Source organism: Thamnophis elegans, chromosome 8 (genome assembly GCF_009769535.1).
Source record: "Thamnophis elegans isolate rThaEle1 chromosome 8, rThaEle1.pri, whole genome shotgun sequence".
Classification (NCBI taxonomy): Eukaryota; Metazoa; Chordata; class Lepidosauria; order Squamata; family Colubridae; genus Thamnophis; species Thamnophis elegans.
Window position 1 is genome coordinate 34,300,005 of NC_045548.1, and position 121,896 is coordinate 34,421,900.

The 121,896-nt window shown below is 38.7% G+C and overlaps 4 protein-coding genes across 8 annotated transcripts; 3 read left to right on the top strand and 1 right to left on the bottom strand.

Moving 5' to 3' along the window:
• Positions 1-2,174: 2,174 nt before the first annotated feature.
• CATSPERD (cation channel sperm associated auxiliary subunit delta) lies at positions 2,175-4,484 on the top strand. The gene has a single exon (XM_032222931.1). It carries the CDS (start codon positions 2,175-2,177, stop codon positions 4,482-4,484), a length of 2,310 nt encoding a protein of 769 aa, XP_032078822.1.
• A 461-nt stretch (positions 4,485-4,945) lies between these two features.
• Positions 4,946-83,432, bottom strand: TRAPPC8 (trafficking protein particle complex 8). Of its 5 annotated transcripts, XM_032223132.1 has the most exons (32): positions 82,979-83,135; positions 80,328-80,522; positions 71,187-71,270; positions 62,799-62,888; positions 60,301-60,475; positions 59,167-59,320; positions 56,528-56,618; positions 48,685-48,938; positions 47,676-47,791; positions 41,011-41,161; positions 39,372-39,472; positions 38,808-38,913; positions 38,032-38,052; positions 36,955-37,086; positions 25,010-25,234; positions 24,629-24,737; positions 23,353-23,547; positions 23,074-23,204; positions 22,487-22,561; positions 21,064-21,190; positions 20,021-20,178; positions 19,182-19,621; positions 18,512-18,659; positions 16,859-16,955; positions 15,330-15,398; positions 15,195-15,235; positions 14,372-14,539; positions 12,721-12,822; positions 9,595-9,642; positions 7,937-8,082; positions 6,395-6,484; positions 4,946-5,920 (listed from the first exon to the last, which is right to left on the bottom strand). In XM_032223132.1, the coding sequence occupies exons 1-32, from the start codon at positions 83,133-83,135 to the stop codon at positions 5,686-5,688; spliced, it is 4,431 nt and encodes a 1,476-aa protein (XP_032079023.1). In that variant the 3' UTR covers positions 4,946-5,685. The 5 variants fall into 5 exon arrangements, with proteins under 5 accessions (XP_032079023.1, XP_032079025.1, XP_032079026.1 ...); XM_032223134.1 differs by lacking the exon at positions 71,187-71,270 and having other exon boundaries at positions 82,979-83,432; XM_032223133.1 differs by lacking the exon at positions 38,032-38,052 and having other exon boundaries at positions 5,686-5,920.
• A 10,866-nt stretch (positions 83,433-94,298) lies between these two features.
• Positions 94,299-104,065, top strand: RNF125 (ring finger protein 125). Its single transcript, XM_032222845.1, is given in 9 exon segments — positions 94,299-95,613; positions 98,165-98,313; positions 98,547-98,646; positions 98,922-98,985; positions 98,987-99,013; positions 102,214-102,291; positions 102,293-102,325; positions 102,954-103,001; positions 103,003-104,065. Coding segments are annotated over 9 exon segments (726 nt in total). The 5' UTR covers positions 94,299-95,431; the 3' UTR covers positions 103,048-104,065.
• A 3,213-nt stretch (positions 104,066-107,278) lies between these two features.
• Positions 107,279-120,814, top strand: RNF138 (ring finger protein 138). The gene is given in 15 exon segments (XM_032222932.1): positions 107,279-107,414; positions 108,320-108,378; positions 108,380-108,445; positions 108,448-108,466; positions 109,668-109,688; positions 109,691-109,729; positions 109,732-109,755; positions 109,758-109,791; positions 111,031-111,170; positions 111,173-111,195; positions 111,867-111,982; positions 113,776-113,786; positions 113,789-113,846; positions 116,065-116,170; positions 118,867-120,814. Coding segments are annotated over 15 exon segments (921 nt in total). The 3' UTR covers positions 118,936-120,814.
• The last annotated feature ends 1,082 nt before the right edge of the window (positions 120,815-121,896 follow it).

Here is a 121,896-nt window from a genome sequence, read left to right on the forward strand (position 1 = left end):
TGGAATGCTCACTTGTGCCTGCTGGTAAGTGAACTGGGTTTTTTTCTTTTATTTTTTTAATGTATTTTAAAATAATATTTTATTTATTGTGCATAGGATTTTTTAAAATATTTTTATTCTGTGTGGATTCTTTTTTAAAATTGTCTTAGACTATTTGTATATATGTATATTGGTATATATGTATATTGGTATATATGTATATTGGTATATATTGGTATATATTGGTATATATTGGTATATATTGGTATATATTGGTTATATATATATATATATATATATATATATATATATATATATATATATATATATATATATATATATATATTGGTTATTATATATATCATCGTGGTGCTTTCAAATGCCGTCGCTTGCAGTTTGGGGTCAGTATTGCCCGAGGTTTATTTCAAAGTTTAATAGAGCAGTTGCTCCATGGACTCAAAGGTATCGTCCCCTACTTTGATGACATCCTCATTTCCGTGACCAGCCATTCCAAACTTATGACCAGGCTCCGCGCAGTGCTGCACCACTTCAATCAAGCTGGTCTGAAGGTCAAGCATGAGAAGTGCCAGATTGTGGTGCCCCAGGTTGAGTTCCTGGGGTACCTCATCGATGCCACCGGCCTTCACCTCACTGCTGCCAAGACCAAGCAATCATGGAGTTACTCCAACAACGAAAGCTGAACTCCAAGCCTTCCTTGGACTTTTTAATTTTTACGTGCTGTTCCTGCCACATAAGGCATCTATGGCAGAACTTCTGCATCGCCTCCTTGACAAAACGGCCACATGGACTTGAGGCAAAAGAGAAGTCGTGGCTTTCAAGGCAGTCAAACACTTACTATCTTCCAACGCAGTCCTCTTGCAATACAACGAGCAGTTGCCATTGCTCCTCGCTTGTGACGCTTCTCTGTACAGGGTAGGCACTGTACTGTGCCACCAACTGTCCAATGGCACCGAAGTTCCAGTGGCATTCTTCTCCAGAACCCTGTCTGCCGCTGAAAGAAACTACGGACAGGTGGACAAAGAGGCATTGGCAATTGTTGTGGGGGTGAAACGTTTCCACCACTACCTCTATGGCCGCCAGTTCCAAATTGTAACTGACCACAAGCCGTTGCTGGGCCTGTTAGCCAGCGACAAGCAAACGCCACAAATGATGTCCCTGCGAATGACTCGATGGATTGTGTATTTGGCTGCCTACAATTACACCTTGCTATACCGCCAAGGCAAGCAAATCACCCACGAAAGAAAGAAAGAGTGGGGAGGGGGAGAAAAAGGCAGAGGGAGAGAGAGACAGAAATTTCTCAAGCTCCTTTGGGCTGAGAAGAATTGCTGCAAAACTGTGTTTCCTGAAGTAGACCACCAGTCTCCTAAACAACTGAAAAAACGATCCAGTAAAAAGAAAGGCAACCAAAAGAACAACATGCAAACAAAAGCAAATAAAACCCCCAGGAGCAAAACAAATGTGTGCATTGTTCAATGAACTGTTAAATTGGACATGCCCACTCAGTCACATGACCACCTGGCTTTGCCCACTCAGCCAGTCTAGCCCCCCCAACAGTCTGAGGGGCCATGAATTGGCCCCGTTAAAAAAGCTTGAGGACCCCTCGACTAAAGGATGGCTACACTTTTAATGGAAATAGTAGATAATCTTTGAAAACTAAGCTGCAAATCTCTTATTTATCCTGAATTCCTGGACAATATATATAAAGGCATGTTCTTCACTATCACTGTGGATGTCTACAATGAAAGCATATTCTGATTAAGTCATTCTGTGAGGGAGATAGGTGGTTTCTAAATTCAGGTAGATAGGCAGGCAGGCATCCACTGACTCTCTACCTAAGACATCTATCAGAATTGTATAGATGTGAAGGTAAAAAATAATTTGATGTATTCAGTTGATAAGAATCTATTAGCCAATGTTCCTTGACAGAAAATATTTAGAACAGGAAGATCTAAACTGATGTTATTCATCAGTTTTTCTTTAGTAATAAATATGGTCTTTAACCAATAGTTCCCAGGTGTGCTTTGACACAGTAGATACCTCAGAGCCTTAAGCTGCCAACTGCCTTCTAGAACGATCTCCCTCAACGACCATTGGAAATAGAACCTCAAGAGAAACAACAGAAGGTGTATTTATGATTTTACACATTATGTCAGTTAAACTAAAGGAGCCACATCATGTTATTCTCCCTGTTAGTGAAGTTTTGGCTGTCCCCCATTATGGCAGTTGACTCCTGGCCATGCAGCTACAAGCAAACTGTTTATTCAGTTGAGTCTCAGCATTTGGTCTCATCACCATCAGGTATGCTGCTTAATTTCAGCCGCAATCACCCTTATATATTGCATCACCCATGTGGAAATCATTTTTTTCTTGGTATTTCCCCAGCTCTTTATCTTGGAGAAAGGTTATTCATCAGCTTTGATATGTTTGACAGCAGCCTTCTTCCTCTAACCATCCCCGATGGTTTTACAAGGTCACCTGCCATTGTTAGTGCTGCTGTCTTTGGGCAGAATACGATCGTGGCAGTGGTGAATGGCGCCGTCTTTCTCTATCTCTATGCTACATGGAAGAGATGGCTGCATTCAAAGGGGATTACTCATCCAGTTACTGATCTTGCAAGCTACACATGCTGCTTTGCTCTAAATGATCCTGCCTGTGACAAAATCAATGAACTTATTCTGGCATATCACCCAGGCAATTTGGTTAGCAACAGTGAGATCTTTTATTCACAAAATGGGGGCTACATATTTGAATCTTTAAAAAGTAGACCATTGAAGGATGGCATTCTACTCGGCATCTATGTTTTTGCTTCCTCATCAAATTTTGGAATGCTCCTCCAGGATGCCAGTGATACAGACACTGCATACTTCATACATGGAGATGTTGAATCCATAAAAAATGAAACAGGAGCATCCTTTAAGTCAACATTCTCAGGTTATCAAATTGAAAGCACACTCCCCCCTGGTATGAGAGGTTTTATCTTGCTATGGACTGACAAAACATTTATGAGCTCCTGGAATCATGGATTGACTACAGATATTATTACTGTGAGTTACACACACAGCTATCCTAATAGAACTCTTCCAGAAAATATTTGCTTTGTAGCTACCACTAATAATGAACTTGCACTCCTCACTAAGACTCAGCTTTTCTACGGAAACTTTGACATGGTTATTAGAAGCGTGGTACATTTGGGAGACAAAACTCTTTCCTCAGCCAATGTTTCTTGTGAAACTATGTTATTTGAAAATATTGGAATACTTAGCATCATCCATCCAATTCCCGGCAATGCATCCAATTACTATCATTTTCAAAAATGCATCATCAACATCCAGGAAAAGCTCATGACTGTGAAACCATTACCGCGACACTGTCCAATGGAGATCCTCACGGGTGATTTCCATAACAGGATGTATTATATTGATACAAAGCAGCAGCTTCATTTTAATGCCACATTTGTACCAAAGCCAGGGACTAGTGCTTATCCATTTGTAATGGTGACCAATCCAGGAGTACTGGTATTCGAGGCACATATTATGGAGGATGGCTACACCTTTAATGGAAACCCTAAATACAGCTTGAAAATTAAATTAGAAGAACAACCACAATTAACAAGTATGATGGTAGGAAAACAGAACTCAACACTCTTAAAGTTGTCATCTATTACTGTGGACATCTATAACAAAGGGCTATTCTGTATTGACATGTATCCATTGACAGCTCTTATTGCAGTGGACTGCCCACCTAAGAAACACATCAGAATTTTAAGGACAACAACAGGTTGCAGTAAAGGTCTCTTTGAACCAAGACTACTACAGAATTTTGTTTATTCAATTGATAAGAATCTATATGATCCTTTGTTCCTTGGTAGAAAAAATTTAGCACAGGACAATCTTAATGTGACCTATCAATATGACACTTGGGGATGTCCTATTCTCTTATATTATGATAAGCCGTGGCTTCCAAAACTTGAATTATGGAATGACGATGAATTTGTGGAATACGTTTCTGCGGATTTTGTACTATATGAAATAAATGGAATGCACAATTATGATTATCTCTTGACTGAAATAGAGGCCAATTGTTTGTCAGAGGCCCAGAACTGGACCAAACAATTAGCAATTTTTCCAGGCTCTCCACACATTGCATGGACTAGATATACTTATGAGAGTTGCAAGAACCCCAAAGGAAACACCTCTTTGCCATCAATTAAGTCAAAGTACCAGGTTTTAAACAGGGATGAAGGAAATAGAATACTTTTTCCACAGTACAATGGATTTTATGTCTTCAGAGCTATTGTTGTAGATAGACTATATAGCTATTGTGACTTTACCACAGTTTTCAGTGTGTACGTTCATGGAGCCCTCCCAAAATCTAAAGTCAGTGTTGGGAAAGCACTAATTAGTTTTCTTGTTCTCATATTTGGCACAATGCTGATGGTTTATTTTTTTCTTAAATTACTAAAGGAGTACTCAAGAATGAAATAAATTTAACCATCTCATTTCACAACTTACTGTAGAACAATAAATGTGGGTGTAATTATACTGATTTTTTTTCTTTTGCTATTTGGTTTGAAATAAGAATATGTTCTAGTAAATGTTATGTTTGTATATGTGCATGTATGTATGTATTCTGTTTCTCTCATTTCATCAAATTATTTTCAAGAATATTTATTATATTAATGCTCAAATGAATAATCATCTCTTTTTAGGGCCATTGATAAAAATTGACAATATGTTATGTTAATTTTATTTCCTCTTCATTTTAGTGGCTGACAATGGCCTTATTTGTTTGTATTTTCCTCACCTCCAAACCTTAAATCTTGCAAGAACATATGTTTCAGGTGGGACATGATTATTGAAATTGGTTAGTCTGTGCACAAAACATTTGGCCAGCCTGATACCTTTATTTCAGAGTTTAAAAAAACGACAGTGGGGAATGTAGTGAATAAGATGCACAATGTTATTTTATTTATTTTATTTACAGCAAATCTGTTATAAATATTATACATTTCTTGAAAAGCTTAACTTTCTTTAAAAAAAAACAGATCAACTGAATTGCTCTAGTTACATAATAAAGTGAATGAATTTAAAGACAAAACATTTCTTTGTTTGAAACAGTGCATTTGGTACTGAGATGAATGAGAAAATATTCAAACTGCTGTCAAAAATTGTAGAATAAGTGGAGTTATATATGCAATTGCAATGAGAATTGCTTAACAGTATGAGGCAAGTCTCAAATTCAACTTTTTAAAAATTGAAAATGAAAAAGAAGAATTGGACTGGAATAAATTGGATCCTAGTTAACTTCACAGAAACAACATGATATAATTATCAATCTATGGCTTACTCAAAAAAGCCAACAAGTAACTTTTTTTTCCTAAATTGCCATCTAATACAGCCACAAAAATTAACACATGCTGTACATTTTTTTCAGCAGTAAAGATGTCAGAGGATTTCCCAATTTTGTTCTTAAGAATCTTAAATGTTACGTGGTTATTTCCATTTAAAATGAAACATTTTTAAAAAGAAAGAAACGGAATTCAAGATGCCTGGTATTATGAAACAAAAATAGGCATGTAATATTATGTGGAAGATTTATCTACAACTTTTTAACAGGTTATATGCCAAGGTTGCAAGTTCAAAGAAATAACAGCACTTTGTTTTGTTTTTAAAACAAACCCATAAGTCAAATATTGTTAATAATGATCAAGGCTGGCACTGAATTCTGTTGACTTGTTTCAAATAAAGTAACTTGATGGGAAAGCTTGGCAAATATTCGTGGGGTTCCAAGATTATACACTCCAGTATGAACAAAGCAAGCCTTTAATTGAAGGCTAGATAATTCATAAGCTTTTAGCTGAAGCTTGTATTGTGTTTGCCCAAGCCAAGTAAACGAACCATGGATTTCAAGAGCTTCTGGACTGGAAAAGAGAAAGTACAGGGGTCACAATTTCTTCCTGCTTATACCCTTGTTCTAAACAATGTATTATTTGATCTCAACATATCATTTCTGGATGTTAACGAGAATTTTATGTAAAATATTGGCACTGAGTATAAAATTATAAATTGGAAAATTGTATTACTTAAACCTACCCTAACCTTCTATTAACATGAAAAAAGGTTTTAAGCATCTCGGGTCAGGCCAATAGCTTCATGCTGACATCATGCAGAGTTATTTAGGTTATCAGTCAATAATTCTTAGTTCTGACTAAACATGCCCCTTCTGGTACTTCACCAATCTGAAACTTGTAAAACCTTTAAACCAAAAACAAATTAGAAATATGCTTTGATAAGCTCTGATATTTAAATTTCTTAGACAGGATATAATATTCTAAAGAATCTTCTCTAGGAATCTAATTCAAAGAATCTTCCCAAGTATAAGCTGTAAAAATTACCTTGTTGTTTTATGTCGCAGATCAATTATCACATCAACATCAGCTTCAGAACAATTTGAAAGTAGAAGAGTAACTGGAACTATACAAAGGCTGGAAATAAAATTTGTATCAATTGCAACTAGATCAACTGATCAGTGAATCAATTGTAGAGCACAATCATCCTTGCTTTTTTTAAAACAACAACACTGAAATATGCTAGTTTTAAACAGAGTATATAGCTGCAGTCAACTGCTAAACAAAAATGGACCATCTGGAAAAAAAGTAGAATAGCATGTTCTGCTTGCAGGATAAATGGAAATATATTTTATTTGACAAGACTCGTTAGAATTCCAATTTCAAATATAAATCAAATATCAACTTGCACATCTCTTTTAAACAACATATGTTAGATTTAGGAATCGTTATTTGTGAAGGGAAGGGCTTCTTACATTGATAGAAGGAATTGAGATTTATTAATTATTTTCCATTGGAAAAAAAGGATAGGAAAGCATTTTTTGCTTACTCTCCTTAAATACCTAGTATAATTTACCATTCGATCCCAGAAAGCCTCTCTTGAGTAGTTTCTCAGAAGGCATAGCACTACAGTGGCAAAAAAAGAATCTGAAGCAATTATTTCTATTGAGAAAAAAATTCTACTGGATGCAACTTTGGATCCAACCCAGCGGTGGGATTCAGTCAGTTTGTACCACTTCAGAAGAACCGGTTGTTAACTTTCTGAACAGTTTAGTGAACTGGTTGTTGGCAGAAATCATTAGGGCAGAGAACTGGTTGTTAAATTATTTGAATCCCACCACTGACCCAACCCACTGACTATAAGCCTCCCAAGAGTACTTCTGTCTTACATTTATACAAAGATTGTGTCAATTACTGTTAAAAATCATACATGAAAATTATTTCTTAAGGGAAAGATAGGGAACAGAATAGCTAAAGCTATGAATTCTTAAAAATTAGGATTTCAAGATAACTTCATAAAATATCATGAAGGTTTCAATGCAAGAGCCCAAGAAAATAATTTATTGTGGACTTTCTTGTTAGGTGTTCTGTGTTGTTTCAGAAAGTAATCGAGCTATAGCGGAAGTTCCCAACCTTTTCTATACCCGCACCCATAGAAAGCTTCCGATATATTCTCTAACCCCTTAAAAAAGTAAATAATTATATACATATAATTATGCATATATACTATATTTTTGAAACTTCTAAACCCAAGTTTTCGCACCCCCTGGAATATCGTCTTGCACCCCCAGGGGGTATGTGAAATAGAATTTGAATCCTGCAGAAAACAAACTTCATTCTTTCCATCTCATCAGCAGAGATTTACTTCTTTAGCTATAGTCCCCAAGCAAATTACTCCCTAAGCAAATGTATTTGTTCGTGTTCAGTGGAGAAAATAGGCTTCACTTTTAGACTTGTATAAATAATATTTTATGCTTTGCAGTGGAAGGTTATAATGAGTGCCATATTCATATTTCTAAAAAAGGAAGGAAAATGGATGGAATAGTAATGCTGGTTACAGTCTAGAGTAAAAAGAAGAAATATTCAAACCTTTTCTGATTAAAGGAGTGATTAAATGTTTCAGGATAATGAAGACTAGTTTTAATAAGATTGGAAAATTGTTCCACAGATGGTCTCGATGATACCGTTGTGTTTTCTTGGCGAAAAAGATTTGAAAGGCCTATTTCTGTGGATTCCTGTAACATCAGAAGTATTCAGAAAATATTTAGGTTCAAGAAACACTTGGAATTCTGTATATGACAAATAGCTTATACCATATAAATGAAAGAAAAAGTCAGTCAGTGGGTTGTACTTATGAATCAAGTGCAGCAGATAAAAAATACCAAAAAAAAGTGCAAGATATCTGATGACATAATTCCAGAGAATTCACATAATTAAATGATTGCCTTTATAAGGTACAAAACACTTAAAATTCAAATTATTTTGAAAATGTTTCAAGCACAAGAGTTCCGTTTTACTCTTTTAAGATTGAAATACTTTCTGAATGATCAAAGTAGCCTGTTTCTAATGTGAAAAAACACAGACAGTAATTTGAAACATCCCCCCCCCCCAATTCTTCTATACTTATTATACCAAGGCGTAATTTGAGATAATTTTTCATATACATATAGTCCTTGAGTTACAACAATTGAGTCCAAAATTTCTGTGCTAAGCAAGACAGCAGTTAAGTGAGTTTTGCTCCACTTTACGACATTCCTTGCCACAATTGTTAACCGAATCACTGCAATTGTTAAGTTAGTAACATGGTTGTTACGTGAATCTGGCTTGTCTATTGACTTTGATCGTCAGAAGGTCACAAAAGGTGATCACATAATCTTGAGACACTGTAACCGTCATAAATATGAGTCAGTTGTCAAGCATCTGAGTTTTGATCAGGTGACCCATAGGGATGCTGTCACAGTTGTAAGTGTGAAAACCATTTATATATCCCCCTTTCAGTGGCATTGTAACTAAAACAAACAGTTAAGTCAAGGACTACCTGTACTGTTCTTAAATTAGCCTTTGCTCAATGTTAGTATTATAGTGCAGTTCACCGACAAAAGGGCGACCAACAAAAGCGCGCCCAACTAAACCGCGATGACAAAACCGCGAGTTCTAAAACGCACCGATGAATGAGCGCTGAATCGCGCCAACAGCGCGCCGACAGAAGTGCGCTGTAAACCTAAATCCAACCCTAACCCTAACCCTAACGCTAACCCTAAACCTAACCCTAAACCTAACCCTTACCTTAACTTAAATTGCGCTTCTGTCGGCACGCCATTGTCGGCGCGTTGATGATGTCGCGGTTTTAGCGACGCGGTTTTGTCGGCATGCTTTTGTCGTGCACGCTTTTGTCGGGCCACGTTATAGTGCAAGTGCAAATACTTCATACATTCACTTTTTGTCCATTTCACGTGAAAATATTTCCATGTGGAGACTAAACGTTTTAAAAATAACATGGATGCTTTTTGAAGTAGAGGGTAATGAATTGAGAAGCCAAATTCATTAACAATGTAATTATTCAAATGCAAGCTATTCACAAATACAGAACAAACCGTCATCTTGTGATGAAAAATATTACACTTTGCTCATGCCCTTGCCCCATGACTATAAAAAGCGTCATTTTTTTTCTTATGTTGCAAGTAACTAATCAGAAAAATAAACCATGTTTAGTACTATACAAATGTATTTCCCTAGAATTTCAGTACCTGCTCCAGGTCCTCCCAATCAGAATTCCCAAGTATTTTTTTAAAGCCCTATGAAACATAAAAATAGATTACAGTAAGAAGCATCAAAGTACAGACTATATTGTTATACAGCAATGAAGATCGTAGTGGAACATTTGCAAAATAAAATGCATTTTCTTAAACTTGACTAAGAATTCAACATCTGTAAGTGAAGAAAGCAATATATGGCTTTCCAAACCAAAGAAATAAGCCTCAATATTTCCTAAGCATATTCCTTCCTGTGTCCCTCCAGAATTGTTGAAATCAATTCACAACAATGGGCCCTTATACCTGCAATCCTCTTTACTCATAAAAGATCATATAGCATTAAGATTAGGCCTACCAATCAGCCTCTTTCACAAAAGGAGGAACAAACCTCAGTCCAATTATAGAGATATCAATGTATTGGTTGTCTTAAGTAAACTTTATATAACATTATCTGAATTAATTCTGAAACCAGCTGGAGAGCACAGCTCTTGTAGATGAACAGAAGTGATTTAAGTCAGAATGAGTAATGATAAATGTATGCCTGATTTTATATCTTATTTTAATTCCAATATATTTTAAAATATAAACATACATTTTTGAAATATAAACATTCACATCAATCAATCCAACCTTGTCAGTCTTTCAAGACTTGGTTCTTTCATCTGGCTTGGGGTTGGGGCATATGTCAAAGCTATAGTTGTGCTGATGGCTGTGGTAATGTTTTCTACCTTGGTTGCCAATTTGAATTTATTGTGATATTGGCTTTTGTTATGATACTGTCATTTTAAAAAAATATTATCTTCCCAGAGATATGATATTGAGATGAGCAGCCATGTCGAGATCATATCTATATGTGAGACGCTATATAACTTCTGTAAACAGTATCAGAACTAACTGAAAGTCCATGCAAGAAATTTAAATCATCATCCATGCCTATCCAGTACAGATAATTATAAGAAGCCTCTCTTCTATTAATTTCTATATGAACACACTGCTGTAAGTTACTAACCTAGGCATAATTTTGCTAAGTTGTCTGAGAAAGGTCTATCAGTTTTATTATGTAAGGCCATACAATGTTACTTTGATACTGCACTGATTCAAAACTTGTCAAATTTGGTACTTAACATATTTTGATGCAAAAATGTTGCCCCAGTATTCATTGGTTTGGTACTTGACTATCATGGCCCCACTGCAGCCTGGTTTGGAGGAGGAGGAATTGGAACTGTGACCATCCAACAGGGATGGCACATCTCCCCTGACATGTTTGGAGAGGCCAGGGGCTGAGCACAATACTGTCCCGGGTCCCTTAGCCATTGCGGGATGTGGTCAACCAGATGGAGGGCTGCCTGCCTGCACAGACACAGGGGAGGATTGACTGCTGACAGGCAGTGGTGCTGATAGGCAGCCGATCTCTGATGAGGAACAGCTTGATCCAAGGGCAAAGAATGCGGAACGTAGGCAAGCCCAGAGAAGGGCTACAAGAGTACTCAGGAGGAGGTCATCCCACTCTTCTTCACAAGGAACACCTGGAGAGTAGAGTAACTTAAGAAGATGCTGTGGGGCGTTTGTCTTTCCTAGGAACAAATGTTTCCTTTGGCTTACATCCCCCCAGCTATGATTCGTGCCTGTTGCTGTTTGTCTTGCCTCACTTGGAAGATTGCTCTTTGCCTTTTGTCTTGGACCTAGCCCTTCTCTTGTGCACTGCTTTTGGCTTTTGTTTTACTTGCCTTTGGAACTGCTTCTTGCCTTGGACCTTCTCTTTGCCCTAAAGATTGCCATTGTTTTGTGCCTGGACTCTGCCTTGTGGACTGGACTTGGAACCCTGGATCTTGCCCTGTGAGTGTGCTCCTACTCTGTAGGCTTTATTTCAGAGATGGTATGCTGCCGATTCGCACCGGTTTGGGTGAACTGATAGTGGCGGTGGCGCAAGACTCCGCCCACACATCCAGATGTCATCAAGGACCTTCTGCGCATGCACACCTGGGTCATCAAGGACCCAGGTGTGCGCACTCCTGCTACCGAACTGGTAGTGAAGATAATAGGATACCATTACTGCTTTATTTGTATTATAAGAACTGTTGTTTGGGGGCACGAGGAGGCTGCCTTCAGGGTAGCGTGGGGTTGAAGCCTTACAGGTCATTGGACAGCTGTTTGCTGGGATATTTGTTGAGAGAAATAAAAGACACTCTAGAGGCCTGCCTTGCCTTGAACCACCTGGGTCATAACATTGACATGCTACAAAAGGAAGTGGGAAATAGCTGCAGAGGGCAGACAGAAATTTGGCCATGTTGGAAAGGTTGCTGCAAAAGGAAGTGGGGAACAGCTGCAGAGGCAGTCAGCATGTCGGCCAGGCTGGGAAGGTCAGTTTATGACATAATTCAAAATGTTTCCTAGCATGATGTTTGACTGTGCTATGCACTTCAATATGGGCTATTTTCAAGGGACATACATTTCGCAATATATCCCAACTTTTTCAGTGAAAACAACACATTAGAAGTTCAGTCAGTATTGAAGGCACCAAGGTATCTGGTAAGGAAATATCTATGAAAGCTTGACTCAAAAGGTCATGGGGAGAAGCTAGCATCATAATGGTATGACAATGCTTTTGTCATGTTGATGTAAATGCTGGACCCTGCAGACTTCTCCTCAAGGTATTGAGACTAAAAGTCAAGAATCCTGGGGAATACATTTCCAACACATAAGAAGATAGTGCCTTGGTAAAGCTGTTCTAACAAACTGACTTTTCTCAGAGGTGAAATTCATTTCCACCTAGTGCTTCAATTTTCATTTGTGCCTGTTTTGCAGTGGTCTTGTCAAAGAAGTTACTATTTTTAACTTTGCATTAAGTTCTTAAACATTATTTATATTTTTGTAATCCTTAATATAGTCTGAAAATCATACAATATGCAGTACCTGAAAAAAAATCTGATTTTAGCAGATATTAGATTTTAGAAATCTAATATACCAGTGATTTGCAAAACAAGACAGAATAGAATAATAATTATTTGGAACTCTTTTTCTTTCTTTTACACTCAAGTGTTGTTTTACAATATTCGAAATATTTTACTTAATTTAATGTATTGAGTTAGACAAAATCAGAAGTGAAATTTTCCATGATACCTGCTTTTGAGGTAAAGAAAATGCATCTTTTCCAACTGCATTAAGGCAGACATGATGCTGGCCTTCCAAAATGAGTTGCTTGTTATCTTCTACAACATATGCCTGTCGGAGGATAAAGTTGAAATAGACCATAACATGTTAGATTCTGCAATACATTGGGTATAAATGTGTTTTCCCCACAGATATTATGTACAATAAGTATTTACAAAAATAATAAACAAATAGAATCCAACTACAAAACATATTATTTGCTTCAGGATTTTATTGAGTTTTACTATTATTTTTACGATTATATTACCTTCATGCAAATTTTAAAAAATCTGCTTCTGGAGTCATCTTATAAATGTATATAAACAGTAACAAATGTTCGTAAAATGTGTTCAATGTTATTTTACAAAGAAACATATTCAGATAAAAAAGATATAATAGTAAAAAAAAAAATCCAAAGACTTTGTGTCTACATATGCTTTCCATACCTCATCTATTATTAAAAAAGCCTTTACAGTCATAAGTAATTTAGGACCTGATTATCCAAGAATATGCCACTCCTTTTATGAATCCTACCTGGATATTAAGTTCCAGACAGGAGGAAAAGGAGGCACTGCTAAAAATGGTCGTGCTGACATATCTATCACATTGGAGGTTTCCTGCAGTCCTATTCTCAGGTAATAAAATACAGTCCATTAGAATTTGAGTTTAAGCCACCATTTCTCAACATTTAGAAAATCTGTAAAGGTGCATCTCTTTCACAAGATTTTTCATTGTTAATCAATTTTAGTAGTATTTTTCATGTTTCCCTCAACTTTTCTGACTGTGGATATGTTTGCATATTAAAGTTTGAATGAGAAGGTGGGGTATATATTAAAAAAATAAATACCTTGCCTTGTAAAGCTAAAATCTGATCATGAGAACTAGATTTCAGTGCAACCCTAGTTGTCCTGAATAGAGAGCAACAAACTGGATATGAAATCATAAATGCAAATGGATTTAGACTACAAAGAGGCAAAATTAGCAAATCAGTATAGATACTATTCAATCCATTCTAAAAAGGCTGCATACACATGGATTTGTCAGAGAGGGGTGCAAATCCCGGCACTACCGGTTCTCTCATGCTCGCGTGCATCCAGATGGGTGGGTGGAGCCTCCTGCCACCGCTGCCACTACCGGTTCGTTCGAACCGGGCCGAACTGGGAGCAACCCACCTCTGATCTACATGCTTCAACATTCAGTTTTATGGACTTGAGTTGGAATATTTAAATGGAAAATTATTTTACCGTAAAACATTACAATTATCTGGAACTAATCAAGAAGATAGGGTGTTGCCATGATGGTGAACCTATGGCATGCATGCCACAGGTGGCACATGGAGCCCTCTCTGCGGGAATGCGAGCCGTCCACCATGCATGTGTGTGCAATCCCGCCTCCGTGTATGCATGCACATCTCTTGCATGTGCGGCAGAGATCCAAAAATCAGCTGGCTGGTTGAGGCACGCGCGTATGCACCTTGGAGATGAGCTGGGCGATGGCTCGTGTGCCTGCAGAGAGGGCTCCACGTGCCACACATGCCATAGGTTCGCCATTATGGCAATAGATACTTAATTTTTTTTAATTGTAGTAGATTAGTTGCCTATTTTAGTTTCATTATACATACCTTCCAGAGTACAATAATATTCAGATCCACTTCACTACATTTCTGTATCTGTCTGACAGCATAGTCAGAAGAGCCTTGCAAACTGCTGTGTTGGGTCTGTATTCTTTTTAAGTTAGAATATAAACTTCGGAAAAAGAAGTCAGCACACGGACTGGTTGAACTAATTATCTATTAAAAAGAATAACATGATTTTATTTTGAAAACTTCCACAAAACTGTAATTCTAAATACATATTGTGATATGCATTTATATGTTGATTAATTAGTACCTCAACAATTTTCATCAATTTAAAAAAAGTATAATTTGAACATTAGTACAAAATTAATTCTTTTCCAAACCTATTTTGTCTGCAACCCAAACAACCAGTTTTAAACCAGTTTTAGGACTGAATGTTTTTGTTATAAATATAAAAAGCAATTATTCTCAGAGAAAGCAGGAAACTATTTCTGAGAAAAATCTAGACTTATACATTATTTTTTATTACATTATATACAAAATACATATTAAACAACATATTTACATAGAATATACATATATTCTAAACACATACATACAGGTCTGTATATTTCTTTTTATATTTTGTACAGCTAGAAAAGAAAATACTACTGCATTTTTTTTAAGTGCAGACTCATCAAGTATTCTGTTATTTCTAGATCTGATAGATCTGCTGTTTTCTTTTTGTGCTTTTATTAAACATTGCACAGATGCTAGCAATTTGGCATTGCTGTATTTTGCTCCTAGATGTGAGGATATTTCTGTCAGGTAAGTTCACAATTTTATGAAACTAAACAACACCTTTGAAACCAAAATATGATAAACATACCTGTTCATTTCCAAAAACAACATCTGCAAAAGTATAATTTTCTATGGAATAAAGGAGGAAGGAAAGAGTCAGTCTCCCAAATGAGAAAACAATTAATTGAAATGAAATAATGAAAAATAAAATGTGATTATTTACCTACTGATTGTCTGCATCTGACTGCTTTTAAGCATAATTTTCCTTTTTCTCTATTAGCCAGTTTAATATCTGGTAAAAATAATTATAAAATATAAATTGCTTATCATGTCAAAATAATTTAATGTGAACCATCTGTTTCCCCAAAACACAGGTTTCAAAGAAAATTAAGAAAACACATTCCTACAGGTTTCACCATTTATTTGAAAACCAAATTCAAATATTCACCAAAACGTTTGCTGGGGAGGGCAAAAACGGGATGTGTGGGGGGTTTGGGAAGCCCAAAACGGGCCTGTTTTTTATGTAGAGCATTTGGGAGGTCTGCAGAGTGCTCCTGGGGCTGGGGAGGGCAAAACCAGATGTGCAGAGGCCAAAAACTATTTTTTTCTCTACCAATTTTCAAACAGATTTACAGTACTCCACACTATAATAAAATTATAAAGTTATATGTGTTGCATGGAATTCCCAAATTCCAAAGAGTGCCTTTCCAAATAATTAAAGAGCAGCAGCCAAAAGAAGATAAGAAAATAGATCTAATAACCCTATTTTAGAGAGAACAATTGCAGCAGCAAGAACATTCACACAATTTCTTCTCATGTGTTTATATTTTTTAAAAAGCTCCCATGCATTTGCCTTTTTAAAGGCTGGAGGAAAAAGACTGGTTATTTTAAAAAGAAATTTGGCTCTTCCAAAGGGAGGTGATTGCTGAATCAGAAGAGGAAAGGGAAAAATATGGCAGTGAGGGTTTGTTAGCTGTGGCATGCTTCCAGAACAGAGGACAATATAAGAAGAAAAAAAAAGTAATAGAAGATCATGGCCTTTTGCACAATATCAAGCCATGGAGCAAACACAAGCAGTCCACAGTCAATAACAAAGCCACCCAGAGTTGCTTGATAGTGAGATGAGCAGCATTAAAATTTATTAAGTATACCCATTTCTCAGGTAAACCACACTTGTAGATTAGGATAACAGAACACAAGTGAAGATCAGCAACTCACAAGGGACATTGATTGTTAGGCATCAGTTTAAAATAGAATACTTTTAGGACAAAAGATAGATAGAGTTATAAGAAAATAGAAGGTAGTATTATCAAGTAAAAACACAGAAAGGCCTAAATGCTAGAACATGGGATCATATTGATATAAAAATGTAAAACAAAGTATAAAACTACAGGATAAGAGAAACAAATTAAGGAATGAAACTTTAAAAGATGAAGACAGAATAGAATATAGGTCAGCATATGAATACAAAAGATGAACTGGTGAGAAAAATAAAACATAGAAACAGCATTGGCAAGATCTTCTATATAAAAACAAAACCATAAAAAGGTGAGTACAGAATTAGAAAATCTAAAAAAAAGTCACACCACTACTACCAAGAAATAGAGTTATTTTTGTATAAATCACTTTTGTAATAAATTACTTATGGGTGTTAGTCAGTGTGTCTTGCCTGGATTTGTAACATCGTTGATCCCATGGCCAAAAAGAATTAAAAAGAATTAGAAGTTTTATCTTATTATAAATTTAACAAACCTTTATCTTCAGAGAAATTTATGGATTTCTGTAACTTCCAGTTTCTGCTGTTACTAGACACTTGGACTATATGAAATTCTTTTACACCAGCTTCACTCTAAAAGGGAGATATCAAAATAAGATATGCAAATAATTCATCTGTCTCAAAGGTAAAATATCTCAAAACTGAAAATTATATAAAAAAGAAGTATTCTGTCGTTTATTTTATGCCTAACCCTTTTGGGTGGGGTGGGGGGAAATTAGAGCAGCACAATTTATAAATCATCCATATACAATAATTTATATAAACAATATTCCTCATTCAATGAACGTACTTGCTCAGGAGCTACGGCCAGCACTTAGCAGCATTAGCCAGTATCTCATTACATGTTCATACAAAAAAGAGGGAGGAGTTAAATCTTTTTGTCGAAATCTAAAATTCCTTCAGAATTTCATAATTCACTTGGGTTTTGAAATGTTATTAAGAGGAATAGGAAATAGAAAAATCATTTGCTGCTAACATCTGTTGGGGTCACAAGAGGGTCAGAATTACAAAACCCGAGATGGTCAGAATGATAAAACTGGTGTTATACCATTGTGATGCAAGCCACAAGTATTTGGATTGTGTATTGTGATCCCTATGCACATATAGTGGATCTTGCTATCAACACTGTTTTCATCATTCTGTCAAAAACAGACATCAGCCCTATAAAGTAGATTAGGCTAAGAAACCAATGTCATATAACCCAATTTTATTAAAACAGCTATAGTAACAGAATCTTACAAGTCTGAATATGCTCCCCCATCTCTTACTTCATCTTTGTGTGAATTAGGAAGGAGTCTAAGATGTTTACTCAGATTAGCTTCTTGGAATGGGACTCTTGTACTTCATGTTCATTCCCCTATGACCTCCACATCAGCACAATCCTATGATGCCCTTGTGCTAGCCCCTTTTCCAATATGATTTATATCTATCCAGCTCACTGTATTTTAACCAGAATTATCTGTGGGAAGATTAGAAATAGGCTCTGATCTTATCCACTCTTTCCTCAGCTCTTATGGTAATGAAAAACAGAGATCTGGACCAGAATATTTAACATTTAATTTTACACTGCAAGAATATACTCGCTTTATAGAAAATGTATGCTTAGAGAATCAAAAATACAAGTTCTTTAGGTTTGGTTTCTCACTTCCTTCTACAGCAAATCAAATTAGATAGAGATGAAAAAGAACAATGTGTAAAACTTAGCTAGACTTCATCCCAGAGAAAAAAAGAAGTTTAAAAGTTGTTAAATAAGGATTTCCATATGAATAAAAGCTGAATACTATAGAGATACTTTAAACTATATTTACTTTAGATACTTTTCAAAAGTTAATTATCTGAATCCCGAAGCACACAATAAGCAAGTAAAAACAAAACACATAATAGCAACATGTACAGCTATTCCTATATGGAAGGGGTTGGTTGGAAAATTACATTGGAAGAAACATTCTAGATTTGTCTTTATAGCAGATTTTTATTGCCAAATTTCTATGAAGTCCAGAAGAAGGAAAATAATTTAAAGTATTGACTTTTTCTACATATGTTAAGGAATTAAACAAATATTTCATAAGAGAACAGAAAGGTTGTTTAAAATGCAATCAATGTTACTTCCCATTTCCGAGAAGACTTACAGTATTGATATTTTCCACATCCACAAACACTAGCATATTGTCACCTTCACCTTTTTCATCCTCAAGAGCATTGCTCCGATACACAGTAGATCGCAGAGTCAAAGATCGGCTGGTGCAAATAACTGCAGTGTGTCTCAATACTCTGTGACTGGAAAAAGGAAATATCTCACAGGTCATGTGTTAAATTTTCTTCAAATACAATTCAGCAGCTATCATATAAATTGATGCTGCCATTCCCCCACCATCTAGTCAGAGCTGAAGAAGCTTCTTTGATAAGAAGCGAAATGTCTTCAAAGAAAAAAACAGAAAGCTCATTTGCCTCTTGAAAAAAGCATCTTTGGGACAACCATGACCTGGATGACTGAGAATCTCCACAGACATAGTAATGTGTGTTCTTAAAACAAATTGTCCCCATTTTATTTACAAGCAGTTACATTTAGAATTTGAGGAATATATTTTTGAAGACTTGAGCTATTTAACATTTATCAAGAAGTACTGACAATGTTCTTTACTACAAGAGTTTTCCATATAGCGTTATTTGTGGAGAAATGTTCACCCATAGCTACATGGCAGAGGTTAATAGCTTATTAAACATCATTTTCCTTTTGTTTAATTATCTTCTTGAAAACTTTAGTTCTTAGATAAAACAATATAGTTTTAAAAGACTTACCACATTTTTGAGTGCTTTCTAATACTTTCATAATAAAACAAGAAATTTATTTCATGAACTCCTTCTTCATCTGGTCCACGGAGCCACATGGGTAGCTGTACTGATACTCCAGGGAGGAGAACTGAATCGGGAAGTGGGACATCTATTATTTCAGGTTGACTACCTGTTCCAACCCCAAATTCTGAAGCAACAGCTGAGGATATCAGTGAACATACTGAGGTAGAATGTGTAACAACAGTCTTATAAGCGCTGCAATGTTCAGAAGCTGTTGGACTTAGTGGAGATAAAACAGCATCTTTACTACCAAAAGTAAAGAACTCAGGCTGTTTAGAGACAACTTTCACTCCAGTTAGGGGACACTTGCTTACATTCATGAATTCTACATATGTCTTTCGTATTTCTCCACAAAGCAGCAGTGTTGGGAAATTTATAAAAAATACCTGCATTTAAAAAAAGAAAGAAATCAATATGTTTTGCTAAAGTTGTGAAATTTTAAATGCTAGCTCTATCTGACTGCTTCAACTTTAACAGCGTCATAAAACGAGAAATAGGAGAGAAAAACCCACAGTACATACATTGCTCTTTGTTTTAAAAAGGTTTGTTGTCATTCAAACCTCCACAATATATTGAGGAAGTTTTACATGGTGTTATTTTGTACTGTACTTACATATTATTTTATTGTAACAGGTTTCAGAATTATCCTGATTTTATGTATAATATAAAATTTTGAAGCTGAAGTATACTGGAAAACAAAAATCAAAACTAGGAAGATGGTTCATATATTCAGAAAATTTTTACATCTAATAGTAACTCAGATGTTGCCAGCTGTTGAACTATACCTCAAGCAAAGGCATCTCTTCTGTAATAATGGGATCTAAACGTCGATCTAGCCCATATTTAATAGATGTTTTCTCTTCTTTGGTGCTGTTTAAGCGAGGGCCCTGGATTTCCAAATCTTGCCGCCCTCGCACAGACATTTCAGTGGAATTATATTTCTCTAAAACAAAGTGTATCAAATGAGTCTGTAATTCAAACTTCATTGTAGCTTAAGCCACAATTTATATGTCAATTTTAATATAATATTTAAAGCAGGTATAAAAACTGTTATGATGTATCTCAGATACTGGAAAAAACTAAGGTTGCAAGAAAGGAGCAGAAGGAAAAATCAACTCTATTGAAAAGCTAGTGCCATTCTTTCTTCTTCAACAATTATCATCTAATACTTTGCATGAGGCTGCAGCAGCTAAGAGATCTACTCAAATAGTTGGCTCTGCCTCTTCTATTGCAACTACCAGTGATAAAATATTTTTTAAAAACACTTCAGATGTGTTAAGTATTATATTTGATCAGGTCAGATTCTGTATATTAAGAAATTATTGAGAATTTAAGAATATTGTTGTTTTCTTTCTTGTTGTTCCAATCTAAAAAACTTGAGGCTTTTATTAATTTGAGGGTTCGTGAGTTTTGATGGCTCAAAAACAGGGTACCATGTTTCAAATGAATAAAGTAATATAAACCAAGATTTTACAGTATGAAGTTTTACTGCTCATTTAGTGGACTGCTAATTAATCAAAATATCAACCTTTTGAAATATTATTGTATTTGGTTAAATTCAAGATTGCGCAAATATAAAGTAACCCTTCCAATATATGATGTATTGAAATATGGCGATGTATAATCATTGGGAAAACATTCTGAATTGCAGAAATCAGGTCTTTGTATTAAATGATATGCTCCTATTACTGGGAGCCAAGAGCTTTTCTTTCTTATTGGGGATAGTAATTATTTCAACCACAACAACTTGAATTGATATAAGAATCTAACAATATGGTAGGAATCTTACATGAAACTTCAGTGAATGGAAAATGCCACACAGGCTTACCTCTCAGTAATCCAATAGAAGAATCTAATCCATCTAGCACCGTAGTACCCTGCATAGTGCCAAGATTGTAAACGACTCCCAGAATGTGTAGCTCCCCTGTTTGATGGGGAAAGAGCTTTAGTCTTGCCTGTGGAGATATGTTAAATTTTTGTTGTTGCTACTGTAGTTATTTTACATTTATAAACCACTTACTATATAAAAGCAACTACCTATGCCACACATTTTAAGACATTGAATTTATATTATTCATTATAAGAAGCTATAATCTTAAAATTTTCTATATGTTCCCTGGATCCAACAATTCTGAAACTTTTTTGGCCATTTTCCATCCTTCCCTTTTTGGAAAAGCTTATGTAGAAGGTGGTTGTGCAGTGCAGTAGCTTCAGAGAAAAGATTAACTGGAGGCATTGAGATGGCACTGATAGCGATTTTAGATGATTTGTGGTAGGAATGGAATTTGGGTGGTGCATCTGTCTGCACGCTCTTCTTGATTTCTCAGCAGCCAACAGGACCTGCTCCAAGATGGTACTGTACTTTTCTCCAGTCAGTTCCAGTCAATGTTGTGGAAAAGAGAGGTTCAGCTGACATTCTGTTTTATATGGGGTACCACAGGGCTCAGTACATTCTCCTCTCCTGTTTAACTTTTAGATGAATCTGCATAGTGAAGTCCTTCAACTCTGTCAGTATGCTGACAGAGTTTTATGTCTCCATCCCAGGTTGCCTGAATAATGCCATAGAGGTCCTATATTGATATCTGGCTTGTCTTGCTCTCATTGCTTTCATTATGCCCAGTTGGCATTTTCTGAAAAGGGTGCTTGAAACTAACTCTAAGGACTGCACATGCAGAGTTGGAACTTGGAATTGGTTGACTGAGATTGGTTGTGTGAAATAAACATGCTTAAACTCCCGTGCTATGTGTGCATGGACTGGGACAGAACAGATAAGCATGCTCAAGGTCCAATCCATTTATGAATGTCACCCGGCAGGTGTCAAGAAAAGAATCTTTTATGTCATGGTATCCCTTCCTGGAACATCATGCCCCCAAAAATTAACCTTGCCTCAATTCTATTGGCTTTCCCTAAGACTTTAAAGGCCTGCTTCTGTTATTAAGCCTGGGGCTCATGACGTGGTTAGCCCATATTGTGGTTATGTTGATTGTGCTGTTTTGTTTTATTTTGTATATTATATTTGTTACTTACTGTTTAGTTATGATGTTTGTAGTTTTGTAGTTTTTATGTAGTTTTTTGTTATGTAGTTTTTATTTCCGCTCAGCTACAAAGTTATATGTTTAACATGGACGGCCATATAAATTGAATAAATAAAATACATTTTTGAGTTATTAATGCACATGAAATCCCCCCATATCCTTTCGTGAGAAACCATTCTAAAATTACTATTTTTTTAAAGAAGTGAAAAAAACTACCATTTTAGTTTCTTCACTGTTAATCAAAAATTCTGATATCACTTCAGCACCAATCATATCTTTTCCACATGTTTCCTAGGAAAAAAAAGAGGTACTTATTTCGTACAATGAATTTTTGCCATTAACACTTTTCAAAAATATTGCAGTTGTTTTCATGGACCAACATTTTCTGATGAAAGAAATGTCCTAGATATTCAATCGTATTAACAGGTTAATAGGAGACCCAAGTTTAGCACCACAAGATTACAAACGGGTAAACTACTCTCTTACATGCACTCTAATTCCTCAGATGCAGTTTTTGGTTGTTCTTAAATAAGTGTCCATGGCCTAACACTAGTTTAGGGACAGTATAAAATGTTGCATTTCTGTTACTTTACACAGAAGCTCTGAATCATCTTGCTGCTATACTAAGGAGGAAAGGAAATGTGAGAATACTGAGTAAAACAATGAAATGTTAAACTCTAATATTATGCTTTAAATGCCATTAATTATCTAAAAATTAAAAGAAAATCAACCTAATAAAATATGGAATTACATTTTGACATTACTAGCATATTACAAATACAAGACAATTTTTAATTACTTACAAATTCCTTTGTTTCTCCATTATTCTTTGAATTGAAATCCTTTGGTTGGAATTTCCAAAGTAGTGACAGATCACTTAATAAAAGTGGAACTTTCAGTGGATTTCTAAAAGCTACTTCTACTGTTATTGGTTCTATTAAAAGGAAAAAGTATACATATTTTTAGAAAAACTATTTCTAAATATATGATTTTAATAAACATTTGTAAATTTTAGATTCAAATTGCCGTTATTAACACAATGTTATATGATATATTACTCATCTATACATTTACAGTTTTACCTTTTACTACAGCAAGTGGAAACCTAGAATTATCAGAATATCTGTTCAAACAATACTGCGTTGGCTGGAAATTAGGAAGTGCTGTGCCTCTGTTAACTGTAGACACAACTTGCTCTTCAAGTTCCTTCCACTGTTGTGAAAATTCCGAAACATATTCCTGATCAAGACTTATATGGGTTGCTGCCTGTTTTTCACCTACATGTCAATATTAAAATAAAAAATAAAAAAAGTTTTATCTTTGTGCTATAATTTCTGTTCTGTCTTTTAAAAAAAAAGTTCATAAGATTCCACTGATGCCTATTTTGTACCTTTTTATGCATTATTATCAGGAAAGAAGCAGAAGTCCATAATTCAAGTCACTGACTGGGACAGGAAACAAAACAACTAAGTGAGCAGGGAAGCTAAGGAGGTAATGGAAAGGCCTGGAGTTTTTAAAAATAAACCAAGGATGAAGTTGCATGCTGACCTTAGCCGCTTCTTCTTTTAATAGACTCCGCAAGACTATAGTGCTAAAATTTGGGAGATAGCTCATGAACAACAGCAATACTTTCTGCTTTTTTTCATAAAACAAGAATTAAAATGAGCATTTACATCTCCAATGTTATTATACAAATTTGGTTGCTTCCCCCCCCCCAAAAAAACAATAGCAATTACAAAACAGAACTCTCAATTTCCTCAAAATGGGAGTGAAAAAGAAGAAAAATTCTGCTCCTGCTCCTTCCTTTGACATGAATGTTATCACCATCATATTTCTTGCCACTTATATGCCAGTTAAAAGATGCAGCCTCAAGTCATAAAAAGGGTGCCTGCCTCCTCTTAAATTTACATTTGTTTGATTTAGCTGGAGCAGAAAGATAAATAAATACATCCAAAAATAAATATTCTATGATACAAAATAGAACTTGAGCTATGTATCCTGCAAAATTAGAAGTCAAGGTTCTAAAAAAGTAAAGTAAACTGCACTTTTTCAGCCCACAGTGGAGAGGACATTAAATGTTAACGACCTCCAAGTTATATATAGTAAATGAAGAAAATGAAAATAGAAAAAATACACAGCAGAGAAAAGTGGTGGGTAAGAGCAATTCCTAGGCTCATAGTTTTCTAATTCTCTATTTGCCTGACATTTTACATGGCGGATATTAAAAAATAATGATCCCAAACTGCAGGATGAACCACATGAAGTATATTTTACCACTTCATTCTACCTGAAATATTAATTTTACAGTCTTTTACATAATATCTTAATAGACTCATACAATTGAAAAAAAGAAACCACCTTCTGCTGGTCGTCTGTCATGTCCGAAGAATACACGTGTTTCAGAATTGTTAATATAGGGTAAAGGAAGTTGTGGTAAAGGACCATCTGGTGACAACTGACTTATATTCTGCAAAAGCAAACAAACAAAAGAAACTTCATCCATGCTTTAGCAAGTAAAAACTGTGTATCTTCTGAATAAAAAACAAATACGATTGGGCATCAAATATCTTGAACTAGAAAAAAATGCAATATTCTCAGTAAATCCTCAAAGCAATAAAAATGTGTTCCAAAAGGAACTTACTTATTTTAACTAAAAAGGTAAAACCCTCAAATTTTAGTGCAATTTTAATGGCAAGCTCTCAAATTAAGATTCTACTGAGAGTAAAACTGGTGACTTACCTTATAAACATAAAGATACTCTCGGAGGAAAGCTCCTTGCTGAGCAGCAGTTTGCTTGCTATCATTGAGCAAAATATGCCTGAAGGCCGATATAGCATTATCAAGTTGCCGAAGGGTAAAAGACTGGCGGCCAATTGTGAAGTTGATATGGTCTTCAGCAAGGGACCATCCTTTCCCTTTATAAACTTGCATTGCTTGACAATAGCATCGTAGAGCATGTTTTTTCTGTAAACATTTAAAATGTAAAAACAATTATGCATGCCACAAATTAAAAGCATATTATTAAAAAATATAAAAAGTTATTTTAGTGAAGAATGCACAAATCTGCAAATTTCAGTTTTGCTTGATTTCTCATTATTTTAAGCCTGTTTTGTTTAGTCTCCAGATCATTGTTCTTTTCCTTAATGCCTACACGGAAATATGTTAACATCTATTTATACATTTCTTGAAATCTACATACCGTGTTCCCCCCAAAAATCAACCTGTCCTGAAACTAACGCTTTGCCACATTTTTCACGTGGGCAAAAATATAAGCCCACCCCCCAATATAAGCCCCCTGGACAATCCCCCCTCCGCTCACCAACCCAGCGGTATCCCGAAGGCACCAAGCCGGGGGAGCCGGGGGGGGCAGAAAGGCGCTCACATTGCTTGGCGCCTTCAGGATACCGCTAGGTGCCATGCACTGACCTAGGGGGTATCCCTAATGTGCCAAGCTGGGGGGCGGACAGAGCGCCACGTGGCTTGGCGCCTTAGGGATACCCCCTAGGTCAGTGAATGGCTCTCTGCCCGGCCGAGGGAGGGGGGGGAGTTGCTGGGTGGCTGCTCCCTTGCGAGCGGGCTCCCAAAGAGCTGGGCACAGCCTCAGGGGTGAAGCAGCCATGAGGTGACCACGCTCATGAGCAGCCGCCCGGCAAACTCCCTCTCCAGCCGGGCAGAGAGCCATTCACTGACCTAGGGGGTATCCCTAAGGCGCCAAGCCACGTGGCGCTCTGTCCGCCCCCCAGCTTGGCACATTAGGGATACCCCCTAGGTCAGTGCATGGAGCTCTGCCCAGCTGAAAAGGGGGGTTGCGCAAGCGCTTTTCCGCCCTCAGCAAGCATGTCTCCCAGCCTCACCATGCCCTGGCCCAGCCGCCGCTGCCACGCTCTGAGCATAACTCTTCTCCGGCTTCCAAATTCCAAAACTCGGCTGCCGAGCCTTCCAGCAGTGGCCACACTAGGAGTGCGCTCTATGGTTGTGGGCCGGCTGCCGGACAGAGAGTCTTCCAGCAGCCAGTCCACAACCATAGAGCACACTCCTAGAGCGGCCGCTGCTGGAAGACTCGGTAGCCGAGTTTTGGAGTTTGGAAGCCGGAGAAGAAATTATGCTTAGAGCGCGGCGGCAGCGGAGCCCTAGCCCTGCAGGGAGAGTTGGGCCAGGGCATGGTGAGGCATGCTTGCTGGGGGCGGAACAGGCGCTCGCGCACCCCCCTTCTCCAGCCGAGCAGAGCTCCACGCACTGACCTAGGGGGTATCCCAAATGTGCCAAGCCATGGGAGCTGGGGAGTGGGCAGAGCACTATGTGCCTTGGCTGTGCCCGGCTCTTCAGGAGCCCACTCGCAAGGGAGCAGCTGCCCGGCAACCCTATAATAAGCCGTCTCCCTATAACAAGCCGAAGGCCATATTTCGTGGGGCAAAAGAAAATAAGACCCTGTCTTATTTTGCGGGAAACATGGTATTTGTATATCCAATTTTCTCAAATATATATGATTTTATGAGTGATGTCTAGACATACAATATATTTTTGTGCTCTTTTTCCTGAGGCATAGCATTTGTGTGGAGTACCTCTTATATATGTAGTTCATATAATGTTTTTAACTAGTGGACTGCATCATAGCACTTGGAAAGGAAAATACTGGATATATTTCTTTTGATTTGCATATGGTTCAGAAAGTAGAAACTGGTAAATTAACATTAAAATGCAAACCAAACAAATGTTTTCCTTATCTCTTATCAATATTGCTTATATTATTAAATATTGGGGAAGTCAAAGTTATTATTATTATTATTATTATTATACAATTGTATCACAGCGGCCAGTTGTTTCGCCGGATTTGGCATTGGTTACTAGTCGGGCCCCACCCAGGGGCCTAGGACGTCGTAACGTATTTTCGTAATATGCGTGCAGATCCAAGCAGTGCGGCTTTTTGCATTTGACTGATGGTGATTTTGTCAATTTTTAACTGTTTTAAATGTAATTCCAGTGCTTTTGGAATAGCACCCAGTGTGCCAATTACCACTGGAATTACCACTGCTGGTTTGTGCCATAGTCGTTGAATTTCGATTTTTAAGTCCTGGTATCTTGCGATTTTTTCATGTTCCTTCTCGGCGACCCTGCTATCACCTGGTATTGCGATGTCTATGATTGTGACTCTATTTTCTCAACCAGTGTGATGTCTGGTGTATTATGCGCCAGTATTTTGTCGGTTTGTATACGGAAATCCCACAAGATCTTGACCATCTGATTTTCTGTGACTCTTTCAGGCTGATGTTCCCACCAGTTTGTTGCTGTTTTAATATTATAATTTTTGCACAAATTCCAATGGATCATTTGTGCTACTGAATTGTGCCGCAATTTATAATCAGTCTGCGCGATTTTTTTACAGCAGCTGAGTATGTGATCAACAGTTTCGTCAGCTTCTTTGCAAAGTCTGCATTTGGCATCATCAGAGGATTTTTCGATTTTGGCCTTAATGGCATTTGTGCGGAAAGCTTGTTCTTGCGCAGCCAGGATTAGTGACTCTGTTTCTTTCTTTAATGTACCTGTTTTTAACCATAACCAAGTTTGTTCCCTGTCCACTTTATCTTTTATTTTTTCCAGAAATTGACCATGCAGTGCTTTGTTCTGCCAACTCTCCATTCTTGATTTTATCACATCTTTTCTGTATTCTTGTTTTGTCTGTTGGGCCTTCAGTAGATTTTTGTTCTTTACTTCGATTAATAGATGTTCTTGACTTTCTTTTAAATAATCAGCCAGTGCATGTTTTTCTTCTTCAACTGTTTGCTTCACTTGTAATAATCCTCTGCCACCTGATTTTTGGGGCAGATATAGTCTATCAGTATCACCACGTGGATGTAAACTGTAGTGCATTGTCATTAGTTTCCTGGTTTTTCGGTCCAAAAGGTCCAAATCAGCTTGTGTCCAGTTAACTATGCCAGCTGTGTATCTTATAACTGGTATTGCCCAGGTATTTATGGCCTTGATTGTATTTCCACCATTCAATTTAGATTTCAAAATTTTCCTAACTCTGTTGGTGTACTCTCGTCTGACAATAGTTTTTACTTCTCCATGCTTGATGTTATCCAACTGCAGAATGCCTAAGTATTTGTAGGCTTCATTTTCTTTGCATTTAATTAGTTGGCCATTGGGCATTTCAATTCCCTCAGATGCAGTGATTTTGCCCCTTTTTATGGATACAGTGGCGCATTTTTCCATGCCAAACTGCATTGAAATATCGGTGCTGAATACTCGGACTGTATTTGTCAATGATTGGATTTCTATTTCTGACTTTCCATAGAGTTTCAAATCATCCATATATAGTAAATGCGAAATTTTTTCAGCTTTTTTGGCTGTTTGGTAGCCTAATTTCATTTTTTTTAAGATTACTGATAGTGGGATCATTGCGATGATGAAGAGAAGAGGTGAAAGTGAATCACCCTGGAAAATTCCTCGCTTGATATTAACCATTCCGTAGCTCTCATTCCCTACTGCCAACTCAGTTCTCCATTGTTTCATTGCCTTTTCAGTAAAGGATGTAATATTTTTGCTAATGCCAGTTGTTTCTAAGCATTTTATGATCCAACTATGTGGCAGTGAGTCAAATGCCTTTTTGTAATCAATCCAGACCATATTCAAGTTCGTTTTTCTGTTCTTACAATTTTCTAATATCATTTTATCAATTAGAAGCTGATCTTTTGTGCCCCTGCTCCTTCTTTTGTTGCCTTTTTGCTCTACTGGCAAGATGTTGTTTGTTTCCAAATAATCCATCATGTTATCTGCAATAATGCCTGTGAGTAATTTGAAGGTTGTTGGCAAGCATGTTATTGGTCTGTAGTTTTCAGGTGTTGTTCCTTTAGTTGGATCTTTCTGAATCAAGTATGTTTTTCCAGTTATCAACCATTCATCAATTTGGCCCTTTTGTAAAATTTCATTCAGTTGCCTGGCCAATATTTCATGTAAACTGGTCAGATATTTGAGCCAGAAACCATGTAATTGGTCCTTTCCAGGTGATGTCCAATTCTTTACCTTTTTAACTCGATTTTTGACCATCTCAGATGTTATTTCTAATACTTGCATTTGTTTGTTGCCAATGCTTTTCTCAAAGTCATGTATCCACTTTGCTTCCTTGTTGTAGTCCTTTGCATTTTCCCACAATTCTTTCCAGAATTCAACTGTGGCCTGTTTTTCTGGTTTTTCACTTTTGGTGTCACCATTTACATTAAGACTTTGATAAAAATGCCGTTGGTCTGATCGAAATTGCTGATTTTGTTTATATTGGATGATTCGTGCCTCATATCTTTCAATTTTTCTAGCTGTTGCTGTTATCTGCTGTTTTACAATCTCTACAGCTTCATTGATGTTTCTTGTATCCAATCTATATCTCCTGATTAGCCTATCTATGATTTTGTTGTTTTTAAGCCGTTGCTCATGCATGTTCTTTAAGTTGCTAGCATCTGCCCTTAATTTTTTGATTTTTTGTTCTAAATGGATTTTCCACTTTGGGTTTGATGCTTTTTCTGTTGTATGACTAGGTACTTTAATTTTAATGCCTAGTTCATTAGTGACTATTACAGCTGCGCTGTACATTAACTGGTTTGTTTCCAAGATGGATCCTGGTTCAATTGTTGAAAACACTGCATTAACCATTTTCATGATAGGGGCCAAAATTTTCTTCGGCACAGTTTTTAGTGATGGTAAACGTTGCCTTTCCTCATTAAGCAGAAAATGCTCCATGATCTTATCCTTCAATTCTTTTTGTTTTTGAGTTAGTTCATCAGTTGGTTCAGTGATAACTGGTTCTAGTGGTGGTGATGTTATTTCCTCACCGAGAGCTTCTTCTGGGAGTTCTACTATAATGTCTTTAGTTGTGTCTTGAATATCAGTTCTTTCCGCTTGTGATATTGTTTTTTGGGTTTTGCAATTTGCCTGAATTTCCTCATGTTCAACTTCACTAAACACTTTATTCCGTATAATAAATCGCCTTTGATCTGCTAGTCGTTGTTCACTAACATTTGAATCTGGATATTGTTGTTTCCATAATTCATACATTCGCTTTAAATAGCCTCTTTTTTCTGGCTCTGAGTTGTAGTAACAGGCCATTATGGCACGGTTTTCATCTGCACTATATTTTTGTCGTTTTGTTGGCTGGTCCACTTGTAGCCCACTTGTCGACGGATGTCCAGGGACCCCAACGTCCGCCGCGGCCCTTGTTAACCCGCGTGACGACCGATGCGGTATGGAATTCTTATTTGTTTTTTTCACCATATTGTATGGGTTGGCGGGGTTTTTTTTACGGGACCAGATGCCAACCTGATCCCAACCTTCCTCCTTTCTCATCCGGGCTTGGGACCGGCAATGGCGGAGTTGTGATGTCTGGTGTATTATTATTATTATTATTATTATTATTATTATTATTATTATTATTATTATTATTATTATTATTAAATGGATTTATAGGCTGCCCAATCCCGGAGGACTCCGGGCGGCTTACAAAACAAAAGAAAGTAATTAGTAAAACATAAAAGAAAACAATTTAAAACATCATCATGCACCCAATCTAGTCGGGGCTGGACCTCAGTAATGAGGTCAACAGCCCCAAGCCTGCTGGAATAGCCAGGTTTTAACGGCTTTTCGGAAGGCCATGAGAGTGAGTAAGGTCCGGATCTCCGGGGGTAGTTCATTCCATAGGGTCGGGGCAGCCACAGAGAAGGCTCTCCTCCGGGGAGCCGCCAGCCAACATTGTCTGGCTGATGGCATCTGAAGGAGGCCCACCCTGTGGGATCTCACCGGCCGTTGGGAGGAATGTGGCAGTAGGCGGTCTCGCAGGTATGCTGGCCCTAAGCCATGTAGGGCTTTAAAGGTAATGACCAGCACCTTGAATTGCGATCGGAGACCAATAGGAAGCCAGCGCAGCTCGCGGAGGATAGGTGCAACGTGGGTGTATCTTGGTACACCCAATATCGCTCGCGCGGCTGCGTTCTGGACTAATTGTAGTCTCCGAACGCTTTTCAGGGGCAGCCCCACGTAGAGCGCTTTACAGTAGTCTAGTCTTGAGGTGACGAGGGCGTGAGTGACCGTTTGAAGTGCCCCCCGATCCAAATAGGGCCGCAACTGATGCACCAGGCGAACGTGGGCAAAGGCCCCCCTGGTCACAGCTGACAGATTCCAATGTGGATCCAGGAGGACCCCCAAGTTGCGGGCCCTCTCTGAGGGGTATAAATTCTCACCCCTCAGGATTAAGGATGGACTATCTGGACTGTCGTTCGGGGGCAACATCCACAGCCACTCGGTCTTGTCAGGATTGAGTGCAAGTTTGTTCACTCCCATCCAGATCCTGACAGCTTCCAGGCACCAGCACATCACTGAGTTGGCACGAGGCGGAGAGATACAATTGCGTATCGTCCACATATTGATGGTATTTAACCCCGTGCTGATGAATGATCTCACCCAGCGGCTTCATGTAGATGTTAAATAGGAGGGGGGACAGGACCAAACCCTGCAGCACACCATACTTAAGGGGCCTAGGGGTCGACCTTTGCCCCCCAACCAACACCGACTGCGACCTGTCGGAGAGGTAAGAGGAGAACCACCGTAAAACGGTGTCTCCCACTCCCACCTCTTCCAGCCGTCGCAGAAGGATACCATGGTTGATGGTATCAAAGGCCGCTGAGAGGTCGAGCACCAGGATAGAGGAATGTCCTCCATCCCTGGCCCGCCAGAGATCATCAGTCAGTGTGACCAAAGCGGTTTCGGTGCTGTACCCAGGCCTGAAACCAGACTGAAAGGAATCTAGATAATCTGCTTCATCCGTCGGAATTGAAGGGCCACCACCATCTCGACAACCTTCCCCCAAAAAGGAAGGTTGGAGACAGGACGGTAGTTCTTAAGAATAGCTGGGTCCAGAGGAGGCTTCTTAAGGAGGGGTCTTACCACCGCTTCCTTCAAAGGTTGTGGGAAAGATCCCTCCTGTAAATAGCAATAGCAGTAGACTTATATACCGCTTCATAGGGCTTTCAGCCCTCTCTAAGCAGTTTACAGAGAGTCAGCATATTGCCCCCAACAATCTGGGTCCTCATTTTACCCACCTCGGATGGATGGAAGGCTGAGTCAACCCTGAGCCAGTGGGATTTGAACCGCTGAACTGCTGATCTAGCAGTAGCCTGCAGTGCTGCATTTAACCACTGCGCCACCTTGGCTCTAAAGAAGCGTTCATAATCATCTGGAGCCAGCCTTGTGTTACCTCCCTGCTGGTCGAGACCAGCCAGGAGGGGCACGGGTCCAGTAAACAGGTGGAGGCACTCATCGCTCCCATGGCCTTGTCCACTTCCTCAGGGGTGACAACTCAAACTCATTCCAGGAAATCTGATCAAGACTCTCCCTCAGCATCTCCGCTGGTACTGCCCAAGTGGAGTCCAGGTCTGCCCGAATCTGAGTGATTTTTCCGACAGAAACTGAGCGAACTCCTCAGCCCTTCCCTGTAAGGGTTCCCCCGCATCCTCACCCTTCAAGAGGGAGCGGGTTACCCTAAACAGGGCGGCTGGGCAAGATTCTGCGGACGCAATAAGAGCGGAAAAATGCACACATTTTGCCGCCCGTATCGCCACTAAATAAGTCCTAATAAAGGCTCTTAATAGTGTTCGGTCAGATTCGGAGTTACTAACCCTCCAGCGTCGCTCTAGGCATCTCCTTTGGCGCTTCATCTCCCGGAGTTCCTCGGTAAACCAAGGTGCCCTCCTGGATCCACTGCCGCGGAGAGGCCGCAAAGGCGCAATCCGATCCAGCACCTCAGTCACCGCAGCATTCCAAGCAGCGACCAAGGACTCTGTCGGATTGTGGGCAATGGAGTCAGGTATCTCTCCAAGCTCCTTCTGAAATCCCAACGGGTCCATCAGGCGCCTGGGGCAGAACCACTTAATCGGCTCCACCTCCCTGCAATGGGGGAGAAGCTTCCTAAAGTCAAGCCTCAGCAAGGAGTGATCTGACCATGACAAGGGCGAGATCTCTATTCCCTTTAATTCAAGATCATGTCTCCACTGCCCTGAGAGAAATACGAGGTCGAACGTGTGTCCCGCTCTATGAGTCGGACCCTGAACTACTTGGGTCAAGTCCATGGTTGTCCTGGAAGCCATGAACTCCTGAGCCCTGTCAGAGCGTTCGCCCAGAGATGGCAGGTTAAAGTCCCCCAGTACCATTAGTCTGGGAAACTCTACCGCCAACCCAGCTACTGTCTCTAAGAGCGCAGGTAGGGCTGTTGTGACGCAGCTGGGAGGTAGGTACATCAGAAACAAGCCCAATTGAACCCCTAGGTCCAACTTCAAGAGAAGAGACTCACACCCCACAATCTCTGGAGCAGGGATACTGCGAGGAACTAATGACTCTCGGATAATAACTGCCACTCTCCCACCCCTTTTCTGGTGTCATGGTTGGTGGAGCACCTGGAACCCTTCTGGGCACGTTTCTGAGAGGGGGACTCCACCCTCATGGCCCAGCCAGGTTTCAGTAATACATGCCAGGTCTGCCCCCTCGTCTAATATTAAGTCCCGGACAAGGGGAGCTTTATAAACCACAGACCTGGCATTTAGCAACAGCAACCTGAGACTAGGGCCCTGATTTCCTCTGTCACCAGGTCCTTGAGTTGAACTTGAAGGGCCGGAACAAGGGATCGCTGTGATGTAGCGAGCCCTTCTTCCCCGGAAATGGCTAGCCCTGCAGCTCCCGTCATATCTGCCCCTCCCGGTCGTAACCGAGATGCTCCGACCCGCCCCCATCCCCATAGACCCTCTCCCATGGCCCCTATTCTTCCCGGCAGGCAGAACATACCATTCGTTCTAGGATGGGAGGCGGGTATGGGCCCCCATCCACTTCTGCTTCTGCACTCAGTGGAGGGGGCTCCAGGCCGCACTCTCAGTCCTCTCATATATACCACACAAGCATTCTCCTCATATACACCACACAATAATCATTAAAAAAATAGCACAATATAATCAAATAATAAATTAGTTAATTTAAAAGTGGGCACATTCTTCTTCATTCAGACATTCACACACACACACACACACTCCACAAACAGGTTAAACGCAGATCTTGATTCCGCACAAGCGGTACGCGCAAGTTCGAATAGCTGGAACTGATAATGGTTTGGGAGGGAGAGTTCCTCGTTCTCTCTTTCCCTCCTGTGAGGCCCGGAAAAGTGCAAAAAAGGGTCCAAAGTCTGGGGTGGCTGGGGAGGGGGGAGGGGGGGAAGGCACCAGTTGGAAGGGGCACTGGATCCCCGCCCGCATTTTCTCCATGTTCCGTCGTCTCCTTCTGTAAGAGGCGTGTGGAACGAGGCAAAACGCAGAAGCTGCCAACACGCCAAAAGGTCATCATAGTCATTGCAGTGGTGGTGTAGCCCGAAAAGGTAAAACAGAAGAGAAGAAGGAAGTGAGGCTCCGGCCGGAGCCAGGAATGGCGGCAGCTGGGGGGGGCGATCGCTCGATCCCCAGGCGCACCGCTTTCCCGAACTGACGGCGCCGCAGACAAGATGGTCCAAGAAACAGCGCCGTCCGAGGAGGCGTTCTTAGGGCAGCAGCGAACGGTGGCAACCGCAGTAGAAGAGGCCAGATGCAGGGTCCCAAAAGCCGAGGTTGAGATAGTCAGAGCGTCTGGCAGTGAGAAGCCCTGCAGCGGTGGTGGCAGGGCAGAAGAGAGGCCGCAGCGGGAAAGGAGGAGGGGGGGTGCCCAGAACAGCAACGGCGGTGGCAGACAGAGCCAGCCGCCCAGTCCCAAAGCATATTGCCGCAACTCACCATCCCCCCCAAGGCAGCGGAGCACAGCCCGTTGCATCGGTAAAGCCTGGCATCAGCCCAACGGTTCCCTGCGGTAGTAGGGCCGAGATCGTCGTTGTCGTTGGCGCAGGAGTCACCGAGGGCGGCAACACCATCCGAAAGCTGCCTGAAAGCAGCGTCCTTCCAGGTAGTTGCCTCTCTGGATCCTCTAGATGTTGGCCTCGCACAGGAACCCCTTTTCCGCAATTTCCAGGCTTTAGTTCCATGAAGCTTTTGTTATTTTGTCTTTCTCAAAGCCCGAGCGACAGAGCTTAGGCAGCTATCTTCCTTCCTTCCTTCCTTTTTCTCCTCCTGGGATTTTTGCTTCTTTGCATTCTTGTCTTCGGCGCTTCAGACATATGAGAGGCCTTGTTATTAAACGTGATGATAGTTGTGCGTGGAAATTTGATGAAATGCTTCAAGACGCTTTCCCATTTTCCGGAAGCAGAAGTTAAATTAGAAGCTAGCAATATTAATCATTATCATAAAGGAAGTGCTTTGTTATAAAATTCTAAATGCTGTTTATAATAGCTATTTCACTCACCTAAATCATTTTTGCCAGGAATTAAAAAAAACAGTGATACAGTAATATATTTCTATAATTCAGTTACCTAACAATAAAGGATTTGACGTTACCATAAACATTTGGAAATAAGGCATCGGATCATTTTATTAATTTTTTTTCAATCCTGATAAGTGAATAAGAAATCTCTATACTGTTAAAATTCTTGTTCCTGCAACAAGCTGGTACAATGGTGCTTCATAGGACAAAGCCTTTTCAACAAGGTACCTCTCAAATGGGCTAACTTACAAAATATATAAAAAATGGTACCCATGACTCCCATGGAATTGCAATTTTATGACATACATAATACATTATTATAAAGCTTTTTATCTTATAATAAAAGATGTTATAAAATGTTTCTTGTGGTTAACTGCAGAGGTTTGTCTATGTCAGTGGTAGTGTTCCCTACCGTCCACTAGTGGGCGTTCCAGCTTTCATTGTGGGCGGTAGGGGTTTGCTGTAACTCTGCTTTATAAATTTTATAAAGTAAAGTTACTTCCCTACTTTATAAATCACCATTACTGTGGAACCAGTGGGCGGTTAGAAAATTTTACTACTAACTGAGATACAAAAGTGGGCGGTAGATATAAAAAAGTTGACTATCCCTGGTCTTTGTTATGCAATTCCGCATGGGCTATTTTCAAGGTAGTTATATTTCTGAATATCCCTCTGAATTTTTAAGAATTTTCCAGTGCGGTAGAAGCTCTACTATTGTTAAGGCATCAAGGAATCTGCTAAGGAAATGATGACCCAACAGGTCACGAGTTGTTTAGTATAATACTACAAGTGAAAAAACAAATCTTTAACTTTAAGAATTATATTCCACTTTACGACCCAAATATGACATTCCAAGCTATTACAAGAGTTATATAAAGAAGAATTTCAAAATAATTTGCCAATATATTAATTTAGGTCCTTCCATTATCAGTATGTGACAACGATGCAGAATTAATTCTCTGCTATGAGTCACATGTAATTCTCTCTTCAGAGATTTATCAACTTTGTTCTCTTTTTCTCTGGTTTGACAAAATTCTACATATTATTCTAGAATTGTTAAGGACTTTAGAACTTGATATGCTATAAAGTTTTGCTATGATTATTTATATATAGGTAAAATTTCATACTGGTTTGAATTATATAAAATACACTAAGACATGCCAGAATAGGGGCTGGGGTGAACTTTTCCCTGCAATCCATGTGTCGCTTTGTTCCTCCCCCACAAACACCGAGGCAGTAAAGTATAACATTAAATTTAAAAAACATTGAAACAAATCAACCAAATTGTGAGAATTTCTTTTGTGATCTGCCAAACTTACCTGTCCTGCTTTACTATATCTATGTCCAGCCAGTATCATATGAAAGGCAAATTTTCTAACCATAGGATTTTTCATGTTTATAAAACAATGTGCAGCTTGTTCCAGCAGCAGTGCACTTCGAAGATCTGAATCCTATTAGAAAGAGTGAATAATGAGACAACTGGCAACTATCTTTACAACAAGATCTGAAGACCAAAGCTATGCAAACACCCATTATATTACCACTTCAGAAAAACAGTGTCTGTTTTATACATAACTAACACTGAATAAATTAACTAAAATCCGTGAAAACGGATTATAATCCCCTGAGAACAGATGGATAATTAAATTCACTTTGTGATCAAATCTCATTTCTTATCATGGACAGAAATATCCATCAGAAGGGAAAATATATCTCAGACACAGGTTTTTTTAGATAATGTAGGATTCTGTTACTGAATCCATCCATGTACATACTTGTTTTCAGAACAAAGAAGCTTCTTAGTATTGTAAATTATCTCTAAAACATTTAGTAATTTTTTTTTCAGATTATATCTCATCAGTTGAAGTTTAATTAATTTTCTATCCTCACAGTTTATTTCTATGAACATAATTTATATATCTGTTTTAAATATAGTGTTGTTTCTCAGAATTGAAACTGAATGAAAAGACTGAGCTGGTTAAAAAGCTTATATTTCTAGTTGATACCATATTATTTATTGATTTATAAAGCAGTAACATATCAGTTTAAAAAGCATATTATCTCATTGTCTTCTAAGCATTAGTGACAGAGTAGGCAGAGAATGGTTATAGGAAAAAAATTATTACAAAAATAAACATTATAATAAAATGATTTCCACAAGTATATCCTCCTCTTGATTTGATTCAGATTATGATGTTTTATTCTTATTAATCTCAAAAATTCTCCATTTTGTAATCCTTTAATGCACATATTCCATGTCCTGAATCACACATGTGCATCAGTAACAATGAATTACTTTATTGCTACCTAGTAATCAAATTAGCACAATGTGTTTCAACATATTTAATACACTATATAATCTTTCAGCTATTCCAGCTCACATTTCTAACACTCACCATGCCCATCCAAGCGCTCTGCTGCCATTTTTTTCCACAGAAAAATTAAAAAAACAAGAATGTAAGCTTTAAAATATTTCAATTTAAAAAAAAGAAAATGAAGATTGGGAACAACAACTGAATATTACAAACTTAACTCTAACTGTAATTTTGAAATGCTCATTAAAATCTGATTAAAAACTATAGTTGATAATATGCAACTGAAGTATCCATTATATGGTTTCAAAATATTGTTTCTAAATAATTTTAGAATAAGATTCCTTATGATCCTATTACCAATAAAAATATGCTTAAATAATTTAAAGGCCTTGCATTGAATCACATATTCATTATTTTTCCTTTTAATTATCTTATGATTTCGAGACCATTTTTTTTACTCTATTTGAACATGCATGATTTTAAAAGGCATAAAATGTGAAGTTGCACATTTTCAGCACCTATCACGTCTGTTTACTTGAACATGTTTTCTTTTTCCAGATAAAAAGTGCACAAATGTACTATAAATTATTATAACTCTTTTGGTGAATTCTGTTAGGATGTTGCCAGTATGAGTGTGAGTAAGGAATTAATTTATAGCCATAGCAGATAAATAATTTTCCTATAAACAAATAAATGTAATATAATGTACATGCAATTACACACAGAAAAAGTATTATTTTAAGCTTACAAATCTTTCTTCTTGATACTATTCCATCTACTTAAGAAATGCACATTTTTAAAATCTTTTTTTCCTTTTTTGCAACATACAAAAACAAAACAATAAAAATATTATCTACCTCACTGGTTAAACGAATGAGGAGAGCAGCTGCCTCTGAATATTTGGTTTGGCTTTTTAGTATTTCAGCACTAAGGAGCACACATCTCTCTGCCAGCAACATATTCCTATGAAACACAAAATAAATTCTTTGGGTATAATTTAATATCCCATGTATTGAACTCTCATAGAAAATATGCACTGAATATTTTAATTAAACATAATCAATAAAAAATTTATTTTCTCCAATTTTGATTATGAAATAGTGAATAATTCTAAACACTGTAATAATAGTCGTGCCATATGTAATACTAAGGATTTAACCTAGTAGAATAATGATAAAACTTATGAATTGTTGTAGAACAGTGTATAGTTATTTAAAATAAGAATTTGCCTTTGCCTTCAGGAAGGCATTATTATGTTTGATTCCATTTAAGAGAAAATGATTTTATAGTTAAACTACAACTGCCATTATTTTTATTGTTGTTATTTCACTAATTATGCATGCATCATTATGGAATGATGAAAAAATGTTTAATAAGATTGTTTTATCTTCAACTGAGAAAAACCAAATATAACCACATACTTGCATATGTCTCTATAGGTCTGGATTGCAGTCTCCATGTAATGAGCAGGATATGGCCTTGGTGCTCCTGGCTGCAGAAAAGCCGACACCGCTGCCATTTCCTGTAAAGCAAAAGTGGTCATTAAATAATTTTGCTACAATTCTGTAATCTGAAAAAATTATTTGGGCACAAATATTCACATATGAATACCATGAGTCAACTGCATTTTATAGTACAATAAATGTGAGCTTCCAAACATATTGTACAGATTCAGCATAATTCACAATGGTGTGAATGACAAAATCAAAACAATACCCACAGAATCTTAGCACATCCATTTTACTTTTAAAGTCATTTTGAGAGCTCTGACTAAAAACAGTTAATGCACATTTGTTTTAACCTGAGCTGGCAAAAATCATGTTAAAGTTACAATCCAGTAAGAAAATAAAAGAGCAATAGAAGTATCCTGCTCCTATGCTCTGACTGTCTTCTGTATCTGCATGAGACCTAGATTTATATACATTATGAAATAGGTATATACATAATCTTTGGCATTATGTGAAAAATGTAAACAATACATATCTAATAACAAAGATTATATGTATAAAAAAATGACAGATGATATGCAACAGGTGATACTACAGGACAATATACTTGAGCTAATGCCAATGTCATTCATGTCAATAATAGAGGATGCACTCATTTGTTTTGGTTTGAAATGTTTTAATATATGAAACAGCATTCTCTGCTTTTGTTCTTTTCAGAACATTACCTCTCTCTTTCTCTCTCTCTCTCTCTCTCTCTCACACACACACACACACAGACATTTTGTTATACTATGTAGATGAAAAGTTTAACCTTTAATCCTTTTCAAAATATTTTTACATTTTAAAAGTTAACTTGAAGTCTGACAAAGTTATAGATTCTGTAACTTCATGTAGCTTTATTTATTATTGGTTAATTTAGCCTTCCATCCTTCCGAGATCAGTAAAAAGAGGTCCCAGATTATTGGGGGCAATATGCTGACTCTAAACATCTTAGAGAAGGCTGTGTGAAGCAGTATATAAGTCTTAAGTGCCATTGCTAAATTTCCAATAACTGTCACAGCTTGCTGAGGCTATTGTAGCAGCAATATCTCAAAAACACATTCCTCTTTTCTTTTATAATCCCACATTTAATTTTCCAGTGTCAAATCATATGACAATGCCTAATGACCCTACAACTAATGGTCAAAGTCTTTAGGGGAACTAATAAGTGCTAATTGAATAAATGGAGGCAATTACTGAATGGGCATTAACCTTTCTATTCGTCAGCCTATTTGCTTTAATAGGCAGTTAACGTGATTCCAGTATTGATTCTGTAGAATGGACACAAAGTTTCAAGCTGCCTTACCAAGTCCAATAGCTATAGATATATTTTCTAAAAATTGTCTCCTCCCTTATTTAAATTTATGCACTGGTAACAACTTTTGACGCTTCAAGATTTCAATTAGCTCAAGCCTAAGAATTCAGAAGAGCTTATATTGTTGTAAGCTACATAAGAGAAACATCTGAACATATAAGGTGGCACATAGGCAATATTCACTTAAGATTTTTTTGTGCAAAGCAACATGTAGAAAAACACAAACATATTTTTTTGCAAATATGCTAATGCACCAACCAGTGCTCCTGCTGCATACAGCATTGCTTGATCGTTCAAAAAGTCTTTCTTTGCTGTATGATAACAACTATACGCCAGTTCATAGTGCTGCACCAAAAAACACAAATCTGCCATTTTCCTGATTTGAAGCTCTGGTGCTTCTGGGGAGTACCTGAACATAGAAACAAATAAAAATGCACAATTTATGTTTTAAAAAGTCATACCATATTCATAAAGATATAAGCTTCAAACCAAATTGCAGCTAGTGCACATTACCAATTTAATATATCTATATGTTCAAAGAAAGGAATAACGTTAACAGCCATTTCTAGCCTATATATAAATTTTTTAAATGAAAGATATATTGGTCCCTTGAAGTTATATATCATAATTAACAATAACTGCTTGATTTCTCTTCTATTTAGTTTCAAATCTGTTAGAAAACTACAGGTATGCCTGGATACAAAGTTTTTCATCTACAAGAGAACAATTATATTCATGGAACATGTCACCCCATGCATGTGACCGTGTCTTCCATTTGTGTAACATAAGCTATGGACCCAACTCACCAAGAAGAAATTAATTCATATTAAATATTTTATTTAAAAAAGGATTACCAATTCTAATTTCAACAAAACTATATAGAACAGTGCTTTTCTTTTCTTCTCTAGGGTCAAAAGTAAACAGGTAGTCCTTGACTTAAAATCATTCATTTAGTGACTATTCAAAATTACAACATTATTGAAAAAAGTCACTTATGACCATTTCCCACACTTATAACCATCGCAGCATCAGCATGGTCACATGATCAAAATGTGTCTACTTGGTAACTGTCATGTGTGTGATGGCAGTGCTTTCCTGGGATCACCCTTGTAACCTTCCCAGCTGGATCCTGACAAGCAAGTTCATGAAGGAAGCCAGATTCACCTAGCAACCACATGATTCACTTAACAACTGCCTTGCTTAGTAACTAAAATTTGAAGCTCAATTGTGGTTGAGGATTACCTGTATAGTAGTAATCAAAATGCAATTTACAGCTGTAGCAATCATATTTTGAGTATATCCAAAGCAGAAGCAAAGAATTTGAAGGTCATATTTTCAACTATTTTTTTAAGATAATTAGTAGCAAGCTCATTTTTAGCATATACTATATATATATATATATATATATATATATATATATATATATATATATATATATATATATATATATATATATATATATATTCATATTCAATATGCCATATCTTTTGACCACACATGCAACCGCTTCCTACCGCCTCTTTCAGTGCTCCCTAAATAGATGAGAAAACTTTCAATTAACCACAGTTATTCAGTTGATATACCTGTGGGCAACACATGATTTTTAACCAGTGTGGTAAATAGTGCTGGATGGGAGCCACTCATTACGGTACATATTGGTATCAGGGAAAATAGCTGGATAATTTGAAGTGCCTTTCTCAAAAATGCTATCTATATTCACACAGTGCAAAGCAGACATGCCGATTATCTGGATCCCTTTCAGTCTGGAGTCAGGCCTGGCTTCAGCACGGAAACCGCTTTGGTCGCACTGACTGATGATCTCTGGAGAGCTAGGGATGGAGGTCATGCCTCCATCCTAGTGCTTCTTGACCTCTCAGTGGCCTTCGATACCATCGACCATGGTATCCTTCTGCGACGGTTACAAGAGGTGGGGGTGGGAGGCACCGTTCTTCGGTGGTTCTCCTCCTACCTCTCAGACAGGTCGCAGTCGGTGTTGGTCGGGGGGCAGAGGTCGACACCTAGGCCCCTGAAATATGGGGTCCCACAGGGTTCGGTCCTGTCCCGCCTCCTGTTTAACATCTACATGAAGCCGCTGGGTGAGATCATTCGGCGGCACGGGATAAAATACCATCAGTACGCGGACGATACCCAGTTGTATCTGTCCGCCCCGTGCCAACTCAATGAAGCGGTTGACGTGATGTGCCAGTGCCTGGAGGCTGTCAGGGTCTGGATGGGGGTTAACAAGCTTGCGCTCAATCCAGACAAGACCGAGTGGCTGTTGTCCCAAAAATTTGGCTAGTACTCCATCACTCAGGCTGGGGGCTGAAATTTTACGCCCCTCAGACAGGGTTTGCAATTTGGGAATTCTCTTGGACCCACAGCTGACCTTAGAACATCATTTGTCGGCTGTGACCAGGGGGGCATTTGCCCAGGTTCACCTGGTGCACCAATTGCGTCCCTACCTGAACCGGGAGGCACTCGCAACAGTCACTCATGCCCTCGTGACCTCAAGACTGGACTACTGCAATGCGCTCTACATGGGGCATCCCTTGAAGAGCATTCGGAGACTTCAGCTCGTCCAGAATGCAGCCGCGCGAGCGATTGTGGGTGCACCTCGGTACACCCACGTTACACCTATCCTCCGCAAGCTGCACTGGTTACCGATTGGTCTCCAGATACGCTTCAAGGTGCTAGTCGTCACTTATAAAGCCCTTCATGGTATTGGACCTGGGTACTTGAGAGACCACCTGCTGCCAATTACCTCCCAAAGACCCATTAGATGACACAGATTAGGCCTCCTCCGGGTTCCGTCTACTAGCCAATGTCATCTTGCCACTACTCGGGGGAGGGCCTTCTCTGTGGCGGCTCCGGCCCTTTGGAACGAGCTCCCCGCAGAGATTTGGACCCTCAACTCTCTCTAGGCCTTCCGAAAAGCCGTTAAAACCTGGCTGTGTCGGCAGGCCTGGGGTCGATGAGTTCCCTTCCCCTCTCGAATCGTGTGGCTGTTGGTTGTTTTAAATGCCCTGTACTTTTTGTAGTTTTTGTGTTTTTCCCTCCCCCCTCCTTGGGTTTATGCGCCGCCCTGAGTCCCGCTGGGAATAGGGCGGCATATAAATAAAATGAACCTCGCACCTCGAACAAGCAGAATTGAGCAATCTCAATCTGTGAATTAAGACAATGGTACTGAATGTTGGGGAGGGATTTAGATTTTTCAGATATTGTGATACTTTTCAGGAGAAGCCACATTTGTACAAAAGGATAAACTGTGTCAACTAAGAAGGGTACTAGAATGCAATTGGGCAATATTAGAAAGGTGCTAGAGCATGCCTTAAACTGATCCCATGGAAGAAAGTAGAGAAAAGAAAGTAGAGAAAATGAAATACATTTGTTCTGCAAAATTACAAGGAATAAAACTGGAAGCATGTTAATCAATTTTGATAATAAAGTTGACTTATTTTTCTAACATGAAGTACAGCATCCCTTCTGTCTTAATTTTGTTGGATATATATGGGTTTCCTATTTTTAAAAGTTATTCTTTTAAAACATTAAGTTATCCAAAGTTATTCTGGAGTCAGACAGCCCTTAAATCTAATAAAATAACTTTAAGGGGGGAAATCACCCCAGAGTCAGATTGGGAAAGTTAGAATGATCCATGATGAAAGAAAAACAAGTATTACAAACTTTACACAACGCTGGGGGAATGAAAATATCAGTGTTCCAAATATCATGCAGAATTAAATCAGAGTCCAAGGCAGAGCTATCCTTAAGGTTCCAATTTAATAAGACAGACATGTTAGGCACACAGCTGTGGAATTCCAATACTGGAAATGACATCAGAATTCCACCCAGTTAAAAGTTCATGATCTTGTCCCCACACCCACAATCCATCACATGGTCCAATCTTCTTCTTCCACACTGGCGTCTCCACCCAGCTGCTTCTGGTCAGGTGTGAAAGTGCAGAGACAAAGGATGACCTTGGCTTCTAGTAAAGAATGAAAATAATACATTCCACAATCCTACTCCTTCTATTCCCCCCTCCCATCGACTATACTTAAAGAAACAGCATAATGAAATAAGAGAAAGTGTGGAAGGCCAAAATTCTATAAATGCAGGCCTGACAGAAATTTTCTCATGACATATCTCTTGATAAAGGTTTTTAGAAAGACAGAAAGGAGTATAATGGAAGCAGAATTATCCTATATGTCAAAGGCATGGATTCTTCTGATTCATTGGGGGTATCCATATCAATCTACAAAGTGTTAGTACTAAGAAAATATTATCATTTCCTTGGCCAAGAAACTAAAGCTGATGTACAGATGGAATTTAGTCATTAGTGACTGCAATCACCTTCATAAAGTCTGAGAAAATGCATGTTCTGGATACAGCAAAAACCAAACTGCTTATGTCTTGGAACAGCTAGTCAACAACAAGAAGAAGAAGAAGAGAGCACTAGACTTAATCTTAAACTATGCTCAGAATTTTGTCCAAGATCTAAATGTTTTGGAGAACTGATCATAATTTTATAATCATCAACTGGAATGTGAACGGATGTTTACCACCAACATGCTCTCAGAAGAAAAGACTTCCAAAAACAACAGTGGCATCATTGAAAAGAAAAATGAAGGGATAGTAGTAAGGGCCATTTTCTTCATAATGCTTGAAAGTTATTAATAAATATACCATATCAACTAGAATATACACCTAAAATTAGGCAAAAAAGTTAGGCATCTAGGCAAAAAAAACCAAACCCTTAAGTAGTTAATAAGTAGCTTCACAATTGCTATTAAAGACAAGGCTTCTTTAAAAAAAATGGAAATATTGGCCCGCTGGGGAGTACTGTACAATGAAGAACATAAAATGTGGCCAGAGAAATAGAGGCGGTCAAAAAAAGTGACAGCCCCCCCCCCAAAGACCCCTGCACATTGTAAACACTGAAACAAAGAGTAACAATGTTTACATACTGTATATACTCGAGTATAAGCCTAGTTTTTCAGCCCACTTTTTGGGCTGAAAAAAGCCGCCTCGGCTTATACTCGAGTCAGTGAAAAATTTGCCCGAAATGGAGGAGAAAAAGGGGCGGGGCCATGCCGCTGGGTGACACTCGTGAATGGCCCAGTGCCCCTGTGTTTCCCCTCCCTCTGTGTCAGTTTGCCGCGCAGCGCGCACCGCACCATCCCCCCTCCTCACGTTCTAATGTAATGCAGGGCTGTCTTACAATTCCCCTTCCTCCCCCTCCTGCCGCTCTGCAACGATGTCCCACCTCCTCCTTGTTATGGCAAGCAGCCACATAGCGATGTCCCACCTCCTCTGGTACAGTGATCCAATGATAGGAATCACTGTGCCGTGTGTCATAGGAGGCGGGACATCGCTCCCACGGCTGCACGGGACATCATCATCACAGCGGGACATCAGCATCATGAGGTGAGTGAAGTATTTCATTGAATACACCGCTAGTTTACTGTTTTTCTTTGAAATAAATATTCAAAAACATTATTGGTATCTATTTTTATTTTTGAAATTTACCGGTAGCTGCTGCATTTCCCACCCTAGGCTTATACTCGAGTCAATAACTTTTCCAGTTTTTTTGTGGTAAAATTAGGTGCCTCGGCTTATATTCGGGTCGGCCTATACTCGAGTATATACGGTATGTTTGATTTGGAATATGAAACTGACTCAGGACATGATGGGGGGGTATTAAAGACGTGTTAGAATGAGATAAAAAAATAGCAAGTAAGTGAATTAATTATTTGCATTTGTCCTCACTGATAAATATAGGAACTTAGTTTATTTTTCAGGAACAAGATCAGACAAGATGAGCCAAGCAAAGATAAAGAGATGGACAAAAAAGGGATCTATCCCTCATTATACTGGAGATGGTATCCACCTAAGAGTTTTTAAAGAACTTAAATGTGAATTTGCTGATCTTTTCACAAAATTATGCACTTACACTTTAACAATACCATTTGTTTCTAAGAAATGGAAAATGCCAATATGAGCCATTTTTAAAAATAGAATTATAGATAAGGAAATTACAAGTCACTTAGTTTCATATCTGTCCCACGGAAGAATTTTTTTTAAAAAGCTATTAAAAAAGCTTCCCTTGTCCTTGGCTATCTGGATTCCATAAAGATTAAGTCTGGTCTCACTAACCTTCTAGACATTTTGAGAGGGTCAACAAGCATGTAGACAGGGATGACATAATAGACCATATATACTTGGACTTTCTTAAAAGCCTTTGACAAAATCCCTCACCAAAAGCTTGAGCAAACTCAGCTGGAGTGACAACTGGTTTAAAAACAGAAAATAGAAAGTAGGAATAAATGGGTGATTTGTACACTGGCAGGTAACATAAACCATTAATACATTAATGGAATCTAAGCTGGCAGTGTCTGCCAAGAAAAGGGATCCTAGAATCACAACAGACTGCTTGATGAATGCCCAGCATGCAGTTTCTGTAATATATAAATTCCATGCTTGGAGTACTGAGACCAAAATTATTGAAATAGAAGCATCATTGTACAAATGACAAATTACTTAGGGCAGAACAAATCAGGATCTTAAAGCACAATTAAAATGTGGATAAATGTCCTGGTTTGTTATGAAATTGTCAATCGTCTCCAATTTGGATATAAGGAAAACTATGGTTAAGAGAAAGTTTACTAATTTAATCATGATGAGCTCATAAAGAAGACCACAGGGTTGCATCTGTAAGCAAAAGACCTACCTAAATGGAGATATAATCATTCAAAAGTAGTTATTGTTAATTGTGTTTATATTATTAAAATAACAATAAAATGCATTTTATTTATTTTATTATAAATATAAATTTATTAGCCACCCAACTCCAGTGGACATGGAAATTAGAAAAGACAAAACCCAATAAAATTCAAGCATTCTTCATTTTTATAAACAGCTGTACTTACAACAAACCAGATGTGTTTTTTAGTTCATTCACACCTTTCTCAGGAACTTTACCTCCAGTAAACCATTTTTTGGTTGCAGAAAATAAAGATCTACTCAAACCTTTTCTAGATATTAACTGAAAGATAGAAATATTTTTTCACTGAAATGCAATAGTTTATTATTCACAGAAAACATTTACTTTTCAGAGATTTACAGCTATCTAAAAAACTATGTATTTCATATAGAATACTAGATTCCAATCAAATGTTTATAACAGTTATAGACCAGCATAAAGAAGGTGAAATGAAAACAATAGTTTTTAAAACAAATTATTATGACAAAAATCCACAAAATTAGAAAAATTAAAAATACATTTAAAACATATATATATTGTCTGCTTTTTAAACTTTTGTTTTTTACACAGGTGTGCATGGAGAGAGAGGGAGAGGGAGGGGGGGAGAAAGAGGATGAGACTAAAAAAGTCAGATAATTTTCTTTTCAGCTTTTTTAAAATACTGCTATCTGTTATCTTCAGAAAACAACATATGCTTCATTTTAGGAAATGTATGAATTTATAGGTTTACTCATCTATTGAGCATTGTTATATAATTCTCTTCAGCAATAGATTCAAAGGGAAGAATAATTATTCATTGTCATTACATATTTTATCAAAGTAATCTGAAGGGCTCTGCATAAAAGGAGTCTTGCATTTATTGGCTCTAGCTTTCATTTGTTAGTTCAGATCATTTAAAATATATTGTGTTGGGGTTTCTAAAGCATTACATCATCTTTATAAATGAATGGCAATGACATTTGTATTAAATTTCAATGTTAAATATCAATTATACTATGCACATGTACTTTGACATAAGCTGTATTGAGGATTTTCACTGAAATAAACAATATACAGGATATGTTCTGAATACATTTAAGATTTTACATAGCAAGCTTTGATTGTGAATCTAGTTTGAATTTCAGCTAAGCGAAAAACCTCCCTAAAAACATTTTTGTAAAAATAATATTACTTACCTGATCATTCAATTGTCTAATAGTTTTCTCTATATGTGGTAAAAGTCCTCTAAAAGTGAATTCTTGTATGAATTGCCGAATTCGATCATGATCTGTGAGTGTCAAACAAGTGCCATGAGGTGTCCAAATATTTGATTTCTTTGATTCGTGCATAGATAGATTTGGTTTTATGTAATCTGTGCCATCGAAGTAACTAGTGTCACTAGCATGATCCAACTGAAGTGGGTGACTCTTAAAGTTATTTGATAAACCATCTAAGAAAAAGAAATTATATGTAATAACCATTAAATGATGATTTCAAAACTGCCTACAGTAATCCTTAACTTACTATGGCAATTGGAATCAGACTTTCCATCACTGAACAATGAGATTATAAAGCACAACCATATCACTTAGTAATGGCAATCACTGCAATTCCAGCTGCTATTGTTTAACCAAATCCCACAACTGTTAGGTGAGGCAACTTCCTGCTAACTTCCCACAAGAAGTCAACGGGGAAGTCAGCAGGAAGTTGCAAGTCACAGGAATTTTACAAACAAGCCAGGAAGCAGGTAGGTGATTGCTGCTGAGGGGGACAAGGGGGCGTCCAAGGGTGCAAGGGATATGTCTGAAAAAGTGTATGGTATGTGTTAAGAATGTGAGATGCAGGAAAGATCAGGGAGGATGCATGAAGGTGTGAAGAGGTACCTGAGCATGCAAGGAACATCAAGGCTCAGGAAGTGCCTGCACAAGTGGCCAGCATAGTGCAACCACAGAAGGGCTGGAAGTGGGTGGATGGGTGGGAGAGACTTATCTCAGTAACTTACAGCATTCCCCGCTGGCTTCCCTATTGAATTTCTAGGGAAGCCAGAAGGAAAGGCTGCAAATGATAATCATGTGATTGTAGGTTGTGCAACAGGTAGTAAATTGAGTCAGCTGTCAATCACCCAGGGTGTGATTACATAACCATGGGGATGCTGGGATGGCTAAAACGTCAAAGACCAGTTACAGGCAACATTTGTTCACCACCGTTGCAACTTTGAACAGTCATTGAAGGAATGGTCATAAATGGAGGACTATCTGTATTCAAAATAAAATTTAGCTATTTTGCAAGATTTCATACTTTCACAATATTTATATGACTTCATATCCACATCAATCCACAATGCAGACATATATATCAGAAATGTCACAATATTTGACACCATTGTAAAAGGCAAGTTTCAGCACCTAGTTTACCAAAATGTCTTAATTTTTTTTCCAGCCTCCAATGGCAAGGGAATATGGTAGTAATATAGTGGCAATCTTAATAGCAATAGCAATAGCAGTTAGACTTATATACCGCTTCATAGGGCTTTCAGCCCTCTCTAAGCGGTTTACAGAGTCTAACCCTAACCCTAACCCCAACAACAATCCGGGTCCTCATTTTACCCACCTCAGAAGGATGGAAGGCTGAGTCAACTCTGAGCCAGTGAGATTTGAACAGCCGAACTGCAGAACTGCAGTCAGCTGAAGTAGCCTGCAGTGCTGCATTTAACCATTGCGCCACCTCAGCTCTATCTTGAGGGGATATGACTGAAATTTTCAGTTTTTGGGTAGGTTTTAAAAGATCATTATTAGTGATTTGCCTTAATGGAAGCTTAACATACTTATTTTAACTTTGTTTTATGTCTTCTCCAAAATACTAAAAAAAAAAAAAGGTAGCCAAAACTATTGAAGAAATCTGCTCTTTTGGACTTTCTCCTTCCATTGGCTTACTGCTTTCAGATGCCCTGTGATAAGCTCTTATTTTTGCTTTTTAAAGCATGAAGTTTTTTATTTATAATCATACTGTTATAATCATACTGTTAAGTACATTGTCTTGGTAGAAAAGCTATCTGAAAAGTAGGATATACCATATTTATGTGAAAGGAGATGCCTCTGAATTGAAGACCATTTCCGCAAAAGAGGAAGCATTGTAAACCACAAGTTTATAAACAAGCAAAAATACCTGTTGAATTCCCCGCTTTCCTCTGTGGCAACTAGAATTCCTAACTCCAGTCAAAAATATTCATCCTATAGTGTCTTTGCCACAATATGCATATACACATCCCCAAAAGAAATAAAGTAAATAATAAATAAGTTTTCTGTTTAAGTAATTCCATTAAGAAAATTAAATGATCCTCAATTGCATAAGACAAGGATTTTTGTCATATTCAGAAGCCACTACCTCATACAGAATCTAGTGGTATAAATATTTTTTTTTGGTCTTCATCCAACATATACAAGCAGTCCTCAACTTGGGATCACAACCACAATTTCGACCAGAATTTCCATTGTTATGTCAGTATCTTGGTAAAGCAAAAGGGCGTTGGTACTTACCTGATACGCCTCTTCTCATAGTGGGGGGAGGAGTATCCAGAATGGGTTGACCTTATCCTCTCGTGATTGGATTGAGTCAGATAAGCTCTTTGGGCTCCGCCCCCTGGAACCGGGCATGCCCAGTTTTAATGACGAAGAGCTCTCTCCGACTCGTTGCATCATTCACTCCAGACTCTTGATTCAGTTTTTTTGCTTTTATTGTCTTCAACATCAATATTTAAATAACAACATAAACAATGAACATAACACTTAGTCATACAAACATAGTCAGGGAGGGACTGGATACTCCTCCCCCACTATGAGAAGAGGCGTATCAGGTAAGTACCAATGCCCTTTCTCCATAGTGAGGGGAGAGGAGTATCCAGAATGGGACATACAAAAGCCTGCACGTCCCTAGGGAGGGAGACCCCTGAGGCCCCGTGTCCCCCACTCAGGCCTGTTGAGGCGCGGGTCCTGCCCTGTGAACCGCCTGCAACACCCTGCGGCCGAATGAGGCCTCTGCCGAGGCAAAGGAGTCCAACTTATAGTTCCTAACAAAGGGAGAGGGGGAAGCCCACGTGGCTGCCCTGCAGATTTCGGCCAGGGATGCTTGTGTGGCCCAGGCCGTGGATGTGGCTGCACTCCGCGTGGAGTGGGCTGTGATATGATTTGGTGTCTGTAAACCCTGCGATTGGTACGCAGTGGCAATGCAGGTTCGCAACCACCTGCCAATAGTGGTGGAAGTTACCTTGTTACCCAGGGATCCTGGTTGGAAGGAGACAAACAGGGCTTCGGATTTCCTGTTTGGCCTGGTTCTCCTGAGGTAAATCCTCAGAGCCCTCCTAACGTCCAGAGTGTGCTACTTCCTCTCCAATGGGTGAGAAGGGTCTGGACAGAAGTTGGGCAAAATCAGTTCCTGGGCTCGATGGAAGCAGGAGCACACCTTGGGGATGAAGGATGGATCCAGCCATAACACCACCCTATCTTGGTGGAAGACACAGAGATCCTCCCTGGTGGACAGCACCTGCAGTTCGGATATCCGCCTGGCGGAGGTGATGGCCACCAGGAACGCCACCTTCAGGGTCAGGAACTTAAGGGAAACTGTTTGTAATGGCTCAAATGGGGCGCCCGTTAGAGCGTCCAGTACTCTGTGTAAATCCCAGGAAGGGTACCTGTGTACCGTAGGTGGTCTGAGATTTGAGGCCCCCTTAAGGAATTGCCTGACCATGGGATGGTGCGTCAAGCTCTGGTTTCTGCCACACAGGAGAACTGATGAGATGGCAGAAACCTGTCTCCTAATTGTGTTAGGAGCTAACCCTCTATCCAGGCCCGCCTGGAGGAAGTCCAGAACCTGTGGCACCGTAGCCTGGATGGGGTTGTACCCCCGGGAGTTGCACCAAGAGTCAAAGGCCCGCCATGTGGAGCCATAGATGCACTCTGTGGAGGGTCTGCGGGCGGCCTGGATAGTCCTTATCACCCTGGGGGAGAAGAGGTCTTTCCTCAGGATGCTCCGCTCAATCGCCAAGCGGTCAACTGGAGCCATTGAGGATCCGGGTGCTCCAGCGCCCCCTGACTGAGGGATATCCTCTCCTGGGGGATTCTCCAGGGCCTCTCCACCGACAGAGACTGGATATCTGCAAACCAAAGCCTCCGGGGCCAATGAGGAGCCAACAGAACCACTTCCGCCCCCTCCTGAAGGATCTTCCGTATGACCCTGGGAATCAGGGGCAAGGGAGGAAAGGCATACAAAAGACCCCTGGGCCATGAGCTCCGCAGAGCGTCCGCCCCCCGTGTCCGGTACCTGGAGAAGAACCTCGGGAGCTGAGTGTTGAGGAGAGTGGCGAACAGATCGACCTCCGGGCGCCCGAAGCGCTCAGCCACCTCCTCGAATATCGTAGGCTGTAGCCTCCACTCTGAGTTGTCCACCTCGGCCCGGCTGAGCCAGTCAGCCCTGGTGTTGTCCACCCCCGCTATGTGTTCTGCCCTCAAAGACCGGAGGTTCCTTTCGGCCCACTGACCCAGACGTTTGGCCTCCTTCATGAGGGCCCTTGATCTTGTCCCCCCCTGTCTGTTTATGTGAGCCTTGGTGGTGATATTGTCTGTGAGGACTAATATGTGCTGGCCCCTGACCGAGTTCTGGAACCGTAACAGGGCCAGGCGGACCGCCCTGAGCTCCAACCAGTTTATGTTGTGAGTCCCTTCCGCCTGAGTCCACTGAGCCAGCAGATGGGCACCCCACCCGCTCAGACTGGCGTCCGTCGTTACCGTCAAGCGGTCTGGTGTCCAGAAGGTTTCGCCCTTCGTGATCGCTGGGGACGTCCACCAAGTCAGGGAGCGGGAGACCTCTACCGGGAGAAGTACCTTGGTCTGCGAACAGCTCGTGCGCCTGGTGTGGAGGCGAGCCCACGGGACGATGCCAATGGCGGAGACCATGGTGCCTAGTAGTTTAGACAGAGTGGCTAAGGACACCTTGCGCTTCCTGGCTATCGAGGAGGCTAGCTGTCTAAGCGCTATCTGTCTGTCGGGCGACAGGAAGACCATGCCCGCCTGGGTGTCTATTCTGGCTCCTAGGTGAATCAGACTAGTAGAGGGGTGGAGGTGACTCTTGGCTAGGTTCACTGTAAACCCGTGGTCCCTCAGGACTGTCATGGTGACATCTAGGTCTCGCAGAGCGCCCCTAAAGGAAGATGACTGCAGGAGCAGGTCATCCAGGTAACATTGGATGCGCACCGGGACCTGTCTCAGGTGCGCTGCCAGCGCTGCCATTACCTTTGTGAATACCCTCGGGGCCGAAGACAGCCCGAAGGGGAGGGCTCGGTACTGATAGTGGTGTCCCATGTAGCAGAACCTGAGATACCTACGGTGATCCTGGGCAATGGGAATGTGCAGATAGGCCTCAGTGAGGTCTATAGAAGTGAGAAAGTCTCCTTGTCTAACCCCCTCCAAGATAGAGTGTAGGGAGTGCATCTTGAACCTCCTATAGCGAATGGAACAGTTCAGGCGTTTCAGGTCAAGGATCGCTCTCCAGCCCCCAGAGGCCTTGGGGATGACAAACAGGATGGAATAGTGCCCCTGACCCTGTTGCTCTGGAGGCACTGACTGGATTGCCCTGATCTCCAACAGGTGTTGGATGGCTTCCTGCATCATCAGCCTCCGGGTCGGGATCTTAGAAACCGGACATATCCGGAAGAAGCTCGGGGGACTGGAAAGAAATTCGAGTGAAAGGCCATGCCTGATGGTCTTCTGCACCCATCTGTCAGAGGAGGTGATGTCCCAGCAGTCAGCGAAGTGCGCTAAGCATCCCCCAATGGGGAGAACGCTGGGCCTAGCTTTAGTTTCTGCGGAAGGAGTGCCCCCCTCCGCCTCCTCCGCCCCCTCGAAAGGGCCGCTTCTGCTGCCTGCCTCTTTGCTGTCTGTCCGGGTACCTCTGTCTAGCAGGGAATCCCCCCTGATACTGCCTGCTTCCAGAGAAACCTGCCTCTGACCCCCTAAGGGAGACCTGACCCCGAAAGAAGGAACCAGAGTCCTGACCCCGTGAGTAGGAGCGTCTGGGGTATGGAGTCGACCTGAAGCTGCCTTTCTTCTGGGCAGTGGCGAGGACCTTCCTCTTGTCCTTGTTCTCTATCAGGAACCGGTCCAGAGCCGAGCCAAAGAGGGAGTCCCCTGTGAAGGGGGCCGAAGCCAGGCGCCACTTGTGACGAACCTCCACCTGCCACTGTCGAAGCCACAGCAGCCTGCGTGATGCCACTGACGATGCGATCGCCCTGGAAGCAAATCTGGCTGCAGCCAGGGTGGCATCCGATGAGAACTGGATGGCCGCTGCCAGCCTGTTGATGTCCTGATGTGACCGGGCATCTGCTATGGGGGTGCATTGCTGTAGCTCCAGCAGCCACAGCAAGGAAGATCTGATGATGAAGGAGGTTGTGGTGGATGCTTTCACAGCCCAGGCTGCTGCTAGATGACCCCTCTGCAAGGTGAGATCTGCCTTCTTGTCCTCCGCCTTCAAGGCATCCTCTGGCTCCCCAGGCATGTTGGTGGATGTATGAAGAGCCACGACTGGATCATCTATGGCGGGCTGTGCAAGTAGCTTAGCCAGCTCTTGGTCCACATTGAAGAACACCCTGTCTGAAGAGGAGGGTGAGGGGCCAGTTGTAGGAGATGCCCATTGGCACCTTATCAGGACGAGGAAGGTCTTGGGCGTAGGAACAGTGTCTGCCTCGATGGCCTGCTCATCAAAGATGTTCACTGTCCTCCTGGGATGAATCTGAGGAGCTGTGAATCTCTTCCTCCTGGGCTTCTGGGAATTCAGGAGCCCTGGGGGTGGGTGGGAGGGGGGCCCCCTGAGGCTGTGGCTGTTGGAATGCGCCGCCATCTTGAACCACGTGGGTCCTCCCGGCTTCAAAATGGCGCCGACCGGCTTGCAAAGGGGCGCGAAATTTAAAAGTGCCTGAAGAGAGGCTTGTGCTCCTGAGAGCTTGCCACGTGCGCTCCCAGCCGGATTCTCTTCCTCCTGCCTCTCCTCCGATGCTGCTGTGGCCAGGAACAGCTTCTTCGGCTTCCTCACGATCCTCTGGCCACGTGGAGGCAGCGCGGGTGCTCCAGGGCGTTTGGAAGCCCTGGTTCGTTGCTCAACCCTTGAGGGGAGCAACGGAGCGCTCCAGCAACTTACAAGCCTCAGCGGTTAGGGCTGCCTGCTAGAGGCTTTTGCCCGTCCTCCTGCTGCCCGGCCAAGGTCCTCACTGAGAGTCTTCGGATGTCCTCAGTGGCCAGGGCACCGTGCCGCCCCAGGGGGGCTAGTGGCAGTCCCAATCCTGCAGGAGGAGGCTGTGTGCGAAGCAGGGAGGCAAAACTCGACGGGTCCAAGTGAATTTTCCTTTAGATCTTAGTAAATTGCTGGAGATCCAGAATGAGCAACGTCTCACGATCGTTTTGAGTCAGAAAAACTGGGCATGCCCGGTTCCAGGGGGCGGAGCCCAAAGAGCTTATCTGACTCAATCCAATCACGAGAGGATAAGGTCAACCCATTCTGGATACTCCTCCCCCCTCATTATGGAGAATCGTCAAGTCACCAGACCCAATTTTACAACCATTTTTACCATGGTCATTACATTATGACTTCCTAACCAACATTGCTTGTTGGAAGGTGGCTGGGAAGGTCAAAAATTGCAATCGTGTGACTACAAGATACTACAACCTTTGTAAATGAAAACTGGGTGACATGTACCCGAACTACAATCATATGACTTGTGGGGATGATATGACAGACACGACAGCCATAATAACTTCAAAGATCTTAAGTCAATTTTTCCAAGACCATCCTAACTTTGGTCATTAAACAAATGGTTGTAAATCAAAAGCTGCATGTATAGTGTAAAGGAAAGGAACTCAACTGCAATAAATAATATGTTCTTGGTGACAAATGATCCTTTATAAACTGGTAAAAATATGCAAATTCTAGTGTAATCAAAATGCGATATAAAATACTTAGAATGATAGTTGGTCTATTAATTTCAAAGAAATGTACCTTTGGAATCATTATCTAACCCATCCAGTGATATGAAGTGATCAGAATTCTTATTTGAAATAACTGCACATGTGCCATCTTCATAAAGTTCCTGTCAGAATAAAATATACAAAAACACTTTCAGTTTTACAAAAATACTATGCATCAAAATATTCTAATGAAAAATGTTCATTAATTTTTAAACAATTTGGCCTTAAAAACAGCTCTGAAAGATAGACATACAATGTTCTCACTAAATTACAGGTGAATATTTAAACCAGGGGTCACCAATTGGTGGTCCGTGGACCACTGGTGGTCCGCAGAAAAATTATTTGCAATTTTTATATTGCATTAAATCAGGGGTCCTCAAACTATGGCCCCTGGCCAGATACATGCAATGAACATTTGTGTTGCTGCAGAGAGTCTCCCCCTTCGGGGTCTTTTTATGCAGATTGGAGGGGAGGGAGAAATTCTGACTTGGGTTCTGTTTTGGCCTCCTGGTGCGGTGCTTTGGGCGAACCCTGGAGGGAAGTGCCGCTGGTGGTGAAGAGCCAGAGGGCCTTGTTCCAGTGGGACTGCTTCATGGCCTGGAAGTGGCTGACCATCTCAGCCTGCTGAGCCTCCAGGCACTGGTACCTGGCCCTGCACTCCTGCAGGTTTTCCCTCTGCTTGGAAAGCCTATGCTCATAGTCCTCAATGAGGATCTTCTGCTGAGCCTCCTTCTCGATCAGATCCAATTTGAATTGAGCTAGCTGTTTTGCCAACTCTTTCTCATGGTGGTTGCTTAGCTCCAACAATTGCCAACAACTGCCAGGCAGGCAGGCAAGTGGTGGCTGGGAGGGGAGGGACGAGTAGAGGCTGGTGAGGTGCCCATTGACGTGAGTGACAGAGTTGGCCATGCCCACCCAGTCACGACCACAGCCACGCCCACCCAGTCGGTCATTAGACAGACCATATTAGTGGTCCACGGGATTTAAAGTTATGAATTTAGTGGTCACTGAGGTCTGAAAGGTTTGTGGCCCCTGATTTAAACATCATTAGTACAGACTCTTGGGAGAGGGGCAATACAGGTAATTATCAACCTATGACCACAATGGAGCTCAAAATTTATGTTGCTAAGTGACAAACTTAATTCTGGTCCATTTAGTTGTTAAGTTAGTATTACAGTTGTTAAGGAATCTGGCTTCCCCATTGACTCTGCTTGTCAGACGGTTGCAAAAGGTAATCATGTGTCCTTGGGACACTGCAACCGTCATAAACATGAACCAGTTGCCAAGCATCTTCATTTTGATCATGTGATCATGAGGAAGCTGCAACAGTTGAAAATGTGAAAAACAGTCATGATGCTTTTTTCTGTGCTCTTGTAACTTCGAACAATCACTACATGAACTGTTGTAAGTGGAGGATTGCATATATGAAGAATGGAAAATATAAAGCATTACAATAGAGAGTTACTTCTAAGATCTATTTTTGAAAGAATGACCTATTTCATACTTTAAAAATCAATTAAATTATCTCAAAGTGTTTTCTCATCCTTTCCCTCAGCTTTCACTGTTGAAGGTCTCTTTGGAGCTAACAAGACACAGACAATTTCAGTTTATCCTCTTTCTGGCAATCAAGCTTCAGTCTGGTAGTCTAAGAAGACAGTCAGGGAATCTGTCTCTACACCATCTTCCTTTATTACCCAATAAAGGAAGGTTGAACTGAGGGGGTCTTTTATTACTCAACTGATGGTTTTCTTGCTTTGCCAAATCCCTCTATTCCTCAAAAGCAAAACTGCAGACAACAGAAAAGACTTCAAGCTTGCTATAGTTATTACTAATAAATTTTTGATCTATGAAAGTATCTCATGGTAGTTATCAATTATGTCCTTAATCTCTCTTATTTTTAATTTGCAATTGGAACTGCTGTTCTGTTTTATTGACAGAGGAAACATTTCAAGTATAACAGTGTTTGGGTTAAATAAAAATTATATACCAATAATATGTCTCATTTACAAATTACAGATATTTGTACTAAATGTATTGAAATTGTGCAATAGTTTGGTAATTTGTCATGATATTCAATTAATTGGAAGAAGTTTAAAATGATTCTATAGGCTCTTCTATGGAAATTTGTAATAACTGGAGTTTCAATTGTTGCAGAACTAGAACAGTAAATCCAAAAATGCAAGGTTTTCATTTTTGAGATAAATATATCAAATTTACCTTGAAAAGCAACATACATAATTAAATATTTATTGAGTTTATGGAAAAAGGCAAATGTTATAAAATTAGCATCAAGATTAATATACCTACAGAGAGATATACATATGCTAATGTATTTAAATTACTATTTATATCTGATGTGTTTGTGTGATTCTAAGTCTACTGTGTTTTGTTCTTCAAATAAACAGATAGAATATCCAAGTTTATTATTTATTTCTAATAACTCTGGAACAAAGACTGTCCCATATCAATAGATGCTTAAATGCGTTAAAAATATTAGGCACCTTTCTTAAGATAAGACTAATTCTCATCTAATTAATAAAAAATATTACTTTTCTCATTCATTAATTGCTCGAGATAATTTTAAAAAGTCAATTAATTATGTTAGAAGTATAAAATGGATGAGAAGTGATTTGCATGGATGGATGGACGGATGGATGGATGGATGGATACCTGAGTTTGCATAATGTTTTTCTGAAGGTACTGGCTCCAGGGATCAGGAATCTGTTCATCTGTTCCTCGGTTAGACACACGAGAATTTATCTTAAGCAAGTAGCAACCCTGAGTTCCATATCTTTGCTTTATTTCTTCATATATTAAATCAGCTCTGCAAAGATGTTAAATATGGCAAAGAGAAAACTATGACATTTTGAAAGACTAGTATAAGAGAGAATATGAGAAATTTCAATGAGAATATTTATTAAATATAAGAAATACAATTATGAGTAGCATAAGTGGTTTCTGGTTGAGGTAACAGGCAAAATTGAAATTTACATTTCAAAACACAAAAGGAAAAATATGACATAGGGGTGACTATGTAGAGAAAATATTTCATTCTTGGATAATTATTCTTCCTTCTGCTAGCAGATGGAATATACCACATTATAATTACTTGAATGGTTTTAGCTTCAATTTCTCTTAGGCATCAATGAATTACAGTTACGTTATTAAAAGAATATTTATTGTACAGTAAATTACTTTATGAGAAATCCACGAATGGGTGCATAGTCAATAATTAACATTCATTCATCAGGAAAACTAGAATAAGTGCAGTATAAATGAAGTCAAGACAAAATAAGATAATCAAGCTGGAGTCGTAGTTTGTATTCCTCTAACTAGCCAGAATGCAAGCAAGTATGTTTTAAATGTATTGCCTGGGATGGAGGTAAGGGAATCCCAGGCATGGGGTAAGGGAGATAAATTAAGGGAGTGGTGGAAGGGAATCCTTTCCTTTTATTCATTTTTATAACCCAATGTAGAATTATAAAAGGAATGTAAAAAAGAAATAAAAATAACTCTATCTTGTAGAAATTTCCTAAGCTAAAGATTGTCCATGTTATTTGATTTTGGGAAAATTTCCATTATGTACAGCAGAAGTTAAAAATATTAAATAATGAACAATCAATTATTATTTTATTCCAAACTGGTGGGAATCATTTAAATCCACATTACTGATTTACCTTAATGACTTCAAACAAGTTAGGTGTATTTAGACTACCTTTTCATTCATTTTAAATCAAATAAATGGACAACAAGCTTGAAATTAATATTGTAGAAGCCTAATAAAGTTTTGTGGTGCCTACTCACCTTTGTTCCTCTCCTATACTCACATCATGCAACAACACATAATATTTCAATGTGTTTGGAATAAACCACTTTGGATAGGAATATTCATTACTATGTTGAATCCGATGTTGCTCTTGTGATAGTTTTAGAAACTGTTCCACAGGTTCAGATTCACTAGATGATACCACGAGCATACCTTACTTAATGTTAAGGTGGAATCCCAATTGTAAAAGTTAGCTAATGACTAATACAAACACTAAAGAAATATGGAAGATGCTGGTAATAAGTTGATTACTTTAGTGATAATGGCAAAGGAATCGATTCATAATGCATGAGAGAAGGCAATGGTAAACCTGTATTTTCTTTAACTAAAAAACCCACATAGATAAAAGTATTAAATGATTGATAATATAGTGCTAGAGTAGGGTTCCTTCAGGTTGAATGTCATTGAAAATGCTAATGAGGAAGAGGTGAGGATATCTCAAAGAACTACTGGCGTTTATAACATGGCTAAATTAAAGCATTTATGAAGTGTAATCACTGATGTTGCCACACAGGTAATACTCACTTAACTATTTGTTAGAAGCTGCTGCCAATCCTCCATGTTATGGTCATTGAACACCTCCTATGGTCAAATACAGCCCATTCATATTTATGATTGTAGTATGTACTTCCTCCCATCAATTTATCACCATTCTCTGTCCTTCTGACCACCCTGTACTCTGCTGTCTATCCCTGCTACATAAACCCCATAACTGACCGTGGCCACCTTCTTGTTCCTGCTGCTGCTGAAGCATGCCTAGCTAAGATAGCCGTTGGCTCTTCATGAGGTCATACAAGAAGATGATAATGATGAAGGCCAGATGTAGGTGTGGGCAGACATGGCAAAGTGCAGGAAAACCATAAGGGCACAGATGGGGGAAAATAGGAGGATGGGGAAATTGAAGTGGAGGTGAGGGATGCAGGGCAGAAAAAGCATGAATCCTTGCCTAATGAAGGCACAAACTTGGCCTAACAACTACAACTGGGACTATTAGAACTGCCATTTCTGAGCAGTGGCCTCATGTGATGTTTAGCCTAATGATCACATTATTTAGAGATGGAAATTCTAATCCTAATTAGGCTCATTAAGTGTGGCCTATCTGTACAAGAAAAAAAAAAACTGAAGCTGCAAAGAGTAAATTACAGAAGGAACATTGAATGTAAGACTCATGAACATGGGAAAGCTCAACACAATGAAAGATGAAATGAAATGATTAAATGTTGACATCTTGGGCATCAGTAAATTGAGATGGATTTGGATCAGACCTTTTTGTCATAAAATCATACTGTTTATTACTCAGGATTTTAAATCAAAGAAACAGTGTTGCTATTATAGTTAAGAAGGGTAAAGCAAGAACACTACTTAACAATAATGCAATCGAGAATCACTTTGAAGTCATTTATAGAGAACCAGAAGAATTTTGTCAACTTAATTTGTTAAGGATGAATGTGAACAGGGATTGTCAAAAATGAAGAAAGAGAAAAAAACAAACCATGGAAATTGCAAAGAAGAGAAACCAAAACCAGGAAAGACAAAAATCTCAGAAAGACAAAGCCTTTTAAGAGAACTGTTAGAAAAGACAAAGCAGCAGTGTTACAATATATCTTAAGACACTGAGAATCTTTCTCAAAAATATGGGGAAAAAAGGAAAGTCTCTCATATGAGAGAGAAATCTGGAATATACAAATTCTCACATAGAATGTCATTTCAAGTCATGGGATTATTTATATATTACCTCCAACATTTGGAACTATTGGTTTCATATTTAAATTAATTAAAAACTAAATAAATAGCTTTTAAAAATATAACAACTGCATATTAGCTTCAGTATATGTTATAAAAACACATTACAAAAGCAAGATTCATAACCTAACAAGAATCAAATTATAGATAATGTGTGTCAACAAGTGAGGGAGAATATCACTTGATCAGACTTCGTTTTTAGCCACATGCTAAATAAAATAATCTTAATCTTGATGGAAACACTTAAGGAGACTGTTGGAATGGAACTGTCAGAATATAGTTTTCTACTGAAAAGTCCATTGCTTTCGCTGCCTTCTTTCAGACTTGCATGTTTCTGCCATTCTGCTATTCTCATGAAGGGCAAGGGGGCCAGATTTCATCATAGCCTCATACATTGTTACTTGTCTTATACCCTACAAGTATTCACCCAGCTTTCTTGATTAATTTTTACCTTGGCTCAATATTTTAGACATCTTAACCTGGCCCTTTATAATCTTCTAAAATTTCAGAAACAGATTATACAAAATTCTATTGCAAAGGAAGAATACTTGGTTATATGTAGAGGATTGGTTCAAATATTTTATTGTGTATCTAGGATAAATATATCTAATCACTATCATGTTTTCAAGAGGCATTTCCTCCTCTTGGGTCACTTCTTCTTGAATTATTCAAACTATAGAGACATGGTCCATCTGAAGCTAACTGTATCATGTCCATCTATTTCTAAGGATACAGGCTACATAGTGGTTTAGGAACTCATGGTCTGATGCTGGCGTAGACTGAAGAAAGCTCTCTCGATAAGCTTCAAACCATGGGGTGGTGGCTGAAATAAATGAGAAATTAAAAAGATGGTTATACAACCTTTTTTTTGCTGTAAAACCATTTATGCTACTTAAATTATTATAAAAGAAAGCTGAGAAAATATACCAAGTTTACAGCATTATCAATTACTTAGAAGAATTGTACATTATGAGTTTTCAATATGTCCCATAACCATGTATTAGAACAACAGAAAAGTTTTACAAATTGTATCTATGTTTCATTATTAGATACATTTTCATTTATCTCCATGGAAGCAATTCAAATAAAAAAAAATTAAAGATAAGCTGAAAATCTATGTGTAGCATACTGACAGTCTGACTCTATGCATACCTACTAGGCATTAAATTCAACAAGAATTTACTTGCAGGTAGTCCTCACTTAACAACTGCCCCATTTAGTGACCATTCAAAGTTACAAAACTGAAAAAGTAACTTTACAATTATCCTCATACTTACAACCGTAGCAGCATCCTGCAATCACATGATCGCATTTGTGTCCTTCACAGCCAGCTTCCAACAAGTAGTGTCAGTGGAGAAGCTGGTGGTAAAATCACAAGTGAGGGTCACATGATGTCTTGCTTATTTATGACCTCAGCAGAAGCGAGGTCATAGGTCTAGGGGCAGTGATGTTATGTCTTGCTTAATGATCACACTGCTTAGTAATAGAGTTGCCAGTCCCAAACCTGATCATTAAGCGAGGACAACCTGTATTACCATATGATACGATGGCATGTGCACCTAGAGAAGCAGTGGAGGAATTTTGGCAACATAAGAGCTTTTCCAGAGAGAGGGGGAAAGAGGTTTGGGGTAGTCACATATTTGATTCTCTCAGGAAATATAGTATTTAGTGGATAAGAAAGTAATCACTTGAGTTTGGCAAATTCGGTGTAAGCAAATAAAGGATTAAACTCAATTAGACTTTGCTGTATTGTCTCTGGGCTTGGGCCTGACATACACATGATATTTTGTAAACATAAATGCCTTTTATATTTTGTAAAGTCTTTACAACTGGTAATATCTTTAATTTACATTATGAATCATAAACATTCTTAATAAAAACTGATCATAAGGTTATTTTTATTCATATTCGTAAGGTTATTTTTATTCCTATTAGGAATATAGAAAGCAGTAATAAGTATTTTTATTATGAAATTTATATGTAGCCCATCTTGCTATCCAAACCAATATTTTTAAAAAGTAGTATCTTTTAAGAAGCTAAAATTACACTAGTATTTTTAACAACATAGATACAGTAATCTTTGTTTAGCAACCATTCATACCGTATTTCCCTGAAAATAAGACAGGGTCTTATTTTTTTTACCCACTAAATATGGCTTGGGCCTTATTATCGTCCCCGAAAATACAACCTGTCCTGAAACTAAAGCCTTGCCACATTTTTCGCGTGGGCAAAAATATAAGCCCACCACCCAAAATAAACCCCCTGGACAACCCCACTCCGAGCATAACGTCTTTTCCGGTTCCAAACTCCCAAACTCAGCTGCCGAGTCTTCCAGCAGCAGCCGCTCTAGGAGTGCGCTCTATGGTTATGGGCTGGCTGCTGGAAGACTCTCAGCAGCCAGCCCACAACCATAGAGTGCTCTCCTAGAGCGGCCACTGCTGGAAGACTCGGCAACTGAATTTTGGAGTTTGGAACTGGAGAAGACATTACGCTCGGAGCGCGGCAGCTGTGGCTGCAGGGAGAGCTGGGCCCGGACATGTTGAGGCTTGGACGCATGCCTGCTGGGGGCAGAACAGGCGCTCGCGCAACCCCGTTCTCCAGCCCGGCAGAGCTCCATGCACTGACCGAGGAGGTTTCCCTAATATGCCAAGCCATGGGAGCTGGGGAGTGGGCAGAGCGCCATGTGGCTTGGCACCTTAGGGATACCTCCTAGGTCAGTGAATGGCGCCCTACCTGGCTGGAGAGGGGGTTTGCCAGGCGGTTGCTTGTGAGCTTGGTCACCTCATGGCTGCTTCGCCCCTGAGGCTGTGCTCGGCTCTTTAGAAGCCAGTTCGCATGGGCAAATGGCTGTGTTGCGCTGTCGCAGCATCTCAACACAACAGCCATGAAGCGACCACACTCATGAGCAGCCACCCGTCAAACCCCCTTTCCAGCCTGGCACAGCGCCATTCACTAACCTGGGGGTATCGCCAAGCCATGTGAGCGCCTGTTCGCCGCAGCCCGGCTCTTGCGGCTTGGCGCCTTCGAAATGCCAGTGAATGGCACTCTGCATGGCTGGAAAGGGGCGTTGCGCAAGCGGCTGTTCCACTCTCACTCACGCATCTCCCAGCCTCACGATGCCCTGCTCCAGCTCTCCCTGCAGAGCCAGGGCACCTCCACTGCAGCGGCTGCCATCGCCATTCCAGCATGGCTTTTTCGGCGGCTTCCAAACTGAGTCTTCCGGCAGTGGCTGCTGTGGGCATACGCTCTATGGCTGTACGCTCTGCTGGCAGCTGGCCCACAACCATAGAGTGTACTCCCAGAGCGGCCACTGCTGGAAGACTCAGTTTGGAAGCCGCCAAAAAAGCCATGCTGGGATGGCGGCAGCGGAGGTGCCCTGGCTCTGCGGGGAGAGATGGGCCAGGGCATCGTGAGGCTGGGAGGCGCATGAGCGAGAGCTGAACAGACGCTCACGCAACCCAGCCATACAGTACCCCATTCACTGGCATTTCGAAGGTGCCAAGCCACGGGAGCCGAGCGGCGGTAAACAGGCGCTCACGCGGCTTGGCAATACCCCTAGGTCAGTTAATGGTGCTGTGCCCGGCTGGAAAGGGGGTTTGGCGGGTGGCTGCTCTGAGTGTGGTCGCTTCATGACTGTTGTGTTGCACTGCTGCGGCAGAGCAACACAGCCATTTGCCCATGAGGCTGTGCCCGGCACTTTGGGAGCCCGCTCGCGAGAGAGCAGCCGCCCGGCAACCCCCCTTTTCAGCTGGGCACAGCGCTGCTCACCAACCTAGCGGGATCCCAAAGGTGCCAAGCAACGTGATCACCTTTGCCTCCCCCCGGTTCCCATGGCTTGGCACCTTCAGGATACCACTAGGTTAGTGAGCGGCGTTCTGCCTGGCTGGAGGTGTGGCGTTGTCCAGGAGGCCTATTTGCAGGGGAGGGCTTATATTTTTGCCCACCAGAAAAATGTGGCATGGCCTTATTATGAGGACATGTTGTATTTTTGGGGAAACATGGTAGTTACGCCAGTGATGAAAAAGTAACTTTACAACCAATCCTCATGTTTAAAACCTTTGCAAATCTGTAAATCAAAGGAAAACTGAAGTAAGTTCATAAGCACTGTCATGGTTTCACTTCATGACTGCTCTGCTTCATGACCAAATTGCTGGTCCCATCTGTGATTGCTAAATTAAAATCACAGGTCTATCAAGCATAAATTTAAATTTAAAATTTAAATAAAGAAACAAATAAATAAAAACAAACAAATGATATTGGCCATCCCTCTTACCATAAGATAACCTGCAACTCTGGATGGCCTACAGTTACATCTTAATTAAAACATAAAATGTCAAAATCAAACCTAACAACCAAAGACACAAGGTGAGGGAGGAGGCAGAGGGTGGGAAGTGGGATCTGTTATTATTCAATCACCTCCACTGCGCAGATCCCCCACTGGAGCCCCAAGCCAACTAGCACCGCAATGTCTTTAGGTCCTTACGAACAGGTAGGAAGGTGGGAGTCAATATGATACGATAATACAATATTTCTTTCTTGTAGCAAACAGATTTTCAAAGGCTACTCATAGTAATTAAGATAATTTCATCATCATAGTGAATCGTTCCAATTGATGCACTTATTACACAAAGCACTAGATACTAGTGCAGACAGAGAATTGGATTTAATATTTCATTCTCCTAACAAAAATATCATCTCAGTGCGATCTGTACCATTTCAAGACAATGCCTCAGATATACAGTATAAGAATCTTCACACAGCCAAATGACTTGGGTTTATACAATTGCTATCATATTAGTTTTTGAAAGAAGTGATAAATGAAACATCAGGCAGATGTAATCTGTTATTGGACTCTGCCACTATGTAATACTTATTCCAGCTAATTTGTTCTATGAGATAAATATACAATTTGAAAAAAAAATAGCTAATGCTAATTTAAAAAATGAACCAAGAAAATTTTTATATTCTTGGTAGGAGAGGATTGGAAAGATTAGCATATGATTTCGGTATCTACTACAGACTTGGTAGTATTCAAATGTAATTATTAGTCATTATTCAATTAATCATTCCAACTTTTAGATATTATTCTACACACACGGACAATTTAAATGTACTTTTGGATTCCATTTATTAATATTTGCCATTCTCAAATATTTCTTGCTTGTATAGAAGGCAAAACCGCAATAGCTCCACAGGTATTTTCCTGAAAGTCAATATTTCAGAATTGGAATTAATGATTTGTTTACATTACTTTAAGTATGCCTTAAAAAATAAAATGATTTTTAAGGAGCAGCAAAATAATTAAGGTAAAATATGTCATGGCATTTTAGGAATGTGCTGACACTACAGAATACAACTGAGCCATGTATCAATTTGAAAAATATGCATATAAAATCACAAGTGTCACAAGATGTAAGAATGGAAGAGCTCTACATCTTTACAGGCTGTGCAATGTTCTCATTAAGGGAGGCTCAAGAAGAGCATTATGCATGCAGTCCACATTGGTAGAAATTTATTCTATTTCAGAATAAAATTAGCCATTAGAATAAAAATCATTATTATACTGAGTTGACTATTTTGTGCAGATGCTATGTTTATTTTTAAACTTTAAAAAAGGGAATATAGCTGCATAAAGTATTTTAAATGGATCTGTGTATGTGATATGGTAAAGGATTAAAGATAAACCCCTTTATCTCAAGTATTTTCAAGACCAGTATTGCCAAAATTTTATCAAATCTTGGACTGGGAAAAGCACAAATGCATAAATAGATGAAGTCATGTGATTGCTTCTTCCTGCAACTGAAGTGTAAATGTTTTCTAATATATTTAAACGATGGTAAGAAGGAACAAAGATACTTCTGCTTTCAACAGCTTAGCTATTGAGTAATAACGATTTTCAGATGGCAACAATGTTTTACAACAAAAGACTCAGTGCCCTCTCTCCACTTATTCTGAAGGAAAGGACAATATTTCAGTGCTCTCCTTAAAGGAAAAAAAATCATTCATTCAATTACAACAACTGCCCATCTAAGTCAATGACTCTGGTTGGCTTACAAATCAAAAATGTATTACAATAAAAAAATATTAAAAGCCTTTTAAAATAGCAAAAACACTAAAAACATCCAGATTAAATATATGTACAAGAGCAAGATATTTAACCAGCTAGCAATATATCCAGGAAATTGGATCCTTAACACATTCAGCACCCCAGCGCAAAATTAAGAGTTTGGGTCACTGTATGAGGACACCTTATAGTCAAATATAGTCAGTGTTTAAATCTATCCTTTATGGAAGAACCATACATATATGAAAATTAGTAGTAACCATTTGTAAATAAGTATCCATACATTTATGCTTTCACTATTCAACAAGCCTTTGCAATAGTCTCCTGCAACTCACAACTAAAAGAAACAGTACTGTATCCATCTAAATACATACACACATAAATCACAATACTATTTCCTTTTAGAATGAGCAATGTTATGCAGAAAACAGGGGAAAAAATAAACCAAAGAAATTAAAGGTAGGAGATAAGATAAAGAAATATTGTGAAACTTAGTTTACAACAACACCATGTGATGTATTTACCTGGCCTTGCAAAAAAATATTTGCTTCCGTCATATTACTACATTCACTTCATACTTACATTGTGTTCTACAAATGACCCTCCTTTCTCTTTTTTAGCATCTTATTAACTCTAAACATGCTGTCAGTTTCCTAAACACATACTGTACTCACCAGTCCCCATTACTTGTTCTTACCTTTCCAAATGGTCCAACATTATTTTGAGTTCCATTCCCTTGTTCCCATTTGTTCATTCCTATCATGTCGTTGAATATCTTTCCCCCATTGGATAGCATTATTTCAGAATGTTACAAGATTTTTCCCCAAGCTCCTATCTTCTTTTCCATTTTCATTATTTACTAAGCATAACTAATAAATACCAAAATATGGCTTCTTTCTCTTTCCATATACACTAACAACTCCTTGGTGACACCAATTCATATTTTCTTGACTTTACATTTTAAAACCTTTCATTTATAATTAGTATGTATTTAACAACTCTACTTTGTAGGGTGAGGCTATCTTCAAATCTATTATATCCTTCCAGTTTCATTTAGTTTCAGACATACTGTATACCCTATTTTCTTTTTATTCATACATTATTTTTTTTACCATTAACTCCTTTTATATTCCAAGTTATAATTTTCCTTATGCTACATTTATCACCAGACCAGAATAGAGACACTGAGATTCACATGCACATCATTATTTAGGTCAATCAGTGCTTCACAAAATACTTTTTAATCTAGACAAGATGTATACTATACCTGTGGCGTAGGAGAATAGTAATAACAATACTGATCAATTTTAGCCAGTACGTCACAAACATATGCTCACTGAATCTTGGAAAGTCAGATTCTTCAATGTAGAGATTATCTTTCAAACCAAAATATTTGCATCCCACCAATTAAGAGATAAATGCAATAAACTGACACATAGTCAAGACACATCTTATCTAGTTTATATACTGTGTTAAAAAGGAATCTAGGCACAGGAAAGAAAGACAAATGATTTACAAAATCAGAATCCCAGTAAAACTTTTAAGGAAGATTTATTGTGGTTGTTTGTATAAAAGAAGAAAGGATATTAACAGACTATTTAGAACACAGGCAACTGAAATCCCCCTATTTTTTCAAGTGCAGGGGTGTCAAACTCACGGCGTCACAGTGGCGTCACGTTACGTATCAGGACTTTTTTTTCCCTTCGCTAAACTGGGCGTGACCAATGCGTGATGCATCCAGTCCGCGGGCTGGGACTTTAACAGCCCTGCTCTAGTGGCACGACAAAACTGCGGTCCACTAAAGCGCGCCCGATTAAAGCGCGTCGCTGACGTCATCAGCAGCGCGACAACAGTGACCGCGGAGAAAAAAGGGCGCTTTAAAAAGCGCTTTAAAAGCAAGCCGATTCACGTTAAGGTAAGGGTTAGGTTTAGGGTTAGGGTTAGGTTAAGGGTTAGGGTTAGGTTAAGCGTTAGGGTTAGGTTTAGCGTTAGGTTAAGGGTTAGGTTTAGGGTTAGGTTTAGGGTTAGGTTAAGGATTAGGTTTAGGTTTAGGGTTAGGTTTCGGGGGGTTAGGTTTAGGTTTAGGGGTTAATTTTAGCTTTAGCGCTCACAGCGTGCTTTTTTCGTCGTGCTGTGATGACGTCAGGTACGCGGTTTCGTCGAGTGCGCTTTAGTCGACCGCAGTTTTGTGGTGGAACCGTTTTAGAAGGCAAGTAGCACATTAGAAGTAGCACATTAGAAGAGAAAATAATTTTCTCTTCTATTATTCCATAAATTTTAATCGTAACAGACAATTTTATTCATATAAATTTCACTATTTTTAAGAAAAATATAATTGCTTTTTCCTGCATGCCAATGCCCTAAAAATAATAATTTTTTTAAAAAAACTTTCTCAATTAAATACAACAAAATTCAGTGAAGCACATGAGAATAACTTTATTATGCAATAATAAAGGACCATTTATAAGTTATTTTAATAAGAAAATGAACAAAAATTCACATATAATTCCAAGAGCACTTCTGATACCATGCATGCATGGGCAAATGTCAAAGGAAAAAGACGATTAAGAGGAAAACTATTAGGAGAGTCCAAGCCTGGTTTAAATTAAAAGCTGGAGGTCATTGAATTAGTCCCTAATAGGGCCAGACTGAGGAAAAAATCTGGCGTTAACAAGCACCAGGAGGTGTGGCCTAGGAAAAAGATTCCTCAGTCCTAAAGCAACCAGACTAATTTAACCCATTGCTTGGACTCTCCAAGCAGTGCACAGGAAAAAGGAAAGAATTTTGGATGTAGTAAATATTATAAAGGTCAGCATGCACAATGAAATTAATCAGAAAATGAAAATGATTTTATCTGCATTTAAAATTCCATTATCACAGTCAGCAATAGTATATGAATCAACTAGAGAAACATAGCCATTACCAATATTCTTCCAGGAAAAACAAGATGATTTTGAGAAAGCACTACACTACAATTGGATTATAAAGAAATATGGAAGCATTATACAACAGAGGAACAGAAATGGAATAGAAACCCACACCTATCACACAAAATACCTGAATAAAATGTGGATGTGTTCAGTCCCATCAGGGTGTCTTTCCAACTAATGTACCAAGGAACACTAGCTTTAACTGAGTGATCTGACAGAGAAAACATGGAATTATTACACTAAGCAAATAAAAGTTTGAAATATCTTGCTCACCATTTTATATTTCCTAAATTTTAATATACATATAGCCAATATGTATTTAGATTAAACTGATATTTTTGGAATAGTTCACACTTTCTGAACACATCTTGAAAAATACATTAACATATCTATTTACAGCATGTTGAAGCTGGTATCTTGTTGGAACAAAATATATATGAAATGTAGCTAATTTTCAAATGTATAATAAGGAAAATGTACATAAAGAATAATGATTTTTTTATGGGCAATGGATATCCTTCCAAAAATTAAGGATGTTTAAATCGATTGGATTTACTATGAGGTTTCATTTTAATCCCAGAAGATATATCCAACAGGAAAAAGTTCACTTCATTTCTTCCCATTAGAAAACAAGGGTAAGAATTCTGCTTTCTGTGGAAGTAGCCCTTCCTAACTTAATTTCCTACTGATCAATAATAACTACTTCAACACTCCCTATATACAACAGTTATTAACATTTAAAAATAGCAAAGAAAGTTAATTCAGAAATGACACACATTCATACCTCATACATAAAATAGGTTTGTACCCTTTAGAAATCTGGGTGGGTCTTCTGGTAATCAGAGAAGGAAATTAATAGTACATCTAATTTATTTTGTCACAAAAGATGTTGCTGACAGGTAGGAATATGCCTGATACATTCTTACTTACTAACAGTTGGCATAGAGACTTGCTTTCCAGCATTTTCTATGAGATTAGAAGGCTTCCAACCTTTCAAATAAATATGCAAGAAAACTATCTCCCTAGGACAGTTGGATTTGGGCAAAATTTAGGTAAAACTATTTCCTAATCTTACGAAACTCTTAATTCCTCTTAGGGAGAAAATATGAATTAGGCCTGATTACTAACCTATCTGAACAAAAAACACAATGATATCCCTTAACTCAGTGGTCCCCAACCTTTTTATCGCCGCGGACCAGTCAGCCTTTGATAATTTTACCGTGGCCCGCTGAGCGCGTGCAGGGGTGGGGGGCGTTGTTCTGCAGCGATCATGGCCCCCAGCCATTAATGTCTAAACTGCTGCAAGATATACTTAAATATTGATAAAATGTGAGGGGGTGTACTCACTTCTGTGATATCTATCCATCCATGTCTGTCTCTGTCTCTGTCTCTCTCTGTGTATGTATGTGTGTATGCATGTATGTGTATATATCCTCTATCTATCTATCATCTATCTATCTATTTATCTATTTATCCATCCATCCATCCCTCTCTATCTATCAATCACCTATCCACCATCTATCTATCTATTCTAGCTGGCTGGGCAATTTGGGGAGTTGAAGTCCAAAAGTGTTAAAGTTGCTGAGATTGAGAAATGAGGACGAAACAAAAGGGAAGAGAATGAAACAAGGTCGTAGAGAGAGATTGCAAAATGAAAGGGCAACTTCTCTTTTTATTTCCTTCCACCCCCACCACCCCCACCGTGCCTCTCTGGCAATTGGCTGCCCAGGAGGTGGGGAGGGGAAGATGTTTCACAGACAGCTGCCACCCGCCCATCTCTCTCTCTCTCTCTCTCTCTCTCCGCCTCCCCATCTGACCTCGGCTGCTCCACGGCGGAGACCCCAGAAGGCAAGCAAAAAAAAAAGGGGGGCTCAGGAGTGGGGGAAGAAAACAAACCCCATCACGTTCCTATCTGTGAAAGCTCCCCGCTCCCTTCCTGGGCAGCCAATTGCCAGAGAGGCAGTGTGTGTACGTGTGTGTGTGGGGGGGGGGGGGTTGGCAGCCCGCGGCGCGCCTAGTCCGCTGTGGAACGCGCTGCCACCCGCCCAGCGCTCTCTCTCTCTCTCTCTCTCTCCCCCCCCCCTCCAATCTCCCGCTTCTGCTTCGGCCGGCCAGCAACTTGTCCCCGCTTGCCCGGGGACTGGCCTCTGATTGGCTGGCGGGGAGAAAGCCTCGCCAGGGAAGGAGGCAAGGACTCCGCGGTGATGTCATGGGGACGGCGCCCCCAGGTAGCGGCGAACCGAACGCGCTCCGTCTCCACGGGCTACCAAGGCGGCCGGGCGGGCGGCCGGGGTGGGAGTGGGGTTTGGACCGGAGAGGCGGCTCTCAGGTTCGAGTCCCGGGGTTGATCTCAGGCTGCGCGTGTGGGTGAAGAGGCAGCAGGGATCATGGCCCCCGGCCGCTGCGCGGCCCGGTGCCAGGTACTCCACGGCCCGGCACCGGTCCGCGGACCGGGGGTTGGGGATCACTGCCTTAACTGATAAGCTACTGTTCCCTTAGTCTACTTACTGAAATTACTGTCACCAGAAAGTTCTCCCATTCAGTCTTGAATAGGGCCCCCTCTAGTGGCTTGAAGGAAAACACTGTTAGAACGCTCAACAAATCCCAGAATATAATTGTGATGACTAAGAGCAGGAAAAATACATGCAGGTGAAACTCAAAAAATTAGAGTATCGTGCAAAAGTTCATTTATTTCAGTAATGCAACTTAAAAGGTGAAACTAATATATGAGATAAGACTCATTACATGCAAAATAAGGTAGTTCAAGCCATGATTTGTCATAATTGTGATGATTATGGCGTACAGCTCATGTGGATTTGGGGTTTTCATGAGCTGTACGCCATAATTATCACAATTATGACATCACGGCTTGAACTATCTTGCTTTGCATGTAATGAGTCTTATCTCATATATTAGTTTCACCTTTTAAGTTGCATTACTGAAATAAATGAACTTTTGCACGATATTCTAATTTTTTGAGTTTCACCTGTAGTCTCCATAGCATGTACACCTCAGTTCACTATCCAAGGTTGCCTGAAGAAAAGTTAGGGGATAGGGAACTTTTGTTTTCATCTGAGTCAATTTCTTTCTCCTGCACCAACAACTGATATGCGAATTGAGGTCACTCATTTCTATAGTGAAATCAAACTCTTTTGTCTTTGTTAAATTGTTTTTGTCTCAGTTCTTTGACAAATGGATATCTAACACTGCTTGTTAGTCAGAAGAAGCTGAAAAAGAAGTTATTTAATAGAAATCACAGATAACACTAGATTGGAGAGGCTACCATCAAAAGATGCAAAAGCCCAAGCTCTACTTCTGACTGGAAAAGGTATAGTTAAACTTTTCCTATAAATTCCATCTTTGGTGACCAAGAATAAAGCTTTCTGTAAATGTTGATATAAGATTAATAACAAAAATTGCTATAGTCAGAATATTTTTAATAATCCAGGTATTTTCAAAGTGAGGGGGTGTAGCTAATCCTAAATTTCTTTATTAATTTGTTATCTGTCATAATCAAATATATTTGGCTAACTTCATACTATATAAAAACAAATTAAACCAATTGCAACAAACAGCACAAACTTATATAGTCAAAAATCATAAATACAAATGACAAATAATAAATAGTAACAAATAAAAAGGAAAAGTAGATTAAATCTATTTTTAATAGCTTACATCTGTTGGCAAGAATAAGATATAATGCTACAGATTGTAGTCAATTAAATTATAGATGCCTTAATGTATATGAGAATATATTAATACTATACTAATGAGAATAAAATATTCTCTTATATTTGAATTGAACTATACACATACAAGACGTTGAAATTTTCCCGGATTGATTTGGCTAAAATAATTTTAATATTTTAGTTTATTTTAATAATATGCTACTGATTTATTCCAATGTAAGCATATTAATATCAAAGTGATATTATGAAAAAAATAATTGAAATGTGCAAATCAACAGTCCAGGAAAGGTTATTATATTTGTATGCAAAAACATCAGGATTGAATACATTATTGATCTACTCTAAACCAAACTGGCCACTAGAATCTGCAATTCATTTTCCTCCTACCATTAATGGGAATGGCTTAAGTAATCAGAAATTATTTGTTTAATGCAAAGATGCTTCTAGATACTTTGGACCCATCAAACCCAAACAGCATGGCTAATTACAAGAGACTGTAGGAATTAATCTAGAAATATCAGGATGGCACCAAGTTACCTAACTCTGATAACAAAGTTATCAGCTGGAAGACTCAAATCCAGAAATCCCCCACTGGCACTTGCACAACATTTGCCCAACAACTTTAACATCGATTCCCAATGGAAAGTAAAATGAGTCGCTGAACTCCCAGGCATAGGTAGACATATAAATGACCCACAAAAAAGGTGCCACACTTTGAATTACCACATAAGCCATGCACAATTTTGATTAGGATTTGTACCTCACATGGCATCTGCTATGACTCTTTGTATAAATGGGGCATAGTATTCTCCCCTCAGTGTGACTGCAAGGTCCCGTGTATCTGATTTTTAATATCAACAATGCTCCTCTTCAATGGTTAGATGACCTAGACCCGTGATGGCAAACCTATGGCACGCGTGCCACCAGATGGCACGCAGAACCATTTGTCAGGGCACGCAAGGCATTGCCTTGTCAGCTCCAGCGCGCGCCAGCTAACTTCAGCCTTCTTTTGAGGCCATTTTTCGTCCTTTGGAAGGTGAAAAACCAGCCCTATGGCAAACTGGAAGTTTGGGAACAGATTTCTGGTTTGCTCAAAGGGCCCTTTTTCACCTACCGGAGCCTTCAGGACGCTTCACTGAAGGCTCCGGAGAGCGAAAAACAGCCCTACGGCCAAACCGGTTGTCACTTCCAGTTTGGCTGTAGTGCCATTTTTTGTGCTACGGAACCTTCAGGAGCGGAGGGCAAAAAACGGCCCTATGAGCAAATTGGAAGTCTGCTCCTGAACTTCCATAGGGCTGGTTTTTCACGCTCTGGATGGCCTCCCAGGGGGCAGATAGGCTGTTTTCGCCTTCCCCAAGCTTCTAGAAAGCCTCTGGACCCTGGGGAGGGTGAAAAAAGAGCGCCAAAAGTGGGGGGGAGCGCTGGTTGTGTGCACATGTGCACAGAGGGAAGCATGTGCATGTGTGGCACGCCCACGCACAACCCCCCCTTCAGTCGTCCCCCCCGCTTTTGGCATGTGAGCCAAAAAAGGTTCGTCATCACTGACCTAGACTTTGGCTTTTGAACAGAGATCTTGTTAACATTTATATTTTATTGTTTTATCAATCTAGGTGAAATGTTAATATATATTGCTAATGCGTGTATGATATACCATGCACTAAATAAAATAAATAATGCCTAGTCTTGACTTAGGAATTATTTGTAGGGAAGATCCTGGATATTTAACTTTTACAAGATTCATTATCTCAAACACAATGAAAAACTATGCCTTTATTTTAGCTGCATTCCATTTAATAATAAAGAATTTTGAAACTATAATCAAATCAAAGTCTTCTCCTCAATAACTTTTTTACTAGTTGATAGCTATTTTTCAAATAAAGAAAAGCATCTTTATGCACAGTGAATCATAAGTGATTCTTGTGTTACATTGGCTAGAAGATACTTTCAGAATCAGTTTTACTCAGGAAGATTCTTCCTGGTATTTCTCTGGTATTTGCATTCTTTCTAACTACACACTAAGGATATGGAAACTAAAAACAGGCACAAGAAATTGAAGGTTAATATTAAAAAGTTAGAAAGATTCAAATTTGCTATCAGTTACACAATGATCTGAAGCACTTATCGCTCTTCATTGAACAAGCATTCTTCACCAGGAAACTCTGTTAGAGGACTATATAACAATATGGTGGATTTATATCAACCACATTCTTAATATCTGTTTTTCCTTTTTGTCAACCAAACTTATTCAAATGTAAACAAATCAATACATAAATGTACACATGTCTATGTGTTGTGGCTCGGCAGGAGTCTTTGGCGCTGCTACCAGACTCCGACAGCGAGGGGTCCTATGAGTCAGCCCTGGAGGATGCGGAGGACCCTGGACAGGGTCCTGACTCCGAGCAGGGCGCAGAGAGACTAATTGGTCCCCAGGTGACGACTGAGCCTTGGATCAGTGAGGAGGAGACAAGAGAGATTGACACAGAAACCTCCTGTGAGTTATTTCAGGATGCACGCAGGAGAAGGGCTGACCAACGTAAGGAACAATTGAGTACGTACAGGAGATGATAACGAGCAGCTTTTGCTTGTTAGGATCTCCTCCTGCTGATAAAAGAGACTGATGATGCCACGCCCTGGTTGCAGAAGTCAACATTCCCCGTTCTCGTTCTGGGTCTTGTTCGTGTTCACAAACCGAGAAAAGCCAACTTGGATAAGTGGCTTGATAAGAGAAGCCGGATTTGCGGTATTTTGTGAGTTATAGGACTTTCTGCCAGAGCTATTATCTTTGTTTATTTGGGCTTGCAGCCAACAAGATCTTGGACTGATTAAAACATTTTGTACGTCTGTGTTGGCTTTCGTTCCTGAACGGAGAAGGGGGGTCAGAACATGTATGTATAATGAATACTCACGTAAGCTCTTCCTTTTTTCTTTTACAATTTTTTTAAACTATGACTACTAGGAATTCTGAAGGATTCAGTTCTGGCCTTCCTTTCAACATACTACTCTTGGATGTTCTCAAATCCATGCCTTTCAGTAGTAGGACATTAAAGTATATAAAGGTATTTCAGAGTACTTGTCTCCAACACTTAAACTAAACGAATCTTTCCCTAATCTATATTGCATACTAAACATTCTTGGTGTGCAATCTCTTTGAGTCTGAGGTGCTGCCTAGTCTTATACTGTATCATCTTTATGGAGATAACATCCGACTCATGTTCTTCCTTCAAGTTTTCATCTTAAACTGCTTCTCCAGTATTTTCTGTTTGACTGGGTTTACTCACTCAGTAAATACTGTATATCTCATTGTTGCTTTCCAAACCTCTTTCCTTATTTATTAACAATATCAGCATCTCCCTTTTAAATCTGCATGAGTTTATTTTTAACTTCCTTCCCTTTTCCTTTCCCTTTCTTTCCTTTCCTTTCTCTTGTTTAAGGAATAAGATACTCCTGCCTTTATAAAGTGCAAAAATACTGCTCTCCCTTTGACAGGAACAAAAGCCTACTGCAATTTTTTTCTCCTCTCAGTCTCCTGATGTTTATCCTAGAATAAGCAGTCAAAATAATCCAACTTGCTTAATGCTCTTATCACATGATGGGATTCTTGTCTTTAAATCCCTACATTGACTTCCTGCATATTCCCTTCAAAGTTCACAATGTTGCTCAGCTATACCATTTTAATATATCCTGAACATAAACTTTATTCCTTCCACTCCTATATGATGCCTCATTTCAGTTTCTTCAAAATCCTCAATATATTTTATATCTCTGTGAATCATTTTAAATCTTTTGTCAGTTTTACAATTAAATTCATCTATAAAAAACAGATTTCTAAGCATAAACAATTGAAGCAATCATTTATTTTATTACACTGAATGCTAGACTGCAAACACTTTTATGAAGAGTACTATTTTCTTGTACTCTGAAGGTACATATAATCAAGGTGCTACTGTATAATAATAATAGTACTTTTGGTTATAGTGCAGTCTTCACTTATTTCAAGTACTAACTGGTTAAGAGGAGTGCAAACGTATAGTATTGTTCTAACCCAAAAGTCTGGAGTATAAGTCATCCATTTATATACCATTGAGTTCAACAGTATTTTTTTTTTCAAACAAAAATATTCAGGATCAACCAGTAAGTTTAACTACTTTAATAATAACTCATACCTATTTATTTGCAAAAAATACAGCTTTAGTTAGGTATGACAATTTTTTGCTGAATTAAGATGTTTAGGAATTAAATCATCCAACAAGTAAAAACTCAAAAGCAATATTAAATTGGAACCAAATAAATACCACTATTTTGTTCAAAACAACTTGACAAACACTACTTAATTATATAATTTAGACTTCACAATAGTGCATTATTCAAATACAATAGTGACCAACCTGCATTGAAATGTAATATAATTTTATATACCTTTCACTACAACAATAAACTATTGGAATGTATCAACTGAAAATGTTTATGTTAAATATGTTTGTTAGAACAAATGCCAAAAAAATTAACAAACTTTTAAGACAAAAAGAAGACTCCATTTGGAATATAATAATAATAATTTTAAAAACCTTGTGTCCTTTTAGGATATTTTAACTCAGAAATGTGCTTTCTGAAGTTTTTCACTTCTCCCTTTCTGTTAAAAGTTTTTCCTCATATCACTTCCTTCTCTCTCTCAGTGATCTGAACTATAATCTAGTATATCTAATTAAACAAAACAATCAAGATTAAAAACAAAACAATCAAGATTAAAAACAAAAAAGCAAACTGAGCTCAATTCCTAAGGACTTCACAAACATCAACGCAGCTTTTCTGGAAACAGTATTTTGGAAGTAGTTTGTAATAGCTTTCTTGTTACAGCTATAATCCTGGAATTTCTGGTTAACATTCAATACTAATCAGATCTGATCCTGCTTGACTTCTCAAGCTCAGTCAATGAGTTTGAAAACTTAAAAACAGAGATATATAATTATTTCATAGTACAATCAGAATTCAGGGCTAATAAACCTCTTCCATATTACTAACATATTTTATTCAGGCAATACTTGTGGCTGAGTCCTACTCCTCCACATCTTCTTACTAAAGGAAGATGAATAAAGGAAGAGAAAAAGCAGGAAAATATTGCTAATGATCAGTACCACCTCAGAACTTTTCTGCACTAAGTAGGATTTGGTCTGAATTATACCTCAGAGATGGCTTCCAATGCTATGATTCTGTAAAAAAGTACTGGATGGATAAAAGAGCTAACAAGGATTACAATTTATAGCAATAATAACAAGCGCAAACACTTTTAACACCAAGTGACATATTTGGAAAACATCATTCCAATTATACATATTCAAATCTTTCCTTGTTTTTGATAACTGAAAAATAAAGGGTCTAGATTAAGAAACAAAACTGAAACATTTTCAAACTCTGTAAATATGAAGCATGCAAACTTTATTTACAATAGTCAGACTTTTGTACAAGGAACTGTACTTTTCCCACAAAGAAAATATATATGTAGAGTGTGTGCACATATATAAAATATTAGTTTTAAATTATTTATGACATCTAATACATACGGGAATCTTTTTGTTACTTACCACTAATGTTGAGATCATAATTTCCTGCAGTAATCACATTAGCTAATAATCCTTCAGCAGGCTGGCTAATAGTCACCACATCATTCAGAAGTTTTCGAATAGCTCCAGGCTGAGGTGGCTGAGTAATAATGTTGTTGACAGCTATTTTCAAGTTTTTGATTATGTGAAGTTGATTGTTAGGGTCTCTCATATGCACTGAAATAAAACAATAAATATGTTTTAAAAATAACCTATTCTGATATTATGTATCTAGTAAAATAATGACATTTTCATTAATAGGAATCAAATATAAATTTTGTCTCATAAATGCTCATGATTATAATTGAGCTATAGAGAAAACCAGCATTAAACAAATAATACAACAGAAATACAATGAAAAATAACTGAAGTGTTCTTCACAACGAAAACCAGAAAATATAACCAATGCACAACTTTTCCAGGAAAATCAATACAATACAATACAACACAATAGCAAAGTTGGAAGGGACCTTGGAGGTCTTCTAGTCCAACCCCCCTGCCTAGGCAGGAACCTTATACTATTTTAGACAAATGGGTATCCAACATCTTCTTAAAGACTTCCAATGTTGGGGCATTCACAATTTCTGGAGGCAAGCTGTTCCACTGATTAATTGTTCCAACTGTCAGGAAATTTCTCCTCAGTTCTAAGTTGCTTCTCTCCTTGAATAATTTCCACCCACTGCTTGTTGTTCTACCCTCAGGTGCCTTGGAGAATAACTTGACTCCCTCTTCTTTGTGGCAACCCCTGAGATATTGGAACACTGCTATCATGTCTTCCCTAGTCCTTCTTTTCATTAAACTAGACATACCCAGTTCCTGCAACCATTCTTCATATGTTTTAGTCTCCTGTCCCCTAATCATCTTTGTTGCTCTTCTCTGCATTCTTTCAAGTTTGCTTGTATAATATTTTAACTTCTGTGAATAAGGCACATATTATTTTATAGGTAGTCTTTGACTTAGGAGCACAATTGAGCCCAAAATTTCTATTGCTAAGCCAGATAGTTCCGTGAGTTTTGCCCCATTTTTATGACCAGTTGTTAAATGAATCACTGCAGTTAAGTTAGTAACATGGGTTGTTAAGCGCATCTGGCTTCCCCACTGATTTAGTATCAGAAGGTCAGAAAGGGAATTACATAATCCCAGGAACTATCATAAATATATGCCAGTTGCTGAATTTTGATCACATGACCAGTGGGATGCTGCAATAGTTGTAAATATGAAAAAAGGTCATGTCACTTTTTCAGTGCCATTGTAACTTTGTAAATGAATGTTTGTGAATAGAGAATTACTTATACTATTTTGAGACATATATGTCACAACTTTGGATACATATAGTGTACACTAGCTAATATAGAAGGGTTGTTATTTGTGTTTTGCAAGATATACCAGTACTTGAATAAGATCAACTTAGTATAATATAAATCAAGCATTCTTGCAATTCAGAAAACGTATCGTACATTAACATTTTGACTATGTTATCCACCATTCATAGTGAATGTTAAGTCCATTTTCTAAATTCCCACCAAATAGAAACTTGCCTTGGTTGTGTATTTGGCCCCCAAATATCTTACATTTCCAGATGCATATTATATTTGCTTTTGTTACAGTATTTCCTGCATCAAAATAAGGGGAGCAATGTGTTTCATTACATCAGGCGGCTACTGGGAAGATATGCTTTTGTGACCCAACTTTTCCCCCTGCAAATGGGTGGGGACTGTTGCCCATTTCTCAAGATGTGTTCAGGCTGTATTTGAGCAGAAAAGGCAGTCTGGCAACTACACATACGCCAAGACACGCATATGGACATTCAAGCAAAAATCATCAACTTCAATTATACCCACAAGTGTACAAGGAGCCAATGCAGCAGCCAAGAAGGTGTACAATAGTACTAAATTCTTGTTAGGATTTAAATTACTGGAGTTCCACCAAAAGCACTTTTGGGGTTGTCTTCAAGGAAGCCCCATCTAAAGTTTGCGGTAGATGCCTACACATGTGGTGAAGAGACTAAATTACCATCGTAAGATCTTCCTGGTCTCCCATCCCAAAAATACAGGGATTAATCTAGCTTTATCATTTAAATATCTGGCACATGCTTATTATTAAGAAAATATTTTTGGTAAGGCAGTTTAAGTCTCATACTAGATCAGTAGTTCCAAATGTGAGGTTTAAACCAAGTTAATGGCCTTTTAGGCTTCCTCTGCATGAGTAGAGGTCACTTTTTGAGTAAAGTAAGAATTATATGTCACGGGAGGGGGAGGCATCAGGATTTTAGAGATGCTTAGGTGGGGCATGACCCCCCAAAAAGGTTGGGAACCACTGTTCTAGATATTATCCATATATTAGCAGAATCCAGTGTATGTCTCCGACTTCATCATTTATACAACCATTCGGCTTTACCAGAAGGTAGAAGTTGACAGAAAACTAAGACGGGCAGCAGCTGCCTTACAGGGCTGTCAAACTTCAGAGAAAGGTGAACAGCAGAAAGGGCCCCCCGCTCGTGTTCTGGCTAAAAGGGGAGGCTTTAAAAAGGCCAGGTAGCCTCCCCCAGGCCCAGCTGGCGAAGGTGCTAAGAGCGGGACTTCCCTCCCTGCCATGTAAACAACCCAGTTCCTCTCCCGCCGAGCGATACCGACCTTCCGAAGTGAGGCGACAGAAGGGCTTTACCAGCTCACAGAAGCCTAGGTTGTTCTTGCGGGTGATTCTCTCCGCCTCCTCGCTACACAGCGCGGCCACTAAAGGCACAAACGAGTCCTGGAGGAACTCCTGAACCGACTGAGCCCGCTGGGCCATCTCTCCGAGCGACGGAATGGCTCAAGACACCGAGCTCCAGCCGACGACCTGCCGGACGGCCTATCCGCCTTGGCCCGCTCTTCTCTCGTCGTCCCCCTCCTTGCCGGGGCCGAATTCGCGCCGATGTACACGCTCCTCTTCCCCGGTCCAGGGGTTGAGAGCTGTGGCCTCAACTGCCACCTTACCGGTCCCCTCAACGACCGCTCAGACCCGCCATGTTGGATCTGAAAAAGTCAGGCAAGTGGGTAAACTAGGCCGGCAGACTTTGCGGCTGTCACGTGATGGGCGCGGACGGGAGGAGCGGGGAAAAATCGAGCGAGAGAGGAAAAGGGGCGGGGACAACCGCTGACGTATATCCTGCGAGCCGCGTTCCTGACAAGCGGCTGAAGGAAACCGGGAAGAACGATGAGAACCTCTGGCGGTTTGGCAGCTCTTCTGTTTTAGACTTACAGAAGCGAAGTTTTGTTACGGCGCAACAACCTTTAATGTTGATCCGTTGACGGTGTCTATTGTAGGATAGCATGCGGAAGGAAGAGTGCTTACCTTAGGCCAGGGGTCCCCAAACTTGGCAACTTTAAGACTTGTGGACTTCAACTCCCAGAATTCTGAACGTGGGCTATCTAGGCCGCATCCAATATTTATCCATACAAAAGCGGTGTGGGCTTCCAAATCTGACGTCTCCCCTCCCTCCCTTTTCTTTTTTCTTTTTTTTTGCGTTTGTCTGATCGGTTGAACACAAATTAGCCAACTATGTTTTAGCACAACGTTTTGGGTGAAACTATGTGAGTCAATAACTTTTTTGAACTGAGGGAATGTGGTCCACTGAACAACTGATAGTTGACCATGGGATGGGTATATAGGAGATACATTATGGCATATGCGGATTTTTAATTTATTGATCTTACCTGTAAAGTGGATTAAAAGTGTTTCTGGTCATATCTTTTCAAATGTGTACAAACTGGTTTTCCTGCACTGAGAAACGTGGTTTGAAACGTTTTAACGTTTAAAAGCTCTTGTCCCCACTGATGATTGTTGCTTCTGTACTAACAATTCCAGATTATTCTGAAGCTAATAAAGAATTCTGTATTCCTTACATATTGATAGCCCTTCAGTCTGTTTCTCTATTAGTTCATTGGGTCATTTCATAGACAATTTAATGGTCTGTAATCTTCCACACTTTAAATGCACATAAGGGTTTAACCTTACATGTATTTCTTTGAAAAAGAATTGTTCTGTCCATGTCTTCCACCAGCAGACTACACTAAGGTGACCAGATTTTCAGATTGGTAAAGAGGGACACCTTTGACTGGGGAGGGGGGGGGTGATTAAAAATGTTATACGGAGCAACAAAAATGTTCATATAACGCAAAAATAGTATTGTAATTTTTTTTTATTTCAACATAACTACAATTTACAAATATAAATTGTAACTCTTGCCAAACATCAACATTTTTATCACGTGACCATGAGGATGCTGCAACAGTCGCTAAGTGTGAAAATGGTGACTAAGTGTGAAAAATGGTCATCAGTCACTTTTTTCAATGCCATTGTAACTTTGGTCACTATACCACCTTTCTTGCCACAGTTCTTAAGTGAATAACTGCAGCTGGTATTTTGTATTTTGGATAGAATCTTTTTTTAAATAGTCTAAGACAATTTAAAAAAAGAATCCACACAGAATAAAGCTATTTTAAAAAATTCTATGCACAATAAATAAATATTATTTTAAAATACATTAAAAAAATAAAAGAAAAAAACCCAGCTCACTTACCAGCAGGCACAAGTCAATCCAGAATGATGTAGATGTTAATACAAAGAACTGATCAAATTAAAATGGTGAAATTAGTCAGGGAAATATTTTTCAAAGAAACTTTTGCCACCATTTTTTTCTTCCACACGAGCCGACCTCTAACCTCCGTGCCCCTCCCCTCCGGAAAATCCAGGAAGTAACACTCACGGCCCCTCTAGCCAAGCATTTCTTGGAGCTCTGTGGTACTTGGTCATTTTTTCTTATAAAATGAGGTAAAAGGGGCGCGGGGGGGTCCGTTTTCTTGCTTTAAAGTTTTAATATCTTCAATGAAAGTACTGAGACAGAGAGAGAGGTTAGACAGGGTGTCTTTTGTCTTGCCCCGGTTAGGATTTCTTAAGCAAATCCACTGGGCTTTCAACATGAAGCCAGAAAATCGGGACTTTTTTAAAACGGCCCGGGACACGGGACAAATTGTTATAAAGCGTGACCATCCCGCTGAAATCGGGACATCTGGTCACCTTACACTACACTCCCCCTCCAATGTATTAAAGAACCTAAATCAATATAAAACATAAATGTAGAACAAAAAATCTGCAATGGCAACTACTCATTCCCCAGAACCCACTGAAACACCTTTGTCTTTAATAAATTTCTGGAAGGTCAACAATAAGATTTTTAGCCCTATTTGCAGAGGGAAGCTATTCCAAAACTCTGCATCTGAAAAACATTCTCAAGCCCTGCTGATTTCAGTTCACATCCTTTGATGGACGGATAAATTTAAATGAAGTTATTGGCATGTGTGCACTGGATGAGTCAGGCAAGCCACATATACAAGCCTTGTAAGTACTTTGGTGCTTAAATGCATACAGATTGATAGATCAAAGCAATAGTTTGAATTATACCTGAAAAGATATTGGTAACTTTGCTGGAAAAAAATTAGAGAATGTGGTGACACATTAAAAAGTTTAATTAAAAGGCATGTGTTTTTCATCATCACTTTGCCCTTTAATAAAAGTGGAAAATGTGTTAATAGAAAAAGGTACTACAGTACCAGACCTCTGATTTCAAATGTGAATTATATTTTCATTTACTGCTTTTATTTCTCCATTAATTACATTCATTGGCCTTGTTTATGTTAATAGGAACCATGGTTTGATAGACAATTATTACTAACATTTTGACAAGTAATTGTAGCAATTACAGAATTCTGCTGTTAAAATTAGAAAAGATGGGATATTTGTGCCCAATCTCTGTAACACATAAAGAAGTTACACAATTAACCACAAGAGGGCAGCTGAAAAAATTGACAGTAACAAAATAAAAAATGATTGAGGTAGAGTCAAATCAGTATATTCATAAGTAATAATTGTCCATGGAGAAATCACTTATGTGTAAATGTATATCATTAGCCCAAACATCCTTCCCTCTAAGATTCTGTGCTCTGTAATACATAGTATCTCATATCAAAGAGCTGTTTGTTATTTATTAATAATTTAAATTAAAAATTAATAATTTATTAATCTCTTTACCAAGCAGTTCGGTGGTTTTTAGAAGTACATTTATTGGTGTTATTGTAAATTACATTCATTTTAATTTTAATTAAAAATAATTTTAAAATAAATTTCATAATTGAAATATTTAAAATTATAGTTCTACTTTTAAAATTACTTTTATTGATACTATTAATTTTTACTCTTTCTTCCCTAAGAACCCAAAACTGGCTGCAAATAAATGATTATAGAAGTTTCTCAATACTCAATCAAAGTCCTCAATTTATGTGTCATGTTGTGATGGTCATAAAGCAGATCACCACCATAACCGAACTTATTTTAATCTTTTTAAATTGGTCATTGTGAACAACATGGTCATTAAGCAAACCCATTGTAAACACTTTTTTTTTTCAAAACCAGCATAAACCATGGTCACATGACATTGAGAAATTACAAATGGCTGTAAAGGCAGGCTGGTTGCTTAAGCACCCAAATTGTGATCCTGTGATTGTGGAGGAGGATGTATTGAAAGTTCAGAATCATACCTGAATCTGATTCGGGTGTCTACCTGGGCCAGCAATATATCACTGGATGAAAGAAAGATAATCATCCACATGATTCCAGACAACTGGTCCTTATCAGTCAGGTGCAGAAACTTCCATTCTGCAAAGAGCTTATGAATGGATTGACTATAGGAGAAACTGGAATTTAAGGGGAGGAGTCAAAGTGTGATTTAGTCTAGAATGCCTGATTGGGTGAGAGGTTCAACAAGTTCAACTTCCTTTGAATGTCGTTGACATTATCTAGTCTCATTTAGGTGCAAACCATTAGTCTGAGAAGATTATTGCAATAAGCTTGGGTAAGAAATCAGCTAATTGAATTCTTCCTGTGTGGACCTTGTTATTTGCATCTGACACTGGCTGGGAGACAAGAGTTCCATCAACTTCCGTTAAAATTAAGCTCAACCAAGCTTCATTTCTTAATAATAGAAAAATCCAAAAAATGATTATATCGGAGATATTAAAACCCCTTTGAGGAAGATGATGCAATGTTTTCATAAAACTATTAACTTTTAACAAAGAGTAAAACATACAAAAATAGATAAAATAAAGACATAGAAAAGAAGGGAACAAGGTTAGGAGTTCAGGAAACAAGGAAAAAAGAAAAAACTGGAAAAGTAACTTCTGACTTTCTTCTGTACACAGCTAAATATAACATACAATAACTTCTTGCTCTAAGATTAACAATATCACATAACCAAGATGATGCAAATTTGGTTTTTAAAAACCTTTGAAGTATATTATTTTTTTAATTATACAACAAAAATGCTCAATATGTGGACTTCAGAAAGTTAACAATGATCAATGGTCCCAATTGATTTGGAATTATAGCTTTGAATTAATTACAAGAAGGTTTCTCACAAAAAATAGCATTTTTAAAATATTTTATCATAAGGGAACATGGAAGCGATAGCAATAGCAGTTAGACTTATATACCGCTTCATAGGGCTTTCAGCCCTCTCTAAGTGGTTTACAGAGTCAGCATACTGCCCCCAACAACAATCCGGGTTCTCATTTTACCCACCTCGGAAGGATGGAAGGCTGAGTCAACCTTGAGCCGGTGAGATTTGAACAGCCGAACTGCAGTCAGCTGAAGTAGCCTGCAGTGCTGCATTTAACCACTGCGCCACCTCGGCTACGCATAAGAGGGAAATAAAAGATAAAGAAAAGAATGCAGCATAATTCTATAAAAGAAGTTATTGTACATATTAATAAACCTCTTAATGAAATGGACAATGCAGTGAGATTACAATGTAAACAAGCTGGAACAGATAATTTTGAAATGACTTTGAAGGTAATTTAACCATGATAAGAGGTAATATGCAGAAATATATACAGATACAAATGGAATTGATGATTTATTCCGTAAGGAAATGCATAACAATTTAATGAAGAAATCCATTTCAATTTGAATAATAGTTTTCTTATCGAATATACAAAATAATTTTCTTTAAAAATTCTTGAATTTTGTCTAAGGGATAAGCAAAAGGACAGAATGCTATTTACCGGATATACAAAAAAATAACTTAAAATTTTTGAGAGCCCTGTGGCTACAAAAATAATTAACAGAAAACTAACTCTGGGGCTCTTTCTGAAAGGATTAAGAAGTGGGATTCTTAAAAATTCAAGGAAGATTTATAACGTTGGTTTACTTGATGAGAATTACGGAATATAGTAAGGTTTTGCCTGCTGGGCTTTTGCTGACAAGGAATATTTGACAAAACTTATGGATTTGTGTTCATTTCTCACGTGATGAACTATGAAGGGAAAAGAGATTGCATGTAGTCCTTGACTTACGACTACTATTCAGCCCAAAATTGTTATCGCTAAGTGAGACAGTTGTTAAATATTTTTCCCCATTGTACAACCTTTCTTGCCATAGTTGTTAAGTGAACCACTGCAGTTGTTAAGTTAGTAGCATGGTTGTTAAGTGAATCAGGCTTTCCCCATTGACTTGACTTGTCAGAAGGCCACAAAAGGTGGATCACATGATCCCAGGACATTGCAACCATCATAAATGAGTCAGTTGGCAAGCATCTCAATTTTGATCATGTGACCATGTGGATGCTGTAATGGTGGTGTGAAAAATGGTCATAAATCACTTTTCAGTGCCATTGTAACACTAAGTTCAGCCAAGACTACCTGAACTGTACAAGCTTAACACAGCAACTCCCTTCAATACTTTATTTTAATTTTGTAAAATATCGAAAATCTCATAGCAAAATCTGCAGCATGTCTGGAAAGGAACTTACACACACACACACACAGACACACACACACACACGACGGGGTGGGTGGGGGAGGGGGAATCCTGCAAGGCAGAGATTGGGCCCCTATAAACTGTTGTATACAGTGTATAGTTTATACAATTCATATACTACATGCAAAGTCAGCAACAAAAAAAACAGATGATGCTTACTGCAATATGTAAATTCTTTCAATGAAACAAAAGACAGTAATGGAATATGAGAGAGATAAGAATATGCCTTATTCTGCTTTAGGGTAAAAACTGGAGGACAGGGCCTCTTCAATTTCCCAATGTGGGAAGAGTCTAGCCAGACAATGCTTTAAAAAAAACCAACTGATTGGAGGTAGTAAGATGATAGACCAAACCAAAGGAAACACCTAGATGCAGAATTAGACAATAGAGTTATTTTTTTATTTTAGAAAAGGCAAAAATTACATGTTTGAGTTCTTCAGAACTTTTTATCATATTAAATAGCATAAAAATACTGCAGAAGAATTTTTTTTACAGTCCAATCATTAAGACTTGGGATCATGAAGCATGTTTAAATTCAGTCTAAAGGGAAGAACCGTAGATTAAATTAGTTCTAAGTAGGTGTTAAAGCTTTCAGAGTTTATCAAGACAAAGAAACAATGGCTGATTTCCATAGTTCAGGAATATGAAAGGCCAGCTATTTCAGTCTCTTAGGCAAAATGAACAATAGGCATTTCTTCAATAGGTGAAGAAATGGAGGAAAGACCAAAATGTGGCCTGCCCCCCAAAAGGGGGGATGTGTAAATGTGCACTTGGCTGTAATACATCAGTTTATGACATGAAATACAAAAGGGAAGAAATAAAAATGTAATTTTCCAGAAGGCTTATATTAATTAAAAATGGGATACAAACACATATACAACAGTACTATTTTTAGACATGTCCCTATAGTTTGAAATATATGTATTTATTGAATTTATATAGCTGACCATCTTGATTCAGCTGCCCGGTCCTGTCATATTACTACACAGCTTTTTAGGGTCCATTTGTTCCCCTGCACTTTGGTCATTAATGAGGGAATGGGATGGTTTTTAAAATATGATTGATTGATAAATTTATGGCCTTGCAAGTCTCACCATTGGATTCCAAATGACAACAATAACAATGTAATAAATAGAATATGTGAATCAATTTTATTAATAATTCAAGATTGGATAGATCCCTGCAAAATGAACTACCAAAGGAGCAGCAGTATGACTTATAGAAAAGTGAATCCACCTGTAGAATAAATACCGTATTTATCGGCGTATAACACGCACCGGCGTATAACACGCATCCCCCATTTTAACACAAAAATTTGAGTAAAAATTTTTTTCATTAAAAATAAATGACTTGGAAGCTCGGAACTTAATGTTGGATTAAAATTTATAACATTAGAACATGAATTATAACATTAACTCCTCAACATAAAGTGCCTTCCTTCCTTCCCTCCCTCCCATCCCTTTCTTTATGTTTCTTCATGCTTTCTTTTCTTTTTCCTCTGCTCTTTTTAAATCCCCCCCCCTTCTTCTCCTCCTCTACATTTAGGTTGGATTAGTTTGTACAATGGTCATCAAACTTCTGAAGTAAAAATAAATAAATAAATCATATTTAAGAAGAAGAAGAAAAAGGAAGACGTTTTTAGTTAAGTCAAACGTTTTAATAAAAGTTTCATCTTTTAAGATTTGTCCAACACATCCAATTGTAACCTTAACAGTAAAGAATATCACCCCAGCTGCTAAAGGTTCAACCAGTCTGAGAACCATTGAAAAGACAACAGTGCAAAATCCAAAAGACACAACTTCCTCACCGCCATTGCTTTGGTACCAAATCTTTGAGGAAGGGGCTCCAGAAAGAAGGAGGAGGAGGAGGAGGAGGAGGAGGAGGAGGGAACTAAAGAGAGCTTTTACCGAGTCTGCGCCCCACAGCCAGGACTGTCCTGGCGCCCCTCAAGCCGCGTTTCTTCCCCGCAAAGCCCTTCGGGCAACCCGAGAGTTCCTTTTGGCGCCAGAAGGGCTTTGCAGGAAGAACGCCGCGTTTCTTCCTGCAAAAGCCCTTCTGGCGTCAAGCGGAACTCTCGGGTTGCCGAAGGGCTTTGCGGGGAAGAAACGCGGCTTGAGGGGCGCCAGGACAGTCCTGGCTGTGGGGCGCAGACTCGGTAAAAGCTCTCTTTAGTTCCCTCCTCCTCCCCCTCCTTCCACAGTCTGTGTGACGCTGCCGCCAGGCTGAGAGCTGCCGCTGAAACAAGTTTGGGAAGGTCCTTTGCAGGCAGCCAGTTCTAGCTGCCTGCAAAGGACTTCCCCACGTTTGCTTTGAAAGAAACCTCTGCGCGGGAGTTAGAAACCTCTGCGCGGGGGTTTCTTGCGGCCGCGCACCTTAGAGGGAACAGTGGACCCGGCGTATAACGCGCAGTATCGGCGTATAACACGCAGGCAGGGTTTCAGCTTACAATTTTAGTTTTAAAACTGCGTGTTATACGCCGATAAATACGGTAGATTTCAACCTGTCCTTCTCATAGTACAGAATAATGAAAGGCCAGTCATATTAATGAAACCAATATTTAAGTACAACGACAATAAAGATTATACTTATTACTGTGCACACTTACTTTAATGTGGAACCTATATACTCATATCTTACTTGAATATGGAACATGTATACTCATAAATCTGACTCTAGAAAACATAGAAATGAAATTGCTCTTAAGTTTAACTCCTCTAAGTAATGGAATAATTTAGGTTGGATCACCTAGCCATCCTGGGTAGGCAAAGCAAAGTAGGACTTGATTAATACTTGGATTAGAAGCTTTTATGAAATACCAGGACTGTATACTAGTTTGAGAAGTTAAAAAAAAATCCTGAGAGAAAACAATGTCAAATCATTTCCCATGATACTAGGAGCTGAGTTAAATATTCACATAGGTATTTAATGAAGAATAGTAGGCTAGAGACATTTGAACATTCCTCAAAACAGCATGATACACAGGGGAAACTTCTGACAGAAACTAATATCTACAGTATTGGGGGTGGGGAGTACGGAAGTATATAATCCTATTAACTGAGTTATTTATAAAAAATAATGATAAAGCTAGGATAAAATAATAATAGCAGACCATTCTGCAAGTCCTTGAATTCCTACAGGACGGTTTGGACAAAGGGCTGGCGCCAAACACTCTCCGCAGACAGGTGGCGGCTCTAAGCACCATTCTGTCTTCTGACACTCAGTTACCAATTTCTCGGCATCCTCAGGTAAAAGGGGTTCCTGAAGGGGGCATCCGCCACCCATCCATAGGTACCCTACCTGGGACTTGACTGTCGTTCTGCAGGCGCTTGTCGCGCCACCATTCGAACCTTTGCAGACGGTGGGCCTACGCCACCTGACTCTAAAGACTGCCTTTCTGGTCGCCATCACCTCAGCCCACAGGATATCGGAGTTGGCCACCTTAGAGGCGACCTTTGCATTTTCCACTCCGATAGGGTCGTCTTAAGATTGGACCCGGCCTTCATCCTGAAGATTAACACCGTCTTCCACAGGGCGCAGGAGGTGATACTTCTGGACTTTTGTCCTCACCCCAGGCACCAGAGAGAAGAGACATGGCACAGCTGGTCGTGCGGAGGGAGGTGTGCATCTACATCAAACGGACTGCTCCCTTCCGTAAGTCGGAAGTCTTATTTGTGTCTTTCCAGCCGGCTTCCATGGGGAAGAAAGTCACGTCCTCTACCATTGGACACTGGCTCAGAGCAAGCATAAAGATGTCTTACAAGACTCAGGCCAGACCGGTTCCTCCGCGTATCACAGCACACTCTACGAGGAGCGCAGCGACTTCGGCCACCTGGGCTACTCAAGCACCAATTGAAGAAATCTGCCATGCTGTGGTGTGGTCTGGTCCATCTCCATTCATCCGTAACTACAGACTTGACACTTTCGCCTCCACTGAGGCGTCTTTTGGGAGGAGAGTTCTACAGAGGGTCGTGGCAAGCACCGCGGCCCCAGACATTTCTTCTTCCCTCCCGACTTCGACATAGCTTTGGCATGTCCCGTGCTTGGACACTCCAAGCAGCGCCTAGGAGAAAGACCATTGGCTTACCTGAATGGTCATTCTCTCGGCGCTGCGGAGTGTCCAAACCCACCCTTAAGGTGGGGTCACGAGGTGTGTTGTTAGCACCTTCATGTCTTGGACTTGGACTCTGACTAGTTCGGTCATGGACTATTGGTCTCCTTCATTTTTTGAAACTGAGCCTCTGAGGCAACCAAGAGGCGGAGCTACAATCAAATTTAAACTCAGTTCCTTGGGCAGCAAGCTGAAGTTAACCCATGCTTGGACACTCCACAGTGCCGATGAGAACGACCATTCAGGTAAGCCAATGGTCTTTCTAGGAGATGGGTGGGTGCTAACTTCCTACACCAGTACATGGGAAAATGAGGAAGATTTAGTTGTCTTCCTGGATTCTGAATAGAAACGCTGTTAATGTTCTATGTTCATTTGTAGTCTAGCATCTAAATTACAATGATTAGATCTGGCTTCCAAAAGAAGTATGCAACATAATAGTCTCTAGTTTCATTTGCAAATTGCACCAAGCCACAGTTCTTAAAACTATTTTTAAGACATAAAACTAATTTATCTGCTGTAAGACAATCTCATTAGTTTACAGAATTAAAGCATTACAATCTTCACAGATTCCCAACACAATAAAGTATAAGTACAAGCAAAGTGTCAGCCTTCTTCATTCACAAATCAGGAAAGAAACCACCGGATTCCATTTGTTGAAATCAAGTGTACTTTTACTAATTATAAATGAATAGAAGCGAAGCGAAGCTAAGTCTGATTATTTAGGCGCGAAAGAGAATAATATATTGTATAATTCATTCCCCTCTCCCATCCCGTATTCAGTCCAATCATAATTCTCCCAAATGTCAGGTGTGAGATAACTTCGAAAGGCATCACCAGGATGGAATGCTGGGCCGTTGGTCTGGCGGGAAACACTCCTCCTCCACATGCGCAGTAAGGTGGTCAGTTCAAAATCTAGAATCTTCCTTCAGCACAATGATTCCCCTCCCAAATACCATGCCCCCCACCCACCCCCGTTTCAATGGCAGCCGAAACAGTAGCAAAGCGTGAGGCTGACACAAAGTAAATCAGAGTTCCAAGAAGGGTGGGGGAGGTGGAAGCTAGATTGGCCCCAAGCATCTGGCAGAGTCAGGTTTTAAGGAGCAGATTAAATGTCAGGAGTGTGGGACCAGATCTCACCTCTCAAGGAAGAAGATATTCCAAAGGACAGGAACCACTGTAGGCAAATCTCTTCTCCTGGATCCCAATCAAAATTCCTTGATTGAGGAGATCCATGGGCTAGTCCCACCGGGGAGAGACGGTTCCTCAACTAAAATAACCCATAAACCATGATTTCAGTTCACACAGTATAAATCTAAACATAGTCTGTGGCTTGCTGTATTCTGTGAATCTAGTTACTGCTTTATAATCCGATTTTCTTAAATATTTTTCAAGTTTATCAATAAAACATCAACAAAGTAACATTTGGGTTAGTATGATTTAATGTTTAGGCTAGCTAAAACCATTACTTTAAGGCAACACGTGAATTTAAGTGTTTAGTTTCAGCAGAGGACAGCTGCTTAGTATTTTCCTTTGTAGATTGCATCCTTTTTCTCGGGATTTAGGGGTGGGTTGTTTTTTTTTAATTCGGCTAGGAGAGATGAACCTGGTCACGAAATAGTTTGTTTCCTGACCACAATAATCGCCGACACCCTCCACGTAGCAAACAGTATTTTAAAATTCAATCCAGACACTCCGGGAAACAAATTCCCTTCCACCCAATAGGAATCATCTTTGGTCAGCTATGCAGAGACCGTTCGGAAATCATCCAGGTCCAAGGAAAAACAAAACAAAACATTGCGCCAACCAATAAAGGAAGCCAGGGCTCCCTTCGATCCCTACTTTGTTATCTGAAGGTGTCAGGTTTCACCGCGCCGACTTGGAGTAGCCCTGCCACCACCAATAAAGCTTGCGCAGGATTTCGACTCTGCAGCCGCGGCCGAACGTTTCTGGGATTCCTCCCCAAAACAAGGAAGAGGTCCAAGTGGGGCAGCTGACGCTTTTGTTTTGCTTCAAGGCGAAATCCTCCTGCAAAACTCCTACAATTCCGGTTGTAACGCATTTGAGCAGTGCGCCTGCTGCATAGTAGCGGCAAAGACCAAGCGCCAAAGCGTGAGAGTTCGCTTAGGCGATGGGATCGGTGCTAAGTGGCGACGGACGGGAGACGGCGAGGACGCCGGATGTGGGCAACCTCCAAGGCAGTATTCAATTCCCACAGCCGGGAGACGTGGAAAAGCAGCAAATTCCCTCTTTTGACTGCGCCATCTGCTTGGAAGTGTTCGACCAGCCTGTAAGGACCAAATGCGGCCACGTGTAAGTGCAAATTCTCTGAGTTAGCTCGGGTTGGGAGACGGGAGCTGAACCGTACTTAGATCCTGCTTTGAGAAACTTGTGTTGGAGGAAATACGGATTGTCTTCTCCTATTCACATGCAAGTTTGTTTCTGTTCTTGTCTGCTGTGCTTTGCAATGGAAGCTTATGGAAATATAAGTCCCAGGTGTTGTGTACAGGTAAATTCAGTATGAACGTTTAATATTTTTCTTAAAACCAAAAGACGAAAAAAATATCCATCCGTTTCCATTGCATTTAGCTCCAGATTTGGTCCAATGACGGACTAAACTCAATGTGTGGTTTTCCTTTTAAACAAGAGAATTTATCTCGAGGGTGGCATTAGAAAACGAAAAGTATTTTTTCTTATGTCGAAAAAGAAAGGAATGTATTAAATTTGAATCAAGCTATTTTGCTAAAATAGGTTGGTTCGTTCCTCTGATTGTTTTGATAAGCTAAACAAGATGTTTTGGCAAAGAACGAATACCTTGCTATATGTATTTTAAATGTGATTTTGGTTTAAAAGGTTTATATTTTGAAAATGAATTTTTTATATTTGTGTCACGTGTTCCTGGCAGACTACAAAGAATATAAAATAAAAATACTGTTGTAGAAGCCAACCCTAAATTTTAGTTGCCTTCCCAAAAGATAATTGAACAAAAGTCATCTGACTCCCTTACTTAGTCTCAGCAAATCTATGACTCCTCCTCATTTTGCAAATTAAGTTCTTGATTAACCGCCTACTTTTCCTTTTAGGTAAATAGTTAAATTTTCAATGATTAGCAGCCTCATATACTTTGCTTTCAGCATGCTCCCTTTTCTCCAAGAAATTTAGGTAAGAGTCAGACTAAATATCTGTGAATAAAATCTGTGAATCTGTTGAATGATGTGGGCTTCAGCAAGAATCTAATCAGCACAACACTACCAAAATCTTTAGAATATTCTTGCCTGATAACATATCATATAGGAAAAGTTTTCTCCTTTGTAGAAAAAAAACCCCTCACATATTAAAGCAAATGCATCTTAATCTGCTTGATTGACCAAATAATATTTCGACTGCCATGGCCCTATCAGCATATATATGTTTTCCGTGCAATAGCTTTCTATCGATGCAAACCATAATTTATTATGACATTGAACAAACCTTGAAATCCATTTGATTCAGCCAGAATTCAAACAACACTATGGGCTTGTCATGAAATTCACTCAGGTCAGGCTAGAACTAGAGTAACAGTGAGTTCTGCTCCTGCTTTAGGCAGGAAGCCACCTGGGTAATCTTGGGCCAGTCATTTTCCCTCAATCCAGGAAGGAGGCTAACCACTTCCAAAACTCCTTGCCAAGTGAACTGCAGAGACTTATCTTCAGCCATGGCAACTTAGTAGCTCTGGGCTCATCACACCCACTCAGCCCAGTTATACCTCAAAATTGTTACAATGGTAAAATTTAAGTCACTTTTGCTTTTGGAAGTAAGACAAGATATAAATATAATATATATTTAAAAATCTATAAAGCTGTTCTGATAAAAACCTGCCCAGAAGATGATAATATGCAAATATAATATGAATTGCATTTCTTTAACTTTGGGTTATCTCCAAGACAGAATGCTTGTTAGATGTCATCCTGATGGCCCCCCTTTGATTTGCATATCAGTTTCTAATTTCCAAGCTTTTCTAAAGTAAATCCAATCAGGGTTCAAAAAGCTTATTTGTGGTGTTTTTCATTCCTGTGAAACTTCCCTAAAATGCTTCCAGGCACTCCCTCCTGAGAGAGGTGGGCGGAACACCTCTTTGATTTTTGCAGCCAAAAATCTCACCCTTCTGAAACAGAGAACTGGTACCAAAGGAGCCATAAAGGGCAGAGGCTGCTCTCACAATAGGCTGGGCATTGATTGTTATCAAAAAGTAGGCATCACATGTTCCCTGGTAGAGGGGAAAAAAATGGAGAAGCAGAAATTACTGTGATTCTACTTTGTAAAAAGTCCTGCACTGTTTTCCTGAAGACCAGGTTCTTCACATTAAAGCAACTCTATATTGACTGATTCAATTTGAGAAAACTCAAGAGGAAGTATATTGTTAAGAAAGTATAAATACATGGCATTTTCATTCAGAATAGTGAAGGTTTACGTGAAATTTATTGCTGTAAATTATGCATACAAATGAGAGCAAAACGGAAGCCCTTCTAAGTTTCATTTCTGTGGGAATATTTGTGGTTAATTTTTGGCTAACTCTTTGCCTTATGTTCTTTTTTTAGCACTGACATCTCATATTAAAGTTGTATTCCAAGTCACTTATTTTCAGTCATTGATAGGCAAGTACTTTGATGCTAATAGTAATTTAGGTAATGCAGTGATAGCCTCATATCAAAGCATATTATCTTCTGTAGCTATTCTTTATCAATAGTCTGACAGATTTGGATGCTCAAATAAAGGAAACTATTAACAGATAGAAATCATTCTTTGTAGGATATGTCCAGATTTAGATTGCTTTCTTTAAAATAGGGTTTGTGTTGAAACATGATTTTATTTTTGTCTTTGACAGATTTTGTCACACTTGTATTACCACATGTTTAAGAAATCATACATGGACATGTCCATATTGCCGAGCATATCTTCCTTCTGAAGGGATCCCAGCAACTGATATTATCAAAATGATGAAAAATATACACCAAAACTGCGCAGAATGTAAACACAGGTAAACAATGATTGGTATTACATAATTTACTCTCAAATAAGAACTTTCTAAACAGTATTCCTATACACTTTCAAATTAATTTATATTGAGTTGTAAGCAATGTGTGATACCCAACTGAGAGAAATTTGAACTTCCCTTGTCTTGCCTCCTCACATTTATGAAAATCAAAATTTTAAAATATTAATCTGTAAGAGTAAAATTTTAATTAACAAGGTATGTCTTTCCATGTTTCAGGTATGCCTTAGTGAAATGAGAGCTCATTTGAAGACTTGTGACCAATATATAGAAAAATATGGGCCTCTACAAGAACTTGCGTACTCTGAAACAAGGTAAATTACATCTTAGTAAAATTAAGGATAAAGAAATCTATAGATTTATTAGCTATTTTAGCTTTTCATAGCCAGGTGGCTAGGGTATGAATAATAAAACTGCTATGGAGAGACAATGTTATAGTCTTATTTTTCAGGAGCAGATTGGTTCATTGTTCAAAATAGCTATTAACTGGAGAACGTATTTAGTAGCTAACATTGAAAATGTGGATATTATTTTTTTTATATATATATATATATATATATATATATATATATATATATTTTGTTTTCAGATATCCTTGTCCTTTGTGTCAGAATGAATTGGATGAAAATGATCTCTTGGACCATTTTCTCACGTTTTCACAGAACTGAAAGACAACCAGTGGTAACTTTCCTACCTTCTATTTATGTCTATATCCTAATATGATAAATTATATAGATAAATGTACTTTGTATGTCATTATATATTAATAACTGATATTTCTTAAAAAACAATATATCTAATGAAAAATTATCTCTTGCTGTCTACGGAAGGTTTTGTGAAATGTGGATTTCAAAGGCTCCAGAACAAAAACTCAGGAAATGTTCTTTTAACTTTTTCATTAGCATAGACTGGCTGCCCTGTTGTTTATCTGGGCAATCTTGCATGTTTGAAAATCTACTATGACTCCTCCTGTAGTATGTTATTTCCTTCATTGCAACACAGTGCGTTAGTGTGCTACTTTGATCAGAGAAATTGTAAAAAACATAGATTTAGAAAGAGGAAAGTATTTACAGTAATCAAACAACTATTAAAGTAATCATTCACTGTGAGCAATGTAAGTTGCAAAAATAGTAATTCTCAATTTCCAATAGTAAATTATTTCTTAGATTAAAGTATATTTAAAGCTTCATTGAGGTCTTAAACTCACTTGAGAACTGCCAGCATATGTCAGGAGAAAAATAGTTCAGTAATTAAAGCTACCTATGGCTACAAATATTCATCCATGGAAAAGGTGTCCAATATGTCTGTAATTGGACAGGCATTTATTCTGACTTGTTTTCCAAAAATCCAGTGCTGGATTTTTAATAAATAAAGTAAAAAAATATAGAACAGTAAAGTGCTGGTTGTTGTTGTAATCTGTAGCAGCTGGCTATTCTGATGCATTTCTATGTCTTATATCTGTCCGTGAATTAGTACAGAGAGTGTAACTGTAAGTACAATTGGATAAAAAAAGAGTGGTGTGAAGTGTCCCTCTTACAGTTTGCAACCATACGTTCTATAAAAACAAATTCATGGCTGTGTCACACATCATCTTCAACCGTACAGGTTGATTTATGATCACATTTGAGGCCAAGATAGTGGTCCTAAGTTGGTGCAGTTGCAAAGAGATATGATGTAGACCACACCAATTTACGATGGCAGTCAAAAGTATTTCCTATTGTAGTCATTAACCAAGAATTGTGGTCGTTAAATGAGTACCCTTCCCAATGTGTAAAGCATTCCGGTTTTGGTCCCTCCTAGCCTCAAACCTGAGTAAGATAGGGACAGCTTCATCTCTGCCCTTAGACACCCTACACTCCTATGTCCTGTTTTGCAAGACAGCAAGCAGCTCCAGAACCACTTGCTTCACTCTGGGAACCCTCGAGCCCACCCCAGCCAACATTCATTCACCCTGCTGCCTTCTCCCCCAGTTCCCCATACTGACCTTTCCCCTTTTCCACCAACCATCATGGCTGAAGGAGAAACATTCCACTGCCTTTGCCTCCACCTTTTCAGACCAGCTTTTCTGATGAACATTTCCTACATGTGGCTCCTTGAGCCTTTGGAATGCTGTGTTGTCTTCGTAAATTTGTGCTGACTTTGAAAAACCACTGGGAAATATGCAGGTCAAGGGAGACTTGAAGTATCCCTGTGGTCATAAGTATGGGCAGGCTGCCAAGCACCCAAATTTTGATCATGTGGCCACTATGGCACTTCAATAACTGTAATTTGGGTGTGGGTCAAAAGGTCCACTTTTTTTTTACCAGTGCAATAATTCAAAAAGTTGCTGAATGAAACAAACATAAGAGGAGAAATATCTGTACATTTTGGGCTGTTTTGCTTTGGTATTCTGCTTACTGTAAGAGAAAACTATATTAATTCTATGGGATGTTTGAAATTTAGAGGCTATATCATAGGAACTTTCCTGAAATAGCAGGAGACAAAAATTTGCAAAATTGCTGTTTTGGCTGGGGTGTGTGTGTTTTTGTTTGTTTTGTGCCTTTGAGTCAACTTTTTGATTCTAGGCAACAACCCGAATATGTTTCTGCAAATGTTTGGCAGAGTTTTTAGAAGTGACTTGCCATAGCTTCTTTCCTAATACTTAGAGAGGGAAAATAAGTAGCTCAGGGTCCCCCAGCTGGCTTTGTGCCTAAGGCAGGTCTAGAACTCAGTCTCCCAATTTTTAGGCTGCTGTGCCAAATCCCTACACCAAACAGACCTCTCTCAGTATATGGTGGTTATAACCAGTCAGAAAACACTATAAACTGATGAGGGTGCTTTCCCCAGCTATGTAGGATCAAGAAGCATTTTAGGAAATAAAATGTTGCAGGCTAACTACATGTTTACCTTACCATGCCAGGTTCCGTTTATGTTTAAGTTAAAAAAGGTTTTATTAGAAGGAGCCTGTGTGTACCAAGGAATATGTCCATGGAATTTAATATTGCATAGCCTATTGTTGTGCTTTTGCATTAATACAGCCATTGTAGTTTATAACCATAATTTATTGCTTAGTGATTTTGTGTGAACCCAGATAAATCTGATCTGTTAATAAACAATTATTAAATCAGGGATTTGTCTAACCTGTGAATTTGGTCATATCTGATGCCTCACTGAGGTCTACATGAATAGAGGGCACTAGTTTACAGATGCATAAACCTGAAAATGTTCTTAGAACATGAACTATTTTTGTATTTTCTCATGACCTAAATAGATAACAGGACCAACTGCTTTTGCAGACAGGATATTTACATTCTTTATAGCATTTGTAATATAGGCTATGGAGAAATAAACTGAATTTATTGCTGATAATGTCTGAATGTCTTTTATTCAATCAACAGTAATTGAGATATACCATATTTTTGGAGTATAAGACGCACCTTTTTCCTCTCAAAAAAGAGGGTGAAAATCTGGGTGCGGTCCTTATACACTGAATACAGCATTTTGGCCCCCTCCCCCTTGCAAAAATGGCCGTGCATAGCCTTTAGGAGCTTCCAGATTGCTGCCTGGGGCTGTGGAGGACAAAAATGAGTGAAAAATAGGCTACTTTTGCTCGTTTTTGCCCCCCCCCCCCCCAGCCCTCAGGCGCACACTACAAGCCTCCTAAGGCTATTTATGCCCTTTTGTGACAAAAAAAAATGGGCCAGTTTTCACAAAAATGAGCCATTTTTCGGAGGTCTGCCGAGTGCAAAGATTTTTTTTAAAAAAATTGCCTCTTCAAAATCTTGGTGCCTCTTGTACTCTGAAAAATACAGTAATTAACATTTTTTCTTTTTCAATAATAATTCATGCACATTATAATGACAAAATATTATTTACTTCTCCCCATCTTGAATTGTCTACAGTACTGTCCAATCTGTCGTTTACTACCTAGTGGTGGTCCAAGTTACTACATCAGAAATTTTATAAGGCATCTTCAGCTGAGAGCATACATTCTATTATGAAGATTATCTGTGAGTAAATTATATCATTTTTTCCTAATGCCTGCCTAAACTTTATCTGAATCTTTCCTTTATCTCCTGTGTGTAGTGTATAAGGACATTTATAGATTTCAAGAGTATTATTTGGGGGCTAGGTTGCAAAGGCTAAAGAGTTCAATGGAGAAATAACCAAATTTACATTGAAAGTGCTATGCTAGAGAATTTGTTCAGATGTTTAATAGCAATCCAGAATTTACTGAAGTTATCTGTGTTTATTTTTCAAATTACTAGAATTTCTTCTGCTTATGCAAAGATCTCTGAATCATGAATCTTCTATTTATAAATATTTCTAAGATGGAAAGAAGGATTTTACAAGGAATTTGTTGTAAAAGACATCATTCTGCTGCTTTTTGTGAACTTATTGGGAAATACATCCAATTACAGTTCCTTTTATTTGGAACTATAATTTTGCAGGTTGGTCTAGTTTATATTGTGATAGAAATATCAGGGGTTACTATCCTAAAATATGTAACTGGGTGGTGATCTAATTATTGTTAGCAAAGTTATTACTGATGCCTACACTTTGGCTGCTTTCACAGCTAACAAGATTTTGTTTGGTGCAGTATTTTACTTGAATGTCTGCTTTCCTTCCCTTCTTATTTCAGGACATAAATATTGTAGAAGAAGTTCTCATGAAAGAGTTCTGGAATCGATTCAGTTTTAGATTATGTACATCTGAATAATCCAGGTACTGCGTGATCATCAACAATCCGACAAAGTCAAATGGATTACATTGTGAATTAAAGCACTGGTTGTTTATGCTGTTATTAGCTAACATTCAGAAAAATTGAATTTTAAATATTTCATATGTGAAACATTCAATTTCAAGTCTGAAGCAACTGTACTGACTGTTATATTTAAAACTATAAATTTCAGATTCAAAATGAGATATTTCAAGAATGAAACATTTGCTTACCCATTTTCCTTGTCTGTAATTCATTTGTATAATTGCTAGTCACATTTAAGTTTCTAAACTCTATTACCTTTCCTTAAACAGCGTATAAATATTAGCATCAAAACTAATCTTAATTGGTTGTGAATTACTGAGATTGAATGCATACCAGAACCCTTCTCAATGTATATATCTTGAGTTCATTAATTATTAATTTCAGATTCAGAGAACCTATGTTTAAACATTTTCAAGAACTCTGGCTCTGATCATTCATCCTATATGGTATTAAACAAGCCAATCATGGAATAAGAAAAGATCTTAATGAAGATCAATTAATATCCAGATTTTAATAGCACTACGGTGTAAAAAGAGGTCAGAGGAAGTTATAAAAGCAAAACATGCATTTACAGAAAAATGTTATATTTGCTTTAAACAAGTTGTCAAGCTACAAACTTGTTATAATTCTAATTCATTATTATCCTTTAATTTCAATATTAGGGAAAGATTTGTTTTTCAACATATACATGTAAAATAAACAATTAGCTATCAAAATACAGTTTTAATTTGTCAAATTGAATACTTATGCCTGATTCTTTCGGGAGGAAGTAATTCTTCAGAATACAAATTATTATCCATTTTTCCAAAAGCAAACTTATTATTGGGCTTTTTTACCTATAGTTTTGAAAAAGTGACCAAAGCTCAGATCATCTTGTGACTGCATTTCTAAGTGGAAGACAGAATCTTTATGATCATGAAAATGTTGCAATGCCAATGAGCAACTATTTACTTTTTAAACATTGCATCATTTCTCAGTGAGGAAAACTGCACTTGACAAACAAAGAGTATATCATTACATAGTCCTGGAGAATTAATTGGATATATTAATGCTGTAGCTAAATTGACAGCTGTTGGACTGTCAATACATTTTTCCATAAAACAAAACCATAATTGAATCAGTTAAATCATACTCAAAACTAGAACTAGTGACACTGTCTTTCCATCTTAACTCTGTGCCATATTTCATACTGTTTTGCAGAACTCTAAAACAATTTTACATAGGATCTTTTAAAATTGTATTTCAGTAATGCCATTGACTATAAATATTTTGTACATTCATGTAACGTAATGTGTGCTGATGAAATATTATAGAAGTTGTTCTTACAATATTAGTATATATAAAATATTCAAGACTGAATTAGTCTTGTATTTACTAATCAAGAATAATATGAAAGAAGTGTGATAGAAAATTACCTCAAAACTGTAGACCCTATAAACCTATAGTCAGCAAGCGGTATGTCAGATGTTTATGTAGTTCATTAGTGGATTGGATGGGACTCTAAAACTAATCTGATAAGTAACATTTGGCTTTCACCTAAATCATTCTGTTGTATATCTCCGAGCCCTGTGTGGGGAGTTATGGCACAAGGTGGCACACGGAGCCATTTGTTAGGGCACGCCAGGCGTGCCCTGTCAGCTCCAGCACGCATGCGGGCCAGCTGACTTTGGCCTTCTTTTTCAGCCGCTTTTCTCCCTCCCGGAGGGCGAAAAACCACCCAACGCACAAACCGAAGTTCGCGGAATGGACTTCTGGTTTGCGTGTTGGGCTGTTTTTTTGTGCTCTGAGGAAAAAAACAGCACTATGGACTTCAATCTAGGGTGGGAGTTTCCATATAAGATTTGGTTCATTGGGATGTTATTCTTGAAGATTATCTAATGATTATCCTGGAAACACTAAAAGAAATACCGCAGGTTCACAATTGGTCGTCTTGATTTATAAATTAACCTCCACATTTAGGTGATAAAGAACCTGGTGTTATACTGTTATCTTTTACAATTCCATTCAGGAAACTCCAGCAGTGTTCTAGATGAAACAAAGGGTTGTTTCAATATCGAAGTCTCGTGTGAGGGACGATAGCAATCATTAACAAAGTCTATTCCAAGGCAGATCTGATATTAGGTTATACATGTCTCATGTTAAGAGTATATTAACTAATCTTAGGCAGAACAGAAAGCTTACGGAGTCAAGTTTGATAAGACATTAGCTATCTTTTAAATTCAGAACAGGCCTAGACTTGGAGAGTCAATTTCCTGCATATTCAAGGTTCATATAAAATCCTGACCCAAGGTTCATATAAAATCCTGACCCATTATGCTAGGAAGTTGCATAATGTGTGCAAAGTAGAATGTGAGCCTTGTGTGGGAACTAGTGGGTGATTGTGTTCAACAAATTTGTTTTCATTTGCTTATTTCATTTGCTGTCCACAATATTCTTGTCTTCTACAAAAATTCAAAATTCAAATAATCAATATTCTTCCTATCTTGCTTATTTAAAGTCCAACTTTTATTTTTCATATTGTGTCATAGGAATACCATTGCTGCACTATTCTATTGGAGCATTTGATATATTTGCCTTCACTACCAAATGTTACTGTGGTGCATTCTTGACTGATTCTTTCTTTACTGTTGATGGTTAATCCTAAAAGGCAAAAACTATCACCAATACTTGATTGTCAGGTTCTAAGGCTGTTATTATATCGTTTCCATTTGTTTGATCGTCTTTAGATGTAAAGATGTAATATAGAGCCCTTTTTTCTCTCTGCTTTATTACTAGAGCTTGCAGATCATTTGCATTTTCAGTTATCATGGTAGCATTAGTAGCATAGTGCAGGTAACCACTTATTCCAATTTTAAAACCATGCTCAACTTCCAATCCAGCTTCCCTTAATATGTATCCAACATATCCAATATATATCCAATATGGCCCTTATTGAATAAATAAGGGTCCGAACAGGCAGTCTCATCTCACTCCTCTGCAAACCTGGAGCTGTCCCTGTACCATGTTCTGTCTGTAGTGTGGCTTCCTGACTTCTATGTGTTTCTCATGAAAATAATGAGATGTTGTGATTCCTATTTTTCTAAGCACTGTCCACAATTTGACATAATCGACAATCATATGCCAATCTATATCCCATATTGTACTGACTTTTTGGTGTTTGGCTTTTTCAGTTACCCATATCGATAACAATGTCTCTAGTCCCTGGTCATATCTAAAGCAAGTTTTGAACATCTGACATATAATATCTTTTTAGTTAATGCATAAAAATAAGAAACGATACAGTACAGGTACAGGATTTTTGAGAAGATTCAGACGTATTTTCCATTTATTTGTAAACATGTCATAGAGTTGAATGCTAACTTCAGCACATTTTCATATGAATATCACTACAAGGTGAATGGATGGGCAGCATATAAATTTCATAATAAAGAAAAAATATTATAAAAATAATAAAATCTGTCAGAAACATTAATCCTTTAAACTCAGAAGCTGTTTCCAAAATGACTCTTCCTGCAATTGATTTAATATTTTTCAGTTATTCCAACTTCATTTTTCTTTCCTTTTGTAAAGGAAAAAAATAACTGGAAAATAGGAAGGTATTGCCATTTTGTATCCCATAAAATGATACAGCAATGTTAAATCACCCTTGTATTTTTACTGGAAAAATCCAGACAGAGAGAAAATACAAGGAAAATATATCTACATGATCACTAAGAGTCGAAAGCAACTTGATAGTGCATAATTACCTTGACCAATAAAGAATTCTACTCTATTCTTTTGCCTGGCATACACTGATGCAAATAAGTAATTTACTCTTTGGATTAACGGCATATCCTGTCAGCTATGTCCTGACTATAAAGTGCTACTCAAAAGAGACTCAAACAAAAACACATAGCCTCAGTATATTTTTATTACACTTAACACTGAACATTTGACTTGCTGTAGCTCTCTCTCATGTTGCCATAGCTTGGGATGGTCTTGGTGACTCCCTAGGGGCAGGCTGCTTGCCTAGAGTTACCAGAGGTCTTCAAACTTGGCAACTTTTAAGACTTGTGGACTTCGACTCCCAGAATTCTCCAGCCAGCTGGCTGGAGAATTCTGGGAGTGCGAGTCCACAAGTCTTAAAAGTTGCCAAGTTGAAGACCTCTGGCTAAGCCATAACGCTTCTAAATTTAGGGTGCAGTTAAGAGACGGCGGTCGCAATGATCCATACCGTGCTAAGAGAAGCAAGGGACGACAGGGGTCGCCTTTTAAAAACGCCCGACCTTACCGATGATAAACCAAAAGTTCTTTTGACGTTACACGCAGAGCCTCGCTGTCTAAGTAAAAATCGGCTACGTAACAATAGGAGAAAAATCTCGTGTTCTCTTAATCAAGGTTAACCCAGAAAGAAACGGAAAGGATTGACCTGGGTGGCTTGGGCTTTCCAAATCTTCCAGCCCGTAGGATCGTTCTCTAACAACCACGTAATAGAAGTTTCAGCAGGTAAAGAGGTCCATCTATTAAAACTTACAGGAGGCAAGCTGGGAGGGGGGGGGAAAGAGACGGAAAAGGTCGATAACCTAGCAGAAAAAAAGCCGGTTACTTAGCATCTAAAATGGTTTGTGTACCATTAATGGGTGGTAAAAACAGTTAAAACAAAAAGAGATCGAATTAAATGCGAACAGCGCCTGTGCTTCCAACTTATCTTCAGAGCAGTGTTAAGAAATGCAGTCATACGCTTCGTGGCCTCCTCAAGGAAACAGAAGACCAAAGTTGGAAGAAAAGTTTCCTAACTGGGCCGGGATCTGTAAGGCTCCCGGTGGGCCAAACCGGTCAAACCACCACCTCTGCTGCGAGTTTGCTATACAGAGGAGCCTTATTCGCCGTACGCTCAGGAACCATGGTTCGTCCAGAGCTTATTATGCCATCCTGTATACTTTTATTAAGTTTCGGTGCTTCAATAGGGCTTCCTCGCCAATCAAGAGCCCGCCGGGCTGCGGTCTGGGGAGGGGAATCGTTGCTGGGGCGAAGGCGGGAAAAGAACCAACGTTCGAAGGGCGCTTGTCTGACGGCTTCCTAGACCGGTTTTGCACCTCCGTCCCGAGAAGTCATTTGGCTTTACTACTAGACCCACAGCTTAACTCGGGCCAGTTAACTCACACGCGAGAAGGCTGAAGGAGCGAGAGAGGCAGCGACAGCCAATCTTGTTCAATAACAATTCCCGCAAAACGGGAGGGGGAGTTATTGCCATGGCAACCGAGCACCGCCTCTTGGACTAGGCCGCCGCTGCGGCGGCCTAACAGCTATGAAGAGCGGTGGTGGTTTTGACCGGTTTGGCCCCGGGGCGCCTTGAAGATCCCGGCCCACTCCCGAGGCCTGCGATGAGTACCCCCCCGTTCTCGTGACAGGTAGTGGCGGTATATCTTGACGGACCTGGAGGCTCGGGGCGGGCAGCCTTCAGGGAGGATTGGCCAGGCTGAGACCTGAGAAGCGCGGCGGAGGCTTAGGGCGCGTGGCTCAGCGTCCCGCCCCTGAGGCTTCCGCGCGCCACGCAGGCGAGATTCCTCTTCACGTTCACGCGCCCCTTACCTTTTGGTAGCGTGACAGGAGCTTCCGTTTGTCTTTTTAATTTTTAAAATCCATTTTTCGATTTGGAAGTTTCTCAGGTCAAATTCCAAAATGAGAAGGAAAGTCCAACATTGATTAAAATATTTTGGCAACACACAACACACACAAGCCGTCCTACAGAGAGAGCAAAGTTCGGGGAGCACAGGGCCAAGCCCAGCCCCTGTTTACTTTTAATAAAATAGAAAAAGTTTCACTTTATATTCTATGGGTTTATTTAGGCCCAACCAATGTGAGTTACACACTAGATTTTTGATCTCCCAAAATCCAGGCAACTGTTTATTAAATGGAAAGGGAATATAGAAAAAGGCAAATGTTAAACAAGCCTGTGGCTGAAAACAATGCAAGGCTCCAGTACAATGACTGAAAGCTGTGCAAAGGGTTTGTAAAAAAAAAACAGATTTCAAGGAGAATGGAAGCCTAGAAAAGAAATTTGAAGGAGATGGTATTTCAGGCTGTTGAAGCTGTCTATTATTTCCCCAAATTCCAGAGCAGAGACAGTAGAAGTCCAGTATGATGGAGGATAAGCTAGGCCAAACACCATTGCTGTGGTCATCGCATGCCATACAATCTGTAGGAGAGCTATAAGTTCTCACATTGCAATGACTGAGAAATATGTTCCCCCAATTCATTATTATCAGTTAATTGCATTTTATGCATTGCCTCTGTCTATCTGTTAATCTGGGGTGATGCTATATTGAGCACTGGTGTGTGTATTATAAAAAATAGTACTTTAATATTACTATTATATCTAGTATTTCATCTAATGTAGTTGTAGTATTATTATGATTGGTGCATACAGCCAGATGTTTAGACTGTATTTGGCACTTTATCCAACTCCTTTCCAAGGATCTGAGATAGGGCAAACATTGTTGTTTGATGGGTGCTAAAGGTATCCTTGTCTTTTGCAATTGGTTGATGGTGATTTTGTCAATGCTACTAGGGTTCAAGTGATACTTCAGATGTTAATTATTCTTCTTTCAGAAATACCACAGTTTGCTGTCATGATGAGGAACCTGCCACAATTTGTTTCAATGAAGATGATTATTATGTCCTGTCTGCCAAGATGTGTTCAAACACCTGTCAGAATTTCCATTTGTCAACATATGTGGGTACCTGACCAACCCATTTTTCAGTATTTTGTTTCTTTCCCTCTCACTCTTCCTTTATATTGTAAGAATACATCTATAGCAGTAACATTGCTCTTTTTCCAGAATATGCAGACATTATCTAGCAAAAGGCTGAAATGTTTTTTTTTAAAATCCAGGAATTACAAAATAACATTTGGGAACAACTCAGGCAGACAGTCTTGTAATTTACTGAATATAAGAAGGAGCAACAGATACTGTACAGGTTTCTGTTGTAGCCATTCAATAAAAGAAACATTAGCCTTGTAGAGTTGATTTCTGATCTCATCTACCTAGTGGAACTGATGTATGTTCTATTCTAATTATGATGAATAGCCATTGAGTTCTTATCCTTCCAGAATCTACTTATTCCCTTTTCACACTTTAATGGTTATTACCACTTAATTCCTCCTTAGCTTCATTAATCTAGGTATCAACACAGTATCCATAAAATTTGGATGATGATTTGCCTTAGACTACAGCAGTGATGGCTAATCTTTTTGCCATTGCATGCCAAAAGCGGGGGGGAGCGCAGGGAGATTGTGTTGACCCTGCGTGCCCACACCCATAATTGTATGCACCCTCCCCCCCTGCTTTTGGCGCGTGATGGCTCGGGGAACCTGTTTTTCGCCCTCCCCAGGCTCCAGAGGCTTTCTAGGAGCCTAGGGAGAGCGATAACGGCCTCCCCGCCCCCAGGCCCTCTGGAGGCCAGAAATGCTCCATTTTCCAACTTCCGGTTGCGTATTGGCCTGTTTTTCGCCCTCCAGAAGCTTCAGAAAGCTTGAAGCCTCCAGAGGGCGAAAAACGTCCCTACCCGCAAACCGAAAGTTTCAGGAATGGACTTCCGGGGTTCCTGTTGGGCCATTTTTATCCTTCAGGAGGCTTCCCTGAAGCCTCGAATGGCGAAAACCAGCCCAACATGCAAACCGGAAGTCCATTCCTGAACTTCTGCTTTGCGCGTTGGGCACTTTTTTTGCCTTCAGGAAGTTTCCCTGAAGCCTCCGGAAGGCAAAAAAGGGCTCAAAATCATGGCCGAAATTAGCTGGCCAGCTTGGCATATGTGCACTGGAGCGGACAGGGCAACGCCTCACATGCCCCCAGAATGTCACAGTGTGCCAACTGTGGCACATGTGCCATAGTTTCACCATCACGGGACTAGAGCGTGTCACTTTGATTTGCCATTTGTCTGTTCATTCACTGCCACATTATATTTGATTAAGATTTTGCAGGAAGTGTTTCTTAATGGCTATGAAAGAAGGTGGACCACATTGTCCATTATGTCGAGGCATTGTAACCAGAAAAGAAAAAGCACGTCCCAACAGAGCCTTAGATGTTGAAAATAACATGAAGAAATTGGTGGGGAGTGTAGATGCTGTGAAAAACAGGTACAGTAAATGTAAAATAGTCAGTTTTAAATAGATAATTGTTGCTGAAAACCAGAGTTGGGGTTGCTAATTTTTCACTATTGGTTTGGGTGCGCTCCCGTGCGTGCTTGCAACACTTCGTGCATACGCAGAAAGCGTCTGGGCGGTGTGGCGGAGCTTCCCACCGCCGCTACTGCCGGTTTGGCCGATCCGGGTCGAACCAGCAGCAACAAGCCTCTGCTGCAAACATACACATACTTAATTCATAGGATCTTTCAAATTTTAGATTAAGTCTGGGAAGAAAGCTCGTCCAATCTATCAGCATTATCCTGTTCAAAAGCAGATACTGTAGATTCATTAGAATGCACCTTAAAATTACATAAACTATTTGATTTACCTACCCTTTGAGATTATTATTTTTAGTATTCCTCTTTTATTTTTGTTTGGCTCAAGGAGGACACATATCTAATACTCCTAATTTCTATTTTCCTCACAACAATAGCCATATTTGGTGTATTGTGCTGAGAGAAGCTGGCCCAAAGTCTCCCAGCCAACTGTTATGCCAAAGAGAAGATAAGAACTGGTAGTCTCCTAGCTGTTAGTCTCTCCCAGGTCTTCATATCATTAAACTGGCTTTCTGAAGTATTTGTATATCAGTATTTAAAAATCTAAATGAAATATATCTTTTACAGATTAGATTCTCTCGTATGAGACAGCATTATAAATCATGTAAGAGGTATCAAGATGAATATGGTGTTCCTTCTATAATTCCAAACTTAGACATATCTCAAGATTCAACAGGAAACAGGTGATGTGTAGTTAATTATATATTTTTTCCAAAGGGATATCCAAACCAAAACTTAATGCTTTATAGTATAGTAATTCTGTACTATAAACATTAATGGGTACTGTTTATAGTACAGAATTTTCATCATGGTGATGGCTGAAATACAGAGTTGTACATTTCTTAATGGTATTGCCAATGTGATTAGGACAAGACTAAAATAAATTTAAACTTTGGAACTTTGGTTCCACTATGAAATAAAATTCGGAACGCTTCCTTATATAATTCAGTGTTTTGTTCTGTTGTAGTAGTGATCTTTTAAAATATTAATATTCTATTATGTATATGGTTATAAAACTGACTTTAAATATAAAATTACTTTAAAAATAATATTTGAGCCAAAACCAAGAAGGTCTTTGTCAATGTATTGTTCAATATCTGAGTATAACTGCATCAGTATTTGTGTTTTTTCTAATGCATTTCTTCAGTTTTCTTAAAAGTTTGAATGGACATAAGAGCTACTTTCAGCTATCTGAAGCAGCCAGATCATGAAATAAACAGCAGGATTTTCAGGAATATCATGTTTTCCTGAAAATATGACCTACCCCCAAAACAAGCCCTAGCCCAGTTTTCACACCTGTGCCTAATGTAAGCCATACACCAAAAATAGCCCTCGTTAAGCCCCGCCCACCATCTGGTTGTATGAGGTGGGGTGAGACGCAGGCATAAAAATCAAGCTAGGATGGGGGTGGGGGATGGAGCTGCCCCACATGCTCCGGAGCCAGGCCTCCCAGAACCTATTGTGCCGGTGCCTGACTTCTGCAGCGTTCATGGCTGGATGCCACATGGCTCGTCATGGTGGTGTCATTGCTCGCACAATGGCACAACATGCCTGTAACCTTCTGCTGTGAGCAACGGCACCAGTGCAACAAGGCTCATAACATCCTGCCACAAGCAGCTCACCAGCGCGACGGCCACACAATGTCTGGCCGGGAACAGCTGAAGGAGAAGTCGGGTAGCAGCACAATAGGTGTCGGCAATGGGAGGCATGGCTACGGTGGTCCTAAGGTAAGCGACAAATACTTCTCCAAAAAAATAAGACCTAGTGCTTATGTTTGGGGCGGAAAAGAAAATAAGACCAATCTTCAGGAGAAACTCAGAGATAAAACAACTATTTCTTATTTTGAATATATCACTAATTTTACTGATAAAATTGTTGAATGCAGCGTTTAATTCATATTTATATGTTCCCTGTACTGATAAGAAGGCATAACTATTTTAAGACTTAACCACATACTTAGATATAGTTATAATTAATATTAATGTATTAGAGGGAAATTTGTAACTATAAAGCAATGATAAAAGTGACAGCAGGTCCTGGAGGTCTTGTGTGAAATTGTAAACAGGAAAGCAAGGACAAATCTAGTTAGTATTTGGAAAACACCTGAAAGCCCAAGTTCTGTAGTCTACACTGGGGAATTCAAATGCACATCCACTTTAACAATTGCAGTGTAGCATAACTTGAAAGCATTTTCACTAGTATTTTTTAACAGTTTGTAGGGAAAAATGCCAGCTCCTTGGTTACTATTTCTGTTTCTTCCTCCAATTATAAATGTGTGTATGGTAGGTATATATAAATACACATTATACATACATAGAGAGTGAGAAAATCTGAAGAAATATGCACATATTTTATTCAAATGAATTTTGTTTCATCAAATTTAGAGATGCCACTTATAAATCAAAGATAGAGGGATTATCTAATAATCATAACTATTAAGTTTTTTTTATTTACTATAAAATAAATTCTCACTCAGTTTTGGGAGTGATTCTCTACTTCGGAAATGGGAGAAAACTCTAATCTACATGTTCCTGAAGAACCTGCAAGGTAGGAATAACCCTGCTTATTAATAACTATTGGTTTTTATGGCTAGAAAAAGGGTAGATTTAACAAAATATATTCCAAATAATATGAAAGCTAGAACACATTTGTATGTACTGCTAATTTTTAAAGTATTGGATGAAGTAGTAAACAAATAGCTATTGCAATATGTGCCAATTTTGTAACAATAAAATTATTCTACATCATAGATCATAAGAGTCAGGAAATGTGAAAGCTATACCTTCTCCTCCCCGCCCCCCAGAAGAGCAGACTCTTCCTGGAAGAACTCCATTGTAAGGGAAACTGCTGGCCTTAGTCATTGGTAGGAGAATAACTTTCCAGAAAAACTTTAGGTACCCCACTCTGGGGGGGGGGGGAGAACACCCAGGTATTTATGAATTGCCTGAAATTTTGGAAGCAATTGAGGGATACTCTGATCCCTACTATCAGAGGTGATGTTTTATCAAGATGGCAAGGAAGTGATAGGCAGAGGAAGAAAGCAGAGCTGCTTAATTCCTTCTTTGCATCTCTCTTCACGCAAGGGGAAAAAATAGCATAACCCGCCAAAACAGAACTGTAAAAGACAGACTAGGAATACAAAATTAAAATAGACAAGAAAATGGAAAGAGAACACCTGTACACCTCTAGACGAGTTCAAATCATCAGCACCAGATGGATTACATCCCAGAGTTTGAAGGAGCTGGCAGACATATCTTGGAACCATGAATCATGTCTTTTAAAGATCCTGGATCACGGGAATTACCAGAGGAGTGAAAAAGACTGCTGTAGTTTTCCATTTTCAAAAAAGGGGAAAAAAAACAGATCCAGGAAACTACAGACCAGTCAACCTGGCCTCTCAATACCTGGGAAAGGACCTGGAAAAAATAAGTTATAGATCTGAGAACACCTAGAAGCAAGTAAACCAGAAGCCAACATTATTTCAAGCCACAAGTGACTAAATTAATAGACCAGCAAAATGCTGTGGATAGTATACTTGGATTGCAGTAAGGCATTTGACAGAGGAGACCACAACCTACTTTATGAGGTAAGTTAAAAATGTGGGATAGATTACATCACCATCAGATGGATTCGTAACTGGCTGACTAGGCACTCCTTAATGGAACTACACCTGTATGGAGGGAAGTAAGTAGTGGAGAACTTCAAGGTTCCATTTTAGGCCCAGTACTCTTCAATATCTTCATAAACGATTTAGATCAGGGAATAGAATGGAACTCATTAAATTTGCAGACAACACACAGCTGACAGGAATAGCCAGCACCCCAGAAAATAGTCTCAAATTCCAGAAGGATTTTGACTGACTTGAACACTTGAGTCCTACAAAATGAAATTCAGTGTAGAGAAAAGGTAAGGTTTTACACAGGCAGAAAAGCCAAATGGTCAAATACAGATGAACGTGGCCTCAAAAGTGCTAACTGTGAAAGAGATCTTGGGGTCGTAGTTGACAATCACGTAAATATGAGCCAATCAAAAAAGCCAATGCAATCCTAGGCTGCATTAACAGAGGAAAAGATCAAGATCACGAGAAGTGTTAGTACTGCTTTATAATAGATACCTTGATAGACCGCACTTGAAATATTGCATCCAGTTTTGGTCACCACAATATAAAAAAGATGTGAGACTCTGGAAAGAGTAGAGAAAAGAGCAACAAAGATGATTAGAGGGCTAGGAGGCTAAATCATGCACAGTTGCAGGAATTGGATATGTCTAGTCTAGTAAAAAGAAGGATAAGGATAATATGATAGAAGTGTTCCATTTGAGGGGCTGCCACAAAGAAAAGGTGATCAACCTATTTCCAAAGCACCTTGAAGGCAGATCAAGGAGCAATGGAGGGAAACTAATCAAGGAGAGAAACCACCTGGAACTAAGAAATTTTCTGACAGTGACAGCAATTAACCGGTGGAGACCAGTTGCCTTCAGAGGTTGTGGGTGCTCCATCACTTGTAGGCTTTTAAGAGATAGCCATTTGTCTGAAATGGTATAGGGTCTCCTTGTGCCGATGTTGGACTAGAAGACCTGTAATATCCCTTCCAACTCTGTTATTCATCACAACTGACTGTTGTCAGTATTTCCAAAGCATATTAAATTAGTCATCTGCTGCAAACAGCAGATATCCCTGTGAGTTTGTTTTTCATCCATTGAGTTCCTTGTACATATTGCATGCTGCTTCTCTACTTTTTTTATTCTGTTGCTGTTTGTATTTCAGTGAGCAGCCTACTTTCAAATGCCCTCTATGTCAAGAAAGTAACTTCACAAGGCAGACTCTATTGGATCATTGTAATGACAAGCATCTTTATCAAGTAGACCCAGCAGTGAGTACATGTGTAAAAAGCTTGTTGTATGTAAAATAATAAAAGATCTTGTGGCTTAGCTCAAATGGTATAACAGAGTTAATATTAAGGATACATGCTTTAATTATTTCTGTTATTTTGTTATTTCTGTTAAAGTCAGCTATAGGAATATAAGCAATGTACTGCTGGATTGGACCCTGGCCTGTCTAATCCAGGCATTTGTTCTCACAATGGCCAACTAACTGTGCAAAAAATACCCTATTCCCCCATCTGATGGTCTTCAAAAGCAGTCACATTGCCATCCAGATTATGTCATCGATCTCTAAGTCTTCCATTAATTGGTGCAACCTTTTTGAAGGCAGCCAAGTAGTAGCCAGCACCACATCTCATGGTAGTGAATTATAAAACTTTTTACTAAAATTTACTGAAATTATGTTAATTCCAAGGTGTGTAAAGTAAAAGAATGAAATGCCATATTTAAAAAAAACTTTTTACCTCTTTTTGACATGTTTCCATTTTCAATAATAGTATTTTCACTTTTTTCCCTTAAATTTGGCATAGATCATACTTTAAAAAGCACACAGACATTGCATTTCATTCATTAAACATATCTGAGCACTTAAATGTTTAGATTGGAAAAACTATACCATATCAACGTTGCAGAACTGGGTGGGAGTGATTAAGTTTTAAAAAAATGTCTATTAAGCTTCCCCAAACTGATTACATAGAGACCTCTGTGTTATTTTCCTCGCAACAGTTCAGAAATAGTTTGGTATTAATTTTTCTCCAGGCCTATATTCATGGGATTTCCTGGTATTTTCCTCTGTGCTAAGTGGGTCAGATTTGCCTTAGTTTTTTTTTATGCTCAGCTGAAGGTGGATTGGTACTTGCACTAGTGGAGGCTACTGGCTTTTTAACATCATCTTTACCCCCCCCCCATTCTTAAAGGCTTCTTAACTTAATGAGAAGAGCATGACTAGTATTTCTCTTTTAAAAAGCAGAAACACTATATCTACTTTTAAAATAAGAGATGTCTGTTCTATTCATATTCCTTCCACACTTTCTACTGTGTTTCCCCAAAAATAAGACAGGGTCTTATTTTCTTTTAACCCCCCCCCCCCAAATAAGCGCTTGGCCTTATTTTCAGAGAGGTCTTATTATTTTTGAGGTGCAGGAGGTGATGAACTTGGTCTCCTCATGGCTGCTGCTGTATTGCATATTTCAGGGAGGGTTTATTATCTGGGGAGGTCTTATTTTCAGGGAAACAGGATACTTGTTAGAATCAAATATAACAATATCACAAATATCACTGAACAATGATCAAAAAGATTCATTACCAGGAATAAAATTTTCAGAAGTACATAACTGGAAGGAATTCAGAAAAATGTGAAAATGGAAGACCAAAGACTGAGTATAATAATAGATAACAACAATTGGAATATAGAGGAAACAGCAGATATGGACTACAGAAATGATAACTTAAAAGAAATACAGAAGTAATATAACAGAAACCAGTACAGGCCAGCACTGAAATAATTGACCCCCCCCCTCCTAACATTAAAAGATAAATTATGCATGTGCAGAGTTGCCAGTAGAACGACAATGATTGAATTGAAAGTAGTGTCCAAAAAGACCTGGCACCAATAATGAAGATGTGAATAAGATGCTTGCAAGAATTAAAGTATCACCTATCAAACAAGCTAACCATCTTGCTACAATATAGCAGTGGCAGTTGCACAAGAGCAAAATATCAAAATTAGAAAACCAAATCAAAGTCAATCCTAAAGTGAAAGATCAGGCAAGAATTCCAAGATAAAGCACATTAAGTTCCGATGTAATTAAAGAATATGAAATAGCAAAAAAAAAATCATGAAGACTATAGGATCAAGACAAATCTAATTTTAAAAATGCTATGGTAGATAAGCAACCCTTCAAGTACTAGCACCTTAAATTGTATCTGGAAGTAAATAAACCACCAGTACAGCTCACAAAAGCAGAGATATTACATAGACTGCTAAGGTATGCCATCACTGCTCTTGGTTCTATACCAGTTAAAGCTTCTAGAGATCTTCAAAGGCAGCCCTGTGTATATCAATTATAATAGGCAAGCTGCAAGCAATTAGGGCATGATTGACTATCTAAAGGGCTTTTGATCAAGGAAAGGGTACACATTGTATTGCAAGTTCAAAACAATTGTGGCACATTAAAGAGAAACAACAGTTTCTCTTTAATGTACCAGAATTATGGAATGAGAATATAGAAATCTTTTTTATATGGAAGATAGAAATCCTTCCATATTAAAAAAAAAAAAGCTATCCAGGTGCAGGAAGTCAGATCTTAAAATTTCCTTAAAATTTAAACGCCTTAAAATTTCTTCTCATCCCTCTCAGAGAAGAACAGAGAGATTTATAAAAGAAGGCCGTTTGGCTAAGAAGTATCTTGAATTCTTTTAAGTAATTTAGTAATACACTAAAATCAAATGAAGTTTTTCTTATGTGTTGGAATTCACTTAGTTTATTTTTAACATCATTATTGAAACAGAGTAAATGAATTTAACAAAAAGCCTTGCTGCTTTTAATATGAAGATAAAACTAAACAAAACAAATCATACAAAAATTGTACTTTTACAATTTTCTAAGTAATAATGCAGAATATTAAAGAAAAATAGTTTGATTTTAAAAGTTTTGTTTCTAATTCACTGCTACTTTGTTATTTAGAATCTTCAATTGGATGAAGAAACTTTGTTTCAAAATGCTGTTGAGGAATCTTATCAAGTGAACCTTTGAAGCTTCTAATTTCCTTACATCACTACTATCTACAAGGGGGGAGAGAGTCAAGTCTGGTCTGATGTTAATAAAGAGGAACTCTGTATCCAATTCAGTAGCAATTGTTTTCCCCTAGGCAGATTTCATTTTAAAATACTTTAAAGACATGTGTTACTACGTTGTAGTATAAAGTATCTATTTTCCAATTGCTAGTAGAAATATTTCAAATATCTGGAGAAAATATCACTGCCTTTGGGGAAAAAAAGAATTCTTTTTTATTTAAATTATTTGATTTTACAGAACTCTTTTATTTGCATTAAAATCAATTGTAAGGCATTAGAATGCAGAAAAGGAGGATAATTACCCTTGTTTGAATAGTTCCATTTTCCTTGCATACTTTGTATTTTGAAGTAGAAGTTAAAAGCTGAATGTTTTATTGTGCTCCATAACTTAACTATTGCATGCAGGGATTTTCTTAATTGTTTTTAAAAGTCTCTTAAGTACAGAACCATTTACTGAACCTTATAAATAGAATGGCAGAATTCACACTTAAAAACTGACTTGGTCTAGAAAAAGAATGAAGTTCTTTTCACCAACACCTCTATCACTATACTTTTCTAAAACTTTTTTCTCCTAAGCATTACTTTTATATGATTAATTTACATTAGTTTAAGACCCAAATAAGATTCTTAGGGCACAGCATAATTCACATGGGATGTTTATTAGTGTTTTTCCTTTTTTTTTAAATGACACTTAGATAGATAGATAGTAGATTCCTAATACTTTGAAAATGTTATATTACTGAGACTGCTTTTATAATAAGAGAGTTTTATTTTAAAAAATGCTGTGTTGTCTTAGGCCAGTATTAAATTGGGTTGATTGTAGTGTTTTAAGTTAACAAGATATTTCTACTAATTGAACTATCTTGAAACCTAGTAAATGTCTACTTTAAAACTCGCTGGTAAATTATCTTCATTGTAGTAGTATAATTATGGGTAAGCAATTTCATTTGTGTCACTGCATTATTCTATGTTTCTATTACGTCTTGGGGTTTGCTCTATTTTCATGGAATAAAGAGAATTTTAGAATGCAGACAATGGAATCTCTGCATAAATGCTCATGATTTGAGTATTCTTTTTGCTTTATTGTTAAGTAGTAATATTTGAATTTGGTTTTTTTCTCAAACACATTATTCTTTATCAAAAAAAATTAAAGAATGACTCAGATGCGTTGATTTCAATTTACAGAATTCTCTCCCCCCCCTTCAGTTTTGTTTTGGGGAGAGCAATAATGTTTAACTGCACAGTAAACAATAACACTTTGCTTTGTTCTGAAGTGCCATGGAATAGAAATATACCAGAAACTAGTAACTATTTTAAACACATTTCTGAATTGGGTTTAGACTTCAGATAACCTAAGTTAAATTAGCATATGTAGAGCAAGAGAAGGTACCATTAGAAAAAAGAAGTTATAAGACAATAAATCTTTCTATGAAATAATCACAGCAGTGCATAATACTAAGTACTGTGATTTCCTTCTGTATGCCCCCCAGGCAATAATTTATTTTTGTTTCTCATTTCTTGGATTGTTTGATTTCTGATTGTGATACTGTCACAATATTAAGTCAGTACGACTAATAATTCTGTACAAAACAGTGTTGATAGCCACATGATAAATTAAACTAACTCTTTATATCCTTTCTGGATTTAGAGTTGTCCACTCGACTGTTCAGGAAGTTAGCAGGGTTATCTACAATAGATCATATGCTGGAAGGCATATTAAAAACATCACCATTATTAGCGAACTGTGGGAATTGGGGTACCTCACCATTGGTAATTAGAAATATACATTTAGGTACCTAGCTTGATGTCATGTTTATTAGGTTGGTTAGATACTTTGTGTTACCAATCAGGTACAAGTAGTCCTGGACTTACAACCACAATGAGCCCAAAATTTCTGTTGTTAAGTGAGATATTTGTTAAGTGAGTTTTGCTTTACGACCCTTACGACAGTTGTTAAGTGAATCACTGCAGTTGACAAATTAGTAACCCGATGTTAAGTAAATCTGGCTTCCGCAATGACTTCGCTTGCCAGAAGGTTGCATATGGCGATTCATTGTGGGAATCAAAGTATCCTTCCATTTTTGTGCATAAAGTAAACTTGCTGCCATCAATATATATGATGAAGTTAGGAGTTACAACTGACAGCTTTGTTTAAAGAAAAAAACACAATTTTGTTTCTACTTGGAAACCGCTTCTGGATTTTGTGCTCGCAGTGGAAAAAAGTGAAACTTTGATTTTGGATTTTACCATTAATAGGTTTGTTGTTATAGAAATGGCTAGTTTATACTGTAATGTAAAAGTAAAAAGTTGAGGTTTGAAGCTATTATCTTATTCTACTGTCCCAAAGGGAGTTGGAAGTCAACACCTTTCCTTACTTTTCCTCCTTTTCCTACACTTTTCCCTTCCTTTTTCTCTCCCCTATCTTTCCTACTGTTTTCTTCTGCATTTTTTGTATTTTATATTATAAATTAATTAAAGAAAATAAGAAAAATAGTCATAAGCCACATTTTTTCAGTGCCATTGTAACTTTGAACTATTACTAAACAAACATAAATTGAGGACTATCTGTATTGTTCGGTTGTCCTTCAAAGCAAAACACCAGTGCAATCCTTTTCAGAGATCAGGTCATATTACAACTACATTTCAATTCCAATATATCACTTCATTATTATTTTTACAAAAAAGCTTGCTTTTTCTGCTTATGTAATTGAATAAATCAAACTATATGCTGGTGAAAAAAGTCATACCGTGAGATGAGCAGCATATAAATTTGATAATTAAAAATACTGCATTTCTAGCAATAAATAACAATCTTAAGCAGAGATGGGCCATGGAGAGACTTCAGGATTGTGTGGTCTTCTTTGTGTTAATGTCATTTGTTAGATGAACTGAGAGAGTGACTAGGCCAAAATCATGCAGT

Excerpts from the sequence above, each read along its gene's own strand:
- CATSPERD (XM_032222931.1), top strand. The coding sequence starts at position 2,175 with ATGTTATTCTCCCTGTTAGTGAAGTTTTGGCTGTCCCCCATTATGGCA.
- TRAPPC8 (XM_032223132.1), bottom strand. The coding sequence starts at position 83,135 with ATGGCCCAGCGGGCTCAGTCGGTTCAGGAGTTCCTCCAGGACTCGTTT. Across the intron at positions 71,271-80,327 it reads TTATGATCTCAACATTAGTG|ATCACTCAGTTAAAGCTAGT; the intron begins GTAAGTAACAAA and ends TTTCTCTGTCAG. Across the intron at positions 5,921-6,394 it reads CTGCGACATAAAACAACAAG|TCCAGAAGCTCTTGAAATCC; the intron begins GTAATTTTTACA and ends TCTCTTTTCCAG.